At 44.3% G+C, this 144,179-nt stretch overlaps 1 protein-coding gene across 2 annotated transcripts; it reads left to right on the top strand.

Moving 5' to 3' along the window:
* The first annotated feature begins 49,099 nt into the window (after positions 1–49,099).
* Positions 49,100–118,620, top strand: SCD (stearoyl-CoA desaturase). Of its 2 annotated transcripts, none has more exons than XM_040437857.1 (6): positions 49,100–49,179; positions 86,212–86,476; positions 97,803–97,933; positions 100,379–100,584; positions 109,809–110,041; positions 113,455–118,620. In XM_040437857.1, exons 2-6 carry the CDS (start codon positions 86,230–86,232, stop codon positions 113,652–113,654), a joined length of 1,017 nt encoding a protein of 338 aa, XP_040293791.1. In that variant the 5' UTR covers positions 49,100–49,179; positions 86,212–86,229; the 3' UTR covers positions 113,655–118,620. The 2 variants fall into 2 exon arrangements, with proteins under 2 accessions (XP_040293791.1, XP_040293792.1); XM_040437858.1 differs by lacking the exon at positions 49,100–49,179 and adding an exon at positions 67,442–67,595.
* The last annotated feature ends 25,559 nt before the right edge of the window (positions 118,621–144,179 follow it).

The raw sequence follows: 144,179 nt of genomic DNA, 5'->3' as shown, positions 1-144,179 counted from the left end.
TCAAAAATGCCAAGCAAAATTTGGCAGCATAATGTGCTATTTTGTCCAGGCAAATGACCAACACCATATTGAAACCTCATCGTCAGTCAGGCCCTGTTGGCATCCATCATATGGTAGATCAACACAGATTCATTTTTGCTGCTCTGCTCCTATGACAGAGCAGAGAAGTGGGAATGGACAATGCAGATGGATGTGAATGAACCCAAAGGATGAAAGGCAGAATAGAATTGAACAGCAATCTTGTTAAAAATTTGTCATAGGGATCATTTACAACATGTCTTTGAAGTGTTTGAGGAAACTACAGGAAACCTACTGAACATACAAACTCCATGCAGTTATTGCCCTTATATGTATTAAAACTCAGAATCCCAGTGCTGCAAGGCAACAGTGCTAACCACTGAGCCATTGTGTTACTCATTACTAGAGCATCCGCTATCAGCTATACTGGTCTTGTGATGAGCATCACTCCTTGATGAAGTGCCACATCATGAAGAAGTGGAATTATGACAACAGTTTCCAAATCTTAGATATCCGTGTAGTTGTCATATTAACAAAGCTACATAGCAGCTACAAGCTCCAGGAGCCAGCATATTCCAGCCAAGGAATGACATAAAAGAAGATTCCATTAATTTATTTTAAACTTCAGTAATGAACAATAAACTGGCAAATAGTAGTGGCCATGTACAAAGAGTGGAATGTGATCGCCAAACATTTTTGGACATGGATATCTACCAATAGCGAAGCCCAGGCGAGGCATCAAGTAGGCAAACATTGTGAAGCCCTACATTAGGGATATACACTCCTCAACATTGAAATAGCAACACAAAAAAGGGCAAGGCCTATGGTTATGTAAATCAAGGAGGGAGCAAGTGTCACTAAGATCTGCAGATGCTCAAATTTTCAAGTACCTAGCTCCAATCTGTGGCATGTAGCAGGGGCAGAAAAGCCAGATTGAAAAAGTTTTTTAGCCACATAAAACCTCAGAAGTCGGATCAAGTCGTGTGGGATGAGCAATAGGTGTACAGAGCTGAACCTCTGCATGGACAGTTCGTCTGATTACAAGAATGGTGCATAGCGTTCCATTCTGTAAGTAAAATTGGATGCCACATTCCAAGTATAGGGAGTCAAACAGTGTCTACACAAACCGTCAGAAGGCATTTCTATGACATTAGGCTATGAGCCAGACATCCAGCTACAGATGGTCCATAGACCACACACCAACACTCTCATAGGCCATCATGGTGCACAGAAAGATAGCAGTGGAGGCTGCAAAGAGTACTGCTTTTATCTCAGAAGCAATCATAGTCAGAGATTGGTCTGGAGACCAAGTGGGCAATGCCATGAAGCAGCCTTCACAAGAGAACGTGACACTAGTCCTTCTCCCAGACTTATGGTGTGGGGTATTATAATGCATAGTAGCTGGACCCCTCTAGTCTTTATCTCAGGTACACTAAACGCTCAGCTTTACATTGATTTGCTCATGGAACGGCTGCATGTTGCTTGTGCTACTGTGAGCCTTGTGCTACTGTGTGTCTTTGGATTTGTTTCCCATCAACGGCATCTTGAACGTAACTGGTAGTTGCACAAGTTGCTGTCAGCAGAGGACCTTGATGAATTGTGTGCCCAAGTGCATTCAGCGTGACATAACATTCCTCAGACAATGATTAAAACCTCCCTGATTGCATGCCAGGGCATGTAGGTGCATGTATTTCTGCATGTAAAGTTCATACTAAATACTGAATAAATTTAGATTTTTGTAATATTTAGTTTCCATTTTTATTTTATTTTTGCATACAATTAATATGTATATTGATCCTAACTTTTTCTTCTTGGTGTCGCAATTTCAATGTGAGATGAGCAAATTGATTCTAATGAATCAATTCATCTCATCAGCAGTTCTTCACCTGTGGGGGGGGCTGTCGCCACAGGTAAAGAAGCGCCCACCTGCCGCTAGATTGACAGGGCTAGACATTTACTCTGGCCCTGCCAATTTCATGCCTGCACTGTTGCTCTAATTAGAGCAAAGGCTCTACTTTGGAGCAGCGACTTCTATCATTATGGATTCCTTTTACAAGATAACACTGAACTATTGATCTGGTTTTCTTCGCAGCAACCCCAATGGAACCTCAGGTGTAAACAGAGCCTCAAATTTTCTTCTTGTATCCAAATGCACACTTTCAAATTAAATAAAATGTTCTACCGTGTTAAAAAGCTCAGATTCTAGTGAACCCGAATTGAACAGGTGACCAGTTTAAGGCTAGCACCAGGGGAAAAATTTATTATGAAAGACCACCGATTGAAAAGTTTGAGGCTACCATTTGAGGAAAATCTTATTATGAAATATAACTGATTGAACAATTTTAGGCCACCACAAAAAAAATTAAATGTGGAAAAAGGGGAAAATGGATCTATGAAGCACAAGGAGGTAGGTATAGTTATAGATACCAGGGATAACCAAACCAATAAAAAATTCAACATGAATTTTCCAGAAAAAAAAATTGCATTCTAGCAAATGGAAACATGTGCAATTCAGCTTTCTTTTCAAAAGAATTAAAGCTGAAAGTTTCACAGCTACAGCATAGCCTTCCAATCATTGCTCAGCCTGTTTTTAAAGGCTTGATAACATAATTAGCATAATAGCTAAACCAGCCTCACATATGTAAATAGCGCTTCTAGGACAAAAGCCCTTTATCAGAGCTAAGCAGAAAGAATTAGCTTTTCTAGTTGAGAGGCCTTGGGGAGACCCTGGCTGGGTACTATTTCTATTATGGAGACCACTTCATATATGTGATGACTATGCCAATACTTCTGTTGGTTCCTGGGAAAATATATGCAAATTAACACCTTTAATATTGGCTAAAAGAATTATTTTATCTTCTTTGTGAGAAAAGCTTATTTGCATATGTAAAGGATCTCCTGGCACCCCGACCGGGTACCTTCATTGATGGATGCTCCTAGCGCTTCCCGAGGACTTCATGCACTCCACTCAACACCGATACCACCACAGGAACAAGGAACAGGAACAGCTCTTACAAGAGTTAGGAGTTATAGCCCGGGGAGTATACACGTATACCAATCCCCACACACATGAGACGAGGCTCTATGTTGAAGGTAAAACAGGAACTCTTTATTGAACACACAAGCATTGACTAATATACACATTTTCCAACAAGGGTACCACCCCCCGTGGACCTGGTTGGGAACTGAGGACATGACATAGCAGCCAATCCTTTACAGCTTTACAGTTTAAACACAAAAACGAATCCTATTCAACAAAAACAATGGCATTGTCTGTGACGCAATTAACAAACACAATGGCATTGTCTTTGATGCAATCAACAATGAACAACATGCAAACAGACATCTTCACCCCCTCCATAATGAATGAATAGGGGGCGAGGAGACACCTGTGATGGGATTATCTGATTACCTGAGTGTATCATATGGTGATCTACTCATTGAGGAGTCGGCTGCTTTTATAGCTATCTTAATCCCATCACTAACACAATCAGTGGGAGTCTCAGTGCAGAGTTAACCCTTTTTGTGTTGCTGAATCCACACCATGCACATTTAATGGGCAATAGGAAATATGTGGCATATAAATTCCACACATAAATCCGGGTTCATAGTTTCTTGTAACCCCAAAAGGTCTGAGAGGGTCTCCATAGTTCTGGGTCCATAGTCCGTAGGAAGGAGGCTGGCCCTCAGGCTTCTCCAGCAGCCCCAGTGACGGTTCAGTTTGTCACAGCATAGCATTGGGTTTTTGAGAGAAATATTCAAATGTGTTTTTCTGACAAAAAGGATAACAGTAATTTTTTTGATGCCAGCTGATGTTAGACATGCTAATTTGCATATAGTTTTCCAGAAACCAGGAGGAGCATTCCCTACCCTACAATAGACATCACGTATATTAACTGATCTCCATAATAGTACCCACAAGGCCTCTCAACTAGAAAAGCTGATTATATCTGCTTTGCTCTAAAAAAGTAAATTTTACCTGAAAGAACTAGTTGTAGATATGAGGCTAGCATAGCTATTTTCCTACATTTGCTACGTAACTAAATTAAAAGGCTGAGCAATGATTGGAAGGATATGCTGTAGTTCTGAAACCATCCGTTTCAAAAAAAATCCTTTTAGGGGAAAAATCTGAATTACATAGTTTTTATGTGTGGATATCTCTTTATTTGCCTGAAATGAATTGCAAAATATTTGGGTTTGTTAGAATTAAGAATGAGCAAATTCATTCTACCATTTTGGAATTCATCCTAAATCTCCTCCAAAATTCAGATTCTAACAAACCCAATTTTTTTGCGATTCATTTTGGACAAACAAGAGAGACCCCCTAAGGCAATATTCAACTGAAAATGAGAGAAGAGAATTAGAATATCCCACTCAGGATTACATTTCTTTCAATGAGACATGCAAGCTAGCTCTCTCTGAAGACAAGAGAACCAGTATGTCTCAAAAGAAAATCGCCTTACTCAGCTGATTGGCCTTAGCGTGGGAATAGTCTTCAGGGTGCTCTTTATCATTGAGGAGACCAAAAAATGCACATGATGAGTATTGTATGCCAGACGACACTACTCTTGGTTTCTAGTAAGAATACATACAAATCTTAATTTGTCTGGAAACAAATAAGATTAGCATTCTTTTCTTTTAAGGAAGAAAAACTAAATTGAATTTCTTCTTCAGAAACCCAAAGGCTTGCAAATTAGCTTGCCTGACAAAATGGAAAAGAGGCGATATCCGGTCTAATGCTGGCAGAATTAAGATATGAAAATTTGTATCTATTCTTCCCAGAAAGCTAGAACATTGTTGCTTGGCATACAATACTTATGATCATTTTTTGGTCTCCTAAATAATAAAGAGCACCATAAGCCAGTCAATGTTCCTCAGTGTTTCTTTAGTAAATATATGAAAAATAGCCTTAGGAAAGCTAATTAAAATATAATTACCAGAAATGCTAGAGTCTTTCCGGAAAAAAATATCCTAGGAGAACGGAGAATGTTATATACCAACTTTTAGGGCGATTGGAGTATATTTGATTTGGGTACAATCAATTCATATGGGTCAGAAAGGGTTAAAAAGAAGCGTTACTCACCTCCACAAATCCCCACCACCACTGCCATTCTGTCAGAATTCCAATGCCCGCTGCTCTCCACTTGCTTCCAACTACAATGGAAATGCCAGGAATGGCCCAATCAGGCAATCACTGGCTAAGGAGTGTTTCAGTTAGTCTTTCCTGACATTTTCAGAGTATGAAGCAGGGATAGGAAATAGAAAGCAGGAGGGTAGGATCAGAGAAAAAACAGCAGCAGTGAGAGAATTGGTGGAGGTAAGTAATTATAATTTTTTTTACTTGTAACTCTTTCTACCCATTTAAAAAAAAAATGTAAATATATATCTAATATATAAAACTGAGTGTATGTGTGTATGTATGTATGTCCGCTAAAGGAATCCGTACCGTCTCATTTACAATCACTAAATTTGGCACACAAGTACATCAGGTGCCCGGGAAGTTTTTAGACCAGGTCTCAGCTCTCTAGGGTGTACCATTCCTGAGATATTCCCAAAAAATGCATTAGTCAATAGAAGCTTGGTCACATGACCCATATCAGCCAATAGAAGCTCGCAGGTCCTCCAGCCTCCACATACACAGTTTACTCCAGGTTTCCATAACAACCCAGCCATTTTTCTTCACTGCTGTAGGAGAGCTTTAAAGGAAATCTGTGACCAGGATAATTGCTATTGAAGTAAAGTCATGGCCAAATAGCACTTTGTTCCAGCAATATATGTTTTTATCCTCTGAAAATCCAGTTTATTTGGCATGCAAATGAGCCAGTAAGGTGCCCAGAGGGGCGTCACTTTTGCAGGAAGGTGCCCAGACATGCCCCCTTCCACAATGTGTCCACCCTCAAAAGACTTAAAACCCCGCCCCCATGTACCGCTAAGCCATGCCCATGCTCAGGTTAGGCCCCACCCCCTCTAACTCCTGAGCCCATGGGGATTGAAAAAAGGAAGGTAAAAATCAACCTCTGTCAGCTGCAGGGCTGGGAGGGAGGGTGATTTTCTCCCTGCAGCTTACACTCAGACAGCACAGTGCTGCTGTCTTAAAGTGAGCTGTTCAAAAGGACACGCCCCTGATCTGGTTAGGCCATGTCCCCTCCCACTCCTCAGCTGACTGAGATTGAAAAAATGAAGTTAAAAATCAACTTCTAGGTCGCGCTAAGCCATGCCAATATCTGGTTAGGCCTCGCCCCCTCCCACTCCTGGGCCGACGGGGATTGAAAAAATGAAAGTAAAAATCAACTTCTGTCAGCTGCAGAGGTGGGAGGGAGGGTGACTTTCTCCTTGCAGATCACACTCAGACAGTACAGTGCTGCTGTCTTAGAGTAAGCTGTTAAAAGGACACACCCCCGATCCAGTAAAGGTCACTGTTAAGGGTGTGTGCCCCTGTGGAGGTCACTGTCAAGGGGGTGGTATGCTGTGAAAGTCACTGTTAAAGGGATGTAAAGGGAAAAGTTAAGGGGGTGGGCTTCTGTGGAGGTCCAATTTTAAGGGATGGGGCACTGTGGGGGGGGTCAGTGTTAAGGGGTGGGCGGCTGTGGATGTCACTGTTTTGGGGCGGGGTGCTGTAGATGTCAGTGTTATAGTGGATACTGTCGATATCTTTTAATGACACACACAAACATTAAATGAAATAGATTAAATATACCCGAGCGAAGCCGGGTCCTTCAGCTAGTATATACAGTGGGATTTTTCTTGGTCTGTCACTTCAAGCCTTACCTTGAACTGAGCCTGTGGTCTTCCATTTCCTCAATATGTTCCTAACTGTGGAAACAGACAGCTGAAATCTCTGAGACAGCTTTCTGTATCCTTCCCCTAAACCATGATGGTGAACAATCTTTGTCTTTAGGTCATTTGAGAGTTGTTTCGAGACCCCCATGTTGCTTCTCTTCAGAGAAAATTAAAAGAGGAGGGAAACTTACAATTGACCCCCTTAAATACTCTTTCTCATAATTGGATTCACCTGTGTATGTAGGTCAGGGGTCATTGAGCTTACCAAGCCAATTTGAGTTCCAATAATTAGTTCTAAAGGTTTTGGAATCAATAAAATGACAACAGTGCCCAAATTTATGCACCTGCCTAATTTTGTTTAAACAATTATAGCACACTTTCTGTACATCCAATAAACTTCATTTCACTTCTCACATATCACTGTGTGTGTCTCCTATATGATATATTTAACTGACATTTTTTTATCGTAACAACCAACGATTTATACAGGAAAATTATGACGATTAACAAGGTTGCCCAAACTTTCGCATCCCACTGTATATATAGTGGTCCCTCAAGATGCAATGGCCTCAGAATACAATATTTTTAACATCATCAGTTGAAACCACACTCAACATAGAATGCTTGAGATTCAGATTCAACCAATTGACATGGCCATTTCTCTGGTAAAACCCCTCTATTGGTTGTCTGGTAGCTCCTCTTTACTGTACAGCACGGTACTACATGTCTTGTACTGCCCTCTGTGCCAGGATGAGCTGCATCTTTGGACAGCAGATGAGAGTGGCTCCACTTTATTTTTCTGGTACACTGTAAAGGACCCTTAAGAAGTGCCTGTTCTCATCATAGAAAGTGATTTACAGCTTCCAGCATCTATTCCTGACTGTTATATATAAGGACTTGCTTTATCTATGTTAGTAAACAGCTTATAATTTTGGGGCTTTGGAACAAATTACTAGTTCTTAATAGAGTTATGGACTTCAGTTACAATGGTTTCAACTTACAATGGCCGTCCTAGAACAAATTAATATTGTAACTTGATGCAAAACTATATAAGTGCCCGGAAAAGCCATTTAATGAAATAAAATTGTTTTCTAGAAAAAAAAATTTAACAAAAGAATCCTAAGAAAAGAATAATAAATGACATGATCTTTTATTAGTGTCTTTTTAGATGATCTCTGTAACTTAACCGTCTGAACCAATTGAACAGTAATTGTCAGGGTGTGTTACATAAGATTGCAAAGCAAGCAAAATCTAGAAAGGGATAAACCAATGTTGGATAAAATTGCTAAATCAAGACGCACCCTTGCTGGGAGGTTTGTGAGCTTGTCACTTATCCTTATACAATGAACAGTTTGTGCTTGAACTAGAACAATAGTCACATATACTGACAGCTGCATGAACTTCCTCTTATAAGATCTCCTAAGACATATGACTAATGTAAACCCTCTAGGTCTTGCCAATATTATATTAAGTCCAGTACCCTCAACACAAATAAAAAGTACCCCCAAGGCATACACAGTGGTGCACATGTTAGAAGTACACATCATGAGTACCACCACTCCTTAGGCTGCATTTATATGGCCAATGAAATGCAGTCTGTGTGACAGCCACATTTCCTGGACTGAACCACAGTCAAATTCACTGCATCATAGAAATCTATGATGCTGAGAGTTTCATCACAACCACCATCTACTGTCCCATACTCACAGCATAATTTCAGTATGGAAAGACCGGGAAATATGGAAGTTACACAGACCAAGTTCCACAGCCTTGTAAGGAATATGTCAGTTTCTAAACTCAATCTTCCCTGCACTCACCACTCTATTTGGCAACCTAGCTCCATTTAGAAATCTTTTGGTCCCCAGTCTCTTTACCTGACCATGGTACAGACAGGGTCACATAGACTGCTGCAGCCATGACACGTCCCCAGACGGCAAATGAGCCAGCAGGTGAGCAGGTGTTTCTCAACAAGTACCACACATGTGGTAAAACCAAACATAATCCTTGAAAACCCCTTTAAGCTAAAGTCACACAGTGTGTGGTACTGTATATTGCTGTCATAAAGTTTCCAACATTTATGTCAACATGCCCATGAAAACAAAGCACAGATCCAAAGGGTATCCTTGTGGCATAGATTTCACCAGAATACACTGGAATTCCAATGCCCCAGTATTGTTTTGCGGTAGTTTATGCCAGACTTTTACAACTGTATAGGTATACACATGCATATGTACATTTGGAAAGTCTTCAGAACCTTTCGATTTCGCATTTTATGTTTCTTGTGCTAAAATAAAATAAAAAATCTGCAATCAATCCTCCTCAAAGGAAAATCCTCATCAAAAAATTTTCTGCCGGTTATTAATACAAAATGGTAACACATATCTTTTATTTTCCGATTGCAAATGTATTTATTCTATTTCCTGAACATGATTATGAGGGCTGCCATCTTGCCTGAGCTGTTCTTAACAGCATTTAGAAAAAATTAAGAAAATTGCTTTACGACAGCCACATGGTCTGGAATTGACCCTATTGACTTCTAAGGAAAAGTTTTCCAGGGCTGCTCTGTACAGAGGTCATTGTACAAGGAAAGAATAGACAAGCTTTGACAATCAACTATTGTGAATGGTGGATCCTGTCTTATCTGTCATTCTAAAATCCTGCCTGTAATGATATCGCCTCAGTGTATAGATAAGCATGTAATTGCAGTAAAGTGATCTGTATAGACCAAGTGGTGGTGCCTATTATTAGGATTAGTGGCCAGTGTGAATACTGCAGGATTTTGTGGTTTTTGTTTAAATATAGTGACATGGAAAATTAAAAACAACTACCAATAACACCACGCTGCAAAAAAAAAAGTTTTGTCTGCTATTGGGCAAAAACCATTTGTCCTATACTAAATCGAGTGTGCGAATGACAAATCCGAAGTCAGAATTGTTGTGAAACGTCACGAAATTTTGCTATGCATAGGTATGCCTAAATGAATTAAGCACTTGGAAATAAAGATGGCCTTGTGGTTGTTTTGCTTGTTCGCGTTTTGCCGAACATGCGAACATATGGCGATATTCGCACATGCCATATTTTTTTGCATAGCAACAAACTTTGACCCATGACATATCCATTAGGTGGGACAGGAAAGCCAATTGAGACGTTTCAGCACATGGACACACCCGCAACCCTATAACAGAACCCGATCTGGCAGCCATTTTACATTATGTGTTTTGCCAGTGTAGAGAGCGGTTGCATTTTGGAGCAGGGACAGGCTGTTAGGAACTTAGGGACACCAAACGCTAGCTAATAGGGCCACAAAAGTCCTTTTAAAGACTGGTATAGGTGTGCTATCGATAGGTGTGATATACTGAGGGGTGTGATATACTTATAATATACTTTCAAACATAGAAATTATATTATAGTGTATTTGTATGGTGCAGCAGTTGTGTGCAGTTCTGCTGCGATACTGCAGCTAGATAGAGGGACAAACTCTATTGGAGAAACTAAATGCAACAGGTGTGATATACCTGTTGCCCCCCAAAAAACAGCTTGAGGGCTGCGAAAGGCCTTCTTCCACAAAAACCTGTATGAGGGGTGCTATATACCTGTTTCCGCCAAATCCTGATTGAGGGGTGCTATATACCTGTTTCCGCCAAATACTGATTGAGGGCTGCTATATACCAGTTTCCGCCAAATACTGATTGAGGGGTGCTATATACCTGTTCCCGCCAAATACAGATTGAGGGGTGCCATATACCTTCTTCCACTAAATACTGATTGTGGGGTGCTATTGCTATATACCTTCTTCCACAAAATACTAATTGAGGGCTGTGATACACCTGCTTCCACAAAATACTGATTGAGGGGTGCCATATACCTGTTTCCGCCAAATACTGATTAAGGGGTGCCATATACCTGTTTCCGCCAAATACTGATTGAGGGGTGCTATATACCTGTTTCCGCCAAATACTGATTGAGGGGTGCCATATACCTTCTTCCACAAAATACTGATTGAAGAGTGCTATTTATAAATACCATTTTCCACCAAATACTGATTGAGGGCTGCGAAACACCTGCTTCCACAAAATACTGATTGAGAGGTGCTATATACCTGTTTCCGCCAAATACTAATTGAGGGGTGCCATATACCTTCTTCCACTAAATACTGATTGAGGTGCTATTGCTATATACCTTAGTAGTATAGTGGGACATGTCTCGTCAAACTCAGTGACAGGTGCCCCGCCCTTTTTTCCACACCATAACCCCTCCCAGAAACGCCCTAACCCCAACCAGATCCGCCCATTTCTCTCCCCTCGCCATCCCAAACCACGCCTAAATGCCTCCCACGTTGATATGATTTTCCTATCATTTTATATGTCTTAATATAAATTTTATATCAAATGATAAGCTTTTCATATCACTTTATAAGTCCTTATAAAATGATAAACTTTGTATTAACACTTTATATCCCATTTATAACATTTTGATACAGTTTTATACCACTTTTATATCATTTTGTGATCTGATATCACTTTGATATCATTTTGATATGCCTTTTATATATTGGCATGCCTGGGCATGTCCAAAAGACGTATACTACACGGCCAGGCGTCTTTTAATTATAATAGCAATAAAAATCAAGGATGACAAAATTTAAATCATTTTAAAAAGTTTTATTAATTTTTCTTTATTTACAACACGTCAACTTACATTTTTACCAACCACTTAGGGACCGACAAGTTTGTGTGTAAATACAACAGCGTATACATAATTGTTTCATGCGCTTTGCTACAAAGGAGCGCGCAACACAATAATTTTTTCTAAAATCATTCGTAAACATTTTTAATACACTTTCAAAAGGTATTCCTTTAGCTATACAATGTAAGATATAGATGCAGTAATGGCCGCAGACCGAACTAGCAACCTCCTGGATTTGTCTGTTTTGATACCTAATAGTCTTAGAATTTTTGTATAAAAATTTTATAAATTCAGCAGGAAATAGCTCACTCGATGGCGATAATCCATAACTATCAAAAAATATAGATACGTCGTCAGGCTGTAATATGATTAAAATCCAGTGTCGTCCCCGTTTATATGAATTGTCCGTATTTACATCGTAGGCCGCCGGGCGGGCGATGATTTTATTTTTAGGTAATAAATCACATGGAAATACACCTTTAAATATGCGACGGGCGTGAAAGTCGGTTTTAATAACACGGGTAATTTTATAATTATAAGTTTTTATTGAAAATCATATAAAACTTCCCTTCTATTATTTATTTCAATAATGTTTTCATGAACTGAATACACAATCATGTTAATAGTGTTTACAACCGGCTCAGAAAATCTAATTTCAGCTCTGAGATTTCCGCTTTTTACTAGCGAGAAATGACCGCCGGGTTCTTGATCCGGCGATAAATCAAAAGTGAACAATGTGTAGCCGTTCAAAAAATTAAGACCGGTCCACAGATAAAGCGTTGTCAGCCTTATGCTTTCCCGAAATATGCACGAGCGACATATATTCTCGAACCGCTGATTCGTCTTGGAAATTAGGTTGAAACGGTTTTGCGGGTATCTGTTGCCCTGTCCAAATAAGAGGCCGCATAATTCACATTATAGTGGTTGAAGCACAAAGGATTTCTTTGGTAATGACCTGAAAATGACTCGTTGTCCACAAACGTTAGTATTACTGTTCTCGGTATGTTCCCCAGAAAAAGATTCTCGTCGTTAGATATGCAAACAAATTTTCGTACTTCTCTGAATAAGGGCTCTACGCCGCCATAAGAGTCGACAGCATTCGGCGTCTAGTACTGTTTTCACAATATCTCGGCAATACCCGTCATTTTAGCAACGTTTTTAAGCAGCGTCTATCAAACAATGCGACCCAACTGTTTATGCAATTTTAACTAATCAAGATAGTGGATTTTTTGTAAAAAGAAAAAAGCGGACTAAAGTTTATTTAAAAAGAGTTTATGTAAAACTAATAAAAACATTACAAGACGTTGCGTACAAACACATTTTATATACATTCAAAGTAAAAAAAATTATGTAAAACAAATAAAAACATTATAATGCGTTACATACAAATACATTTTATATACATTCAAAAATGTAGCATCTTCAAAAGCTTCTAAAAAGAAAAGTGTTTTACAGGGGTACATTTGCAGCGCCAACGTAATAATCTGTAATTTAAAAAGGGTTCTTAAAAGGGTTCTTAAAAAGGACCATGTATTTAGTGTTGAAATTTATGGTTCGATACATAATGCTCAAGTTTCTGTGGTGTACGTATTTGGTAAATGTGTTTTGCATTTCAAGATTTTCACAAGCCGCCTCCATTAACTCATCAACGACTGCCAAATTTACCTTGTCCGGCGGGAATAGATCAGCGTCTGTAAAATTTTGTGGTATTCCCTCGATGAGGCCTCATGCAGACGACTGTTGTTTGGGTCCGCATCCGAGCCGCCGTTTTGGCGGCTCGGATGCGGACCCATTTATTTCAATGGGGCCGCAAAAGATGCGGACAGCACTCCGTGTGTTGTCCGCATCCGTGGCTCCATTTCGCGGCCCAGCTAAAAAAATATAACATATCCTATTCTTTTCCGCGCTTTGCGGACAAGAATAGGCATTTAAATTGCCGACGCCCGTTCCGTTCCGCAAATTGCGGAAGGCAACACGGGCGCCTTACGTTTTTTGCAGCTCCGCGGTTTGCGGACCACCCAAAAACGGCACGGTCGTGTGCATGAGGCCTAAACCTGATATTTGTAAACAAACGGGTTAGTTCATCGTACAATTTCTGCCAACAAGCGTAAAACCAAATAACGTTATCAGGTTTGTGCGACATTAACGTATCCACTTGTATTAACAAACGTTTAAAAAAAAAACTCTTTCCGGAATTTGAGGGGGCCTGCTAAAATACATGAAAAAGGGTGTTGAAATTGAGCCGCCATGTTTAATAGACGAAAAACTTTTAGCGGTTTTTCCGTATTGAAAAAATGCGGGAAGTGACCCTTGGTGCCTGAAAAGCCCATAGCTTTGGGCATCTTACTGAGCTTCATCGCTATGAAATTCAACGAATCTATGAATCAAATTTTTAAATCAGTCAGAGTAACGCACATTAACCGTCCGCCTTGGTTTATAATATCAATGAAAAATTTTTCGTTGATCAGCTCCTGTATAACAAAATAAGCGTCGTAACGACTGGCATTATGCGCTATGAACAGGTAGCTGGAAAACTTTCAGTCGATAAAAAAAGCGTACAAAATCGCGCGTACAGGATTTACCGCTAAATTGCCAGGAATTAGGGCCGTATAATGTAGTCGCGTAAATGTAATTGGGTATATGTATGCCTGTTTCTTGCATGCACTCAAAGTCGTAAAAGATGTACTTGTCAGTCGCTTGTTTGGGGTTGTAAGGGTGCATGTAACAGATGTGGTCGTCAAATTTGCCAACCAGTCCGCCGCAGACGCTGCATTTTAGACCGCTACACTTGTGCTCAGCGCCCCAGTCTATATATCTGTAACAAAAAACGCAAAAAGTTTTTTTATTACAAAACGTGTTATCACTAAATGATAGGTTTCTATGCGTTTCAAAGCACATCCCTGAACGACAAAGCACCATGCATATCGGGCACCGTACATTATCGTCCTGATCAACACAATCCGTCCGCTGACACGCTTTGCAAAACTGTATACAGCCGTGTTGGTGTTTATTGTTGTATACAGAGCAGCACCGGACGCATAAATATTTGGCTCCAATAAAAGCTTTTCGATTTTTAATGCCGTAATAATGATTTTCATGATGCACTATATAAACCGTCTTTTCTTTAGCGGTATTGCCTGTATGATAATAACGCCACTGGCCCCTATTGTGATACAAAACTTTAATTGTTATGTTTAAATATTTTTCAAACTCAACAATTTTGCTAAGATACCAAATGCCCTTCGGGTATTTGTAAATCGCAATGCAGTTGTTGGGCTTTTGCTAACAACACGGCGTCGCTCAAAGCGCCCCCCTCCAAAATAGCGTAAACCCTAGCGGCCAGACAAACGTTATTATCGGAATTGTTAAAGTCGTATAAATGTTGTTTTTTGCGTTCAATAATACGGCTATACGCTAAGCTGCCCAAACGACTTCGGGCACCACCGCGACGGTCCCTGACAATGATGATGACTAGTTTAAGTGAGTTACCAGCTATGCACTCCGCGTTGCTCTGTAAAGCGTTAGTGATATTGTTTAAAAATGTTTCGGCGCCCATTGATATGCCTATCTTGTCGGCCAATGATAAAACGGATCTGCTAAAACCGTTTACAGAGGAGGAAGTTGCTAAAGTTCTCCATAGCATTCCATCTGGGAAAAGCCCAGGACCGGATGGTCTCCCTATAATATATTATAAGAAATTTGCGGACATACTGATACCGTATTTCACTAAGCTTTGCAACTCCCTTCTCTGCGGTTCGGCTCTTCCTCCACAGGCCCAGGCGGCAACTATCACTATTATTCCTATTATTATGCTAAGTCACCGTATAGCTGGTTTGCTGCCTGGGCTGGTGGGGGAGGAGCAGGTAGGATTTGTGCCTGGCAGAGAAGGTAGGCATAAACATTAGTCGAGTGGTGAATGCGGTCTGTTATGCCAGGAAGAAAAACATGCCTTTAATCTTACTGGGGACTGATGCCGAAAAGGCATTTGACAGAGTAGGCTGGCCTTACATGCGTAGTACATTACTAACATTTGGCTTCCCAGATGTATTCGTTAAAGCTATTTTCTCCTTGTACTCAGCTCCCACAGCCCGTATTTTGGATAATGGTACCCTGTCTGACCCCTTTATTATCAGGAATGGTACTAGGCAGGGATGTCCCCTCTCCCCAACTCTGTTCATATTAGTTCTAGAAACGTTACTGTTGAAATTTAGACAAGACCCTGATATCAAAGGGGAGATACACATAATGGTCACCAACCCTAAATGAAGCAATGAAGCAAATACTGGATACCTTCAAAACCTTTGGGGAAATCTCCAATTTTAAAATCAATCTGGAGAAGTCTGAGGCCATTGGAGTTTCTTTAACCCCCACCCAATTGAGACGGATTAAGGATATGTCCCCTTTTAAGTGGCCCTCCACAGCGATAAAATATCTGGGAGTTATGATACCAGCCAATCCTGCCCACTTGTTTCATTTAAATTACTCTCCCCTAATAGCAAAAGTCCAAACGTTCCTGAATAAATCCTCGACACCTAGGATTTCCTGGATAGGTAGGAAAAATGTATTAACCTCATATATTCTTCCCCAACTGCTATATCTGCTACGTTCCCTTCCAATATCGATTCCTAGAACCTTTCTAGATAAATTGAGGTCAATTATGGGTACATTTTTATGGGCAAATAAGAAAGCTAGACTACCTTACTCCCTACTTACAAGAAAGAGGAAGCATGGAGGGATCTCACTACCAGACATGTATGCATATGTCCAGGCTATTCATTTAGAGAGATGGTTAGCTTTAGCTAGACCGAAGGAGGCACCCCTGCATGTGCGCATGGAAAGAGAAGTGTTAGGGAAACAAGGTGTACACTTGCTTTGGCACAAATCCCCTACATCGGGCTCCCTGGGGCTCATAAGTGTTATTACCAACGACACTATTAAGGAGTGCCAGAAGTCGACTGCGCTAAATCTCAGTAAAGGTTGTTTATCCCCAGTCACTCCTCTTCATGCATTGCCTTATGTTCTCTCTGACAGGGTGATGGAGGCTAACCCAGTATGGGACTCAGTATCTGAGATCAGAGTGGGAGACCTTTCGAGGTTGCCCTTCTCCTCGGATTTCTATGAATCCCTCCGAGGTGAACCACCGAAAGTGGGTTCGGATATACAAAAATGGGATTTTGATGTTACATGCAGGAAGTTTAAGTCGTCTAAACATCTATCGATGGTAGACCCCTCCTGGTTGGAGACCATGGTATTACTGCCAAAATTACCATCTAAAGGCCTATCACTGATATACCGACAGATTTTAGAAAAAAGAGGTGATACACCGCCCTTCTACCTGAGGGAATGGGAAAGAGAATTAGATATAAGTTTAGAAGACTCTAGTAGATCCTTCATCCTGTCACACTCACATGGATTCTCCAGATGTGTCAAGGTGCAAGAGAACTCACTTAAAACCCTCACTAGATGGTATCGCACGCCTGAATTCCTATACAAAATTCACTTAGGCAATTCGAGTGATTGCTGGAGGTGTCTGGAGGGACTGTGCAGCCTTTCCCACATATGGTGGTATTGTCCGAAAATTAGGCAGTTTTGGGATTCGGTGGAAGGCATCATGAATAAGATTTGTCCAGGGCACTTGTCACTTACCGCTCCCCTAGTATTGCTATGGAAACCAGAAGGTAAATTTATTCCCCATAAAAATAACCTACAGACACATATGATTATGGCGGCCAAGCTACTCATTCCAGCACTATGGAGAACTCCCGATCCGCCTAGCGTATCCATGTGGTACGAGAAGATGAATCACCTATGTAGAATGGAGGAATTAGCGAGTTGGGAGACTCATAACAGGCAAGGTTTTTTGAATATTTGGCAACCATGGTTGACACATATTGAAGCTCAACAAAAAAGGGTCAATTACCCTGGCCAGAGTGTTCTGAAATCCCCCACCCTGAAGGGAGACTAGGGAGATGGGTCATAAGATTACCTTGAGAGAGACCAAGTTAGGAGCCAATTGGTTAGGCCATATTACCAATTCCTACATGTGCCGGATCAAGTGGAAGTAATGTGAGATTAGGCTAAACATATTGCAGTTTTTAGACTTAAGATTCATGTAGAACTTGCTAATGGAGTGAACTAACTCGACTTTTTGTTTTAATACTCTGTGTTTTATGTATTTCCTTTATTTAAGTTGTGGTTTCCTTTTCACAATTTTTGGAACAATAAGTGTATGAAAATCGCATAATTCACAATGCATGATAAGTTAGGTCGGAACACCCCCTGCTTAAATATGATGTAGGTTGTTTGTGAATTGCGATGTATTGCTTTATTGGCCAGTTGCACTGGTCTTGCCTTTTTCCAAGAGTACTAAAGTATATGTAATTATACGCTTTTTGTTGATGATAAACATAATAAAAAGAGAATGTTTTAAAAATGTTTCGGCGCTAAATTCATCTCTAGAATATCTATTTGAAAAAACGGAGTCAAACGTCTCGCCACCGTCTAAGCGCAGTTGGTTGTAAAACTCTATCTAACAAAGATTGTATAGCTGCATGTATAGCATCAAGACCGTCAACAAATGAACGAATGGCTTCGAGGTTAGCGAATCTAAAATGTTCTGTGTACATGGTACTGTTAAAATTCACTAAGTCGCGCTGTTTATGGAATACACATTCTAGATAAATGGTTCTAACGCTGCCGTACGGTTACAAACTCAACAACGGTAAAACTGTATTAAAGGTTAACGGTATAACGCTCAATGTCGCTAACACCCGACTTGTTAATTTTGACAGTTAGAAAAAAGACCTTGTACTGGACTACTCACGCAACTCCGATCCTGAGACGCAGAAAACAATAGGTATCGAGCAAAACTGAATTTTCAGAAACAGAAAACGTTTGACCGTAGAGACACAACCATTACGTAAAACGCAAAAGTGCGTCTACACAAAGAGACGTCTGACTGACGACTTTACAACGCTACCTTTTGGCAATTAAACATGGCGGCTCAATTTCAACACCCTTTTTCATGTATTTTAGCAGGCCCCCTCAAATTCCGGAAAGAGTTTTTTTGTAAAACTTTTGTTAATACAAGCGGTTACGTTAATGTCGCACAAACCTGATAACGTCATTCGGTTTTACGCTTGTTGGCAGAAATTGTACGATGAACTAACCCGTTTGTTTACAAATATCAGGTTTATCGAGAGAATACCGCAAAATTCATCATTGATGATTTAATGGAGGCGGCTTGTGAAAATCTTGAAATGCAAAACGCATTCACCAAATACGTACACCACAGAAACTTGAGCATTATGTACAGTACAGACCAAAAGTTTGGACACACCTTCTCATTCAAAGAGTTTTCTTTATTTTCATGACTATGAAGGCATCAAAACTATGAATTAACACATGTGGAATTATATACATAACAAACAAGTGTGAAACAACTGAAAATATGTCATATTCTAGGTTCTTCAAAGTAGCCACCTTTTGCTTTGATTACTGCTTTGCACACTCTTGGCATTCTCTTGATGAGCTTCAAGAGGTAGTCCCCTGAAATGGTCTTCCAACAGTCTTGAAGGAGTTCCCAGAGATGCTTAGTACTTGTTGGCCCTTTTGCCTTCACTCTGTGGTCCAGCTCACCCCAAACCATCTCAATTGGGTTCAGGTCCGGTGACTGTGGAGGCCAGGTCATCTGGCGCAGCAACCCATCACTCTCCTTCATGGTCAAATAGCCCTTACTTTCAAAGTTTTCCTAATTTTTCGGCTGACTGACCGACCTTCATTTCTTAAAGTAATGATGGCCACTCATTTTTCTTTACTTAGCTGCTTTTTTCTTGCCATAATACAAGTTCTAACAGTCTATTCAGTAGGACTATCAGCTGTGTATCCACCTGACTTCTCCTCAACGCAACTGATGGTCCCAACCCCATTTATAAGGCAAGAAATCCCACTTATTAAACCTGACAGGGCACACCTGTGAAGTGAAAACCATTTCAGGGGACTACCTCTTGAAGCTCATCAAGAGAATGCCAAGAGTGTGCAAAGCAGTAATCAAAGCAAAAGGTGGCTACTTTGAAGAACCTAGAATATGACATATTTTCAGTTGTTTCACACTTGTTTGTTATGTATATAATTCCACATGTGTTAATTCATAGTTTTGATGCCTTCAGTGTGAATCTACAATTTTCATAGTCATGAAAATAAAGAGAACTCTTTGAATGAGAAGGTGTGTCCAAACTTTTGGTCTGTACTGTATCTCGTTCAAAAAAAATTCTGGCAGGGTAGGAAAAGCCGAACCATAAATTTAAAGGGAGCCTGTCACCAGTTTTATGGTGTCCTAAAAAAGAGCAACATAAATAAGTGACTGATTCTCTTAGCAAAATGCTGGGTCACTTTCTTTAATTGACCCAGTCAATCTGCCAACATCTTGTATTGAAAATCTCCAGCTCATAATGATGAGTCCTGAATATTGATGAGCTCCTGACTCTCCCCGCCCATCTGCTGCTGATTGACAGTTTTTTTTCCATATGAATCAGCAGCAAGTGGGCAGGGGAGTGGCTATAGCTCTGAATTTAAGAAACGCTGGACTCAATGACATCACGCTGGACTCAAATCAGCTCATTAGCATGCGGCATGTGGCATCTTTGTGTGTATATTATGAGGTAACCATCTGTCACACCAGTAAGTGAATACATCTAAGGTACTTTTTAGTAGTTAATGATTGTATATAGTTAGTTATATTATAATCAAATATCCACATGACAGGTTACCTTTAAACACTAAATACATGGTCCTTTTTAAGAACCCTCGTGATAAATTACAGATTATTAAATTGGCGCGGCAAAAGTACCCCGGTAAAACACCTTTCTTTTTAGAAGCTTTTGAAGATGTTACACTTTGAATGTATATAAAATGTGTATTTGTTTGTAACGCATTATAATGTTTTTATTTGTTTTACATAATTTTTTTTACTTTAAATGTATATAAAATGTGTTTGTACGCAACGTCTTGTAATGTTTTTATTAGTTTTACATAAACTCTTTTTAAATAAAATGTAGTCCGCTTTTTTCTTTTTACAATAAATCCACTATCTTGATTAGTTAATCAAGATAATAATGCCAGTTTCATGACTTGATGCAATGTGGAACCGTGGATTATATCAGGATTACATTTCTATGCAGGTGTTCTTGTATGCTGACTTAGCATAACTTATTTGATGTTTCAATGAATATTCACTGCTGCTATTAGTATAGATGACATGTTCACTTTACAGTATTGTTCTAAACGGAGCAAATAATTACCGTATTTTCCGCTTTATCAGACAAACTTTTTTCCCTCACAAGTTGGGTAAAAATGGCGAATATAAATGAGCGCTCTCATTTTGGAAGCACTCACTAGTATGCAGAATTTACTTGTTGCGGGGAGTGAAAAGCTACTAGCAATGTACTCACCTCTCACAGCTGAGGTCTGATATGGGGTCTGATCGAATTTGGGGGTCTGATCTGAAGTCTGATGAAGATTGAAGGTTTAAAGGGTCTGATGAAAAATATTTTTTTTATATTTTCCTCCTCTAAAACCCAGGTGTGTTTTATAAAGCAAAAAAAAATGGTATTTTCTTCAGGCTGTTAACATGATACACAATATGGAACCGCTATAAAATAATGGGAAATAATAAGCTCTTCTAGGTTCAGCTGACATATAGATTTTTGCTATAAAATCTGATCTTCTAGGCTGTTTTCTAACTTGTCATATCATATACCTATAATTTACTAGGTGATTTGTAATATTGTATTTATTACTAAATATTCAGCTCTGTGCATACAACAACCTTGCAATTACAGCTATGCTGGTCCCATTTTCCAAAGGATAATGGCAAATCCTAATGGACCCCATTGACTTTTAAATACAGTCAATACCTGTCAGGTTTCCTTTGGGAGTCCAGTATTTTTGACTGCAAGTGTCAGACTGCAGTTTTCCTTCCGTGTACTTTAGTGTTTTCTGTAAATCTGCGAAGTTTTTGTGTTGTGTTTTTATTTTTTATGGATGAGAAAAAACGGGTGAATACCACACAGCAGCTCCTGTGCTGTTTTTTTTTTTTATGAAACCATTGATTTAAATGGAGTAGACAAGTGCAGTGAGCCTCAGAGGAGTAGGAGCAGAGGTTGGTAAATGGTAATGGCCCTGATGATGATGTGTCATGGTTTATTCCCTCAGGATGTCACTCCCTGAAGTCGGTGCAGTGAAGGAGGGCATCCTATGTTCCTTCGGGGTACTTGGTGTAGTAGTGGACTCCCTGCCTAATGATAGTTCGGTGGTGCCTGGGTGTTAATGTTTATGTGGGTGCTAGGCAGGGCACATTATGGAAATGGCCAGCATGTGATTTTTAAGACAGTCAGAGACTAGGACAGATTTAACTTAACAGAAGTCTCTCTTTACTGTGTGCACAACAAGAGTTGTAGTACTATATGGCCAGCAGTTATCTGTACACAGTGCAAATTCCTTCCCAGATGTTCAACCATGAGATAGGCAGTATGTTGCAGCAATGGCCTCCTGGTTACTCCTTCTCTTGCTAAAGTTCATGTTATTGGGATCTCTGGCTACAAACTACAATCTGGCACTCGTGGCTGCAGTGTCCACTAGTCTGGAGTGCATAGGTTGTCTTAACTTGTTTCCCCTTTGCAGCAACAGCGTCTGTAGCACTTTAAGCTGAGTTAACTTGCTCTCTCTCTCCCTGTAGCCATGTAACTACTCCTAGTTTAGTTCTTGCTTGCTTTCATCTCCTGGAGGAGTAGAGTTGACAGAACCCCAGATCTTGGCACTGGGGTCTAGAGGAGAAAAGCACACGGAGATCCCTCACTATGTCCTCCCTCCCTACGGCTACACTGACTGGAATCGTCTTGAAACTAGTGGGTGGGGCCAGCCCACACCCTAAGCTCCAGAGAGAGCTTGACCAGGATGGTTAACTCTGACCATGACTGTCTGATGCTGGAACATACAGTGCATTACATTCACATGACATAACATTTCAATCATTACATAACATTGCATTACAAACCAAACATTGCAGATACCCCAGACCTGGGGTACTGCACACGTCCTGTGTGAAAAATGGATAAGAGAAAGAACATGCTACAATTTTTCTTGAATGGACAGATTGTCAGTATTTTATGCTGTTCATTGTTAACATAAACATTACCCATGTGAATTTAGCTTAAAGGGAACCTGTCACATTGAAAATGGTGTCAGAGCTGAAGGCAGCATGTTATAGAGGAGCTGAAGGAGCTGGGCAGACTGATATAGTTTTGTGGGAAAAGATTCAGTATAAGGCCTCATGCACATGACCGTTTTTGTGGTCCGCATCCGAGCCGCATTTTTTGCGACTCAGGTGCGGACCCATTAACTTCAATGGGGACGCAAAAGAGGTGGACAGCACTCCATGTGCTGTCCGCATCAGTTGCACCGTTCCGTGGCCCCGCAAAAAAAAATATATAGCATGTCCTATTCTTGTCAGTTTTGCGGACAAGAATAGGCATTTCTACAATGGGCCTCCTGTTCCGTTAATTGCGGAAGGCACACGGGCAGCTTCAGTTTTTTTGCGGATCAGCAGACCACAAAAACCAGCACGGTCATGTGCATGAGGCCTAAGGCTACTTTCACACTCGCATTTGGTGCAAATCCATCATTGATCTGTACAAACACTTCAGTTCAGATAATACAACCGCATGCATCCGTTCAGAACGGATCCGTTTGTATTATTTGTAACATAGCCAAAACTGATCCTTCTTGAAGACCATTGAAAGTCCATGGAGGACAGATCTGTTTTATATTGTGCCATAATGCGTCCCCATTGACTTACATTGTGTGTCAGGACGGATCCGTTTGCCTCCGGATCCTTTTCCATTCAGAATGCATTAGGGCAAAACTGATCCATTTTGGACCGCTTGTGAGAGCCCTGAATGGATCTCACAAATGGAAACCGAAACGCCAGTGTGAAAGTAGCCTAACTTGTATTTTATCCATTTATATTCCTGCTCATTCTGGGCTTTGAATTCAAGGAGGTGGTCCTATCAGTGATTGACAGCTAACTCTGTATACACAGCCATAGAGAGAAGGCTGTTAGTCACAGATAGGACCGCCTCCTTGACTTCAAAGACCAGAATAAGCAGGAATATAAATGGATAAAATACAAGTTATACTGAATCTTTTCCCGCAAAACTATACATCAATCTTCTCAGCTCCTCATGCACTATAACGTGATGCCTTCAGATTGCTTTGCATTTTCATGGTGACAGGTTCCCTTTAAGTCTTCTTACACATTGGACTTTGTTTTCTAACAAACTCGGCTGATCATGAGCGTTTTGAGTGATAGGAAGTATACAGTCATCAGTCATCCTGTTTTTACTGGCTGCTTGTAAAAGTCCTTGGCAGAGTCAAGCATTACAAAAGAGAAAAGGTTGTGCATCTGATTTCAGTGAAATGAGTTCATGAAGGACATCAGAAGGTCTGTGCTTGTATATGAGCCCATAAATTCTTCTGTATCATAAATGACATTGTATAGTGTTATAGGATAACCTATGTGAAGGACTGCATTCATCCTATTTCATTTCAATATTTTAAATCCTACATAAGCAGTTGAGTATATCCATAAATATATTCCATTACTTGTACAGATATTGTAGACATTCCACTCACAGCTCAATTGAAGGTTCAGGAGAAATCCTGATATTTCATTCATGGAATCTTTGGGTGGCTTATGCACACTCTGCAGACAAGTGGGGGCTGTCTAACCTAGAAAAACCTAAGTGCCCTTTTAGTACATCTAGATGTCACAGAGTGAGAGACTGCCGCCCCCCTCCCTTTCCCCTCCATATAAACCAGGGCAGAAAGCCACAGCATTGGAATGTCCACCGTGTAATATTACATTTCCACTGCATAGGAAACAGCCAATAAAAAGGATTTTTCATGTTGAGACAAACCTGTTAAAATCTGTGTAGAAGATACTGTTCAAGGCCTCTGTTACAGATTTTATTAAAAATTGCAGAGAAAAAAACTCTTGCATGCAAGACTTTTCTCTGCTAAAAAAAAGTGTTCTCTCAAATGGAAACCAAACGGATTACAATATAGTCAATAGGATCTTTTTGGAAAAGAAATGGATGAGTCCATCGCATTTTTGACAGATCCATAGAAATGAATGGGAAACCATCCAATCCGCAAAAAAGGGGAAAAAAAGGGACGGAGGCCGCAAAAAACCACTGCCATGTGCATGTAGCCTTAATAAATAGAAAAGCTCTTTAACAGCTTAGCTCTAACTGTGACTGGAGACCAGGGGAAATAAGTGACCCAACATAGTTTCTCCACTATCCGATGGAGATGACAATACCTCAGTGATTGGTGAACCATTAGGCCAACTTCATTTAACTCTCTCTCATGCTTTATAATATTATAGTCATGATAGCAAAAATTTTTAAATCAGATGAGCAAAAAAAACAACAACACACAGGTACAAGAAAAGTTCATTGACAAATGTGATAGCCTGCTGAAATTACTTTGATACATTGTGACATCACCAAAAAGGTTATTCACGATCACACAGAGCTGACAGACAACTATCGATATTTCAGGTTGTCATTATCAGAGTACGGGGACAGCACATCACTCTCAGATCTCCACATTTTCATGTCATGGATGGTGAGGTTGACTGTCAATTTTCCCCAGTCTTATATACTGGAGGATGAGTCAATGATGCTTAACCCCTTCAACCCTGGGCCTGTTTTCACCTTCCTGCTCAGGCCATTTTTTGAAAATCTGACGTGTCACTTTTAAACGCTTTTACTTATACAGGCCATTCTGAGATTGTTTTCTTGCCACATATCGTACTTCTAACAGTGGTAAAAATAAGTAAAAATAAATAAACATTTATATAAAATAAAAAAATGCCAAAAATTGGGAAAAATTTGCAAACTTCCAAATTTCAATTTCTCTACTTTTATAATAAATAGTAATACCTCAAAAAATAGTAGTAATTACTTTACATTCCCCACATGTCTACTTAATGTTTGGATCATTTTGAAAATGATATTTAATTTTTTTGGGACGTTAGAAGGCTTAGAAGCAAATCTTCAAATTGTTAACAAGATTTCCAAAACCAAAATTTTTCAGGACCAGTTCAGTTATGAAGTCACTTTCTGGGGCTTACATTTTAGAAACTACACCCCTCAAGATATTCAAAACTGATTTTACTAACTTTGTTAACCCTTTAGGTGCCCCATGAGAATTAAAGGAAAATGGGAATTAAATTTCAAAATGTAACTTTTTTTTTTAGCAGATTCTAAATTTGAATCTATTTTTTTCTTCAACACATTAAGGGTTAACAGCCAAACAAAACTCAAAATCTATTACCCTAATTCTGGGGTTTACAGAAACACCCCATGTGTGCAAAAAAACTGATGTATGGGCGCACAGCAGACTTCAGAGTGGAAGGAGCACCATATGGCTTTTGGAGAGTGGATTTAGCTGGAATGGTAATTGGGAGCTATGTCGCATGTGAAGACACCCTGAGGTGGCCCTACAGTGGAAACCCCCTAAAAAAGTCACCCCATTCTGAAAACGACACCCTTCAAGGAATATTTCAAGGTGTGTAGTGAGCACTTTGACCCATCGGGCGTTTCACAGAATTAGGAAACGCTTGGCCAACACTCAATATGTGCTCATAAAATGATGTATGGGTGCATGGCAGGGTCCAAAAGGGAAGTAGCGCCATAGGGCTTTTGGAGGACAGATTTTGCAGGATTGACTTTTGGGAGCTGTGTCGCATATAAAGACACCCTGAGGTACCCCATGAGTAGAAATCCCCAAAAAGTGGCCCCATTCTGGAAACTACACCCTTTAAGGAATATTTCAAGATGTGAAGTGAGAACTTTGTCCTCAAAAGGTAAAACATGGAATTGGCTGTGAAAATGAAAAATTTCAATTTTTTCAAGAAAAATTTACTTTAGGCCAAAAAAAATTCCATTTCAAAAGGGGGAACTGGAAAAAAATGTACCCCCTAATTTATTGCCCATTCTCTCCTGATTACAACAATACCCCATATGTGCTAGTATACTGCTATATGGGCGTACCACAGGGGTCAGAAGAAAAGGAGCACCAAATGGCTTCTGTAAGACTTTCACCGGACTAATTCACATGCGCCATCTTGCAATTGAACACACACCCTGAGGTAACCCTAGAGTGGAAATCCCCAAAAATGGACCCCATTCCAGAAAGTACACCCCTCAAGGAATATTTGAAGGTGTGCAGTGAGCACTTAGACCCATCGGGCGTTTCACAGAATTAGGAAACGCTTGGCTGTGAATAATAAAAAAATAAAAATAAAAAAGACAATTTTTTCCAGAAAAAGTTTCTTTACACCCACATTTTTCACTTTCACAAGGGGTAACAGGACAAAATGCACCCCACATTTTATTCCCCATTTCCCCCCGAATACGCCAACACCCAATATGTGCTCATAAAATGATGTATGGGCTCATGGCAAGGCTCTAGATACAAACAGCTAAATATGGATTTTGCTGACCTGAATTGGCAGACTTGGATTTTAGCTGCCATGTCACATTTAAAAAATTTCCTGAGGTCCCCAGAAATTAAAAACCCCAAGAAGTGACCCCATTTCAGAAAGAGCACCCCCTTTACAACATTTTAATTGGTAGAAAGGTTACTTTTTACCAAACAGGTGTCTCACAGAAGGCAGAATTACTTGAGACAAGCATTTCAAAGCACACATTTGTAAAAATTACTAGCAGACCCCAATTTTTCACTTTCACAAGGGGTTAAATGAGATAATGCACTGCAGTATATGTTCCCCATTTTGTGAACACCCCATTTGTGCTCGTAGCCTACTGTATTGGTGCACAGCAGGCCTCTACAGGCAAAGTGCAAAATATGTTTTTTGCAGGCCTGAATTGGCAGACATGGATTTTAGATGCCATGTCGCATTTAAAAAAAAGTGGGTATGCAAGTGAGGTGGACTAAATCAGAGATATGGAAATATTACAGGGCGCATAAAGGATGAAATAAAAAATCCATGGATAAGTGATAGGTTCGGATGCATTCTTTCATGCAGGGGCCTGGTTTATCAGGGTAGGTGTTGCACTGATAAATGGTGTCCTTTGTATTCCCTTTTGTAACAAACCTGACATCTTTTTTGGGTCTTTCCCCTTTTTGCTGTTTGTGGCACTTCACCAGGGAAATGTTGTCCTGGTACAACACGGGCACCATGACCTCCTGAAGTACTTGGGCCATCCCCTTCCTGACTTTGGAAAATTAGGGCCTTGATTACCGCCTCTTGGAACTGAAGGAAAGTTCCTGTGTGGCCTGCAGTTCGATGTACAATGTATACGGCAAGCTTTCTGTACCACACCTTAGTTTTATGCATGGCACTGTAGGGCTTCAGAACTTGATCGGACAGATTAACCCCTCCCATGTGCCTGTTGTAATCAAGGATGCAGTCTGGCTTGTTGACAGGGGTAGTGGTACCTCGCACTTGGGCAGGAGAACTGGTGTTTGTGTGAATGGTGGTTAATACAAGGACATCCCTCTTGTACTTAACTGCCAGCATGTTCTCATGGCGGAGAGCCTTACTGTCACCTTTTTGGAGTAGTTGCCCTACCAGGGATCTAGGGAGCCTTCTCTGATTTTCTCGCACTGTTCTGCAAGCCACAGTACCTTGGGCTTTTAGGAACATAAATAGGGGGATGCTGGTGTAAGGCTGGGTTCACACGAGCGTGTCCGGATTAGTTCAGGATGCGTCCCGGTGTGTTGCGGCAAACCCGCGCGAGTAGGAATGCAATTGCAGTCAGTTTTGACTGCGATTGCGTTCCGATGTTCAGTTTTTATCGCGCGGGTGCAATGTGTTCTGCACGCGCGTGATAAAAAACCGACTGTGGTACCCAGACCCGAACTTCTTCACAGAAGTTTAGGTTTGAGTTAGTTGTAGTGTAGATTGTATTATTTTCCCTTATAACATGGTTATAAGGGAAAATAATAGCATTCTGAATACAGAATGCTTAGTAAAATAGCGCTAGAGGGGTTATAAAAAATAAACAAATTAACTCACCTTCTCCTCTTGTTTGCGAAGTTCCCGGTATGATGAGTTGTGGGCTAAAGGACCTTTGGTGACGTCAGATCACATGCTCCAATCACATGGTCCATCACCGTGGTAGGTGCAGTAAGTCCCAAACAATCTTGCCATTAACTCCTAGGACGGGAGGGCATTCAGGGGGTTGTATCCGGGAATCTTTCCCCTCATAAACCCGGAACCTGTAGGTGTACCTTACCTGGAGGTACTGTCACACAGCTTGTACATTTTTATTCCGTACCGTGCCCGCTTGCTGGGCAGGCACTGGCGAAATATAACCCTTCCTTTAAAATGTACAAGGGACTCGTCTATGCTAATTTCTTTTTCTAGGGTTAACACCTCTAAATTTTGAGTTGAGGTGCTTCAGGAGGGGTCTTATTTTGAATCGCCGGTAAAAATTGTGCGTTATCATTATAATGTAGGAATTTCAAAATTAATTTAAATCTTGAGTGGGACATGGCAATATTGTAAATTGTAGTGTGGTACAAGACATCTGAACTTCAATATTGTCTCATTTCAGTTTTTTTTTACCAGGCCCATATGCAGCAACAGCCCCCAAAACTTCATAATGTCTGCTGCATTTACAAGGGTCCAACCTAGGGGTCTAGCATATAAGAATGTCGGGTTTTGAGCAATAAACTGCTGGGCGTACAAATTTGTTTGGGTCACCATCAAATTTATGAGATAGTCAGAGAAATAGATTTTGAAAAAATCTATTTTTGTGAAGCCCGTGCAGTCAATCTGGATTCCAGAGTTTCCCACAAACTCTGGAATTTTGGCCTCATAATCCTCAGGCGGTGTGGTCCATAGGAGGATCACTGGGGGGGCTACTTCATCTCTCCTGGGGCGTCTCCTTGAGGGTCCCGTATCACCAGACCTCTTCATCGGAGTACATTCTCTGGAATGAATTGGACATTTTTATTTGTGTATGAAAGTGTCAGGGGGGTGTATGTAGTGATTTAACACGTGAGGGGGCTTGTAATGAATTAAAATAAAATTTATGATAAAGAAAAATAAAAAAATAAAATAAAATAAAAAAGATAAAAATGAAAGAAGATTTTTTTTTTAAAAAGGCTCAAAAAGGGCCACTAAACCTGAGCAGACGCAGTCAGTAATTGACAGTACTGACAGGCGCTCAGCAGGTGCCAAGACCCACGCACGCGTGTGGGTTCAAAAATAAAAAATACTATAAAAAAAAAATTGTGGATGACACAGTGTTATGGGGGATCTGTGGATGACACAGTGTTATGGGGGGATCTGTGGATGACACAGTGTTATGGGGGATCTGTGGATGACACACTGTTATGGGGGCATCTGTGGATGACACACTGTTATGGGGGCATCTGTGGATGACACACTGTTATGGGGGCATCTGTGGATGACACAGTGTTATGGGGGCATCTGTGGATGACACACTGTTATGGGGGCATCTGTGGATGACACACTGTTATGGGGGCATCTGTGGATGACACACTGTTATGGGGGCATCTGTGGATGACACACTGTTATGGGGGCATCTGTGGATGACACACTGTTATGGGGGCATCTGTGGATGACACACTGTTATGGGGGCATCTGTGGATGACACACTGTTATGGGGGCATCTGTGGATGACACAATGTTATGGGGGCATCTGTGGATGACGCACTGTTATGGGGGATCTGTGGATTACATATGACTGAGGAGGGCTATCAGGGGATATTATACAGGGGGTAATATAACTGAGGGGTATCAGGGTAAATTATACAGGGGGTAACATAACCAAGGAGTATCAGGGTACATTATACAGGGGTAATATAACTGAGGAGGGCTTTTAAGGACATTATACAGGGGGGATATAAGTTATATTACCCCTGTATAATGTCCCCTGATAGCCCTCCTCAGTTATGTTACCCCTGTATAATAATGTCCCCTGATACCCCTCAGTTATATAACCCCTGTATAATAATGTCCCTTGATACCCCTTAGTTATATTACCCTGTATAATAATATACACTGATACCCCTTAGTCATATTTCCCGCCCTGTATAATTTAACCTGATACCCCTCAGTTATATTATATAACTGAGGGGTATCAGGGTACATTATACAGGGGAAATATAACTGAGGAGGGCTATCAGGGACATAATACAGGGGTGAGGGGTAAGATAAGTTACAGTCAGGTCCATAAATATTGGGACATCGATACAATTCTAACATTTTTGGCTTTATATACCACCACAATGGATTTGAAATGAAACAAACAAGATGTGCTTTAACTGCAGACTGTCAGCTTTAATTTGAGGGTATTTACATCCAAATCAGGTGAACGGTGTAGGAATTACAACAGTTTGCATATGTGCCTCCCACTTGTTAAGGAACCAAAAGTAATGGGACAATTGGCTTCTCAGCAGTTCCATGGCCAGATGTGTGTTATTCCCTCATTATCCCAATTACAATGAGCAGATAAAAGGTCCAGAGTTCATTTTAAGTGTGCTATTTGCATTTGGAATCTGTTGCTGTCAACTCTCAAGATGACATCCAAAGAGCTGTCACTATCAGTGAAGCAAGCCATCATTAGGCTGAAAAAACAAAACAATCCTATCAGAGAGATAGCAAAAACTTTAGGCGTGGCCAAAACAACTGTTTGGAACATTCTTAAAAAGAAGGAACGAACTGGTGAGCTCAGCAACACCAAAATACCCGGAAGACAATGGAAACCAACTGTGGAGGATGACTGAAGAATTCTTTCCCTGGTGAAGAAAACACCCTTCACAACAGTTGGCCAGATCAAGATCACTCTCCAAGAGGTAGGTGTATGTGTGTCAAAGTCAACAATCAAGAGAAGACTCAACCAGAATGAATACAGAGGGTTCACCACAAGATGTAAACCATTGGTGAGCCTCAAAAACAGGAAGGCCAGATTAGAGTTTGCCAAACGACATCTAAAAAAGCCTTCACAGTTCTGGAACAACATCCTATGGACAGAAGAGACCAAGATCAACTTGTACCAGAGTGATGGGAAGAGAAGAGTATGGAGAAGGAAAGGAACTGTTCATGATCCTAAGCATACTACCTCATCAGTGAAGCATGGTGGTGGTAGTGTCATGGCGTGGGCATGTATGGCTGCCAATGGAACTGGTTCTCTTGTATTTATTGATGATGTGACTGCTGACAAAAGCAGCAGGATGAATTCTGAAGTGTTTCGGGCAATATTATCTGCTCATATTCAGTCAAATGCTTCAGAACTCATTGGACGGCGCTTCACAGTGCAGATGGACAATGACCCAAAGCATACTGCAAAAGCAACCAAAGAGTTTTTTAAGGGAAAGAAGTGGAATGTTATGCAATGGCCAAGTCAATCACCTGACCTGAATCCGATTGAGCATGCATTTCACTTGCTGAAGACAAAACTGAAGGGTAAATACCCTAAGAACAAGCAGGAACTGAAGCCAGTTGCAGTAGAGGCCTGGCAGAGCATCACCAGAGATGAAACCCAGCGTCTAGTGATGTCTATGCGTTCCAGACTTCAGGCTGTAATTGACTGCAAAGGATTTGCAACCGAGTGTTAAAAAGTGAAAGTTTGATTTATGATTATTATTATTATGTCCCATTACTTTTGGTTCCTTAACAAGTGGGAGGCACATATGCAAACTGTTGTAATTCCTGCACCGTTCACCTGATTTGGATGTAAATACCCTCAAATTAAAGCTGACAGTCTGCAGTTAAAGCACATCTTGTTCGTTTCATTTCAAATCCATTGTGGTAGTGTATAGAGCCAAAAATGTTAGAATTGTGTCGATGTCCCAATATTTATGGACCTGACTGTATATTACTCCTGTGTAATGTGTGATAGTAGCCTAGCCCTTCTCAGTTATATTACCCCTCATGTACCCTGATACCCCTAGTTATATTACCCCCTGTATAATATACCCTGATACCCCTCAGATATATTATATAACTGAGGGGTATCAGGGTAATACAGGGGACAACAGAGGAAGCGTAGCACTGTGGGACAGGGGGTTACAATACTTCTTTTTTTATATGCCCTCAGCCCTCACCCTCACCTCACCAACTTGCAGGCCCGCTAGGTACACACAGATGCAGCGTGACGTGACGTTACGTTACGTCACGTCACATCACGTCAACTCAGCCTGCGCTGCACAGCACGCACCGTACGGCTCCCTCTCTGCCTCCGCTGGGTCCAGGACTCCACCCCCTATGTGAATACTAGCCATCGCCCGCCCACAGCCAGGTATTGTAAATTAAATCACAATGCGGCGGGCGGCGGCAGCCAGCATAACAGACAGGGGAATCAACGGGGGGCAGTGAGCATGGAGGTGACTATTAGGGTGTGCCCAGGCACACCCGGCATGTACAGCGCTGTTCTTGGTGAGCTGAGGGAAGGGTTCTTGGAAAACCCCTTTAAATACTGCCATAAATTAGCACTAAACTTCCTTGTAATAGTCAGCTATAGTATAACATTGTCCTTCACCTCTGCCCTAATATTTCATGTACGGAAAAAGCATCATATACACACACACACACTTATACTAATTTAAAGGGTTTCTGTCAGAAAAATAGGTATTAACCTGGCTGACATTAGCAATGTGCTAATGTCAGCTGAACATAACTATATTAGTCCTATGTCATTATGTGCCGTTATTTATAAAAAAAACTTTTATAATATGCAAATGAGCCTCTAGGAGCAGGGGGGGGGGGCGTTGCACCTGCTCTTAGAGGCTCCGTTCGCTTATTTCCTTCCACGTTCTTCTACACTTGATCGACAGGGCCAGGCTAGCGTTGGTCTCCTGTCTGCCAGGGAAATCTCGCGCCTGCGCCACCCAGTATTAGTTTCCAGTGAGGAAGCCGGCGAACATCCTTCCCTCACTGCACCTGCGCCGGATACTGAAGAGGACGGTGCAGGCGTGAGACTTTCCCGGCAGACAGGGGACCAACGCTGGCCTGGCCCTGTCGATCAAGTGTAGAAGAGCGTGGAAGGAGGTAAGCGAACGGAGCCCCTCCCCGGCTCCTAGAGGCTCATTTGCATATTATAAACGTTATTTAGAAAAACGAACGGCGGCAGGCAGTGACATGGGACTAAGGACTCATGCACACGGCCGTTTTGGTCCGCATCCGAGCCACAGTTTTGGCGGCTCGAATGCAGACCCATTCACTTCAACGGGGCCGCAAAAGATGCGGACAGCACTCCGTTGCTCCGTTCCGTGGCCCCCGCTTTTCGACAAGAATAGGCAGTTATATTAAAGGCTGTCCATGCCGTTCCGCAAATTGCGGAACATGCACGGACGCCGTCCGTGTTTTGCGGATCCGCAATTTGCGGACCGCAAAACACACCACGGTCGTGTGCATGTAGCCTAATAGTTATGTTCAGCTGACATTAGCACATGGCTAATGTCAGCCAGGTTAATACTTATTTTTCTGATGACAGAAACCCTTTAAGTTTATTATAGTTTTGGGTTGACCTTTAATCTACTCAGGAGACATCGGGAGTTTTCTCCGGAACATCACCACTGAACTTTGTATTGTCTGGTGACAACATTGTATCACACAGACATATGCTGGCAGGGCAGTAAGTGATCAAATAGAAAAAGGACCTCCACATGTTGCAATGAGACAATTTGCAAACTAATGTTTTGTAACACCCTGCTAATGGAATTTTAAAATCTTTCAGAATATGCTGACCGAGACACAAATGGAGCTCGAAGACAGAAAATACATATTCTCCCTGGCTTTAAATAATAGTCCACTGACAACTCTACCCTTTCAATTTTGGGAGAGGGTAACCTCAGCAGTTACTATTTTGGCTATGACATCAAGAGCAAGTTTGTGGCAAGGACTACAACATCAGATATCATGCAACCATGCATTGTGCCATGTTTAATATCAAATCTAACCAGCAGGCAGCATGTTATAGAGCAGGAAGAGCTGAGCAGACTGATATTCCGTTTTGTAGGGAAATATTCAGTATGACTTGTATTATATTTATTTATATCTCTTTTCATTCTGCACTCAGTCCAGTGGGTGGTTCTCAATGACTGACAGCCTTCCCTATATAAGCGTGCTCATAGAGTTATCTGTCAATCATTTAGTAGGATAGCCCACTGGACTCCTAAGCTCAGAATGAGCTGTGATACCAAGCACAACTGCTATACGATGTACGGCGCTGTGCTTGGTGAGCAGCGAGAAGGCCGTGGCACTACTGAGAGTGGCAGCGCCTACTCAAACAGCTGATCGTCAGGGAATCCCAAGTGTCAGACCCCACTAGATACTGATGACCTATCCAGAGGATAAGGCTACGTCTACACGACGACATTTGTCGCGCAACAAATGTCATTCGAGATGGATTTTTCTGCGACTGTTGCGTCGCAGTCGCAGCATGTTGCATGTTGCAGTGCGACACCATAGACTGCCATTATAAAAATTGTCACGCGACATTGGTGCAACAAAATGTTGCAGTGTAGTTGTGCCCTATCTGTCGCGCGACAAATGTCGTTGTGTAGACGTAGCCTAAAATATGTCGGACAACCCCTTTATTAAAAATAAAAAATAAATGACGAGCTATACTGAATATTTTACCACAAAACTATACATCAATCTGCTCAGTTCTTCCAGCTCTATAGCATGCAGACCATAGGTAGGAACAGGGCCGTTTATAGAGCCGGGCGAGGGGTGCCACTTCACGGGGCGCATCACATCAACAAGCATAAGGGGGGGCTAGTCACAGGTGTTTACAGCTGATCAGCAGCAGGGCCAGGACGCAACTAATGAGCGCTTCCATTGTGGAAGAGCTAATTAATGAACGAGGCTGAAGGAACAGCGAGTACAGCGCTCTCAGCACTAGCTGTACTCACCGCTAGCCCTCTTCTCTATGGCTGCAGTATTTTTTAGAGCAGCCTGTGTAAGGGAGGAAGAAGGGCCTGTGGGAGCGTATCAGCCAAGGAGGCGGGGCCAGGGTGAGAAGAGGACAAGGCACTGAGGGCTGGGTGGAGCTGCAAGAGAAAGGAGGAGGGGCTTATCTGGGGAGGAGTCAGATAGCTGACCTGTGAGGAACTTTCTTCCCAGCGAGTACAAACTATAATGTAAATGTACTGGAGTCTGTGCATGAGGGATGTTCAGTGTATGGGGTGGGTGGGTGCTCAGTGTATGAGGGGAGATGCTGTGGCGGCACTAGTGCTGCACTATGTCTTGGCAGTGCAAAGCTCCAGGACGTATTGCACATAGGAGCACACTATGACCTGGCGCTGTGTGATGTCAGGACACAGCGCTAAACCAAGAGTGATGGCGTGTGGAGGAGAAGCAGAGAGGGGCGTATACACCATATATATAGATATATATATATATATATATATATATCTTCTAGTATGATGGCTGCATTTAATGTACTAAGGAGTGAGGTGGAGGTTATAGGGGTCTGAATAGATTTGAGGCCTGTATAAATTTGTGGGCTGATCTGTATGAATTTGGGGCTGACTTGGGGTCTGTATGAATTTGGGGGCTGATCTGGAATCTGGATAAATTTTGAGACCTTGTCTGGAGGTCTGAATCATTTAATTTTGGGATCTCATGTGGGCTCTGTGTTAAGAAGAGTTTATCCAGCCATGTAAAATTCATTTTCTAAAACTGATTTGAATGTGATAATAAAAAGTAGTGATCCATATCTGATCCCTGCCGCACTACTTCCACTACTTCCCGTGTCTTCGCTGGTCTATGTACTTCTATGTCCCCCTCCACTGAGACATGAGAACACTGCAGCCAGTGATTGAGAAGTGAGCGGTGGGAATCAAAAAAAGTTTCACTACTTTTATTATTTAATCATGTTCTCAAAAGTTTTAAAGTAAACTAATGTAGGCACATGGGGCAGTACTGGGCATAGTATTGGTGGACACTACAGGGTGGCAGTGTTAAAGAGGCAGCTATATACAGATACAACATCGCTAGCGCTCCCACTGGAATCGCGTGAGCGCATAGCGATATCGAATCTAAATCGTAAACCTGAAGCGTCTAAATAGACCATTGAGAAAATTCAAGGTGCAATGTTGGTTTGTGAACACCAGATGGGGCATGGAACTGCAGTCAGCATTAGTATACAGCCCTTATGAGACGCGATTCACGCGCATATGTAATTGCCTATTTGTCGCATAACATAAACTATCCAACATAAAGAGGAAATTATAAATCAGTAATGAGAATCGTTACTGATTTATAATTTTACTCTTTATGTAAAATTAAAACACCATCTGGTGTTCACAAACGAACATTGCACCCTGAATTTTCTCAATGGTCAAATTAGACGCTTGGGGTTTACGATTTAAATTTGATGTCACTATGCGCTCACGCGATTCCAGTGGGAGCGCTAGCGATGTTAAGCGTTTTTTACACTATTCATGAAAATTCTAAGTTAGAACGAATTTATAGTACTATAGCGAATATACAAACCGGATTCCAAAAAAGTTGGGACACTATACAAATCGTGAATAAAAACTGAATGCAATGATGTGGAGGTGCCAACTTCTAATATTTTATTCAGAATAGAACATAAATCACGGAACAAAAGTTTAAACTGAGAAAATGTACCATTTTAAGGGGAAAATATGTTGAATCAGAATTTCATGGTGTCAACAAATCCCCAAAAAGTTGGGACAAGGCCATTTTCACCACTGTGTGGCATCTCCCCTTATTCTTACAACACTCAACAGACGTCTGGGGACCGAGGAGACCAGTTTCTCAAGTTTAGAAATAGGAATGCTCTCCCATTCTTGTCTAATACAGGCCTCTAACTGTTCAATCGTCTTGGGCCTTCTTTGTTGCACCTTCCTCTTTATGATGCGCCAAATGTTCTCTATAGGTGAAAGATCTGGACTGCAGACTGGCCATTTCAGTACCCGGATCCTTCTCCTACGCAGCCATGATGTTGTGATTGATGCAGAATGTGGTCTGGCATTATCTTGTTGAAAAATGCAGGGTCTTCCCTGAAAAAGATGACGTCTGGATGGGAGCATATGTTGTTCTAGAACCTGAATATATTTTTCTGCATTGATGGTGCCTTTCCAGACATGCAAGCTGCCCATGCCACGCGCACTCATGCAACCCCATACCATCAGAGATGCAGGCTTCTGAACTGAGCGTTGATAACAACTTGGGTTGTCCTTGTCCTCTTTGGTCCGGATGACATGGCGTCCCAGATTTCCAAAAAGAACTTCGAATCGTGACTCGTCTGACCACAGAACAGTCTTCCATTTTGCCACACTCCATTTTAAATGATCCCTGGCCCAATGAAAACGCCTGAGCTTGTGGATCTTGCTTAGAAATGGCTTCTTCTTTACACTGTAGAGTTTCAGCTGGCAACGGCGGATGGCACGGTGGATTGTGTTCACTGACAATGGTTTCTGGAAGTATTCCTGAGCCCATTCTGTGATTTCCTTTACAGTAGCATTCCTGTTTGTGGTGCAGTGTCATTTAAGGGCCCGGAGATCACGGGCATCCAGTATGGTTTTACGGCCTTGACCCTTACGCACAGAGAATGTTCCAGATTCTCTGAATCTTCGGATGATGTTATGCACAGTTGATGATGATAGATGCAAAGTCTTTGCAATTTTTTGCTGAGTAACACCTTTCTGATATTGCTCCACTATCTTTCTGCGCAACATTGTGGGAATTGGTGATCCTCAACCCATCTTGGCTTCTGAGAGACACTGCCACTCTGAGAAGCTCTATTTATACCCAATCATGTTGCCAATTGACCTAATTAGTGTTAATTGGTCTTCCTGCTCTTCGTTATGCTCAAATTTACTTTTTCCAGCCTCTTATTGCTACTTGTCCCAACTTTTTGGGGATTTGTTGACACCATGAAACTTGGAATCAACGTATTTTTCCTTTAAAATGATACATTTACTCGGATTAAACGTTTGATCTGTCATCTACGTTCTATTACAAATAAAATATTGACATTTGCCATCTCCACATCATTGCATTCAGTTTTTATTCACAATTTGTTTACTGTCCCAACTTTTTTGGAATCCGGTTTGTATTCGTATTGTATAATATTCGTCTTTTTAGCACCATCGGATCTGAGTAAAATACTGGAAACTCATATCCGATGGTATATTCTAACCACCCGGCATTCCCATGGTGACGGCCAGGACGCTTGCCGGGGCGTAGTGTGGTCGATGGCAAATAACTAAGACGAATATTCTAAAATACGGATATATTCAATATCGTACTATGTATTAGTTTTTTAGAATATTCGTCATTGTCTTTCTTAGTCCAAATCCAATGTTAAGATTGAATTCGTGTTTTTCATTTGAAAATCGGGAGGCATATGATTGCGTTCAGTACCCGATCACATGATTGTGTATGTAAGTACGCGAGAGTATAAGGGTTTTCGTTTGAAGTTGGCCATTGAAGAATCTCATTAGGGATACGAAAAAATGGTGCATAATTCCTTCAAACCCGAAGAAGAAGAAATCGTGATAACAGTAAGTAATATTGCATTTAAGCCCTATATTTTTTTAACATATTGCATGCTTGAAAAAACAATTTTGTACTTTTTGTAGCGTTTAAAAAAGTTTGTGTGCGATTATTAGCTATATCTATACGAATTTTTATTTTTTCCCAATATGAACAGCGCTGTTTGTGTGACATTTAAAAGTAGAAAAACTATTTGAATATTTGTACTCAACAATACATTACATTATCCCTTATATCATCTACCGCCACAGGGAGTACTAATCCTGCGTAGGTCACACTACAATAAGGGCTCGTTCACATGACCGTATGTCTTTTTCAGTGTTTTGCGGGCCGTTTTTCGCGGATCAGTTTTTTCCGTTTTTTTGTTTCAGTAGTGTTTGTTTCGTTTCCATTTTTCCGTTCCGTTTTTCCGTTTGGTATATACAGTATACAGTAATTACATAGAAAAAATTGGGCTGGGCATAAGATTTACAATAGATGGTTCTGCAAAAACGGAACAGATACGGAAGGCATACGGATGCGTTTCCGTATGTGTTCCGTTTTTTTTTGCGGACCCATTGACTTGAATGGAGCCACGGAACGTGATTTGTGGGCAATAATAGGACATGTTCTATCTTTCAACGGAACGGAAAAACGGAAATACGGAAACGCAATGCATACGGAACACATTCTGTTTTTTTTGCGGAAACATTGAAATGAATGGTTCCGTATACGGAACACAAAAACCGGCCCGTGTACGGAACGCAAAAAACGTTTGTGTGAACGAGCCCTAAACGCTATAAAAGCTGCTGTCTGTGTTGTGTTGTACTTTTACACTTGCGGCAGGACGGATCCGAAAGGCTGTTCACCCTGTCGGATCCGTCCTTCCGCTATGTCACAATCTGGACTGCCGCTCCGTCCCCAATGACTATAATGGGGGCGGGGGCCGGAGCTACGGCGCAGCATGGCAGTGCATGGCGAGAGATCGCCGGACTAAAAGTTCTGCATGTCTGACTTTTTAGTCCGGCGATCTCTCTCCGTGCACTGCCATGCTGCGCCGTAGCTTTGCCCCCATTATAGTCAATGAGGACTGAGCAGCAGTCAATACAGAAACTGACTGTAACTGCTATTTGGATTAAATATAGGCGTCACACACGGCCTAGATATCAGTGCTGATTTGCTTCTCACTGGTCACAGCAAGCAGAGTTTGTATAATACAGAAACTGACTAACTGCTATTTGGATTAAATATAGGCGTCACACACGGCCTAGAAATAAGGGCGTACTGCAAACTTTCTTAACCTGGGGTGGGGCATCAAACCTAGTGTGTAATGGGAAACCGGAAGAACAAAGGCTCTTTACAAAGACTGATTAACATTCGGTCTGGCCTCTATAATATATATTTTATCCTAGTGTTTTAATGGCTAGGTTTTCCACCTTTCTGATAATTTTTTTCATTAGTGCCCAGACTAATTCTATAGGGTTTAGGTCCGGCGATCTAAAAAAAATTAAAATAATATAATGATGTGTATTATTAATAAAATAAATATAATTTATGATTGATTTGAATTAAAATCTGTGTAATTTGGTGATTTATCTTTACATGTACTGTACCAATAGTTGTTTTTAAAAGGCAAGAGGCTCACTGCCCAACCCTAGCAAAAGAAAGTACAACTACTGTATATGCAGTCTTCCCTTTGTTTGTACAGTGGTTTCCATGGAGAACAATGAATGGAGAATGTGGGGGATGGGTGCGCTCATTGTACAGAACCTGGGTTAATCGAAACTCAATGCCATAGTCTTTGAATTCTGTCCCGTCAGTCTGTGTGACAGTTAAAAGTAGATATACTATTTGAATATTTGCACTCAACAATACATTACATTATCCCTTATAGCATCCACCGGCACAGGGTGTACTGATCCTGCGCAGGTCACACTACAATAAGGGCTCGTTCACACCACCGTATGTCTTTTTCAGTGTTTTGCGGGCCGTTTTTCGCGGATCCGTTTTTCCGTTTTTTGTTTCAATAGTGTTTCCGTTTTTCCGTTCCGTTTTTCCGTATGGCATATACAGTATACAGTAATTACATAGAAAAAATTGGTCTGGGGCATAAGATTTTCAATAGATGGTTCTGCAAGAACCGAACAGATACGGAAGACATACGGATGCGTTTCCGTATGTGTTCCGTTTTTTTTCCTGTTTTCACTGGTCACAGCAAGCAGAGTTTGAACAATACAGAAACTGACTAACTGCTATTTAGATTAAATATAGGCGTCACACACGGCCTAGATATCAGTGCTGATTTGCTTCTCACTGGTCACAGCAACAGCAAGCAGAGTTTGTATAATACAGAAACTGACTGTAACTGCAATTTGGATTAAATATAGGCGTCACACACGGCCTAGATATCAGTGCTGATTTGCTTCTCACTGGTCACAGCAAGCAGTTTGAACAATACAGAAACTGACTCTTTGGTATATATGTAAAATGGCAATAGTTAAATCCATGAAGATGGACATTTTTGCTGTTTAGTTGAGGACCGTGTTGTAACAATTGACCGTGTAGTCAATCATTGTGATTATATGCTTATATCTACAGCGCATGTTGGTTCGTGGATATGACCGCACCAGGAAGAGGATGGAAAACAATGCCATAGTGAGGGCACTCCGTTATGAGCTGTGCTGTGGTCAGAGCAAGAGGGCACTTCAAAAGAAGTGGTGCGACTGTAAAGACACCATCCCACAAGAATCGCAAATATGAGCAACACATTATGCCCAGGCACAATGATTGCATAGTATGCTTACATGACTTTTGTATCTATCTCTATAACACTCTGTAATGTATATATTCAGTTCTGCTGCTAAGGTAATCAGTACAGATGTAGCAGAGTTAACACAACCTCTTAACTGAAATGTCTTAACTCATTGCGCTATCTTGCAAAAAAAATAAGTAAAATAGCTTTACGCATTTTTTTGAATTTATTTTACATAACACGTCTCATAAAGCATGTGTGTAAACTCTACTACATCCTTATTGAAGGCCTTTCAAAATGATTACTTAATACCTGGTGTGACATGTACAAATCCGGTTACGGTAACATCATAAATCTCTACCTGATCCTACCTTGCAACGTAGTCGTGTTTTACCCATCTGTAACACTGGTTCAACCCAAAATGAGGCAGATCCACCGTTGGGATATTCATAATCCCATGCAGATCCCTCGATATAGCAATTTCTGAATCTTTAACTTTGTTATGATATCTGATTAGTTTAACTTAATTCTTAAAAATGTGTAATTACAGGTACTCCCGATTTTCAAATGAAAAAACGCAAATTCAATTTTAACATTGGATTTGGACTAATATCAAAGACGATGACGAATATTCTAAAAAACGAATACATAGTACGATATCGAATATATTCGTATTTTAGAATATTCGTTTTAGTTATTTGCCGTCGACACACTACGCCTCGACAAGCGTCCTGGCCGTCACCATGGGAATGCCGGGTGGTTAGAATATACCATCGGATATGAGTTTTCAGTATTTTACTCAGATCCGATGGTGCGAAAAAGACGAATATTATACAATACGAATATATTCGCTATAGTACTATAAATTCTTTTTTTCGCATATTCGTGAATATTCTAACTTAGAACACTAATATTCGAACTCAACACTACTGCAGATCCGCCCCACTTAGATTTACACTGGTGCTCTCTTTGGATTCGAGATTCAAAAACTACTGCTTCATTTCGTACTTTAGCTCAACACTGCCATCTACTGGCCTTGTTAAGTATTGCTATAGTGAAGGACTAGAAATCGCGTTTCGTTAGTAACGATATGCGATTTTTGGGAGCGCAAGCGATGTTACATCTGTAGGGGGTTTATTTTCTATAGCGGGTCGGGTGGAATGCAGAAACAATAAGCCGAAAAGGTATCAGCTGAATTTCCTGGTCCCTAATGCAAAATCGGTAACAGACCTCCTCTACCCTGAGCTTCTGGAAACAAACTGAAAAGAAAAGGATAAGGCCTCTTTCACACTACCGTTTTTTTTTTTCCGTTTTGCGGTCCGTTTTTTGCAGTCCGTATACGGAACCATTCATTTCAATGGTTCCGCAAAAAAAACGGAATGTGTTCCGTATGCATTCCGTTTCCGTATTTCCGTTTTTCCGTTCCGTTGAAAGATAGAACATAAAGTCAATGGGTGCGCAAAAAAAACGGAACACATACGGAAATGCATCCGTATGTCTTCCGTTTCCGTTCCGTTTCCGTTCCGTTTTTTCTGAACCATCTATTGAAAATGTTATGGCCAGCCCAATTTTTTCAATGTAATTACTGTATACTGTATATGCCATACGGAAAAACGGAACGGAACGACGGAACGGAAACGGAAACACAACGGAACCAAAAAAACGGAACAACGGATCCGTTAAAAACGGAACGCAAAACACTGAAATGGACATACTGTAGTGTGAAAGAGGCCTAAAACTGAGATCTGTGGAGACTTTAAATGTGAATAGGGGGGGGGGAACACTTTCATATTGTTCGCCCCTGTTGGCAAAATTCCCTAGAAACTGCCCTGGGTAGGAATGCACCTTCAATAAGACAGATTCCCTCTAACAGTTTTTGGTTAATTTCATCAGGCATATGAAGATGTTTTCCATGCTAGTCAAGGTCTTACAGTTTATCTCAATCGGCTATACAGAAAAGCATGCCCCAGAAGCAGCAGACACAGCAAAACCCAAGGTCAGGCAAACGATAGACATGCTGCTGGTTTTTAAATGCGATGTGCTTGTGTTTAAAAATCAATAAAATGGTGTAGATTTATCAAAACTAGTACAAAGGAAAACTGGCTTAGTTTCCCATAGCAACAATCAGATTTCATCTTTCATTTTGAAAAGGAACTCTGCAAAATAAAAAGTGGAATCTGATTGGTTTCTATGGGAAACTAAGCCAGTTTTCCTTTACACCAGTTTTGATAAATCTCTGTTTCCAGTACAATGATGATATGATATAAAGGTCAATTATCCACTACTGTGTGCGGTTTGTGATCGAAGTGGATGTAGCAGGGATTGTTTCCTTTCCGATTTTAATAATGAAGATCTAAGGCCCCTTTCACACGGGCGAGTATTCCGCGTGGATGCGATGCGTGAGGTAAACGCATTGCACCCGCACTGAATACCGACCCATTCATTTCTATGGGGCTGTTCACATGAGCGGTGATTTTCACGCATCACTTGTGTGTTGCGTGAAAATCTCAGCATGCTCTATATTCTGCGTTTTTCACGCAACGCAGGCCCCATAGAAGTGAATGGGGCTGCGTGAAAATCGCAAGCATCCGCAAGCAAGTGCGGATGCGGTGCGATTTTCACGCATGGTTGCTAGGTGACAGTCTATACACTGTATTATTTTCCCTTATTACATCCCTTATTACCACGGTGATAGACCATGTGATTGGAGCATGTGATCTGACGTCACCAAAGGTCCTTTAGCCCACAGCTCATCATTAAAGAAGTAAAGAAGAGACCGGGAACTACGCGAACAAGAGGAGAAGGTGAGTTAATTTTTATTTATTTTTTTAACCCTCAATTGATCACCTACTAAACATTCTGTATTCAGAATGCTATTATTTTCCCTTATAACCATGTTATAAGGGAAAATAATAACATCTACAGGACACCGATCCCAAGCCCGAACTTCTGTGAAGAAGTTCGGGTTTGGGTACCAAACATGCGTGATCTTTCTCACGCAAGTGCAAAACGCATTACAATGTTTTGCACTCACGCTGAAAAATCGCGGGTGTTCCCGCAACGCACCCGCACATTTTCCCGCAACGCCCGTGTGAAAGAGGCCTAAGGAGAAAGGGTGCTGGGTGGAGAAAGATCAGGGAAGCCGCAAGAGGGATGGACAACACCTGGAGATTACATTCTAGTTGACTACATAATACCAGTGCGGTGGCGCTGCTTCCATCTTTGAAGAGGAGTTTCTGGAATCACGAGACTGATTCACTCAACACTGACGTGGTGAGGTTTAATAGGTGTACTTTTCTCAGGCATTTTCAGATAGACTTTTCTATGGGGACAAAAATCTGGAGAAAAAAAAAGGCAATAAAAACATTGGCCCTGATTTATCATGTTTTTACTCCAGAATTTTACAAAATAGGGATTTTGCTACTTTTTGCATTTCTTTACACTCACTCCAATTTTAAAATGTGGATGGGAAAGTGGGAGTGGTTAGCCAGGTTAATGAGTTTGACTCACAGATTTATCACTGAGAGTTTCAAAAAGTTGCAGGTAGCAGGGTGGAGTAGTAAAACTGGAGTAGCTTTTTTAGACAAAAGTATTTGGTTCAAAGGGGTTGGCCACTTTCTAGTTACTGTTGATCAATGTGTTTGTGAGACGATTATATGACACTTAGTAATATAGCTTATGTTGAAATTCTGCACCATTTTCTAGATTTCATAAGGTATGCTCCCTTGTTTACTAGGTTAAAATATTAGGGGCATGGGCCCCTGATGTTTTATCCCAGGCCCCAAATGTCCTGCCTGCCAGCTAGATACAACTGTAAGTCCTCAGGACAGCAATATAATTGAATCTAATGCCCTGCAGGAGCTGAAGGACCTGTGATGACATCACAGTCCATTTGATCAGTTCTAAATGCAGTATCTGAAAAGGACCTGTGATGATGTCCCCATCATGTGACCAGTGCAGGAGAGGACAGTACTCAGCAGTGAAGTCCTGGAAAGAATCTGAGGTCTGCTACATGATGAGAGGTAAGTGAAGGGAGAGATTCTCAATGTGAGGCAGAGCAATGCTGGGAGTTGTGGTTATTTAACTGGGACTGTATCCTAGGGCTGAAGGGAGGGATGTTATTTACATAGGACTGAATGTTGAGGGAGTGATTGAGGCACTCTTGGGAAGCATTATTACTATGGGGGCACTATTATTTCTTCAAGATAGTATTTGGGGGTAATGGGGATCACAGCAAGCAGCAAGATAACACTGTGGGGACTCCAGGTTGGGGGGTGATAGAAAAGTGAGGAAGCTAAGATGTCACACTCTGCAAAGATGAGGCGGCTGAGAGAAGTTGTCCGGACCAAATAAAGAACATGACAGAAGATCTACATCGGAGCCCAGAGTGATCTTACCACCTTTTTGCACCCCCACTATCTCTTATGGTTGACCCTGTGTCATTATATGCATTTATTTCCATATCCTCCATAATGTGTATTTCCTGATTTTGCAACTGTTAACATGTAATGTGCCTGGTTCACCAGCAGATGTCGGCAATCTTGGCAGAGCTAGTTTCTCTGGAGTGGAACCTTTTACCCATTCCAGCCCTCTCTAGAGAGGGAGGTGTTAGTTAGTGAGGGTTAGTCTAGTTTCCCCCCGTAAGGGGAAGGTCGTGTGTCGGCCAGGTGAGCACTGTCTGCTCTGCTGGGCCCAAAGGCCCATGCTACAAGCTTCAGACCCAGGAGGAAAGGTTCTCTGGATAAAAATAAAGAGAGAGCAAAATAAAGATAAAGATTCAGATAAAGATGGCATCAGACTACAGAAAGCTAAGTACAGCAGAGAGTTTCTATTTAATCCAGCCAACATAACAGAGCTGAAGAGTACAGATGTAGCAGAGCCGATTATGTTTGCCTGCCAGAAGTTAAGCGTAAATCTGCTGATGACCAAGACAAAGTTGGAAGATTGTTCCCTGATGGTTTATGCCAAGTAAAGCAGTGTCAACGTTAATAAAAGTCTGGACTCCATTTCTTCTACTAATCCCTCAACTGTTAACCCTATTTGCACTTCTGCGGACGACCACACTTGGGGTTCAGGATATCCAGGTAGGAGCACCGTGACAAGTGCAAAACTGCACCCAAAGGGACACTATAGGCAACCCTTACACCACTCTGGCATTCCTACACCTGGGTTCCACCATCACCTTCTACATAGGGGAACTTAGTTCCTCATTGCTGAAATGCAACTGGCATCACAACAAAAACTTATATAAACACCTGTAGAAGAGACCCCTGGCGCAGGACCTGCCAGCTGCAGAGACATCACCTGGGAGGCACTGGATGCGACAGGTATGTGCTGCTCTATAGCAAGTACAGCAAAATGTCTTCAGTGCTAGTGTTTGCGGGGGGGGGGGGGGGGGGGGCATTTGGTCGACTTAGAGAATTAGGACATATGCATTGGGGCTTGGGCCCCAGATCTTTTGAGACCCTAGCAATGCCCCTGCTTCCCACCACAGGTCTGGTGAGTGGGGGTGGACAAAAATGTAATAAAAAGCTGGAGAACTGCAATAATGTGGTCCACAGGGGTTTCATAAGTGTTCCAGGACTTTCAAGATTCATAATAGCAATGCAAAGCTGCGTTATTCTTGCCATAAAAAAAACACTAAAACAAACATAATGCGCATGTGAACAGAGACTACTGTTCTCTGGTAAATATATTATATATATTATGTAGTTACCTGGGGGTAGTACTATTGAATCTTTAATTGCTGTATTTTATATGTTTAAAGGGAACCTGTCACCGGGATTTTGTGTATAGAGCTGAGGACATGGGCTGCTAGATCGCCGCTAGCACATCCACAATACCCAGTCCCCATAGCTCTGCTTTTTTTGTGCACAGGGAAGGAACATTATGCCGACACTGCACATGCGCTAGCTCACGCATCGCGGGATTATGGCGCTCTAGCTTTGTGACGTCGGGGAGCAAGAAGGAGAGTCGGAGTATGCAGGGCAGTGCTGGGCTGGGCTCCTTCACAGTGGCCGTGGCTGGGCTCCGGAAATCTTAGTAACATCTCCTTGGGCTTCTTACTTGCCTCATTTACATATATAAAATCGTTTTGTTTTGTTCTTTTACACAAAAAAAAAAAGCACAGAGAGCTATGGGTAATGGATAATGCAGATGCGCTAGTGGCGATCTAGCAGCCCATGTCCTCAGCTCTATACCCAAAACCCAGGTGACAGGTTCCCTTTAAGCAATGATATGTAATGTTATGTATTTTACATGCACTTGGTCATTTTATCCAGCAGGGTTGGTAACAGTTGTCAGTGGTGGCAGGTAGAGGGTGGATATCCTTTCTTGGTATAAGTGGACAGGTCTAAATTCCTGCCAGGAGGGGGCAGTCTACAGTAGTGAATCAGAGCGCTAGAAGGAGAGAGGATGTGAGAGATTCTGTTCTGATAGTGGGGGGGGGGGGGGAGTTAGGAAGCAGCTCGTAGAACATCCACCCCCATGAACCATATCTTTTTCCCCTGAAAGAAAGTTCAGGAACTAGTTACCCTTCTCCTGCAAGAATAAGAACTAAAGACAGCCTCAAATGAAGACTTGAGATTACAGACAGCAGAGCGAGCAGCGAGATACTGCTTTACAGACACTGCTGCAAGGTGAGGGATTACAGCCAAGACACCATCACATATCCAACAACCACTAGGTCAGTATCACCTAAGTGCAGAATTGCCATTATCTAACTTGCAACCATACCCCATCATCTGGTGCCACAAGTTATATTTCTGTAAATAGAGACTGCTGTACGTTTATTTCTGTCCTGATTCACTTCACTGCACCCCAGGGAGCAACGGCCTGAGGGAACACACAGTGACAACACTTCATCAGGGCCATTGTCACTCCACAGGGGGTTGCTGCACATGCAAACCAACATATGTATGCAATGTTAATTACAGCCATAAGTCATATATGATTATAATGACCTATTTCAACACGTTACAGGTGCTTGAAGAAAAAAAGATTCTGTTCTATAGAGGAAAACTGTAGAAACCTATAATTGGACACAAAATTTCACATATGAAAAATACTAAAAAACATTACATGATAGAAGAAATGAAATACGTATCTATGTATCATGTTTCATCACAATAATCAACTGTGTTAGATATTTGTAGATAAGCTTTTTACAGCTTTCTTATGAAACTTATGACAAGGTTTGATGTTGTGCAAGGAGGGTGGACTTCCAGATTAGATCACATGCAGATGAGCCCTGGTGTATAAAGCTGGTGTGTTGTCACTGCATGTCATAATCTGGATCAGGGGTGCACGGCTATTTTTCTACACACTGTGGTCCAGCACATAGGTCCTGTGAGCAGCTACAACTTGTATTGTAAGTACTAACGTTTCTTGCATTTTTCTACTTTGTATGATGTTGCTATATTACATTATAGGCTGTCACATACAGTAACTTACATATAATACCTATAAACCATAAATTGTGGGAGAGATTAATCAAAACTGGTGTAAAGAAAAACTGGCTTAGCTGCCCATAGCAACCAATCCGATTCCACCATTTTTTTCAGAGCTCCCTTGAAACATGAAAGGATCAATCTGATTGGTTCTTATGGGCAACTAAGGGTCCATTCACACATCCGTAAGTGTTCTGCGGATCCGCAAATTGCGGATCCGCAAAACACGGACACTGGCAATGTGCATTCCGCAGCTTGCGGACCGCACATCGCTGGCACTATAATAGAAAATGCCTAATCTTGTTCGCCATTGCGGACAATAGGACATGTTCTATTTTTTTTGCGGAAGCACGGATCCGCAAATGCGGATAGCACATTCTGGCCCCATTGAAAATGAATGCCTCTGCACCCAGTCCGCAAAATTGACGGATGCGGACCCATTTTGCGGATGTGTGAATGGACCCTAAGCCAGTTTTCCTTTGTGTCAGTTTTGATAAATCTCCCTCAATGTGTCTATGCCAAGAACAACATCCTAGTGATGTTACGTTGGAGGATCTATTAGGTTGATGTTAAGGGAAATATGAATTGATATTTTGGATAATACCAATAATAAATTTTTATAAATAGGCGTGAGTCGTCTAGAGATGACTCCACCTATTTATACTATAAAAGGAACTACCTCTGTTGCCTTACTCTATTACTGAACTACCTGTGACACACTACTGTTATGGCAGCGATTACAATATAAGACTACACACTGTACTTTGAATAAAAATATTTTTTTTTTTATATACACTCACCTAAAGAATTATTAGGAACACCTGTTCTATTTCTCATTAATGCAATTCTCTAGTCAACCAATCACATGGCAGTTGCTTCAATGCATTTAGGGGGGTGGTCCTGGTCAAGACAATCTCCTGAACTCCAAACTGAATGTCAGAATGGGAAAGAAAGGTGATTTAAGCAATTTTGAGCGTGGCATGGTTGTTGGTGCCAGACGGGCCGGTCTGAGTATTTCACAATCTGCTCAGTTACTGGGATTTTCACGCACAACCATTTCTAGGGTTTACAAAGAATGGTGTGAAAAGGGAAAAACATCCAGTATGCGGCAGTCCTGTGGGCAAAAATGCCTTGTGGATGCTAGAGGTCAGAGGAGAATGGGCCGACTGATTCAAGCTGATAGAAGAGCAACGTTGACTGAAATAACCACTCGTTACAACCGAGGTATGCAGCAAAGCATTTGTGACCACAGACTGTCCAGGAGCTGGCAGATGCTTTAGTCCAGGTCTGGGAGGAGATCCCTCAGGAGACCGTCCGCCACCTCATCAGGAGCATGCACAGGCGTTGTAGGGAGGTCATACAGGCACGTGGAGGCCACACACACTACTGAGCCTCATTTTGACTTGTTTTAAGGACATTACATCAAAGTTGGATCAGCCTGTAGTGTGTTTTTCCACTTTAATTTTGAGTGTGACTCCAAATCCAGACCTCCATGGGTTAAAAAATTTGATTTCCATTTTTTTATTTTTGTGTGATTTTGTTGTCAGCACATTCAACTATGTAAAGAACAAAGTATTTCAGAAGAATATTTAATTAATTCATATCTAGGATGTGTTATTTTTGTGTTCCCTTTATTTTTTTGAGCAGTGTATATACACTCACCTAAAGAATTATTAGGAGCACCATACTAATACGGTGTTGGACCCCCTTTTGCCTTCAGAACTGCCTTAATTCTACGTGGCATTGATTCAACAAGGTGCTGATGGCATTCTTTAGAAATGTTGGCCCATATTGATAGGATAGCATCTTGCAGTTGATGGAGATTTGAGGGATGCACATCCAGGGCACGAAGCTCCCATTCCACCACATCCCAAAGATGCTCTATTGGGTTGAGATCTGGTGACTGTGGAGGCCATTTTAGTACAGTGAACTCATTGTCATGTTCAAGAAACTAATTTGAAATGATTCGAGCTTTGTGACATGGTGCATTATCCTGCTGGAAGTAGCCATCAGAGGATGGATACATGTTCTCATTCTGTTTACGCCAAATTCGGACTCTACCATTTGAATGTCTCAACAGAAATCGAGACTCATCAGACCAGGCAACATTTTTCCAGTCTTCAACAGTCCAATTTTGGTGAGCTTGTGCAAATTGTAGCCTCTTTTTCCTATTTGTAGTGGAGATGAGTGGTACCCGGTGGGGTCTTTTGCTGTTGTAGCCCATCCGCCTCAAGATTGTGCATGTTGTGGCTTCACAAATGCTTTGCTGCATACCTCGGTTGTAACGAGTGGTTATTTCAGTCAACGTTGCTCTTCTATCAGCTTGAATCAGTCGGCCCATTCTCCTCTGACCTCTAGCATCCACAAGGCATTTTTGCCCACAGAACGCCGCATACTGGATGTTTTTCCCTTTTCACACCATTCTTTGTAAACCCTAGAAATGGTTGTGCGTGAAAATCCCAGTAACTGAGCAGATTGTGAAATACTCAGACCGGCCCGTCTGGCACCAACAACCATGCCACGCTCAAAATTGCTTAAATCACCTTTCTTTCCCATTCTGACATTCAGTTTGGAGTTCAGGAGATTGTCTTGACCAGGACCACGCCCCTAAATGCATTGAAGCAACTGCCATGTGATTGGTTGACTAGAGAATTGCATTAATGAGAAATAGAACAGGTGTTCCTAATAATTCTTTAGGTGAGTGTATATATATATATATATATATATATACACACAATCACACACATAAACCTGGGGCATAAATGGGCAGCCCACATACATATATCATGCTGACACAAGTGTGAATATATATATATATATACACACACATCCATATCAATGAAGGGGCAGATACACATATACACCCACCCAGGGGCGTAGCTAACGGCTCATGGGCCCTGGTGCAAGAGTTCAGCTTGGGCCCCCCCTTCCCTCAGTACATTGTGTGTCTTCTTATGTGGCACAAGGGTCTTTGGGCCCCCTCAGGCTCCTGGGCCCGGTAGCGACTGCTACCTCTGCACCCCCTATAGCTACGCCCATGCACCCACCTGACTTCCCTCTACAGTTGACCATTTCTTACCAAATTTATAGGGTAAAACTTATTTATATGTCCCTCATCTACCTGGGGGCTCTACCTTTAATTTATCAATAATATTAAAAGATGTCTAGTTATCTAGTTACTTACATATAGATGGTTGTACATCCTTAAAGGGTTGGTATACCTTTGGTGGAGGGGCATTAGCAACCCCCCCCTCCCCCTCTTCTTGGCCAGGCCTGTGAAGGGAAGCATAAATACATGCTTCCCACTCCTATCATCAGCTGCTCTGCCACTCTGTTTTGACGCCGCTGTAGCCAATTGCTGGCTGCAAACGTGACCTGCTACCCTTGCATCACATCAACATTTGGCATGACACAAGTGGGGGGGGGGGGAGCTCACTGCTGTGACCGACAATTGGCTGCAGCAGCGTTAAAAAGGAAGTTTATTTCCTGGGAGCGCAGCGGAGCACCCAAGGCGGGGGAGTGGGGAGCCATGAGTGGGAAGTAAAAAAGTAAGCTTGCAAAAAAAATAAAAAAAATAACACACCAAGGTGCACAACCTCTTTAAATGCTATGAGCACCTTTGAATGAGTTTATATTTATAATTGTGTTGTATTTATTTTGGGCTAAAAAAACTGTTTCCAGTTGGAACAGATTGTTCTATGTGAACAGGGATCTGCTGCCCAGAATCAATGAGCCTGTATGGGGACAAGTGATCGCATCCCCAAACAGTGGAGGAGAAGCTAGGTTCACCTCTGCAGCAGAGGTTCTGGCACAAGTCTCCGACACAGATTCCAAAACATAAAAGGACAAAATACTGTTGCATTGTCCACCAAATGCCTGTATTCATGCCAGAAACACAATTGACCCAATTGTATTGAATGGCATCTGCTAGGCACTGGCGGCGTCTATATGCTGTATACTATGCTGGAATAGACTACTGGTGCAAAGCCAACGGACTCCATTATAATTAATGGAATCCGTCGGGCACCGGCAGTGTCCAACATATTCCGGATTCTATGCCAGAACAGAATGCTGAAATCTGCCCACAGATATGAACCTAACTAACGATGTATAGAAAGATCACTTCATGCAATATACATAGCTGAATAAAAATAATAGACAGAGAAAAGAGACTATAGAAAAAAAGAACAGCATATGTATACTCACCAGCCTGGTAACGACCCATGTAAATTGCCCCTGCTTATCTCTTACTACTATATACCCTTTCATTCTATACTTCCTTTGGTAATCTGTATGATGTGCTCAACCTTGGCCTTTTGGGGTTAACCTTGTCAAGGGTATGCTTCAAGGTTATTTTTATGATTTCAGATGTTCTCTTATGTGTGCTTTGTATTACATTTCTGCAATTTGTGGTGTGCAAGCATTAAACTTTTATTGTAAGTGTATTGTACTGATTGTTTAGGACTATTTTCCCTGGCATCCATATTATCTCTCTCTGATGGTGCCCACCTTATTTATCTTGCCCACTGTTAGGCTGTGTGGACAGAGCACTAACACTACCTGAATTTTAAGTAAAGATCCTACCATTACAGATCAAATAAACAATTCAGAATGCTTTGTGATTTTATATAAGGGTGAATAGATGAGACTGGCTAGCCGGTGTCTTTAGGCCTCCTGCACACGACCGTTGTGTGCACCCGTGGCCGTTGTGCCGTTTTCCGCTTTTTTTCGCGGACCCATTGACTTTCAATGGGTCCGTGGAAAAATCGGAAAATGCACCGTTTTGCAGCCGCATCCGTGATCCGTGTTTCCTGGCCGTGAAAAAAATATGACCTGTCCTATTTTTTTCACGGCCAACGGTTCACGGACCCATTCAAGTCAATGGGTCCGTGAAAGAACACGGATGCACACAAGATTGGCATCCGTGTCCGTGATCCGTGGCCGTAGGTTAGTTTTTATACAGACGGATCCGAAGATCCGTCTGTATAAAAGCTTTTTCAAAGCTGAGTTTTCACTTCGTGAAAACTCAGAACCGACAGTATACTCTAACACAGAAGCGTTCCCATGGTGATGGGGACGCTTCTAGTTAGAATACACTACAAACTGTGTACAAGACTGCCCCCTGCTGCCTGGCAGCACCCGATCTCTTACAGGGGGCCGTGATCAGCACAATTAACCCCTTCAGGTGCGGCACCTGAAGGGGTTAATTGTGCTGATCACGGCCCCCTGTAAGAGATCAGGGCTGCCAGGCAGCAGGGGGCAGACCCTCCCCCCCCTCCCCAGTTTAAATATCATTGGTGGCCAGTGCGGCCCCCCCCCCCCTCCCTCTATTGTAATTATTCGTTGGTGGCACAGTGTGCGCCCCCCGTCTTCCCTCCCTTTATTGTAATAATTCGTTGGTGGCACAGTGTGCGCCCCCCATCGGCCCCCCCTCCCTCTATAGCATTAACAACATTGGTGGCCAGTGTGCGGCCTCCCATCCCCCCCCCCCCATCATTGGTGGCAGCGGAGTTCCGATCGGAGTCCCAGTTTAATCGCTGGGGCTCCGATCGGTAACCATGGCAACCAGGACGCTGGTTGCCATGGTTACTTAGCAATAGTACAATAGTAGAAGATTCATACTTACCGGCTGCTGCGATGTTCGTGTCCGGCCGGGAGCTCCACCTACTTGTAAGTGTCATTGCTAAATGAACTGTCACTTACCAGTAGGAGGAGCTCCCGGCCGGAAGCAGACATCGCAGCTCCCAGGTAAGTATGAATCTTTTGCTATTGTACTATTGCTAGTAACCCGCTGCCACCAATGATGGGGGGGGGGGGGGTAGATGGGAGGCCGCACACTGGCCACCAATGTTGTTAATGCTATAGAGGGAGGGGGGCCAATGGGGGGCGCACACTGTGCCACCAACGATTACAATAGAGGGAGGAAGGGGGGGGGGGGCGCACACTGTGCCACCAACGAATTATTACAATAGAGGGAGGAAGGGCGCACACTGTGCCACCAACGATTTATTACAATAGAGGGAGGAAGGGGGGGGGGGGCCGCACTGGCCACCAATGATATTCAAACTGGGGAGGGGGGGGGGTCTGCCCCCTGCTGCCTGGCAGCCCTGATCTCTTACAGGGGGATATGATAGCACAATTAACCCCTTCAGGTGCGGCACCTGAAGGGTTAATTGTGCTGATCACAGCCCCCTGTAAGAGATCGGATGCTGCTAGGCAGCAGGGGGCAGTCATGTACACAGTTTGTAGTATATTCTAACTAGAAGCGTCCCCATCACCATGGGAACGCCTCTGTGTTAGAATATACTGTCGGAAATGAGGTTTCACGATCTAACTCATATCCGACAGTATATTCTAACATAGAGGCGTTCCCATGGTGATGGGGACGCTTCAAGTTAAAATATACCATCGGATTGGAGGAAAACTCCGATCCGATGGTATAAAAGGGACTCCAGACTTTACATTGAAAGTCAATGGGGACGGATCCGTTTGAAATGGCACCATATTGTGTCAACGTCAAACGGATCCGTCCCCATTGACTTGCATTGTAATTCAGGACGGATCCGTTTGGCTCCGCACGGCCAGGCGGACACCAAAACGACTTTTTTTTCATGTCCGTGGATCCTCCAAAAATCAAGGAAGACCCACGGACGAAAAAAACGGTCACGGATCACGGAAAAACGGGACCCGTTTTTGCGGACCGCAAAAAAATACGTTCGTGTGCAGGAGGCCTTAAGGGAATGTGTCATCAGAAAATGACCCGCTGTTTAAATCACTTTTTCATGTTTAACATTTAACATTTTTGATAATGTTATTTTTTTTATTTTCTATGTCTTTTTATATTTAAGCTAAAACCAAAAATCCTGCAGTTTTTGCACTGGCCACTATGTCTAATAATTGGCACCACTTGGTTTGTTCAGATCACTTAACTGAAGAGGGGAGGGTGTCTGGTTCACAGGAAAGGGTCAGAAATTAATGGAAACACCACGGAAATGGTTCGGGAACAGCATGGGGAGGATGTCTGGATGCATCTTGGCCTCCCAGGTCGCTGCTGGGAACCATGTTGTCCGAGTAGTACGCCACTTTTACAGACTGACAATAATAGGCACAAAACCGAAGATAAAAACGATTTTATGCATAGCATTCAGGGTGCGTTCAGTGAAACTCGCACTATTTTGCAAGCAAGTTCAGTCAGTTTTGTCTGCGATTGCGTTTAGTTGTTCAGTTTTTTCCGCGCGGGTGCAATGCGTTTTGATGCGTTTTTCACGCGCGTGATAAAAAACTGAAGGTTTACAAACAACATCTCTTAGCAACCATCAGTGAAAAACGCATCGCACCCGCACTTGCTTGCGGATGCAATGCGTTTTTCACGCAGCTCCATTCACTTCTATGGGGCCAGGGCTGCGTGAAAAACGCAGAATATAGAACAGAACTGATGCGTGACAAACAACGCTTATGTACACATCCCCATTGAAATGAATGGGTCAGGATTCAGTGCGGGTGCTATGCGTTCATGTCACGCATTGCACCCGCGCGGAAAAGTCGCTCGTGTGAAAGGGGCCTAAAGCTGCTGCCGAGAATCACATCGGCGCCCCCAGCAAGAGTGTGCTCTACGCGGTGGCCTACTTTGCTTATGGGTGGCGCCGGCCCTGATCCCATATAAGTCAATGAGGTTATTACATAATGTCATGTCATGGCCCAATTCACATGCATCGGATCTAACACAGTTTTCGGTGCAAACTCTGCTTTGAAATTTGTGTCAAGTCCAATGATTGACAATCCATAAATGCAGGGGATTATCCCCACTGAACGACAATGGAGCTAGTCCCTGTCCAGACCTGCAGTACATCTGGAGGAAATACAATGTAAAAAAAAAAATGAAAAAATGGGAGTGTAAGCCTCGGGCTAAATCCTTTATTGGGCATGTGATCTTTTAGTGACATTCATCTCTGTAGTACTTTTTCAGCCAGGCAAAACATCTTGCAGTTTCATCATACAAGATGTATCTGTACTATATGAATAAATCTGTACAAAGAAAGAAAACAAGATAACTGATTTATTACAAATTGCACCAAACTATCAAAATGATACACAATAAAAAAAAATGTATTTGCTACAAACACTGGACTATAGACCTACCTAAAGGGAATGTGTAATCAGAAAATGACCTATTTTTTTACGTTTTTTTTATATTTTTTATGATATTTTTTACTTTTTCATGTATATATCTATATTTAAACAAAAACAATAACTTCCTGCAGTTTTCGCACTGGCCACTAGGACTAATAATAGGAGCCACTTCTTGGTCTGTACAGATCACTTCTGCAGTTATATACTATTCTAATCCTGCCTGTAATGATATCACCTCCGTGTATAGATAAGACCGGATGCACCATTCACAAAAGGTGATTGTAAAATCTTATCTATTCTTTCCTTGTACAATGACCTCTGCACAGTAGAGAACTCTCCCATAGAAGTCAGTGCGGTCGCCTCCTGACCATTGTGTCTATGGTTCATGGGGCTGCCGTAAAGAAATGTTCTCAAAACTTTCTAAATGCTGTTAAGAACAGGTCAGGCAAGATGGCCGCCCCCATAATCATGTTCAGGAAATCTAATATATAAAGCTAAGTGTATGTATGTATGTATGTATGTCCGCTAAAGGAATCCGCACAGTCGCATTTACAATCACAAAATTTGGCACACAGGTACATCAGGTGCTCAGGAAGGTTTTAGACCAGGTTTCAGCTCTCTAGGACTTACCATTCCTGAGATACTCCCCAAAAATGCATTAGCCAATAGAAGCTTGGTCACATGACCCTTATCAACCAATGGAAGCTCGCAGGTCCTCCAGCCTCCACATACAGTTTTACTCCAGGTTTCCATAACAACCCAGCCATTTATCTACTGCTGTAGGAGAGCTTTAACCCCTTAAAGCAAAACGCTGTGCATGTAAGGCGGGGGATGCATTGCCAGAATGCATTCCGCCGTACATGCACGGCGGGCTGATTGGCACCGGAGCGGTGCGCGCCTGATCACTGCAGGGCCTGGCAGTCCCTGGTAGCCGGGCTCCTGCTGTATCCGCCGACATCGCTGTTTACAGCGATGCCGGCGGATTAACCCCTTCTATGCCGTGGTCCGCCATAGAAGTTGTTTCCGGCGGGTGAGGGAGTGCATCGAGTCCCCGCGCTGCTGTGGCGGGGACCCGATGGGTGAGAAGGCAGCCCGATGCCGTGCAGAGGCTGCCCAATGCCTTGCACGGCATCGGGACCTGCCTTCTAGGGTGCCGAAGAGATCCAGCCTCAGGCTGGGTCTCCTAGGCAACCTGTTAGTGTATGAATCAGTGTCATACACTAACAGGCAATGCATTACAATACAGATGTATTGTAAAGCATTCCAGAGGGGATCAGACCCCCAAAAGTTTAAGTCTCTGACTATGGAGACACTAAAACATGATTTTTTTTGTTTCAAAAATGCTTTTATTGTGGTAAAAAAAAAAAATATACATATTAGGTACCTAATAATGAAATATTTTGATTCAAATTTACCAGTGTCATGAAGTACAATATGTGACGAGAAAACAATCTCATAATGGCCTGGATAAGTAAAAGCGTTATCACCACATAAAATGAAACATGTCAGATTTGCAAAAATCAGTCTGGTCCTTAAAGGGGTTCTACAATTTGTTTTAACTGATGATCTATCCTCTGGATAGATCATCAGCATCTGACCAGCGGAGGTCCGACACCTGGGACCCCTGCCGATCAGCTGTTTGAGAAGGGAGCGGCGCTCCAGCAGCGCCACAGCCTTCTCACTGTTTACTGCTGGCCCAGTGACGTAACGACTAGTATAAATGACCTGGGCGGGGCTAAGCTCTGTTCACTTGAATGGAGCTTAGCTCCGCCCAGGCCAGTTGATACTAGTCGTGACGTCACTGGGCCAGCGGTAAACAGTGAGAAGGCCGCGGCGCTGCTGGAGCGCCGCTGCCTTCTCAAACAGCTGATCGGCAGGGGTCCCAGGTGTCGGTCGGATCCCCGCCGGTCAGATGCTGATAATCTATCCAGAGGATAGATCAACAGTTAAAACAAGCTGCAGAACCCCTTTAAGGTGAAAAATGGCCCGGTCCTTAAGGGGTTAAAGGAAATCTGTCACCAGGATAATCGCTATTGCAGTAAAGCCATGGCCTAATAGCACTTAGTACCTTATTTCAAGATGTGCCTTTGTCCAGCAATAAATGTTTTTATCCTCTGAAAATCCAGTTTATTTGGTATGCAAATGAGCCAGTAATGTACCCAGAGGGGCGTCACTGTTGCAGGAAGGAGCCCAGACACGCCCCCTGCCACAATGTGTCCACCCTCAAAAGACTTAAAACCCGCCCCCATGTCCAGCTAAGCCACTCCCTTATCTGGTTAGGCCACGCCCCTCCCACTGCTGAGCCGATGGGGATTGAAAAAAATGAAGGTAAGGCCTCTTTCACAGGGGCGTCATGGATTTGGGCCAGATAGGATGTGGGTGCGTCGCGGGGAAAATGCGCATTTTTTTTGCGCGAGTGCAAAACATTTTAATGCGTTTTGCACGCGCGTGAGAAAAATCGGCATGTTTGGTACCCGAACCCGGACTTCTTCACAGAAGTTCGGGTTTGGGTTAGGTGTTGTGTAGATTTTATTATTTTCCCTTATAACATTGTTATAAGAGAAAATAATAGCATTCTTAATACAGAATGCTTAGTAAAATAGGGCTGGAGGGGTTAAAAATTTTTTTTTTATAATTCAACTCATCCCATCCACTTGTTCGCGCTGCCCGACTTCTGTTCTGTCTTCTTCTTTGCTGTCCAGGAGGAAAAGGACCTGTGGTGATGTCACTGCGCTCACCACATGGTCCGTCACACGATCCATGGTGATGGATCGTGTGACGGACCATGTGGTGAGCGCAGTGACATCACCACAGGTCCTTTTCCTCATGGACAGCAAAGAAGAAGACAGAAGAGAAGCCGGCCTGCGTGAACAAGTGGATTAAGGTGAGAAATTTATTTTATTTTTTTAACCCCTCCATCACTATTTTACTAAGCATTCTGTAATCAGAATGCTATTATTTTCCCTTATAACCATGTTATAAGGGAAAATAATAATGATCGGGTCCCCATCCCGATCATCTCCTAGCAACCATGAGTGAAAATCGCACCGCATCCGCACTTGCTTGCGGATGCTTGCGATTTTCACGCAGCCCCATTCACTTCTATGGGGCCTGCGTTGCGTAAAAACGCACAAAATAGAGCATGCTGTGATTTTCACGCAACGCACAAGTGATGCATGAAAATCACCGCTCATGTGCACAGCCCCATAGAAATGAATGGGTCCGGATTCAGTGCAGGTGCAATGCGTTCACCTCACGCATTGCACCCGTGTGGAAATCACGCCCGTGTGAAAGAGGCCTAAAAATCTACTTCTGTCAGCTGCAGGGGTGGGAGGGAGGGTGACTTTCTCCCTGCAGCTCACACTCAGATAGAACAGTGCTTCTGTCTTAGAGTAAGCTGTTCAAAAGGACACGCCCCCGATTCGGTTAGGCAATGCCCCCTCCCACTCCTCAGCCAACTGAGATTGAAAAAATTAAGTTAAAAATCAACTTCTAGGTCCCGCTAAGCCACACCCCGATCTGGTTAGGCCACGCCCCCTCCACTCAGCCGACGAGGATTGAAAAAATGAAGATAAAAATCAACTTCTGTCAGCTGCAGGGGTGGGAGAGAAGGTGACTTTCTCCCTGCAGCTCACACTCAGACAGTACAGTGCTGCTGTCTTAGAGTGAGCTGTTCAAAAGGACACACCCCTGATCCAGTAAAGGCCACTGTTAAGGGGGCGGGCCCCTGTGGAGGTCGCTGTCAAGGGGGTGGTATGCTGTGAAAGTCACTGTTAGGGCTCATTCAGACGGCTGTATGCTATCCGCAAAAATGCGGATTTTTTTTGCGGATTAGATGCTGACCCATTCACATCTATGGGGCTCTTTTCTATTCCATGGTTCCGCAAAACAAATGAAACATGTCCTATACTTGTCCGTGAAAATCAGGACATGGCCCAATTGAAGTCTATGGGTCCGCAAAAATACTGAATGCTGTCCTTTTTTTCGGGGATCCTTTTTTTTTTGCGGATCCGCAAAAAAACGGATAGCATTCAGTATTTTTGCGGACAACATACGGCCGTCTGAATGAGCCCTTAAAAGGGAAGGCAGCTGTAAAGGTCAAAGTTAAGGGGTGGGCTGCTGTGGAGGTCCAATTTTAAGGGATGGGGCACTGTGGGGGATCAGTGTTAAGGGGTGGGGGGCTGTGGAGGTCACTGTTAAGGGGACGGGGTGCAGTAGATGTCACTGTTATAGTGGATAGTGTTGATATCTTTTAAAGGGTTTCTGTCACCCCACAAAACTCTTTTTTTTTTTTTTTGGATAGTTAGATTCCTCATAGCGCGATATAGGAGAATATAATAGTCTTACTTACTTTCATGCGGCCGATTCTTTATAAAACGAAGTTTTATAATATGTAAATGAGGGCTCTACCAGCAAGTAGGGCGTCTACTTGCTGGTAGCCGCAGCAGAAATCCGCCCCCCTCGCCGTGTTGATTGACAGGGCCAGCCGTGATCTCCTCCTCCGGCCGGCCCTGTCAGTAATTCAAAAATCGCGCGCCTCTGGTCATTCGGCGCAGGCGCTCTGAGATGAGGAGGCTCGTCTCCTCAGCACTCCCTCAGTGCGCCTGCGCCGATGACGTCTTCTCTATCGGTGATGTCATCGGCGCAGGCGCACTGAGGAGACGAGCCTCCTCATCTCAGAGCGCCTGCGCCGAATGACGCGAGGCGCGCGATTTTTGAATTACTGACAGGGCCGGCCGGAGGAGGAGATCACGGCTGGCCCTGTCAATCAACACGGCGAGGGGGCGGATTTCTGCTGCGGCTACCAGCAAGTAGACGCCCTACTTGCTGGTAGAGCCCTCATTTACATATTATAAAACTTCGTTTTATAAAGAATCGGCCGCATGAAAGTAAGTAAGACTATTATATTCTCCTATATCGCGCTATGAGGAATCTAACTATCCAAAAAAAAAAAAAAGAGTTTTGTGGGGTGATAGAAACCCTTTAACGACACACACAAACATTAAATGAAATAGATTAAATATACCCGAGCGAAGCCGGGTCCTTCAGCTAGTAGAATAAAAAAAAGATCTGTAATCTGAAAATTTTATCAGATTAGAAAAAAGGATATGTGCTGCTATCTGGTGTTAACTGGAAGATAAAAGCTTTCGTGACACATTTCCTTTAAAGAGCACTTGTCAGCTGGATCAACCTTAGGCTCCATTCACACGTCCGCAAAATGTGTCCGCATCCTTTCCGCAATTTTGCGGAAAGGGTGCGGACCCATTCATTCTCTATGGGGACGGACTGTGCTGTCCGCATCCACATTTGCGGATCCGCACTTCCGCATCCGTGCTTCCGTTTCCGCAAAAAAATAGAACATGTCCTATTCTTGTCCGCAATTGCGGACAAGAACAGGCATATTCTATTATGTCAGCAATGTACGGTCCGCAAAATGCGGAACGCACATTGCCGCTTTCCGTGTTTTGCGGATCCGTGACTCCGTGTATCCGCAAAACACATTGCGGACGTGTGAATGGAGCCTAACAGGCATACTACCTGGTAGAGTTGATCCTGCTGATTAAAATGACACCTGTCTTGTGAAAATTGGAGACATTCCCGAGAAAAAAAGGCATTTTCTTTTCTTTATGCAAACGAGGACTTCGGTGCACTGAGGGGGCGGGTCATCTTTCAAGTGCTGGCCACACCCCTCGGTGCACTGCAGCCCTTCATAAAAGTATTTTTTTCTCAGGAATGGTGTCGTCTATTTTCACAAGACAGGAATCATTTTACTAAGCAGGATCATCCCAATGAAGCCAAAAAATGTTAGCAAAAAAATCTATTAATTCGACTTTGCTGCATCTGCACTCTTTTAATAATAAGTTAAAGGGGTATTCCAGTTTCATGAAATTTATGACCTTTCCTCAAAATAGGTCAGTGGAGGTCCACCTCTCCTTTCAGGTGTTGTGCTAGCGCTGCATTCTCTTCAGTGGTGGTGCGGTGTAATTACAACTGTGAATATGAGCGGGAGCTGTAATTACACTGCTCCACCACTACCATGCAGGGGAACACTGAAGAGAACGCAGAGCTAGTACTAGCAACTGATTGGCGGGTTACTGAGAGCCAGACCCAACCGATCTCATAAAAATGGTTTTAATTAGAATCAAAATATTTGTGCCACTTTTGTCATCTACACATCATATGCAGAATATCCGAATTCTTTCTAACCTTTACCTCACATCCAGCCTCCAAATAACACGCTATATGAGGGCTGAGCAGGCCCCACGCCGCTGCAGAGGTAACTACAGGTCATCAGCCATTTCACACATCAGCACAGCAGGTTGAATCATTTCCTATTAAATCCCCCCTCACCGGGCTCCAGCTTACAGTCCTGCTTTCAGCGCATGCTCCCTTCCCAAAGACAGGGCCAGAACTTGTACAGCAATTAAGAAAACAGAGCGAGCCAGCGACTGAAATGAAATCCTGAGCCACTAAATCCACCGTGAAACCAACGCGTTTCAGAACACAGCCATAGCCAGCACTGCACCAACCAGGCTGATGAAGGAACAATCCAGCAAGCCAATCGCCGTCAGCACACGTAACCTGAGAATAACTGACACCATCCATACGGGTTAACCCTTCAATGGTCCTATGACTGCAGCACCTGTGTAGGTTTCCTCAGCTGTGACACTGCTGTTTCTTTGGAGGCAAAAAACGTGATCCAGTGATGGTGCGGCAAGATGTCTTCACTAGTGAAGCGTGGAACACATGGGTAATGGTGTGTTCAGGGTTTGACATACAGACATATAAAACTATATACTTAGGGTACTCTCACACTAGCGTTTTTCTTTTCCAGCACTGAGTTCCGTCCTAGAGGCTCAATACCGGAAAAGAACTGATCAGTTTTATCCCCATGCATTCTGAATGGAGAGAAATCTGTTCAGGATGTCTTCAGGTCAGTCACTGAACTACGTTTTGGACGGAGGAAATAACGCAGCATGCTGCCGTAATATCTCCGTCCAAAATTCCGGATCAGTTACATTAATTTACATTGAAATGTATTAGTGCCGGATCCGGCATTAAAAATACCGCAATGGCGGATCCGTCCTTCCGGTCTGCGCATGCGCAGTGCAAGAAGAAGCCGATGCCAGCAGTCCGCAACGGCGCATCAGGCTGAGCCTGTGCGCACGCGCGGGATCTCAAAGCGAGAGGAGGGAGGGAGAGGGAGAGGCGGCACTGAGGAGTAGAAGGCGGCGCTGGGCACGAACGGCGATGCGTGCGGCAGGGCACCATGCATCCACAGACCTCCCCTGCTTGGGCACCTTAATTCAGTGATTGACAGGTTAGTAAAACCTGTTTTTCCGCAGAATAAAGCCACAAATAGCTTTTATAAGACCACCTTAGAAATCAGAATGCTGCCCTGGACATGAGCATATGTTTAGCTCACAGGGCTTATAGGTGGTGACAGATCATATACTAATATGATAATTTGGGTCAGGGTAATGAGCCCAGTCCTCCACACCATAGAGCAAAGTGTGCAGATACTGCATATGTTTGGAAAATGTAATAAAAAGTTTGTGAAAGAAAAAAAAAGAAAACCTCCCTGAAATGAGAAGTGCACCTCCCTGAAATGGGTTTTGCAGGTTGGGATGTCTGAGTATACCATGCAGTATATATTTTTATATAAAAGTATAATGTAATTGACTGCACTTTTTACTGGCCAGACATATGTCAAACGGACCCCCTTCTGACACACGCTAGCCATGTACCACAGACATTGGGTGAACCTAAAGGGGTCATTTATCAAACTAGTGTAAAGTAGAACTGGCTGCTGCCCATAGCAACCAATCAGATTCCACCTTTCATTTTTGATAGCTCTTTTGGCAAATAAAAGGTGGATTCTGATTGGTTGCTATGGGCAGCAGCCAGTTCTACTTTATACCATTTTGAAAAATGACCCCAATAGTGCTCAGTGATGGATCCATTTCCTGAACATTTAAATGGAGTTAAATAAAGATGACCTATCTTTAGGATCAATATCTGATCAGTAGAGGTTTGACTTTTGGGCCTAGGGTGCTACACACGGTGCAGTAAAACCGCAGGGTAAGGGCTCTTTCACACCTGCGTTCTTTTCTTCCGGCATAGAGTTCCGTCGTCGGGGCTCTATGCCGGAAGAATCCTGATCAGTTTTATCCTAATGCATTCTGAATGGAGTGAAATCCGTTCAGGATGCATCAGGATGTCTTCAGTTCCGGAACGGAACGTTTTTTGGCCGGAGAAAATACTGCAGCATGCTGCGCTTTTTGCTCCGGCCAAAAATCCTGAAGACTTGCCGCAAGGCCGGATCCGGAATTAATGCCCATTGAAAGGCATTAATCCGGATCCGGCCTTAAGCTAAACGTCGTTTCGGCGCATTACCGGATCCGACGTTTAGCTTTTTCTGAATGGTTACCATGGCTGCCGGGACGCTAAAGTCCTGGTTGCCATGGTAAAGTGTAGTGGGGAGCGGGGGAGCAGTATACTTACCGTCCGTGCGGCTTCCCGGGCGCTCCAGAGTGACGTCAGGGCGCCCCACGCTCATGGATGACGTGATCGCATGGACACGTCATCCATGCGCATGGGGCGCTCTGACGTCATTCTGGAGCGCCCCGGGAGCCGCACGGACTGTAAGTATACTACTCCCCCGCTCCCCACTACACTTTACCATGGCAAACAGGACTTTAGCGTCTTGGCTGCCATAGTAACACTGAAAGCATTTTGAAGACGGATCCGTCTTCAAATGCTTTCAGTACACTTGCGTTTTTCCGGATCCGGCGTGTAATTCCGGCAAGTGGAGTACACGCCGGATCCGGACAACGCAAGTGTGAAAGAGGCCTAATACAGTACCAGAAAAGTGTATGAGATTTGACAAATCCCATGTACACTTTGCTTTCTCACTCAGTGCGGAATTGACCTGCCGTGTAGATTTTGAAATCTGCAGCGTCAATTGTTGTGATTTTTTTTTGTGTGGCTAAAACAAGACAAAAAACGTGCCGAAACCGCAATAAATTCTGCAGATTTATGTGCATTATTGTGCGGTTTTGGCCTCATGCACACTAACGTATTTTGTTCGTTCCGTTTATTTTTTTTTTGCGGATAGGATGCGGACCCGCCTCCGTATGTCCGTTCCGTAGCCCCTTAAAAAAAATTAGCACATGTCCTATTCTTGTCCGTTTTAGGCATTGTTACAATGGATCCGCAAAAAAAACGGATGGCATCAGTTTTTTTTGGGCGGGTCTGCAATTTTCTGCACCCTAAGGCCGCCAGGCGCTTCATGCCGCCGCTGCACTACAGTAATACACTGGTATGATCTATACGAGTGTATTACTGTACAGCAGCGGCGGCATGAAGCGCACGGCGTCATAGCAACCAATGACGCCGTGCGCTCCTGCTCTGAACAGGAATCCAGCCCGGCATACCATGGACCGCTCTCGGCCGCGGAACACGGTCGTGTGCATTCGGCTTAAGGCTACCTTTTCTTCATGGAAATTGATGTGTTGAGTGGATTTTAAAGCCACCGGCACACGGGTGCGGATGAACGCACATGAGAACCGCACAAATTTCCGTGTAGGTTTATGTGCGTCTCTGCAGCATGTCTACAACCAAAATCCGCAATGTCTAGTGGCGGTTTATGTTGCGGATTAGATCTCATCCTTCCATTGAAAAGGGTAAAAGCTGACTTTTTAACAATTCACTGCAGGAAAAAAAAAAAACGACCGCGGATTTCACCCTTTGCCATGCAAAATCCGCACCATTTGGCATGTTTTTTTTTTTCCGGCAGTATTTCAGTCAGGTGTGAACATGCCCCAACGACAAAGCAGATCTATGGAGAGGACAGGGATGGTTTGTGCTGCTGCAGATGAAGCAGCTATCTCCCTCTGCAAGCCGTGCTGCGGGCAGTGCAGGGTTAAGAGCAGGAGGTGTGTGTGAATTCCAGCTTGTAGAGCAGTCAGCAGATTGCAGGCGGCCAATGGAAGGGGGCAGATCATGTGGCACCAAATTTCAGTAGTCCAATAGAATGGCAGCGCTCTTACTGGAATAATGTACAGCCATCATTCTCATCTCAATCCCTTCCCCGTCAGCAGCCGAGGCAGCAGCTCCACTGGGGTCACATGCACCTTCACTACCTGATAGCCGCAGAAGAGCCCGATCAGCACCCATCCCTGCACCAGGATCCGGCACCCAGCAGGTACCTATGCCCTGACTGCCTGCAGAGGGCTGACGACATCGATGTCTTTGTGCCATTCCCTCATGCGACATAGATCAGCGCGGAGTGGGCGTAGAAAGCTAGGGCCCGTCCATCGCTTCCCCGGTGCCCGGGCATTATTACTGATGGATCTATTATTATTATTCTTCATCATCCAGGATGGCAGGGTGAGGGCACAGCCGTTCTGGTGGATGGCGCACACATATCAGCCTAGATTTACAGGACTGCGTCATCCATGTCACCTACATCTGTCACACCCCCCTCCAGGCAGGACATGGAATCCTGATGAGGGTGCCCTAGCTGGCCTATAAAACCATGCCATGATAAAATGGCATTCTGCCTAGACAGGGGGCTGGCCTGGCCTCCTAGGTGGCAGGTTAAATAATGTATAGGAGAAAAAAAACATGTCATTTCAGGAAAGTTGGGTTATGTCGTGTTTGAATTTGCTCCTATGGCGTTTAGACGTTCCTTTTCTGGGGGCAGGGATTCATTCGGAGACCCCGGTGGCGCAGCGAGAGCTGCGGAGAGCAGGCCTTTGTTCAGGGACCGTCTCATGTTACTGCGTTGCAGTCATTTTTTTTTTCCGCCCGATTTGTGCTAATTGTTGGGATGCGACATCATGTGTCAGGATTACTGCATGCAGCATCTCGCTCCATTTGGAAGGCAGACATCTGCCAATGCTCTAACCCATATTCTATGTATGTCTGTATATATATATATCATGTCGGCAGTGATTAGAGACTCTAGGTATCTACAGGCAGCACAAGGAGGACATCTTATAGTATGCGTTACATTTGCACAAATATTTTGAGGAACGTCACACATCAGCAGCTCCACTAAATATTATTTTTCCTCTAGGGATTGATCAATATTTGAGTAAATGGTAAGTCTCAGACAAATGCTCCCGGATGCTGTCCTGTCTGTTCTTCCAGCGCCTGCAGTGCAGTACTGGTAAATTCTAATCCCAGGAGCCCCACAAGCTATAGGACAGGGATTGGGAAACTACAACTCCCAGCACGCTTCATTAAATGATGTGGAAGGTCCAAGGACCACCGAGCATTTCTTCATGACGGGTGTTGTGGTTTCGCAAAGGCTAGAGTGCCCAAAAGGATGCTGACCCCAGCTATAGACTCTCTTTTACTGGATCAGTAGGTTCACCAAATTTGTACTTTGGATGCAAGTTAGATGTCCTCCAGAAGGAAAGATATTACCCAAACCATGCATGAGAAAAGCTTGCATCAGAAACCTATTAGGGGGAAGGGGGAGAGGTAGCAGTTACTCCAGGCCCAGGAGCCTGAGGGGGCCCAAAGAAGACACCTGTATTATAGAAAATGTGTGCTGGTCAAGTTACACCTCTGGCTGGAAGGAAGGGGTTAGGTCAAGGATTTGGCGTGGTATCAGGCAGCACAAAGGCTATGTGCTTTCCTACCCCTGGCCACAAAGCACCGAGAGAAGGGTAGTCCAAGCTGCACTCTTGTACCAGGGCCCATGAGCCTTTAGCTACACCCATGGCCACCTATATTTCTTTTCCTCTGGATTACCCAAACCTGAGGCACTCATCTACTCCTACGGAGTGCCACCTATATTTATTTTCCTCTGGATTACCCAAACCTGAGGCACTCATCTACTCCTACGGAGTGCCACCTATATTTCTTTTCCTCTCAATTACCCAAACCTGAGGCACTCATCTACTTCTACGGAGTGCCACCTATATTTCTTTTCCTCTCAATTACCCAAACCTGAGGCACTCATCTACTTCTACGGAGTGCCAGCTATATTTATTTTCCTCTGGATTACCCAAACCAGAGACACTCATCTGTAGAGAGCTGTTTCAGGGTTCTAGTTCATCATCAGGACAGAGCAGGGTACTAGTTGCTGGGTGAGATACTTTTTGAAAGTAGTATTTTAAGGAAATTTGGTAATTTTGGCATACAATTGTTGTGGTTGCAATATGCCTCTCGGCCAGGTTGGTCAGGAGGAGCTGTAAGTAGTATATGGTGCTTGCTTCTGACATGTGCCTCGAATGGAACCTGGAGACATCGGCAGGTGCTGTTACACATGGCACTGAATCACAGCGTTACAAGCTTCTTATAAATGCTCTTTATTATACAATGAGTCACTGGAATACTTGTACGTCAGTGGTTGTGTGGATGAGTTGTGCAAAATGTTACTCAAATCATTTCTGGTCTAGTTTTAATGTAGAACGGTTCAACGGACCATACAAGTGAATTTGTTTTTCCCACAGAAACCCGTAACTAATTGGAATACACTTTTTCTTGCAGATACTTAAAGTGGTTATCCCATGAAAATTATAAATTGGATTGTGGGGGTCTGTCTGCTGGAACCCCCTGAGATACCTAGAATGAGGTCTTCTCATCCCAAGTCCACTCTCTGAATGGAGCGGTAGAGCACATGTCGGTCTACTGCTCTATTCCCATAGAAGTAAATGGTCCAGTGGATTGACATGTACTGTCACTCCATTCAGAAAGGGGACTTAGGAACCCCTTGGGATCGCTGGGGGCACCGCGGTCCGACCCTCCACAATCTGATATAGATCACATATCCTGAGGATGGGTGATAAATAATTTACCGTACATGGGATAACCCCCTTAAAGGGGGGTATTCCTTTTGTGAATGGGCCCTTAGGGGTGAGGCCTTAGTGTAACACAAAACTGGTCTAAATGGCTCCTGAAGGATTTTGCACAGATGAGCTAGTGGATAGGCAAAATATCATATTTTAGGTCTCTGTTTCTATGTCCTTCTGGTAGAAATAGCCTGCTTGCAATACAGTACCACTTCCCGAACACTTCAATCTTCCTTGAAGTGCCTTAATACTTCAGGTGTCATCCTGAGGTAATCACCTTTCCTGTATACTTTTCACTATGACACTCATCAATTATTTTATATAATAATAATCATTTTTCTCTACCCACGGAAAATGTCAAACCAGGACTACAGAGAACCCATTTTGAGGCTGAGGAATTGCTTCACATGATATCATCAATTAAACAGATTCAGGCTGCTTTCACACATAGGTTTCTAGTGGATTTTTGGCATTTTTAGTGAAGTTTTTTCCACTTGCTTTTTCTGATGCAAAAAAGCTTCAGATGTTAGCTGAAGGTCTATGGGAAAAATAAATTGCAGGACATACAAAACCTTTTTTGCCACTGGAATTTTTGTTTGTTTTGAAAAAAACCCCGCAGCTTTTGGCTTTTTTTAGGCATTTTGTCAGCACATTTTCTATAGGTGAAAAATGCCATGAAGAAATACTGTCTAAAATTAAGGCAGTGTAAACGTAGACAGTCTTAAAAGGGTTGTCCCATGATAAAAAATGAAAGTCAGACATCATATACAGTGGGGGAAATAATTATTTGACCCCTCACTGATTTTGTAAGTTTGTCCAATGACAAAGAAATGAAAAGTCTCAGAACAGTATCATTTCAATGGTAGGTTTATTGTAACAGTGGCAGATAGCACATCAAAAGGAAAATCGAAAAAATAACTTTAAATAAAAGATAGCAACTGATTTGCATTTCATTGAGTGAAATAAGTATTTGAACCCTCTAACAAAAAAAGACTTAATACTTGGTGGAAAAACCCTTGTTTGCAAGCACAGAGGTCAAACGTTTCTTGTAATTGATGACAAAGTTTGCGCACATTTTAGGAGGAATGTTGGTCCACTCCTCTTTGCAGATCATCTCTAAATCCCTAAGGTTTCGAGGCTGTCTCTGTGCAACTCTGAGCTTGAGCTCCCTCCATAGGTTTTCGATTGGATTAAGGTCCGGAGACTGACTAGGCCACTCCATGACCTTAATGTGCTTCTTCTTGAGCCACTCCTTTGTTGCCTTTGCTGTATGTTTTGGGTCATTGTCGTGCTGGAACACCCATCCACGACCCATTTTCAGTTTCCAGGCAGAGGGAAGGAGGTTGACGCTCAGGATTTCACGATACATGGCTCCGTCCATTTTCCCGTTTATGCGAATAAGTTGTCCTGTGCCCTTAGCAGAAAAACACCCCCAAAGCAAAATGTTTCCACCCCCATGCTTGACGGTGGGGACGGTGTTTTGGGGGTCATAGGCAGCATTTTTCTTCCTCCAAACACAGCGAGTTGAGTTAATGCCAAAGAGCTCTATTTTGGTCTCATCAGACCACAGCACCTTCTCCCAGTCACTCTCTGAATCATTCAGGTGTTCATTGGCAAACTTCAGACGGCCCTGCACATGTGCCTTCCTGAGCAGGGGGACCTTGCGAGCCCTGCAGGATTTTAATCCATTGCGGTGTAATGTGTTTCCAATGGTTTTCTTGGTGACTGTGGTCCCTGCTAATTTGAGGTCATTAACTAACTCCTCCCGTGTAGTTCTAGGATGCTTTTTCACCTTTCTCAGAACCATTGACACCCCACGAGGTGAGATCTTGCGTGGAGCCCCAGAGCGAGGTCGATTGATGGTCATTTTGTGCTCCTTCCATTTTCGAACAATCGCACCAACAGTTGTCACCTTCTCTCCCAGCTTCTTGCTAATGGTTTTGTAGCCCATTCCAGCCTTGTGCAGGTCTACAATTTTGTCTCTGACATCCTTGGACAGCTCTTTGGTCTTTCCCATGTTGGAGAGTTTAGAGTCTGCTTGATTGATTGATTCTGTGGACAGGTGTCTTTTATACAGGTGACTAGTTAAGACAGGTGTCCTTAATGAGGGTGACTAATTGAGTAGAAGTGTCTAACCACTCTGTGGGAGCCAGAACTCTTAATGGTTGGTAGGGGTTCAAATACTTATTTCACTCAATGAAATGCAAATCAGTTGCTATCTTTTATTTAAAGTTATTTTTTCGATTTTCCTTTTGATGTGCTATCTGCCACTGTTACAATAAACCTACCATTGAAATGATACTGTTCTGAGACTTTTCATTTCTTTGTCATTGGACAAACTTACAAAATCAGTGAGGGGTCAAATAATTATTTCCCCCACTGTAGTACGACAACCTCTTTCTAACAAAGCTAGAACCAGCCCTGTACCTCACATGGGTCCAGAGATATCCACATTCATTGCTCTGCTGGATTTATATCAAGCTGACAGCTCAAGGGGAGTTTCTTCTGCTGCAGATCAGGGGGCGTGTCCATGCTGACCCTATCACAGCTCAGGAGGCAGCTGAAGGATGAAACTGAGCATGTGCAGCCATCTCAGTGAGCAGGTCAAAGAAATAAGAAAAAAATAAACAGCAGGTGGCGCTATACAGATACATTTTATTGAATAACTCAGTGGCTATGCTAAATTTTTAATTACATGCAATTAGAAAAGTATTCAGATCCAGGTGCTGGTTTGAATTGTAGACTATTTTTCGTGGGATTACCCCTTTAATTGATCACAGTGGCTGATGCTGAATAATAAATCTGTTTATGCCATCTATAAGTTGGCTTAGTGTTACTCCAAAAATGTGCCAAACGTTTGGCGCACAGCAGTGCATTTAGGCCACCCCCCTTTCCGTGAAGCCACATTCCTTTCCCTCCAAGCCATGCTCCCTTGTCGGACGAGGTGTAAAAAAGTTAGAACAAATGATAAATGCAGTGCAAAGCACGTATACCAAGTTTTTGGAGCAAATTGCACGTACGTGGCGCATCTTCAATAGGAAATCTGCCCCACTGTCTGCCACAATACCACAAAAAAACTCTGCAAAATATGCAGATGCCCAACAAAGTCTTGATTGTTTTTTCTGGCATTTTCAGGGGTTGAAAACCCCAGTTTATGTATCTAGAGACCCTAAGGCTACTTTCACACTTGCGGCAGTGTGATCCGGCAGGCAGTTCCGTCGTCGGAACTGCCCGCCGGATCCGCCGATTTGGATGTGACTGAAAGCATTTGTGAGACGGATCCGGATGCGGATCCGTCTCACAAATGCATTGCAAGAACGGATCCGTCTCTCTGCTTGTCATGCGGACAGACGAATCCGTCTTGTATCTTTTTTCACATTTTTACCAGTCTGCGCAGGCCAGAAGGACGGATCCGGCATTCCGGTATTTTGAATGCCGGATCCGGCACTAATACATTCCTATGGGGGAAAATGCCGGATCCGGCATTCAGGCAAGTCTTCAGTTTTTTTCACCAGTGATAAAACCGTAGCATGCTACGGTTTTATCTTTTACCTGATCAGTCAAAACGACTGAACTGAAGACATCCTGATGCAAACTGAACGGATTCTCTCCATTCAGAATGCATGGGGATAAAACTGATCAGTTCTTTTCCGGTATAGAGCCCCTGTGACGGAATTCTATGCCGGAAAAGAAAACCGCTAGTGTGAAAGTACCCTAAGACAACACCTGCCTTTCTACTCTTCAGAGTGTATTGTACTGTGATCAGAGGAATTGGTGGCGTTTGTTTATCCAGAACTAATGTTTCAGTACTTTCATCATCCTAGCGGCATTTCTCAACAACCGCCAAAAATAGGACATGCAATACATTGACATAACTGAAGTCATGGGAGTGTATTGCACTTTAGCCTACTGACCCAGATATTTTTAACCACAGCATTTTCTATGCAATGAACACTTTTAAACTCCAATATCCCAACCGGGAGGAAGGCAAGAACCACATAACTTGTGTTCTCAGCATAATCATAGTTTAAGGTTGTTATCAGTACATGCACAGCACACAACATAGGTGACTTCTATCAGGCTTGATCAGGCCACAATATTCAGATCATCCTACTGTAACTTATTGGGCTTTCTTTAAAGAATAACTTTAATTTTTCCCCATAAATGAATGAAGTAAAGATCAGAAATGCTCTTGTATATCTTTTTAGAGAAAATCACCTTTCTCCACTTATTCAGCTGCCTTCCTTCGCCCTTCCCCAGCCTACTGTACTGATCATTTACTCTCAATTCACTGGCTGAATCTGTCTCCAGTGAAGAAGGCTTAGGTTAGATTCACATCTGCTTCCATCACAGATTCCTGCAAAATAAAGGTGCGGGACCCGCACCTATATCGAGAACGAAGCCCCGCAAGGTGGTGGCTGGAGGACTCCGGTCTGGCCACTACCAAGCCGGCTCCCTATAGAAGTGAATGGGAGCTCCCATTCATTTCTATGGGGCCGACGGAAATAGCCGAGTCAGCGCTCGGCTATTTTCACCAGCCCCATGGAAAATGAATGGAGGGCGCATGCGCAGTGCGCCCTCCTTGACTTGCGGGGCTCCATTCTCGAAAGAGGTGCGGGTCCCAGCGGTGGGACCCGCACCTATAAGACAATGGGGGCATATCCTAGCGATATGCCCCCATTGTCCATGGTGAGACAACTCTTTTAAGTATATGCTACAGATAGGAGAGCAGGATCTCCTTGTTTCTTTATGTGCTGTGTGTTGGAGACTTCATAGTAGCTAGTCTCTCCTTGTCTTCCTGCAGGCAGGGCTGGCTTTAGGCTGTCAAACTGCCCTTTATTATCCAGTAGTAGAATAAACAGAAATCTCGCTGATAGAGCTGTAGCAGGCCGTGACGGCAGTGTGAACAGAGGCCTTACCTAGTCATCTTCTAGTTTGTTCTTTTCTGTGTTTTGCACAGATACTGGCTTGTTCATTCTTGGCACGAGTGACTGGTTCATGGGGTGTTGTTTCATTATCTGCAGCCGCTTATTTGTCCAGTAATTGTCATTTTACACGTTTCCTGTTATTGCTGCAGCGACGTTTATCTGTATCTGTGTTATGTCACTTAACCTTATTTTATCACTGGGAATTTCAATTCTACAACTTCTATGTCAAAGTAAGGCTTGGCTTAGTCTTGGCGAGTCCACTCCCTGAGCAAGAAAAGATTAGACAGCTGAAATACTGATGCCTGGGACTTATCTTCCCTGACATCTGTGATCTGTTGCCAGTGGAGAGTTGGGACACATTAGATGGTCGTCCAGTCCCGCCAAAATCGGCAGTTTTGGATGACATTTATCCAATGGCTACCTTTTATCTTTGAACCGACAATTTAAAGTTAATGCAAAACAGAGAAGTGGTTTTCATGTGCAATGTTTGCTTGAGTAGGTCCAACAACTTTCTTGGTGTGCCCTTTCCTTAAAGGGAACCTGTCATGTTGAATAGGGATGTCCCGATACCATTTTTTTAAGACTGAGAACGAGTACCGATACTTTTATTTAAGTACTCACCGATACCAATTACTGATACTAATTTTAACAATAAAATACACACACATGTATTTTCTGACCACTGACCAACCAAAAGGCCCAAAAACAGAACTATAACATTCCAAGGAGACATTATACTGTATGGGGGCAGCCACAAGGAGACATTATACTGTATGGGGGCAGCCACAAGGAGAGGTTATACTGTATGGGGGCAGCCACAAGGAGAGGTTATACTGTATGGGGGCAGCCACAAGGAGACATTATACTGTATGGGGGCAGCCACAAGGAGATGTTATACTGTATGGGGGCAGCCACAAGGAGACGTTACACTGTATGGGGGCAGCTACAAGGAGACGTTATACTGTATGGGGCAGCCACAAGGAGACGTTACACTGTATGGGGCAGCCACAAGGAGAGGTTATACTGTATGGGGGCAGCCACAAGGAGACGTTACACTGTATGGGGCAGCCACAAGGAGAGGTTATACTGTATGGGGGCAGCCACAAGGAGAGGTTATACTGTATGGGGGGCAGCCACAAGGAGACGTTATACTGTATGGGGGCAGCCACAAGGAGATGTTATACTGTATGGGGGCAGCCACAAGGAGACGTTACACTGTATGGGGGCAGCTACAAGGAGACGTTATACTGTATGGGGGCAGCCACAAGGAGAAGTTATACTGTATGGGGGGCAGCCACAAGGAGAGGTTATACTGTATGGGGGCAGCCACAAGGAGAAGTTATACTGTATGGGGGGCAGCCACAAGGAGAGGTTATACTGTATGGGGGCAGCCACAAGGAGAGGTTATACTGTATGGGGGGCAGCCACAAGGAGACGTTATACTGTATGGGGGCAGCTACAAGGAGATGTTATACTGTATGGGGGCAGCTACAAGGAGACGTTATACTGTATGGGGGCAGCCACAAGGAGAAGTTATACTGTATGGGGGGCAGCCACAAGGAGAGGTTATACTGTATGGGGGCAGCTACAAGGAGACGTTATACTGTATGGGGGCAGCCACAAGGAGAGGTTATACTGTATGGGGGCAGCTACAAGGAGACATTATACTGTATGGGGGCAGCCACAAGGAGACGTTATACTGTATGGGGGCAGCCACAAGGAGACGTTATACTGTATGGGGGCAGCCACAAAGAGACGTTATACTGTATGGGGCAGCCACAAGGAGACGTTATACTGTATGGGGCAGCCACAAGGAGACGTTATACTGTATGGGGGCAGCCACAAGGAGACGCTATACTGTATGGGGGCGGCCACAAGGAGACGCTATACTGTATGGGGGCAGCTACAAGGAGACGTTATACTGTATGGGGGCAGCCACAAGGAGACGTTATACTGTATGGGGGCAGCCACAAGGAGAGGTTATACTGTATGGGGGCAGCCACAAGGAGAGGTTATACTGTATGGGGGCAGCCACAAGGAGACGTTATACTGTATGGGGGCGGCCACAAGGAGACGTTACACTGTATGGGGGCAGCCACAAGGAGACGTTATACTGTATGGGGGGCAGCCACAAGGAGACGTTATACTGTATGGGGGGCAGCCACAAGGAGACGTTATACTGTATGGGGCAGCCACAAGGAGACGTTATACTGTATGGGGCAGCCACAAGGAGACGTTATACTGTATGGGGCAGCCACAAGGAGAGGTTATACTGTATGGGGGCAGTCACAAGGAGACGTTATACTGTATGGGGGCAGCCACTATTATACTGTATGGGGCGGCCACAAGGAGACGTTACACTGTATGGGGGGCACAAGGAGACGTTATACTGTATGGGGGGCCACAAGGAGACGTTATACTGTATGGGGGCGGCCACAAGGAGATGTTATACTGTATGGGGGCAGCCACAAGGAGACGTTATACTGTATGGGGGCAGCCACAAGGACATGTTATACTGTATGGGGGCAGCCACAAGGACATGTTATACTGTATGGGGGCAGCCACTATTATACTGTATGGGGCGGCCACAAGGAGACGTTATACTGTCTGGGGGCGGCCACAAGGAGACGTTATACTGTATGGGGCGGCCACAAGGAGAGGTTATACTGTATGGGGGCCGCCACAAGGAGACGTTATACTGTATGGGGCGGCCACAAGGAGAGGTTATACTGTATGGGGGCCGCCACAAGGAGACGTTATACTGTATGGGGCGGCCACAAGGAGACGTTATACTGTATGGGGGCAGCCAAAAGGAGACGTTATACTGTATGGGGGCAGCCACAAGGACACGTTATACTGTATGGGGGCAGCTACAAGGAGACGTTATACTGTATGGGGGCAGCCACAAGGAGACGTTATACTGTATGGGGGCAGCTACAAGGAGACGTTATACTGTATGGGGGGAAACCACAAGGAGACGTTACACTGTATGGGACGGCCACAAGGAGACGTTACACTGTATGGGATGGCCACAAGGAGACGCTACTGTAAGGAGTCAGGACAATTTTTGAAGCCCCCCTCCTCAGTATAATAGTCTTGTGGCCATCATACAGTAATGTATATTTCTTCTTGCCCTAATGCCTGCTTTTAGAGATCAATGTGCAGCTTGCAGGCAGGAAGGGAGGGACCAGGGCCATAGAAGACAGACACTATCACCAGGGACTTGCTCCTGGCAAACACAGCTCTGCTGCAGTGAATGCAGTGGAGCAGACTGATGTAATTACAAACAATGTATAGTTATTGCAGGGACTCAGATAATCGTCTGAGAGTTTATTAGTTAAAAGAATCTAATGAGTCAGAGACTGTGTCACCGAGTCCGTGCCAGACTTCCTGCTCTGCTACATGCACCCTGTACACACCCAGCTCCACTACATGCTATGCGGACGGACTTACAGGGAGCGCAGAGCAGGAAGCCTGGCAGGGACTCGGTGACGATTCTTTTAACTAATAAACTGTCAGACGATTCTGCTCCCTGTGCTGTGAGTCTCTGATTGGTTGGAGGGCGGGGAGGGGCGGGGCGGAGCTAGCTTCCACTGTCGGCTCCTATTACACAGTGCCTGCTGCTGCCTGTGAAGCTGTTAGCTGTGCGAGGTGCAGGGGCTGCGGACGGACACAGACACATAGAAGCGGCGCACAGGTATCGGCAGTGGTATCGGGGACATTTGCACGAGTACATGTACTCGTGCAAATGCCCGGTATCGGTATCGGGACATCCCTAATGTTGAAGATGGTGTTTGAGCTGCAGGCAGCATGTTATAGATCAGGAGCAAAGCAGATTGATATATATTATGTGAAAAGATTCACTAAAACCTGTAATTTATTCATTTAAAGGGGTTATCTGACTCTTTGTAACTGATTACCTATCCTCAGCATCTGATCAGTGAGGGTCTGACACCCAGGACCCCTTCTGATCAGCTGTTTGAGAAAGCTCCAGCGCCTTTTCAAAGCTCAACCTAGGCCAGTGACGTCACAACCATCGGTCACGTGGCCTAGGTGCAGCTCAGCACCATTTAGCTGATGGGAGTCCTGGGTGTCGGACCCCCACCGATCAGATGCTGATGACATTACAAGTTTTACAGACTCTTTCCCATAAAACTATACAATCTTCAATCTTCTCAGCTCCTCCTGCTCTATAACATGCTGCCTGCAGCTTACATTACAGTTTGATGGTGACAGCCAGTGCTTGAAGTGGGCCGGAACGCGGCGGTACTCAGTACCGCCACTTCCAAAAATTGCCCTGGAGAGTACCAGCACCTCTCTGTGCGCCCAGTACGTGGGTTTCCGGTACCGGAGCGCAGCGGAGAGCTGGCAGTATCTCCTCCCTAATGTCGTTGGCTGGGCAGCTAGTGGAGGGGGGCGGGTCGTTGCAGAGTACGGCTCAGGCTGGCGCAGGCAGGGAGTTGACCTCACGTTAGGTGACGTCAACTCCTTCCCGCGCGCCTGTGTGGAGCGATCAGTGCGGCGACCAGTGACTGGTCCTCCTTGGAGTCAGGAGTCGGACGGTGCAGCAAAGAACATCGACTTTGCTTTGGAATCCAACTTCTGAAGAGTACTGGTGAGTGACAGGCACCCCCCCCTCCCCCCACACACATTAGTTCCTCTCTGTACCAGTACCCCCCCCCCCCTGGCAGGGGGGTACTGGTACAGAGAGGAATTAATGTGTGTGATGAGGGGGGGGTCTGATGTGCAGGGGGGTACTGGTACAGAGAGGAACGAATGTGCGATGGTGGGGGGGGGGGGTACTGGTACATAGAGGAACTAATATATATGTGTCTGATGGGTGGGTCTGATGTGTAGGGGGCCCCTGCACATCAGACCCCCCCATCACACACATATATATTAGTTCCTCTATGTACCAGGACCCCCCCCCCCCCCACCCCCCCACATTCGTTCCTCTCTGTACCAGTACCCCCCTGCACATCAGACCCCCCCCCCCCTCATCACACACATTAGTTCCTCTCTTTACCAGTACCCCCCCCCCCCCCACCACCACCACACATTAGTGCCTCTCTGTACCAGTACCCCTCTGCACATCAGACCCCCCATCACACACATATATATTAGTTCCTCTATGTACCAGTACCCCCCCCCCCCACCACCACCGCACATTCGTTCCTCTCTGAACCAGTACCCCCCTGCACATCAGACCCCCCCCCCTCATCACACACACACACACATTAATTCCTCTCTGTACCAGTACCCCCCTGGCAGGGGGGTACTGGTACAGAGAGGAATTAATGTGTGTGTGTGTGATGAGTGGGGGGGGGGGGGGTCTGATGTGCGGGGGGGTACTGGTACAGAGAGGAACGAATGTGCGGTGGTGGGGGGGGTACTGTACTGGTACATAGAGGAACTAATATAGATGTGTGTGATGGGGGGGTCTGATGTGCAGGGGCCCCCTGCACATCAGACCCCCCCATCACACACATATATATATTAGTTCCTCTATGTACCAGTACAGTACCCCCCCCACCACCGCACATTCGTTCCTCTCTGTACCAGTACCCCCCTGCACATCAGACCCCCCCCCCCCCCCCCCCACTCATCACACACACACACATTAATTCCTCTCTGTACCAATACCCCCCTGCCAGGGGGGTACTGGTACAGAGAGGAATTAATGTGTGTGTGTGTGTGATGAGGGGGGGGTCTGATGTGCAGGGGGGTACTGGTTCAGAGAGGAACGAATGTGCGGTGGTGGGGGGGGGGGGTCCTGGTACATAGAGGAACTAATATATATGTGTGTGATGGGGGGGTCTGATGTGCAGGGGGCCCCCTGCACATCAGACCCCCCCATCACACACATATATATATTAGTTCCTCTATGTACCAGGACCCCCCCCCCCCCACCACCGCACATTCGTTCCTCTCTGAACCAGTACCCCCCTGCACATCAGACCCCCCCCCTCATCACACACACACACACATTAATTCAGTATTGGGGGGGGGAGCACCGGCGCCTAATAGAGTACCGGCACCTCTTTTGGCCCACTTAAAGCACTGGTGACAGCGTCCCTTTAAGGAGAGTCCAGTCCCATGGTAAAGGTGTACAGCGAATTGCATCTGCAATGCACCAAAAATTTAACCCAACAGTTATCTGGCAAAAGTTAAAAGGAACCTGTCAAGTTCAACATTTAGTCCAGCCTGAGGGGAACTTGTAAGGCAGGATCTACACTTAGGCCTCTTTCACACGGGGTGAACGCATTGCACCCGCACTGAATCCGGACCCATTCATTTCTATGGGGCTGTGCACATGAGCGGTGATTTTCATGCATCACTTGTGCGTTGCGTGAAAATCGCAGCATGCTCTATATTGTCCGTTTTTCACGCAACGCAGGCCCTATAGAAGTGAATGGGGTTGCGTGAAAATCGCAAGCATCCGCAAGCAAGTGCGGATGCGGTGCGATTTTCACGCATGGTTTCTAGGTGACGATCGGGATGGGGACCCGATCATTATTATTTTCCCTTATAACATGGTTATAAGGGAAAATACTAGCATTCTTAATACAGAATGCTAAGTAAATTAGGGATGGAGGGGCTAAAAAAATAATAATTAAACTCACCTCATCCACTTGTTCGCGCAGCCCGGCTTGTCTTCTTTCTTCTTCTACGATGACCTGGGAGGAAAAGGACCTTTGGTGATGTCACTGCGCTCATCACATGGTCCAGATGACATCCATGACAAGATGGAAATTACTTTCCAGAGCATCATCTATCAATGGTCCGTGAAAATCACTGACAGAACATGGATGCTTTTCATGGACCCATAAACTTTATAGACAGTCAGTGGAAAATTACTGACGTGTAAAAAAACACATTAAAATCAATGGGTAGGTCCGTGATTTACTGACGTGTGAAAGAGGCCTCACTAAGCAGAAATGACTTGATGGCTGTCAGCCTTTCCTGTATGAGCATGACTATAGAGATACTGTAGCTGTCAGTCGTCAGTTAGGACTACCCACATGGCACTTTCACACATGCCAGTTTGTTGAAGTTTTTGAAGCCAAAACCTTGGATTGGATTGAATAGAGGGAATTAGAAACTTTTCTATATAAATTCCCTCACTTTATGATCTGCTCCTGATGTTGATTAAAACACTGTCAAAAAGTTGCAGCAAAACAGCTCGCACCAATGAATAAAATCACTGTATTCTCTATAACTGTCATTGTTGAGGGAAAAATAGCCCATATTTAATATACAATAAATATTGCCCAATGAAGGTAGAACCCAATAACAGCTATCCTCCAAAAAATAGAACAATTTAAATTTAACAAGCTTGTATAACAGTGTACAGCCATTAAAGGGGTTGTCTCATCATGGACAATGGCGGCATATCGCTAGGATCGCTTGTCCTATAGGCCTTACATTTTAATGCTGTACTGAGACTGATCTCCATACAGCATTAAAACGAAGTTTTGAGCAAATCAATTTCAGATCTCGGATTCGAAGCTCGATTCGCTCAAAACTAGTAGGTAACATAAAACATTTTAAAGAAAACCTACTTCGGTTAGTTGTTACGGGGCTTCACCTTAATGTATTGAAATAAAATGGCCCAAAGACCTATTCGGGCCAGAAGAAATTTGAAAGTGGCACCATCTTGCAAAGCATCATGGTCCTAAATTCCAAGACCATTACAAAACCACTTAGTGGCCCCCTGATATCATCTTTATAAATAGATGCTGATTGCATCCATGTATAAGTAATGTCTGGTTGGAATTGCTCTTAGATGCCCGAACATGCCACGAGGAGTTATATCACTTCAATAAACACACAACTTGTGCCATAAATTCCTGACTCAATGTATGTGAACTGACATGGTCTTTTTTTTTTTTTTTTTTTTAAAAAGTGAAGTAATAGAAGAAAAAAGAATATATGTGAATAACTAAAGATATCATAGGGCCACATAGCAAATCGTAGTATGTGCCCCCGGTGAGATTTTTGACAAGTTTGCCATTTTTATTACCGTAATTCGTGGAGGGATCTTTAAAAAAAAAAAAATCATATTTTTGCCTAATTCTACCTGACTTCTACGTGGGAAAAAGTGGAACAGGTGCTTTATACAGTCCTGATCAAAAGTTTAAGACCACTTGAAAAATGGCAAAAAATCATATTTAGCATGGCTGGATCTTACCAAGGTTCCAAGTAGAGCTTTAACATACAACAAGAAGAAATGGGAGTGAGACAAAACATTTTTTGAGCATTCAATTTAATGAAAACAACGAATAAGCTGAAACAGGCTGTTTTTCAGCTGATCAAAAGTTTAGGACCACACCTCCCAAAAAAAACTAAACCCCCCCCCAAAACAGAAATCCAACTTCCAAACATGAACTCAGTAATGAGTAGCTCCGCCGTTATTGTTTCACTTCCAAAATTTGTTTCGTTTCGGCATGCTTGATGCAAGCGTTTCCATGAGGTGAGTGGGAACATTTCTCCAAGTGGTGAAGACGGCCGCACGAAGGCCATCTACTGTCTGGAACTGTTGTCCATTTTTGTAAACTTCCCCTGTCATCCTTCCCCAAAGGTTCTCAATTGGATTTAGATCAGGGGAACACGCAGGATGGGCCAAAAGAGTGATGTTATTCTCCTGGAAGAAGTCCCTTGTCCTGCGGGCATTGTGTACTGTAGCGTTGTCCTGTTGAAAAACCCAGTCGTTACCACACAGACGAGGGCCCTCAGTCATGAGGAATGCTCTCTGCAACATCTGGACATAGCCAGCGGCCGTTTGACGCCCCTGCACTTCCTGAAGCTCCATTGTTCCACTGAAGGAAAAAGCACCCCAGACCATTATGGCGCCCCCTCCACTGTGGCGCGTAGAAAACATCTCAGGTGGGATCTGCTTGTCATGCTAGTAACGTTGGATCAGGACCATCAAGGTTAAATTCTTTATCATCAGAGAATAAAACTTTCTTCCACCTTTGAATGTCCCATGTTTGGTGCTCTCTTGCAAAGTCCAAACAAGCAGTTCTGTGGCGTTCAAGGAGACGAGGTCTTTGAAGACGTTTTTTGTTTTTGAAGCCCTTCAGTCTCAGATGCCGTCTGATGGTTATGGGGCTGCAGTCAGCACCAGTAAGGGCCTTAATTTGGGTCGAGGATCGTCCAGTGTCTTGACAGACAGCCAATTGGATCCTCCGGCTCAGTGCTGATGACATTTTTTTGGGTCTTCCACTTGACTTTTTTGTTCCATAACCCTCAGGATCATTTAAGAAATTCCAAATGACTGTCTTACTGCGTCCCACCTCAGCAGCGATGGCGCACTGCGAGAGACCCTGCTTATGCAGTTCAACAACCCGACCACATTCAAAAAGGGAAAGTTTTTTTGCCTTTGCCATCACAACGTGTGACTACCTGACAGAAAATGACATTGAATCCACATCTTTGCACACATTTGGCCTTTTAAAGGCATGTGGTCCTAAAATTTTGATCAGCTGAAAAACTGCCTGTTTCAGTTTAAAAATGTTTTGTCTCACTCTCATTACTTCTTGTTGCATGTTGAAGCTCTACTAGGAACCTTGTTAAGATCCAACAATGTAAAATATGATTTTTTGCCATTTTTCAAGTGGTCTTAAACTTTTGTTCAGGACTGTATATATGACACCAAATTTCTCAGTGTATTTACATCAGAAAACTGGCATAAGTACATTGATAAATCTTCCCCCATAGACCTCAGTTAAAGGGGTTGTCCGGGTTCAGAGCTGAACCCGGATATACCCTTATTTTCACCCAGGCAGCCCCCCTGAGGCTAGCATCGGAGCATCTCATGCTCCGATGCGCTCCCTTGCCATGCGCGATTTAGCTAAATCGCGCAGGGCAAGGTCTCTTTTGTTTTCAATAACACACTGCCGGGCGGAAACTTCCACCCGGAAGTGTGATCGGTGACGTCACCGGCTCTGATGGGCGGGCTTTAGCACTGCCCTAGCCGTTTAACTGGCTAGGGCCGCACTAAATCCCGCCCATCAGTGCCGGTGACGTCACCGGGCTTCATGGCAGCCCCATGGAGAGCCCCGGTACGTCACCGGATATCCAAAAAATGCCTTGGAGCATGAACTGCTCCGATGCTCAAGTCAGGGGGGCTGCCGGGGTGAAAATGGAGGTATGTCCGGGTTCAGCTCTGAACCCGGACAACCCCTTTAACCCTCACGCTGTATATTCTAAATCTGCCTGTCTGCAGCAACCGCTAGGGTGAGCATCAGTGCATAGGAATTTATACAGTTACCATTGAACTAAACAAAATCTGTCTCTAAACACTAAGCATCTCTGCAGAAAAATGCTGTAGATTTAAGTCAAGAAGAAGTTTAGCAGCAGCCCCCCTCACCATGGGCCTCATAGTAGTGGTATGGTCTGCTTCCATGGTAAGTACTCTGCTGGTAACTGCAGAGCCATGAGCATGCAGCCAGTATGGGGGCAAGTATGGAGTTGCACAGCCTCTGTAAGTCCTGTATGCATGGACTTATATTATCCTAGCAGTACCTCCATACATATGGTCCATACAACAGAAAAAAAAAACTTTGTACGACATCTGGAGGTCATAGTGAGCTTTTGCACAGACTCTAGGAGAACCCTCTTGCAGCTTTGAAGCCATAATACATCTGTATGCATGAGGTCTAACTTTGAGCAAAAAAAAGGTAAAACTAACACATTGATTACCAAATATTGCAAAGATTTGACTATTGATCCTCAACGTGGCCATACACTTTGGATTAACATTATTCAAACCTGGTCAACTAATGTATATGAGGGTGTTTCCACTCCAGCAAATGTCAAGCTAAAGACGGATGGGGGCTTTGGGGCTTCCTTTGGCTCTCAGTGGAGATAAGCCACTGTCACAGGAGTCTGACAGCAGCTTTCTCCACTCTCCCCTTTCAGCACGCATGCACACTTGGCCAAACCGAGTTGTCGACCGCTATCTGAAATATGCGGCCATCTTTAGGAAGCATCATAGGTATTATATACTGTAGGTCCTAACCTTGCTTTTCAATCTTATTGTCATAATAGTTGTACAATTTATTTTTCCTCTTCTTTTTCTCAGTGTTGATCCACTGTTAACATGATGTATCGGGGAAGTCAGACTGTGGGCACATACGTGGAAAATCCCAAAATAAATGGAGAGGACATTGGACAAGATCGTGAAATGTCAGACGATGTATTTGACACTACTTATACTGAGAAGAAAGGTCCCAAACCTCCCAGAAAAATCGTTTGGAGAAATGTCATTCTGATGGCTATGCTACATTTTGGAGCATTATATGGGCTCTCCTTTTTACCAGCTACGAAACCCGCTACTATCATTTGGGGTAAGACAGCCTTCTCTTCTACCTTTAACAGATAGATAATATCTAAGTTAGGGTTATTTTCCCTCACAAATGGCTATTCAATGAAACAACACAGACTTTGTGTTACAGCAGAGTTATTGTCAAGAGACCTTGTTCACTGCGAAACACAGAAGCTAAGAACTATTAGAATAATATCATGATGCTTCGTTTCATAGAGGTTGCATGGCATTAGAAGAGGTCTGCTTTGCTTTCCAGAATCAGTACTCCAGCTCAAGGAACTGGCTGCTCGTAACAGCTTGAATTCCTAGCGCGAGATATACAGCCAGGGTTGAAGGAAGATCCAACCTGTCCATTAAAAGGGTTGTCCGGGTTCAGAGCTGAACCCAGACATATACCCCTCTTCCCCCACTTAGCCCCTCTGACATGAGCATTGGAGCATTTCATTTTCTTTTTCTAAAGATCCGGTGACATACCAGGCTCTCCATGGGTAAAGCTAGGTGGAGGCTTCTGCCTAGCAGTGGGCCTGGTTGCGCCACCAGCACTAATGGGCGGGCTTTAGTGCTGCCCTAGCCTGTAAAAAATATAAACAAAAAAGCCCTTGCCCTGCACGATACAGCGCTGGGCAAGTGAGAGCATCGGAGCATGAAATGCTCTGATGCCCATGGCAGAGCAGTTGAGTGGGGGAAGAATGGGTTATGTCCGGGTTCAGCTCTGAAACTGGACAAGCCCTTTGATCCTGCTGTGGTCCATGATCAAAAAGGGCTCCCCCTGCGATCGGGTCACCAAGTTGGGGAGGCAATTCACAGTCAGCCCTAAGAGCCTATGAAGGACCCCAGAGCTGTCTGTTCAGCAAGTCTGCTGTGATACAGACAGAGTATTATCTATTAGCATACAGAAATACGCAAATACATTTTAAGTGTTAATTAAAGTTATGAAATGGTGATCCCATAATGAGATTTAAAAAAAAATAATATAAATAATGTATTAATAAAGCTCCCCACCCAAAACAAAAACCACCATCATTTTTTGTAAAAATACATTTTATTGTGCACACATTAAATAATAAAAAAAACACATATTACGGTAACAACACGTCCATAATAGCCTGAAGAATTTAATTATCAGTTTGAAACATGAAAAAAACATAAAAAGAAATATATTGAAAAAACTACACCAAAAATACATTTTTCCATATTCCCACAGCAAAAGAAAATGATATACAGTAAATTACACCGTAATTTATATGTCCTCCCAAACAATGCCAAAAATATAATTTCTCCTGCTTAGGCTACATGCACACGACTGTATGTGTTTTGTGGTCCGCAAATTGCGAATTGGATGACATCCGTATGCCATCCGCTTTTTTTTTGCGGATCCATTGTAAAAATGCCTAAAACGGACAAGAATAGGACATGTTCTATTATTTTTTCAGGGCTACAGAACGGACATACTGATGCGGACAGCACACAGAATTTAATTTGTATTTGTATAAGCTCTTTATCAAAAAGGAAAATTCTCTTTCATCATATTTTTATTTTTTGCCTTTTTGGTCATGGCCTCTACCAGAAGCAGTTTTAAGGGCATAGTAGAGTATATCTCTCCATAGCACCAGAGTTTGGCTTTAAAGGGGTTTTCCCGTTAAATTGGTTTTCTAGGTGTTTAATATTAATGAACCCCCTCCAATTGGCTGTTTGAGGAGGCCACGGTGCTCACCTCCTTGCAGCTTACCAAGCAGAACACCATCCATTGGACAGTGGCAGTGCTTGGTATTGCATCGCAGCCCCATTTAGTTGAATGGGACTGAGCTGTGCCTAGGCCATGTGACAATGAAAATGATAAAACAGGCCTAGGAAGAGGCCGCAGTGCTCAGGGGTGCCACTTCCTCTTTAAACAACTAATCGGTGGGGGTGTCAGGAGTTGGACCCCCAATGATCAGAGAATAAGATAGGCCATCAATATGAACATCTCGGTTAAAATAAGTTTGAAAAATAGTGTTTGACTCACATAATGTAAGCTACATACTTACCAACTTTTAGGTTGGAAAAATCGGGGCATTCAAAACCCCACACATGGAAACACCCCTGACACCGCCCGAAAAACACCTGGTTATGGGTGAGGTTATTGTTAGCCCTGCCCATTTTTAGCCCAGGACAGCCCAAATTTGCCAAGACTTCAAATTTGGAAAAGTTTGAAACTATGAAGCTATTGTATGTAATTGACCTAATGGGCCATTTTTTTTAACATGATACACTTACATTTTGTTAGTTTTCACCTTCATTCACTCCAGTAGTGCTGCTCTCCCACAGTTGGCCAGTGGTACCTCCTTATCTAAACTCCTCTCTACTGTATGTGCACTATCTTACAATGGAAGAGTATAGGGAATCTAGTAACTGTGCTTACGCATGGACTGAGGCACCTGTATGCTCCGACAGTGAAGGAGACTAATGGTACTTGACGGATCCCATTGACTCCAGTAGGGTCTGTCAGGTTTTTCTCAGGTAGCCTAGCATTTTACCGGACAAAACATGGTAGAATCTTCGCCTCTAACAGAACTTCTGACATAGATGAGAAAAGCCCTTTAATTACCCTTCAGTACTAGGGTTGCTTTAAAGGGCATCTCTCAGCAGATTTGTACCTATGAAACTGGCTGACGTGTTACACAAGCACTTGGCAGCTGAAGGCATCTATGTTGGTCCCATGTTCATATGTGCCTGCATTACTGAGAAAAATAAAGTTTTGATATATGCAAATTTTCCACTCGGACAACGAGGGCGTTGCCGTTACACCCAGAAGCTCTGCTCTCTCTACAACTGCCACATCCTTTGCACCTTAAATGACAGGACCAGGTGTGATGACATTTACACTGCCTGGTCCAGTCAGTTACAGAGAGAGCTGAGCCTCTAGGTGTAATGGCAATGCCCCGTTGTACATTTGCATATATTAAAACATAAATTTTCTCAGCAATGCAGGCACACATGAACATGGGACCGACTTCAGCTGCCAAGCGCACATGTAACAGGTCAGCCAGTTTCATAGGTACAAATCTGCAGACAGATGCCCTTTAAGGACTAGTTATGTGAGACATCTACTTTAATTAGAAGTGCTCTCCATGTGACTTGTCTGCTTTATTGAGCCTCAAGAAATTGTGGGTAAATGTAATTAGTGTTGACAGCAAGCATATTATAGCTTGAGTTACAAGTCATATGATTTTTCTGTTATGCAGTTACTGCATTTGTGCAATATTTGTACATTCAGTCATTTCCTGTATATCGGGTTTAGAGTGGTGAACAAGTAGAATGACAGGATATTAATATTAGAGATAGTAAACAATAAGTTTATTTTTAACATAGATCCTACAGTGAAGTTAAAGGAGTTATCCCATGACTAATGTAAAAAATGAGAACCAGACATCATATAGTACGACAACCTCTTTCTAACAAAGCTAGAACCAGCCCAGTACGTCTCATGGGTCCAGAGATCTCCCCATTCATTGCTCTCCTAGATTTATATCAAGCTGACAGCTCAAGGGGAGTGTCTTTTTAGCTGCAGCTCAGGGGGCGTGTCCATGCTCTCCCTATCACAGCTCAGGAGGCAGTTGAAGGATGAGACTGAGCATGTGCGGCCTTCTCAGTGAGCAGGACAAGGAAATAATAAGAAAAAAAACAGCAGGTGGCGCTATACAGATACATTTTATTGAATAACAGCGGCTATGATACATTTTTTATCCCATGCAATTACAAAAGTATTCAGATCCAGGTGCTGGTTTGTAGAATATTTTTCATGGGAAAACCCCTTTAAACATAAAAATTTGATTTAAACAATAGGTCATTTTCTAATGACACATTCCCTTTAAAGCAAATACTGTTAGCATGTCTTTATGAAAAGGTTATTGACGTGGCATGGTCATTGTTTCCACCAGTGAGAACCAGAAGTGAAATATAAAGGTGTGGAACAAAGGCATGTATACTATAGATATAACCAACAGGTTCCAGGTTAACCCCCAGCGGTGTGGACCAGGCTTCCTGTGTACTCCATGTTATCAACCCAAGTAGGTCTCATCTCTCTTCAATCCTGCAACGGATGGAAATGAAGGGAGCACAGTCCCAGACAGTCCCAAAATGGAGGGTATATGTTGAGCTGTGTTCTTCTATGTATGCCCCTTTTGTTCTATCCATGTCACAGAAATCACCCATACTGTGCAAATATAGAATTATTCCAGAGCCCTTATAAAAGTATATTACTGCTACAAGCAGGTAAAAGATTCTGTAAAGTGGGGCGTGGCCTAGCGGGGCATGTGAGCGGACGTGTGTTGCAGAGCTCCTCCGCTACCTCGGCTATTTTATCCTGAGAATCTGCTGGTTCTCCGTTTATCCTGCGCATACCCGACTGAACGGGCATAGAAGATCCCCTAGCTTGCTGGGGAGGCTGTTTGGAGCTGCCATGACCAGGAGAAAGGAGTAGAAGGGATTGGAGAAGGAGGGCCAAGATGGCGCCGGAGCCACTCCTGGGCGTTCAGGTCGCGTCACTGAGGTGCAAAGAGAAGCTGCGGCCAAACTAGAGAAATATGCCAGGTTATCGGCTGTTACCTCTGGGAAAGGCACTCCCAAGAAACCGGTGGCTACCGGAGACATGTCGGATGTGGACTCTGATGCTGAAGGGCCTGACCCGGATAAAATGCTTGCGGCCCGGTCAAACCGATTTGGCGCTCTGGCTACTGTAAGTGACCATCTGCCTTCAGAAACACCTGATTCTGATTTGGAAGAGCCGACGTTAAAAGACGTTATGCAAGCTATTACTAAATGTGGCAGGTCGCTGAACACCCTTACCATGCAAGTAGGGGCCATTAAGGAAGATGTCTCCATAGTGCGGCACGACATGAAAAAGTTAGCTGACCGTACGACTGCTTTGGAGGGCCGGATGGGGGAAATGGAGGACGCCATGTCTCCTTTGACTAAAAATGTGAGAGACTATTCATTGAGGCTGGACATTATTGCAGCAAAGCAGGACGATCTGGAAAACCTGTCCCGTCGGAATAATGTCCGGGTGGTGGGGGCGCCAGAAAAAGCAAAAGGCGGTAATCCGACGGAGTTCTTTGAATCCTGGCTACGGGAGAACTTTGGTGCGGATGTACTGACCCCTTTATTTTCTGTGGAAAGGGCCCATAGGGTCCCTACACGTCCTTTACCACCAGGCGCCCCGCCTAGAACAGTTTTGATTAAGATCTTACACTATAGGGACCGGGACATTATTTTAAGAAAAGCGCAGGAAACACCCGACTTGTCTGTGGATGGACATAAGGTGGCGCTCTTCCCGGAGGTTCAGAAACGAAGGGCCAGGTTCCTAGATGTGAAGAGGCGTCTGCGGGTACTTAATGTGTCCTACTCAATGATGTATCCGGCTAAACTAAGGGTGGCAGCGCTGGGGACCACGCATTTCTTTGAAGATCCGAAGGAGGCAGCAAAGTGGATGGATCGTCATGAGAGGCAACTCGCAGCGGAACACGACTGATCCCCAATCGCAGAGTACCACCATGTTTCGTTTAAGGTCATATGGTCTTGTTTGCTACGACCTGGTTGTGTTCGGGTATGAGTGGTCCTGAGTGGTATTTTGCTTGATGCGGGTATGTGGATAGTAACCTTACTGTATTAGAAGTCGATTGCATAAACCAACAGGTACTGTTATTTTCCTAATGTATTCCTGTATAATCGACCAAGGAGCGGTGTGGAGGGAAGTTCTGGTTCCTTTTGAGCTTCCTATTTTGTGGTCACGCACCCACGTTTGTTTTTGGGTACACTCTAGACTTCCTCTCCAGGTGATAGGAGGAAGCCCTTGGATACTCAGCTAGCCTCAGTAGCAGGTTATGTTTCTCTTCCCACAGGCCTTAGGTTAGGTGCTTTAGTGGGACCTGCTGGTGGGGTGGCTGCTTTGTTGGGTGACATATTGGGATGTTTAGAGAGAAAGTTTGGGGGAGGGGGGTGGGGGGGGGATGTTCTGATTTATTATAACGCACACACTATCTATGAAAGTGAAGGTATTTGTTTACTGTCTGAGTATGATATGACTAACCATTATGTTTACCCCCCTGGTGCTATTATACATGACATTAGACTAGCCCATTTCTGGATATTTGATCATGGCGGGGGTGGTTAACCTTCTCAGCTGGAATGTACGGGGGATTAAAGATGCCATTAAAAGACGTGCTGTCATGGATTGCATGCAGCAACATCAACCATTGATCTGTTGTATTTAGGAAACTCACCTGACCTCGGATCAAACCAAGTTGCTTACCCCTAAGTGGGCAGGGCACTGTTATCACTCCACCTTTTCGTCCTATGCGAGGGGGGTGAGTTTCCTGGTTCACAAATCGATTGCGTTTACCTGCATTGCTAAAAAGGTGGATAGTGAGGGGAGATATATTTGTTTGCACTGTATGATCTTCACAACCCCATGTATCTTGGTGGGAGTGTACATTCCGCCGCCATACTCACCGGTTATACTTAGGGGTGTATTGCAGTTTATGGCAGACTTGCCTGATATCCCAGTTCTGTTACTCGGGGACTTTAATGATATTCTTGATCATAGTTTAGATAGAATGGGAATGGGACAATTGCCTCAATGGGGAAGGGGAGGTTAACTTCCTTTGGGGTTCTTATGCGAGAGGCTATGATGCTAGATTTCTGGAGATTGAGGAATCCGTTAGTGAAGCAGTTCTCTTGTTGCTCTAGCACTTACAACTCCCTGTCTAGAATAGATCTTATTCTTGGGAATGCCCTTATGGGAAAATTTGTGCGGGATATACATTACTTGCCTCGCAGGATCTCAGATCACTCGCCAGTAGTTGCGGTGATTGATTTTCGTACATCACGGGTTAATAACAATGGTGGTTGGAAATTTAATCCTTATTGGCTACCCCTCTTGCCAGACGCTGGCGGAATTGGAGAAAAACTCAGAGAATTTTTTCAGTTTAATTTACCGTCCGCAACCAAATCAGTAGTGTGGGAGACTTTGAAAGCGTTCCTGAGGGGCTTACTCATGGCGGAGGTTAATAAGAAAAAAAGTGAGTCTAGGGCACACACGAGAAAGCTAATTTTAGAGGTTGAGGCAGCGGAGGCAGATTATATTTCACACCCACAAGATATTGCTAGGGACAAATGGAAGGAATCTCAACAGAAATTGAATAACAGGTTAATGGAGCAGGCGAAAAACAAGCAGTTTTTTCAGAAACAAGCCTTCTATGAGGAGGGAGCCTTCTATGAGGGCTGGTAGACTTTTGGCATTGATATCTAAAGCACAGTTGCAGCCCACGTATATTGCAGCTTTGAGGGACACACACGGCACTACTCAAACTGAACCACCGCAGTTGCTCCAGGTTATGTGCTCATTTTATTCCACTTTATATCAGTCCAAATTGAGAGTTATGGATGCGGAGATTGATCAGTTCTTGATGCCCTTAAAATTACATACCCTGTCAGGCGAGCATAAGGCACTGTTAGAAGGCCCCATCACCGTTCAAGAACTAGAGGTAGCATTGGGTACAATGTCTATTAACAAGGCCCCAGGAAGGGATGGCTTACCAGCTGAGGTATACAAACAATATTTTAGCATTCTTCTTCCCCAATTGTTAGAGGTCTGTAAGGAGGCCAAGCAGCAGGGACGGCTCCCTGACTCTATGAATGAAGCAGTCATTGCGCTTTTGCCTAAACCCGGTAAAGACATCCTTGAAGCGGAATCCTATAGGCCCATTTCTCTACTCCCAGTCGATATAAAAATTTTAGCTAAGGTATTAGCAAATCGCCTGAACTCAGTGATATCCACTCTGATTTGTCAAGATCAGGCAGGCTTTATGCCTAATATGTCGACTGCGGTGAACATTAGACGTTTATTTCTGAATATTCAGGCAACCCAGGTCCACGCCTCGACCGCGGCCAAAGCCTTTGATAGCGTAGAATGTCGTTATTTATGGCTGGTATTCAAGAGAATGGGTTTTGGAATTTAATTTATATCATGGATTCAACTGTTATATGCATGCCCTAGAGCTGCGGTGAGGGTCAACGGCGATATGTGTAACCCATTTCTGTTGTTTAGGGGCACGAGACAGGGGTGTCCACTGTCGCCGCTTCTTTTTGGGGTGGCAGTGGAGCCCTTGGCTGAGGCTCTTAGAATGGCTACCACAGTCAGGGGTCTTCAATATGGAACACTTACAGAAAAAGTGGCTTTATATGCCGATGACTTGCTTTTGTTTTTGGATGACTGGGAGCGGTCTCTTCCTGTTGCAATGACAATTATTAATCGCTTTGGGACTTTGTCCGGATTGGTGATTAATTGGTCAAAGTCTGTTTTGTTACCCTTAGGCAGAAGTAATAGTTCGCCACTTTCCACTGTGGGAGGACTACAAGTGGTCACATCCTTTAAGTACTTGGGGGTATGGGTAACTGCAGATACCGGTGATTATGAACGTCTGAATCTGGTGCCAATGCTTGCTGAATTCCGGAAAAAGGTACAAGCCTGGAGCAAACTACCCTTGTCTGTAATTGGTCGAGTCAATCTTTTGAAAATTATATTAATGCCAAAACTCTTATACCTTCTCCATAATGCACCAATCTGGATCCCGCTTCGGTTTTTTAACACTGTTAACGCAGTCTTTAGGGACCTGATATGGAAGGGGGGTATCCCTAGGATTAAATTGTCAACCCTACAACAGCCAAAAACACAGGGGAAGTTGGCTGTGCCTGACCCATGGTCCTACTATATTGCAGCCCAGTTACAACATTTCAGGGGATGGGGGGACAAGACCCAATTGAACAATGCTGGACGTATCATTCAATACTTAAAGAGGACCTTTCACCAGAATAAAGTATCTAAACTGACTATACAGACGTATAGAGCGGCGCCCAGGGATCCCCCTGCACTTACTGTTATCCCCGGGCGCCGCTCCGTTCTCCGGTTATAGCCTCCGGTATGTTCATAGTTAGGCTCCACCCAGGGGAACCTGCCGGCGTCTCTTTCTCCTATGCTGTAGCTCTGCGATTGGCCAGCACTACAGCATAGGAGAAGGAGACCGCGGCAGGTTCCCCTGGGTGGAGCCTAACTATGAACATACCGGAGGCTATAACCGGAGAACGGAGCGGCGCCCGGGGATAACAGTAAGTGCAGGGGGATCCCTGGGCGCCGCTCTACACGTCTGTATAGTCAGTTTAGATACTTTATTCTGGTGAAAGGTCCTCTTTAATTCAATGTACCTGCTTAATGTCTGCTTTAGAGGATGGATCCTTCCGTACTCATGGTACTCAATACCCATTGATAGGTATGTTGCATAGAATATGGTGGAAAACTAAGGAGAGGGTAAATATCAATGGGTATCTTTTCCATACTCCTATTTGGCCTAACCTCTTGTACGCTGAATTGGATAAAGTTAGTGGCGTGCAGCAGTGGGAGCAATATGGGCTGGGTAGAATGGCTCAGCTGTTTTCTGAAAAGACATTGAAAAGCTTTGACCTTCTGAGGCAGGAATTTAATATTCCGCATAAGTATTTTTATATATACTTACAGCTGAGTCATGCTATTCAGACTCAGGAAAAACAGGGGAAGATTCAGCCGGCGTCCAAATGTATTATAATAGATTATACAATGAAAGCAGGTACCACTAGTGGGGTGATATCCCTTTATTACGACACACTCAGGATGGAAATAAATAAATCCAACCCGCTGCAATTATATGAGAAATGGAAAACAGATGTAGAGGATCTGACAAAGGAACAATGGGAGGAAATTCTTACTGACTTTCCGACATTATCACTGAGCGAGTCATATAGAATGTCCCAATTGTATCTACTGCACAGGGTCTATAGAACGCCCGTGCTGCTGCTCAGAATGGGCTACCGGAAGGATGATGTGTGCCCACGTTGTGACGTCTCACGGGCAAACTTGATCCATCTTATGTGGAATTGTCCGCGGCTAAGGAGGTATTGGGTGGAGGTAGTGGAACTTATAAATCAGGTTTTTCAATCCAGCCTAGAGGTTACTCCCCTGACCTGTCTACTTGGCTCAGTGAAGGTACCAAGAGTCATGTTGAAAAAAAAGGTGGCTATTATGCGAGTATTATATCAGGCAAGGAAATGCATAGCATTCCATTGGATTGATAAATCAGCACCAACAGTTCAGGAAGTAGTGAGTAGGGTACACACGTTGGTGAAATTGGAAGAGTATGTTTACTTAAAGAGAAACGCGATAAAGAAATTTGAAGCTATTTGGTTTTCATGGGTCTCCCATTATAATCTATCTTAGAGTGTGTTCGTGAGTATGGAGTATTGTGATATGAGTGGGTCATGATTGTTTGTAAGTATTCTGGAGTGTGTATTTGTAGGTGATCGACTGGATGTGTGCGCCGTAACGTTATGTGAACATATGACGAGCTACAGAAGTCCTTCAGCGAAATGATGTCATGCGCCAGGAAAAGAACTTTGCTACCTTCAATTGGATTTACTGGAAACGGACATGGACTGTGTGGGCGTGCTTTGTGGGGGGTGGGTGGATAGGGGAGGGATTGGGTGGGATTGGTGGGGATTTTGATGTACCTGTATGATTAATTATTTTTTTTACAAATTTAATAAAAATTATCTGATTAAAAAAAAAAAGATTCTGTAAAGTAGTCTATTAAAGACCCTATAGACTGGAGTTTATTAAAGCCATAGAAAATGTAGCGAATGGTTACAAGGTTAGAAGGTCACTGTCCATAAAGAACTGGCGGAATGCATTTTCCTGGTATCTCCATTGTTCGGTGCATTATCCTGCTAATTTAATCATTCAGCCTGTCCTGATGTAATGAGAAAGCAGTGAACTGTCAGCAGTCTGAATAATGGATGGCCCAAATATCTTTATTCTTCTGTGTTCTCGTGTTCGTACAACGTCGAGGTGGGTTTGTTGTCTCCTTTGTGATGTGAAGAAAGTGATGCTTCTGTAGGTTTCCTGATAATCTTTAAAGTGAACCTGTCACTTTGAACATGGAGTCTGAGCTACAGGCAGCACGTTATAGAGCAGGAGGAGCTGAGCAGACTGATATATATAGTCTTATGGGAAAAGATTAAGTAAAACTTGTAATTTATACTTTTATACTTGTGCCCATTCTGAGCTCTGAAGTCAAGGGGGCGGAGCCATTAGTGATTGACAGCCGTCCCTCTATGACTGTGTATACACAGGTAGCTGTCAATCACTGATAGGACCACCTCCTGGACTTTAGCAGGAATTAAACTCTTTTTAGACAGATTTTTGGCACAAACACATTAGTAAATCTGGGCCAATGTATCCATCTCTGTGTTCTTGGCAGTAATTCATCTCATTGTTCCCACAGCCATCGTGTGTTTCATGCTGAGTGCCCTGGGAGTGACCGCTGGTGCCCATCGCCTCTGGAGTCATCGATCCTTTAAAGCCAAGCTGCCTCTAAGGATATTTTTGGCTGTTGTAAATACTATGGCTTTTCAGGTAATGTTTTCTTGATTTTTGATTTATTTTTTAATCTTGAAGGAAGCCATACACTTATAGGACCACATATCCTTCTGAAGAACCCTACATTCCCAAACAAGTAAATTATTCTTTTTACTAGAGATTATTGTACATCAGCTTTATGGTAGACTCCTTCTAAGTTAAAGGGGTTATCCCATGACTAATGTAAAAAATGAAAAATCGGACATCATATAGTACATGACAATCTATTTCTAAAAATGCTAGAACCAGCCCTGTACCTCACATGGATCCACAGATCTCCCTATTCATTGCTCTGCTAGATTTTTATCAAGCTGACAGCTCAAGGGGAGTGTCTTTTCTGCTGCAGCTAAGGGGTCGTGTCCATGCTCTACCTATCACAGCTCAGGAGGCAGCTGAAGGATGAAACTGAGCATGTGCGGCCTTCTCAGTGAGCAGGACAAAGAAATAGGAATAAAAACAAACAGGTGGCGCTATACAGATATATCTTATTGTATAACTCAGTGGCTTTGCAAAATGTTTAATTACATGCAATTACAAAAGTATTCAGATCCAGGAGCTGGTTTGAAAACTGTAGAATATTTTCGTGGGTCAACCCCTTTAATACTCTCACCGGTGGTAACGATCAGATGTTTGCTGGATAACCCTGCAAATTTCAACAGCGTATAATAATATATGGAAATGGTCAACTGTATCCTGCTGGGTGTAGGACAGATTGTATTTGAAACCATTCGATTTTATGGCTACACCTTAGACACCTAGCAACCATTTATTTTCCTCCCGTCATAGAAATAAATTGTGAATTAGACCTAGCCAAATGGTGTGGTTATTAGAGTGGTGTTCCAGTCTTACTAAGAACATTTTTCAATGGAAAGTTAAATGAGTTATTCCTATCTAAAGAATTTATGGCATATCAAGAAGAGAAATGTCTGGTTGCAGATCGGCTAATTCTCTGGCTTCTCTTCTGCCATTAAAGATGGCCTCACTTCTTCTTAGACTATCTGATATACACTGTCTGGCCCTGCTCTTTGATTGCCCAGCAATTATCACCTGATCAGGCTACCTAATTGGGCTACTAAATGCATAGTGTACATCAGGTCGTCTCAGAAGTGGTGCGGCCATCTTGAATGGCAGAAGAGGAGTCTGGGAATTGGCAGATCAGCAGCTAAAAAGACAAATAGGAGTTCACCATGTAAATTGTTACTTTCATTCCCCAGTTAATGTGATTTTCTTTTCTTGAACCGCGGGGAAATCGATTTAATAAAGGAACCTTAAACCCCCCCCCCCCCCCCCCCCAAAACACCCACACACCGTTTATGACCCCCAGCTATTAGCAAGAGCAGAATATGGCTAATAAAGAGCATCATTCGCTCTGGAGGACCTGGACTGTCCTAACATTAGAGAGACTACCCATTGGTTTTGACATGTAATGCTTCATTGGGCCCTGCAGCGGTCCAAAGCCATCGATTACTGGGGGCACTCAGCTTATTAGTGGAGAATCCTTTTAACAAAAAGAGAGAGAATTCAATGCGGCCCTCCCCATTTACACCACACGACCTATTGCAACTGTTCAGCTTATTAAAGAAGTAAACAACTTAGTTATAAATAATAACTTTCTAGAAGATAATGAAAACCATAATTTAACTTTCATAATACATATCATTTAGTTGTTGTTCTTTCTATTTTAGCCCTAGGTGTCTTATCAAGGGACATGGCTTAGTAGATTAAAAGGTTGTGTGTAATTGGCAGCTGGCATCTCCAATAACATATATATGCCATTCGTTCGCATTACAAAAAAAATACCTTAATTTTGAGAGTAACTTTTGTTAGGTTGACGGTTTTTAGGTTTAAGTTACTCAAACGACTGGAATCAATCTTGTTGTTTCAGAAATTCACTTTTCCATTGGTTGTAAAATTCTACAGTGTAGGAGAACAGGTGGGATAAGAGCAATTGCATTAACGGTTGCTTGGTCACACCCCCCCCCCCCCCCCCCCCCTTCCACACCAGTCATTGAAAAATTAAAATAAAAGTAATTAGCTCCAAACGACTAGTGTATCATTGTTTACATATGCGCCCTTCCTGGAATGACTCTGACACTCATAAAGATGTCTCATCTAGGCCCCATCCTACATTTTATTTGGTTTTGACAATAGGCATTGAAGGTGGTAAGCCAATAAGGAACGATAATGGTGGGAGGCGGGGAAGGGGTCAAATACAGGTGGTCAGAGGTGATTGGCCTGCTTAAGAACCGAAACATCTTTAAATAAATGGACTGGAAATACCACCAACTGAGACCTACTATACAAGGGTCTTGTAAATATCCAAAACTTTGTTTGCTAAAATTGCACCTAAATGTTTTGAAAAAGCAAAAATCTCAAAACTAATCTAAAAAGCATATGGCTGAATGTGCCGTAGTTAACTTGTATTTCTTTCGATTGTTCTAGAACGACATATATGAATGGGCCAGAGACCACCGTGCCCATCATAAGTATTCAGAAACTGATGCAGACCCTCATAATGCAAAGAGAGGTTTCTTCTTTGCTCACATTGGTTGGCTGCTGATGAAGAAACACCCAGATGTAATAGAAAAGGGCAGCAAGCTTGATTTAAGTGATCTTTATGCAGATGAGGTGGTGATGTTCCAGAGGAGGTAAGATTTCTGATCCCAGCAGAGACATGGTTGCCTTGTGTCAATAATGCATGGTCTATAACATGGTATTGAACCACACGGCCAATATCTGACCTCTGATAGACAATAGGTTCCTCAGAAAATAGAGGCATGCTGTCAAATTCCTTATGAATAAAATAAAAAATAAATCTTGTTCAGTGCATTGGTTCTATTGGAGAATAGCTAGATGCAGACTTGACGGAGCACACAACTCATGGAGGACATATGGCTCTGCATTAGAGTGTCATACAACTTATTTGGTGTACTTGTCTAAAAAGATATCCATAGTGCCCCATTAACCCAATGGAGTACAAAAACACACAAAACTTTGTGGAATATAAACAACATCTCACTGTAGGGGTATGTATATATCTGTCTTTCATCAGAGGTATATGTCAAGGAATGCTTCTGATGTCTAAGCCTTCCATGAGCCCTATATATGATATAAACAGAACCATGCAGAATAATCCTGCTGCATGAACTGAAGGTCAAGGGCTAATCTTACAATTTCTGACTCAATGGTTAGTCCCTTAGGCTCAGTTGCATCCAGGTAGTGCAGATGGAAGATAATGGTGTTAATGTACATATTGATCACACCTTCTTCCATATGAATATTACTGATACTTTATAGTAACTGTATAGCGATACAATGTAACACTTTTTTAGGGAGGCTTCATTTGTTTTATAGGCTCATATGAGCCATGGCAAAGCAGTCCGTCTTGCTAGTGTCAACAGGAATTTATAAAGTCCTGTTCAGTGGAAGACCTGTCAAGAATTGTTCCATTGGTCTGTATCCACCTGAATAATACATTTTTCCATCTGATTAGGGCCTAAAGGGTCTTGCAGTGTATCACTGCCTAAATGTACGGTTAAAAGGAAATCTTTATTAGGAAATTTATTAAAATCACTAAGCTCCTATGCCCTTACTAGGACTAGGCAGAAAAGGACAAGCGCCAATGTGGAGCTGTGTGAGAAGATATCCACAGTCCCACTGGCACTACAAATGGTCAGAGCAGTAGGTATGCTGATAGATTGTCGCAATACCTGTGTACCTTGCGGTACTGCTGTATCTCTGCCCTAAACCACTTCCCAAAGGAGAATTAGTAGTAATTTATAAACTCACTGGACCTTTGTACGTCCACAAGTGAGTACTACTAATACTATCAGTGTCAGACGCTCCTTGTATAACCTGGGTAGAATCACCAGGTCATACAGCAAGATAGCCGTTTAGACACTACAACTCTATGTCAGGTTGAGGCTTTGAACAGATATTAGCCCCCTTGGCCTGACTAGAGATGTGCCAGGAGCATCAGGGAGAGAAGTAAGACAGTGTCACAACCAGGCATCTGTTTAAGACTGAGCGCTATTATGCCTGGCTAATGGACTATCACTCCCTGCACTACTTAGCAGCCGCAACAATCAGTGTCAGATTCAAATGCCCTACATGCACTCTACGCGTTTCTGTGCCCCTATCAGCGGGACACTTCATCAGGAGCACCAGGCAAAACGAGAGGAGTCATTTTCTGACAATCGCTGAATTATCATGGAGTCGGCGGTGAACGCTGCACGTGTATATCGCAGCGTTAGCGGCGCTATGATGGCACATCTCTAGTCAGGCCAAGGGGGCTTATATCTGTTCAAAGCCTCAACCTGACATAGAGTTGTAGTGTCTAAACGGCTATCTTGCTGTGGGACCTGGTGATTCTACCCAGGTTATACAAGGAGCGTCTGACACTGATAGTATTAGTAGTACTCACTTGTGGACGTACAAAGGTCCAGTGAGTTTATAAATTACTACTAATTCTCCTTTGGGAAGTGGTTTAGGGCAGAGATACAGCAGTACCGCAAGGTACACAGGTATTGCGACAATCTATCAGCATACCTACTGCTCTGACCATTTGTAGTGCCAGTGGGACTGTGGATAATTTCTCACACAGCTCCACATTGGCGCTTGTCCTTTTCTGCCTAGTCCTAGTAAGGGCATAGGAGCTTAGTGATTTTAATAAATTTCCTAATAAAGATTTCCTTTTAACCGTACATTTAGGCAGTGATACACTTTGAAGAAAGTACGGTCTCATGACCAAACATATCTCAGTAAACCCTAAAGGGTCTTGCAGCATTAATAGAATTGTCTTCCAATATGCTAAAAAAGGGGAAAGTGTGGGTCCTGCCAGGAGGTGGATCGCGACAGCTAGACATGAGCTGAAGTGATCTATAATAGCATAGAAGGCGTATCATAGCACACCGAGAAAAGAGATTGACTGGGATGTGGGGGGAGGGTCAAAAGCATGATATGCTACTGGATGGAAATGAGAACTAAAAATAAGAATTAAGACTGGTATGTAATAAAGCATGAGGTGGTTATGACATGCAATGATGACGATACAATTGAAAGGAAATGCGTAATGAGCAACAATAATAAATAATAAAAATGCAAAAAATAAAATATATATATATATATATATATATATATATATATAACGATATAACTGAAGCTTAAGAAACAGTAATGTGTCAATGGGTGAATGATCCGTTTGATATGAAAAGGTGGGTATAAGTATATATGAAATGTTTATTTTATATGAAAGATATATATGAACTAATGCATGTGCAAAGGGGGGGAGGGGGCAGCTTGGTGTGGATGAAATGGGAGGGGGGGAGGATGTATATGATGTAGCTAGTATTGCTAATAATAAAAAATTGGGGCGATAGCTAAAAGGTTGATCTCAAATGCTTTGTTAAGGCCGTGTGGGTTCAGGCAGTACAACTTGTATATCCAGAACATTTCCCGTCTTGACTTGCTCTATGGGGGTTACAATAAACCTGGAAAAGAAGCCTTGGTGGTGAATTGTAGCATGTCTGGAGATGCTGTGTTGTATGAATTTCTTTTTTACGTTTTTATGCTTGTTCAGCCTATTTCGGAGCGTCTGGATGCTGCGCCTATGTACTGAAGGGCACATGGGCATAGGATTAGATAAATGATATTGGTGGATCCACAATCCAGATGTTCTTTAATCAGGAAGGTGTCACCATTGGAGCTGCAAAAAGAAGTAGCGGTATTAAGGGACCTGCAGCAGAGGCACTTAGGTTGGTTGCATCTGTAGCTTCCTGGTGGTCTGATGCTTCCCATTGTGTTGACTTGTTCCAGTTGTGGTCACAATTTGCTGGGTGCAAGTAAGTTCTTAAGGGGAGGTCTATTGGGTAGACTGCCGTTTTAGAAGGGGTCCAAAGGGCTTTCAAAATGTACCAATGTTTGGAGAGGTTCTCTCTGATGGTGTTGTGGTTGCTGTTATAGGTGGTTATGAAATTAGTATTGTATTGTTTCGTGGTATTGCCCTTGGTGGAATTACTGGTCTCTGTTTTAGGTTCTAGACAATCCTCCTGTGTGAGAGAATTAATAATTCTAGGGGGGTAGCCTTTTTGCAGGAACCTGGTACGGATCATTTCGCTTTGGGAAATGAAGTCACTGTCATCGAAACAGTTGCGTCTTATCCACTTGAATTGGCTGAAGGGGATGTTAGTTTTCCACTGCTTGTGTTGTTCGCTAGAAAAATCAAAGTAGCTGTTACAGTCAACTTTTTTAAAGAAGGTTTGGGTGGTGTTTCTTCCACTATCAGCCTTTAATTCAAGATCCAGATATTCTGCTGAGGATTTGTTATGGGCACCCGAAAAAGGGATTCCCCAGTCGGTGGAATGGAGGTGCTCCATGAAGCCATCGATTGAGGTTGGGTCACCGTCCCATATGAAGACCAAATGGTCGATGTAGCGACGGTAGAATATAATGTTGCTTGTCCAGTATCGAGAATTGTAAATAAAGGTATATTCAAGTGCCCCCATGAATAAGGCCTCCTGCACACGACCGTTGTGTGCACCCGTGGCCGTTGTGCCGTTTTCCGTTTTTTTTCGCGGACCCCATGACTTTCAATGGGTCCGTGGAAAAAACGGAAAATGCACCGTTTTGCAGCCGCATCCGAGATCCGTGTTTCCTGGCCGTGAAAAAAATATGACCTGTCCTATTTTTTTCACGGCCAACGGTTCACGGACCCATTCAAGTCAATGGGTCCGTGAAAGAACACGGATGCACACAAGATTGGCATCCGTGTCCGTGATCCGTGGCCGTAGGTTAGTTTTTATACAGACGGATCCGAAGATCCGTCTGCATAAAAGCTTTTTCATAGCTGAGTTTTCACTTCGTGAAAACTCAGAACCGACAGTATATTCTAACACAGAATATGGTGATGGGGACGCTAACACATGGTGATGGGGACGCTTCTAGTTAGAATACACTACAAACTGTGTACAAGACTGCCCCCTGCTGCCTGGCAGCACCCTATCTCTTACAGGGGGCCGTGATCAGCACAATTAACCCCTTCAGGTGCGGCACCTGAATGGGTTAATTGTACTCTCATATCCCCTGTAAGAGATCAGGGCTGCCAGGCAGCAGGGGGCAGACCCTCCCCCCCTCCCCAGTTTGAATATCATTGGTGGCCAGTGCGGCCCCCCCCCCCCCCCCTCTATTGTAATTATTCGTTGGTGGCACAGTGTGCGCCCCCCCCCCTCCCTCTATTGTAATAATTCGTTGGTGGCACAGTGTGCGCCACCCCGCCCCCCCCCCCTTCCTCCCTCTATTGTAATAAATCGTTGGTGGCACAGTGTGCGCCCCCCATCGGCCCCCCCTCCCTCTATAGCATTAACAACATTGGTGGCCAGTGTGCGGCCTCCCATCTCCCCCCCCATCATTGGTGGCAGCGGAGTTCCGATCGGAGTCCCAGTTTAATCGCTGGGGCTCCGATCGGTAACCATGGCAACCAGGACTGTTGCCATGGTTACTTAGCAATAGTACAATAGTAGAAGATTCATACTTACCTGCTGCTGGCTGCTGCTGCGATGTTCGTGTCCGGCCGGGAGCTCCACCTACTGGTAAGTGACAGGGTCTGTGCGGCGCATTGCTAAATGAACTGTCACTTACCAGTAGGAGGAGCTCCCGGCCGGACACGCACATCGCAGCTCCCAGGTAAGTATTAATCTTTTACTATTGTACTATTGCTAGAACTCCGCTGCCACCAATGATGGGGGGGGGGGGGGAAGATGGGAGGCCGCACACTGGCCACCAATGTTGTTAATGCTATAGAGGGAGGGGGGGCCGATGGGGGGCGCACACTGTGCCACCAACGATTTATTACAATAGAGGGAGGAAGGGGGGGGGGCGGGGTGGCGCACACTGTGCCACCAACGAATTATTACAATAGAGGGAGGAAGGGAGGGGGCCGCACTGGCCACCAATGATATTCAAACTGGGGAGGGGGGGGTCTGCCCCCTGCTGCCTGGCAGCCCTGATCTCTTACAGGGGTATATGATAGTACAATTAACCCCTTCAGGTGCGGCACCTGAGGGGTTAATTGTGCTGATCACGGCCCCCTGTAAGAGATCGGATGCTGCTAGGCAGCAGGGGGCAGTCATGTAAACAGTTTGTAGTATATTCTAACTAGAAGCGTCCCCATCACCATGGGAACGCCTCTGTGTTAGAATATACTGTCGGAAATGAGGTTTCACGATCTAACTCATATCCGACAGTATATTCTAACATAGAGGCGTTCCCATGGTGATGGGGACGCTTCAAGTTAAAATATACCATCGGATTGGAGAAAACTCCGATCCGATGGTATAAAAGGGACTCCAGACTTTACATTGAAAGTCAATGGGGACGGATCCGTTTGAAATGGCACCATATTGTGTCAACATCAAACGGATCCGTCCCCATTGACTTGCATTGTAATTCAGGACGGATCCGTTTGGCTCCGCACGGCCAGGCGGACACCAAAACGACTTTTTTTTCATGTCCGTGGATCCTCCAAAAATCAAGGAAGACCCACGGACGAAAAAACGGTCACGGATCACGGAAAAACGGGACCCCGTTTTGCGGACCGTGAAAATATACTGTCGTGTGCAATAAGCCTAAGTTTGTGAAACTGGGTGTGAAATGCGTACCCATTGCAGTATTTTTTGGTCTGCAGGTATAGGGTGTCCTCAAACTGGAATATATTGTGGGTAAGGATGAAATGAATGCTTCTCAGGATGAAGGTTTTTTGGTCTGGAGGCATCAGGCTATCTTTATCAAAAAAACATTTTGTGCAATTGATGCCCAGATCGTGTGGGAGTTTTTGAATATAGAGACGTCACATCCAAAGTTAGGCTACTTTCACACTTGCGTTGTTCTTTTCCGGCATAGAGTTCCGTCACAGGGGCTCTATACCGGAAAAGAACTGATCAGGTATGTCCCCATGCATTCTGAATGGAGAGTAATCCGTTCAGTTTGCATCAGTATGTCTTCAGTTCAGTCGTTTTGACTGATCAGGCAAAAGAGAAAACCGTAGCATGCTACGGTTTTATCTCCGGCTAAAAAAACTGAAGACTTGCCTGAATGCCGGATCAGGCATTTTTTCCCATAGGAATGTATTAGTGCCGGATCCGGCATTCAGAATACCGGAATGCCGGATCCGTCCTTCCGGTATGCGCATGCGCAGACTGAAAAAAAGGTGAAAAAATAAATGCCGGATCCGTTTTTGCCGGATGACACCGGAAAGACGGATCCGGCATTTCAATGCATTTTTTCGACTGATCAGGCATTTTTAAGACTGATCAGGATCCTGATCAGTCTTACTAATGCCATCAGTTAGCATACATTTTGCCTGATCCGGCAGGCAGTTCCGGCGACGGAACTGCTTGCCGGATCTCTCTGCCGCAAGTGTGAAAGTAGCCTTAACCAGTGGTATGTGTCTTTCCATTTGACATTTTGTAATAACTGTATCAAAGTGGTGGAGTCTTTGAGGCATGATGGTAACTGTACTACATATTTTTGTTAAATGGCGACGTAATGGGATAAGTTGCAGGTGAGTGAGGAGATGCCTGAGATAATAGGCCGACCTGGTGGGTTGATTATTTGGGTAAATAAAAGATGGCAATAGCTGGATCCGTACTCTGAATGTATTCGAATTCTTTCTTACTGAGAATGTGAGATGCAGAGTTAATAAGGGATTTGAAAGCTAGTTGGTGCTCCGTCAGGGGGTTACCCTCCAACGGTTGATAGTATTCAGTATCTGATAGTATACATAGTGCTTCCTTGATGTAATCGTCCCTATCCTGTAGCACAATCCTGCCTCCTTTATCCACACTACGAATTATTAGGTCCATATTCCCTTGTAGATGTTTTTCTCTTTGGCACTGAGATTGTGGTTATCAGTTGGTTTCTGGTGAATGCTCCTAAAATCTTCCAAGACTAGATCATAGAAGGTTTCAATGAAATTTCCCCTATGATATAGGGGGTAGAAATAGAAACGTGGTCTCAGTTCGGTGGTGATGTACTGTACCTCGGGGGGAGGTGGGGTGCCGTTGGGGAATGTATTGGCCCCTCTCTCAGTGTTTGCTACTAGGTTGAAATGCCTCTTCAGGGTCAGATTCCTGATGTAGATCCAGAAAAAGGTTGAATCCTTTAACTTTGGATGAGGGGCAGAAAGAGAGACCCTTGCATAGAACAGCCATTTCATCTCGAATCAGTTGGGGTGTTAAGAGGTTGAATATTTTTGTTTCTTTTCTTTTTATTTCAGTAACTTGTGCTTTGTGTGGCTTTAGATTTTTCGTTTTGGTTTGGCCCCCTCTGCATCCCCTATGACATTTTTTCTTTTAGTGGGTCTGGTTCCCAGCGGATAGAAAAATTTGTCATAGTGACAGTTTTGGGGCTTTTTAGTACTGGGTATGCTGATATGGAGGTTAGGATGGGGGGTAGGGATAAAAAAGAAGACGGACCATTGTTGGTGTGTAATGGGACATTTGATAGATCAAATGCCCCTGGATCCGGAAGTTGTGTGGAGCATGGATTGGCTAGGAGCGGGGGAATATCCGGGGAGCAGGCGGGTGAATGGGTGGGTGAAGCAGCATGGAGGGTGATGAGCGAGTCAAGTTCCAGATCAACTGGTGTGGAAGGAGAAGAGGGAGTGGTTCCAGTTCGTTGTCTGGGATTCGATAGATGAGTAGCGGATGGCGAGAATGATGTTGGCGGCAGGTTGAGAGGAGCACAGTTGGACAGGACCTCTTAGCCAAAGAGGTCCAAGGTCTTGGTCGACGGCAAGTGAGGATGGGTGGAACCCCGAGCCGGTGTGGTGAGTGTGGAGACGGCCGGGGATGGTACCACATTGATAGGTGGAGTTTTGGCTGTAGGAGTATTACATACTCGGGTGTTGCAGGCGGGTGGTGTATGTTGGGAGTTAGCGGGATAGGGTTCCGTGGTGCGGCCTTGTGCTTGTTAGGAGGACTTTTGGATTGCGACCGGATGGATGGTGGGTCTTGCTTTTGCCCCATCTGCTACTGTGTGTCAACGTAACCCTGTGTTGGGGTCTGGAGGGGACAGATGATGAGGAAGTGTTCATGGTCATCTGGATGTTGGTAGAGATAGATGAGGTGCGTGGGGGTTCAGTGGTTCTGGATGGGTCGTTGAGTGGAGGGTTAGTGGCTGTGTGTTCCTTAAGCCAAAATTAGATATTATCGGTACTGAAATCTGTCCCCTCTCTTGATAATTTGCCTGCTTTTTAGTTTAGAGTTTCTTTTTCGTGTGCAATGGCCCGTGTTGTTACTAGCTGCTCGTATTTGACAAAAGAATGGTGTGCCCTGTGTGCTAGAATGTGATTATGGTATTCCGGAATTTGGTCCCTAGATCCAAAGCTACTGCCTTTGGGTGGGTTAGGTGGCAGGGCCTCACTACACACTACACTTTGGCACTTGCATATACTACTGGTGGATTTTCCTGTCGGGTTGCCCAGACATGATGGTATATCGTAGGCAGGATCACATTATTACCATCTATTGTAGAGCTGTGTTGGGTGTAGTGAGACCGTCCCCTCACACCTCCAGGCAGCGCTGCAAGTGGTGGCAACCAGTTCTAGGACAGGTTTCTGGTGGTCATATTAATTAATTCCCGGAGAACCCCTTTAAATAACAATAATGCTTATGAAAATTGATAAAATTCTGGCTTCTCACTCCCCTTTTCTTAATTGTAAATCCCCACCTATCACTTGGTTTAACGTGATGGACATGTCTTCTTTCAACCGTACTATGTAACTGTTACCGACATTTCACATCAAACCTGATGTACCACATAGGTCAACGCTGTTGTACACTTAGGACTTTAATTTTGTTTTTGTTCGTCCCATCAGGCATTACAAGAAATTGATCTTGGTGATGTGCTTCATATTTCCCACTGTGATTCCTTGGTATTTCTGGAACGAATCACTGTATACGGCGTTCTATGTACCCGGTCTCCTGCGTTACACATTAGTACTAAATGCAACATGGCTGGTGAACAGTGCAGCACATATGTATGGAAACCGACCATATGACAAGAATATCAACCCAAGAGAAAACAAATTTGTCGCAATAGGAGCGTTTGGTAAGTTCTCAATGTCTGTTTTAGATGGTGTATTTTTAGTGCATAAAGATAGCATATCTTTTATCAGAAGTGCTTATATGTTCTGAAATAAAGCTTATTGTACCTGATGAAATACAATCTACGGTAACTACCCTGTATAAAGGAGGGACAAATACCTACTCTGATTTATGAAGTTGTAAAGCGACTGAAGCAACTTTCTAAAAGCCCATTTACATGTGCCGATGAATGTTTGTACGTGCGTTCGCAATCCTTGCCCTATGTACACATGTCAGTCCATAAGTTGGCATCTTTTATGTGGGCATAAAAACATTGTTTGTTGGCAACATATCTACCCATGTAAACAGGGATGCGCTGCCAACAATATGTGAACTGTGAGAGGACATAAGATTATACTAACCATCAATCAACACCATACAGTACAATGAACGCTACTATTAATTGTACTAAGCAAGTGAACGTGCAATATGATCAGTTGGTGCTTGTTTAGGGGCAGATTAGTTGCCCATGTAAAAGGACCTTGACTCAAGAGGACTGACCATCTCCTGGGCACAGCTACCTCTCACGGGAACTTGACACTAGACAGTATTTTTTAATTGCTCTCTGAACATGTGGACATAAGCCAGAGTGTCTGCAATACAATTGGATTCGTATCTTCTCTAAACTGATGCCATCATTCTACAAACATTTGGCTGTTTTTATCTAAAGTCTAGGTAATATTGCTGAAATCTGTAAAAATAAATAAAAAATAATGCATTTCTACCGCCTGTCTTCTATAATTGGAAAAATGCCTTCATTCTAAAGGTTGAGGCTGACGCCGTAACCAATGTAAATGTATGGAAATGAAGAGCCACCCCTCCATAAAAAGTATATATACTGTAACACTTGGCTTATATTTAGCATTAAAGGTAGCAGCTTCCCGGACTCCAGAGGCGTTTTTGGTGCTTACTGCCATTTAAGCATAGAAAGTATAAATTGTCTAAAAGAAGTGGCCTAGGGTAAAAGCTCTGAGTCATTCAAGTCTCCTATGGGTGCCAGCCTTCTTGGGACAGACCATCTCCCTATTCTGGCCCCTATATAGGATTAACTTTAAAAAGGATGTCCAGCCTAGAATTCAACTTAATTCCTGGCCATGACATGCCACTTTTGCACATGTGATTGCTGAGGCTAGTGATTGGTCGCAGTGGTCATGGGACCAAGCCACTTCCTGTCCGGCACTTCCTGTGGCGTTGTGGACAGGTGATTGCATTTTTTTTTTTATTTGCCATATGGCCAGGGGTCAAGTCAGGTGGACACCCCCTTTAAAACGACAATACTGCAGCTATACCAGCCTTCTAAAGTAACTGTATTATAAATGGTGTTCATTATGAAAAGTAGCAGTTAGTGGTTACGTCACTACTGAATCCTGATGAACATCCAGAGGACACATTTGAGGCAGTTTTCCTTTTAGATAATATTTCAGTGCCCACGTTGTACTGGGCATGTTAAAATCAAACATGCTAAGGCTCATTCACATGTCCGCAAATGGGTCCGCATCCGTTCCGCAATTTTGCGGAACGGGTCTGGACCCATTCATTCTCTATGGGGGATAGAAAAGATGCGGACAGCACACAGTGTGCTCTCCGCATCCGCATTTCCGTGCCGCGGCCCCGAACTTCCAGACTGCGGCTCCGCAAAAAATAGAACATGCCCTATTCTTGGGACAAGAATAGGCAGTTCTATGAGGGTGACCGGCCGGGTGTATTGCGGATCCGCACTACACTACGGACGTGTGAGTGGATCCTAAGAGTACTTTCACACTTGCGGCAGAGAATTCCGGCAGGCAGTTCTGTCGCCGGAACTGCCTGCTGGATCCATCAAAATGTATGCAAACTGATGGCATTTCTCAGACGGATCAGGATCCTGATCCATATGACAAATGCATTGAAATGCCGGATCCGTCTCTCCAGTGTCATCCGGAAAAACGGATCCGGCATTTATTTATTTAAAAAAAAATTGCGGTCTGAGCATGCGCAGACCGCAATGCCTGATCCGTTTTGCCTAAACACTCGGGGCCGAATCTGGCATTAATGCATTTCAATGGGGAAAAATGACGGCATTCCGGCAAGTGTTCTGTAATTTTGGACGGAGATAAAACCGCAGCGGTATTATCTCCGTCCTGAAAAGGCAAAAAGACTGACCTGATGAAATCCTGATGCGTCCTGAACGGATTGCTCTCCATTCAGAATGCATTAGGATAAAACTGATCAGTTCTTTTCCGGTATTGAGCCCCTAGGACGGAACTCCATGCCGGAAAAGAATAACGCAAGTGTGAAAGTAGCCTTAAAGGGAACCTGTCATCTGGATTTTGGGTATAGAGCTGAGGACATAGGCTGCTAGATTGCCACTAGCACATCTGCAATATCCAGTCCCCATAGCTTTTATTGTGTCAAAAAAACGATTTTATAGATATGTAAATGAACCTTAGATGAGTCCTGTCTCCTCCATGCTTGAGAGATGAGTCCAGCGTTCTCTGACTCTGAGCCCAGCCACGGCCACTGTGAAGGAGCCCAGCACCGCCCCGCGTCCTCCGAATCTTCTCCTTGCTCCCCGATGTCACAACGCTAGAGCGACGTAATCTCGCGATACGCGAGCTAGCGCATGCGCAGTTTGTTCCCTGAGGCTGATGCCAGCACAGAGAAGGAACACTATGCCGACTAGCTCGCGCATTGCGAGATTACGGCACTATAGCTTTGTGACGTCGGGGAGCAAGGAGGAGATTTGGGGGAATGCGGGGCGGTGCTGGGCTCCTTCACAGTGGGCGTGGCTGGGCTCCGGAAACGTTAGTAGCCTCATTTTCATATATATAAAATCGTTTTTTTTACACAATAAAAAGCACACAGAGCTATGGGGACTGGGTATTGCGGATGTGCTAGAGGCGATCAGGCAGCCCATGTCCTCAGCTCTATACCCAAAATCCAGGTGACAGGTTCCCTTTAAGCTGGCCATATACACTCAAGCCAAGGGTGCATGTATATGGGGGTTATGAGGAATAGCTGTTGGTTGAACAAATGTTCTTTTGTGATCTTGTCATATAACCATAGACACAATGCCTTCTGTGTCATAACTGGGGCCTGGATGTAGCATGAGTTGTGTTACTGGTTTACAGGGGTATTCTGACTAAGGACAGTTATGGCATAGTAGCCATCAATGAGATTTCAATGAGAATTATGTCATTCCTCATTTCACCTGTGGTGGTGCGGCAGGAGCATTGAACACTTCAGACTACATCTGATAGCTGGGGGTCCCATCAGTGGGACTCTCTGTTAATTGGCTTTTTGACTTGGGTCTAAAGCCGTCAACCCCTTTAACTATAGAACGTGACTAGTTACCATTTCTTGCTGTGTTACTTGCTAATTTGTGTTATCCTTTTCCAGGTGAAGGCTTTCATAATTACCATCACACTTTCCCCTATGACTATACCAGCAGTGAATTTGGAATCCGGTACAACCTTACCACATGCTTTATAAATTTGATGTGCTTTTTGGGCCTCGCCAGTGACTGCAAGAAAGCATCAAAAGAACTTGTAATTGCTCGCCAACAACGCACCGGAGATGGAAGCCACAGGAGTGGCTGATAACAATAACCATAATATATATTAGAATAACCTTTTCTAATATATTTAACAAATCAACAAGTATAGAGCAAGGTTAAATATTATTACTTTAACATCACCCAACACGGTGTTCTTTTACTTGATACTCTTTTAATTAAAGTAATTATATCTTTACCTTGAGTTTTCATCTCTTCCATTTGCTTTTTTTTCAGTGTAATAACCCTATTGTACGCTTTTGTATGTTAGATGGGGTTTATTTTTTTGTATTTATGTGCTGTGACGTTGTTTTATTTTCTTCTCCAATTTACCTTTTTTGCCACCTACGGCTGGTGCATGTTATTGTCCGATCTGTACCTACTGTACATTTATTTTCCTTAAGCACTGACCACAACTCCAGCTCGCTCCTCAGTTTTTATTGACTGCTCTCAGGCTTTCTGCAAAAAGAATGAAATCCAATAAGAGGAACACTTACAAGTGCCATTTTAACAATTTGTACATAAGGGATAAAAGCTAAATGCGTTTTGTATCTATTTCATTTACTCTTGTACAGAGTGATTTTCAGACAGTTTCCTTGCTGTCTTGCTATTTAAGCTACTGACTGCCCCCCCTTCCCCACACCGGATCCTTGTCGGATGCAGTGGTGGGGTGCGGAAATTAGGACACAGTAAATGCTTCATTTGAGTTGTGGCAGTATGCATAATAATGTTTGCTTAGACTCTTAGTCTTCATAAACACCTTAATACTTGTAACTAAAATGGAATTGGTAGGGGAATTATATATATATATATACACACATTTCCATTGGCTTCCTCAGTAGAACTATTACCTTTATCTTGTGGCTATTACAGGACTGTACGTTTATCTTATAGTTACTATAGGGCTGCTACATGCTAACCCATGGAAATGTTCTCTCTCTCTCTCTAACAGTCTAGCATTGTAGACCCCAACTTGTTGCCTTTCTGCCATAACAATATCTATTAGGTAGGCATGATCAATTAACATTGATAAAAAGCCTTGAGTAACCAACCTTGATGTAATGTGTATTGTGTTAGCTTGGCATCACTAGTATGAGGCTCAGGAATAAAAGAGCATGTTAGATTTAAATTCCATTTCATTACGTGCTGGGTTGAAATGTTGACATGGTTGATTGGTTATATAGCTTGACGTCTTGGTCCCGATAGGTGCTGCAATCTAGATTAGCTTGTTTTGGTAGTGTGTACTGGGGCATGGCTTTAGTCACCCTCTTTTTGTAGATTATGAGATTTCTTTAGCTATTTGTATGGCATATTTATGACTTAATCTGAAATAATTGCTAGTAGCACTTGTAGCACTTCTGACTTCCTACTAGACGTTTAAACGTGAATCTTAATTGTACCTTATATGAACAAAAAGCACTTAAAAACGACTTGCGCCAAAATCAGATTTTTTTTTTCCTCTTATGTTTGTGCCATGCCATAAACATAAAGGAATACATTCTCTATGTGCCAACATAAGAATGTTGCGCAGACGTGATTATCGGCTATTAGTCCATTGTTGAACCAGGTTCCTTGTGCGGACATAAGAGTGCAGTTGCATCGCTCACAGCGATATTCTGACTTTTAAGCATTCTTATCAAGTCAGTAAAAAAGGTTATCCATTCCTAAAAAAAAAATGGATGTAGACTGAACATGAATGTTCAGAACCAGAACATATAAATCCCATTATTCATAGTTTTTAAACTTTAATATATTTATCTGCTGTCCTCTAACAAGAAGAGATGTAGAAGGACAAATTGATAGAACTTTAGTTTGCTTTTTGAACAGTTCCTTCTGGTAAAAGCTATCCTTTTATGTTACTGTAAGCTGATCAAAAGCTGTCCTGCTGTTGGGACCCTAATTATCAGATACAATCTATGTGAGGACTGGGCACCAAGTTTATAACCCCCCTGCAGCACCCCCACAGGGAAAAATAAGAATTACAGTGTCTGTTGAAATCAAGGTGCTGCCCATGTAATGGAGGGATGTACCGAGTCCTCCATAGTAAGAGACTGTATTGTTTTTTTTGTTAGATTTTTTTCCTTTCTGGCTAATAGATGTAGGTCTGAAATGGTACTGCTTCTATTAATTCATACTTTCCTAATAAGATATTTAAAATGGGTTCTCTAAATAAGTCAGCCAGTATAATAATAAAAGTGAGGCTAGTTTCCACTCCATAAAGTCGTGTTTTCTTTATATTGCTATCAAACTGTGTTCTCTATTGTTATGTTGGACAACCAATAATGTTATATTAATTATTGAATGTTTAGTAGCCAATTACTGTATGTACATTTAAGTTGAATTTAGTAAATTATAATACGCTCGGATTATTCTAAAGGACTACGAGCTTAAAACAATAGTGCCGTGTGATAATGTCATTGTCATAATTGTGCATACTTATATCCAACTCATAGTAGGTTTTTGTCTGTATGCACGGCTAGATGTTGTTTGTGGTTGGCTTGATAGCTTAAAGCCTAATATAAGCATGCACTTCCTCGGTGCAGAATATTAGCTGTTGGCCATTTAAAGAGCACCAATCCTTATAGGGATGATTAAACATAAACTGGTGCTGTACATGAAGAGACTTGGTTAAAGGGAATCTGTCACAAGATAGATCAGTATCAATCCATCTTACATTCCAGATACGTGCTGAACGCTACTTTGTATAGCCCTTGGTCCCATCATCACAGCTGCAGCTAATCCGGAGAAATAAGTGTTTTTATTTTAGGTTAATTAGCCTCTGGGTGCAACAAGAGCAGTGCTATTGCACCCAGAGGCTCGCCTCCCTTTCTCCTATGCCGCGATCCCACTGCTGAGACTGAGTGAAAACATCCTTGTACATTGTGTGCGCAGAACACGCTCCCAAGAGACTTCAGGGCAAGGTGTGAATATTTTTTCACTGCCTAGTCTGTAAGTCTTAGCGGTGAGGAGACAGTAACACCCTCCTTGCACCCAGAAGCTGATTAACATGAAATAAAAATGCACATTTCTCCAGATTTGCAGCAGCTATGAAGATGAGACCAAGGGCGATACAAGTTGGAATGTAAGTTAGATTGATACTAATCTATCTCAAGACAGATTTCAATGGCTTTTGTATTTTATGAAAATATTTTCTCCAAACATGAAGAATTTTACCAAATATCTTGGCCTTACACTAAGTTTGTTCAAATGGAAATTGGAGGTATTGGTTATATACCAACTGCATTTTCCTATTGGCTCCTCTGGATATATTTTATGTATTTGAACAGAAGCACTTAGATATAAAGCACTTAAAACAATGTTATCAATGTAAATGTCTTAAAATAAATGCCCACCCGGAAATATAAACTCCAACTACCTCCCCCTTTAGTGGAATAATGTATAGTAATAAAAAACTTTCTACAAGTGCAACTCATCTTGTGATGGCAGTCCTTTCCTCAAAATGTCAGGATGCCATCTTCAAAAGTATCAACATGACACCAGATGTACAGTGTTAAATATTATAAAATAATATAGAACAGGGTAAATGAATGGGTGTTAATTGGTCATCTTGAATTCGTTTTTAGTATTACACAGTGGAGCTGGAAGAGTGAATGTTCTCCATCTAAATTCGTTTTTCGAAAATTCTGATTAACATCACAGTTTGAGGCAAGGTTTAACCTGGTGTCAATTGTATATGTATCACAGAGACAGACCATACGGCTGCTATGGTATTCCCAGGAGAGGTGGTAATTCCAGGTTGGTCTTAGTTTTATAGGTAGTGAGACTCTTTACAGAGGTTTGATCTCCACAGAGAGATGATTATTAGCAAACAAGAAAGATGAAATGTAGTTAAATCATGAAAATGGGATAGAGGCACCTAGATCCCATTGTAGTAGGCATCTAGGAATGTGGTAGTGTCAAGCAGCATCAGAAAGGGGGCTAAGGTTCATGCTAAGCTGCCACCTCCCTTGTCTGTAGCCACCACATGGTCAATTCAACTTCTAACTGAGAGGTTAAGACACATCAAACACTCTGGTTGCTAGGGACACATTGGAGAACAATTGCCTTTTTAATAGGTTTCCAAGCTCTTTCAACCAGCCTTAGATTCCTTTGGTCTTCAGCTCAGTAAAATTGCAACTGAGAAGACAGTCTTTCTTCTCTTTATTTCTCCCATATTATTGATAAAATTAGTTGGAAAGACCTTTCAAGGTTAGCTGTGGAAATTATACAAAGCTCAGCAGACAAGTGTTCATGTAGGTTTTTTTTCTCTAGCTGTCCTCAATTGTTGTACAATGTTACATCCACATGATAAAAAAGGACCTTGTGTGAGATGAACCAAAATGTCCTGTTGGGCATGTGTAATGGATATTTCCATAAAATGCCAGTCTCTGTGTTGTTTCCTTGACTTGAATTTAGAGCAAAATATAGGCCTAACTAGCATACAGTCCTCCTCTATGGTGTGGCACTACACTTGAAGTAAAATGGTACAGGGTACACATCAAGACATTCTGTGAATAAAACTATGGCTCGCTACTTTGAATGAATTCTATATTCTACATCATTTTATTTTGTGTTTTGAGGTGCCTTCTCTGCAATGCCACATTTAGTTTTCTTTGGTGATACATAGAGCTAGGGTAGATACGATGCAACACTGGTGGCGTGTATGTGTTTGTTTGTTGGCTTTACTGTTGTGTTTCTTGGCTCCTCTGCTGGTAGGATTTTCCTATGCCTCTTTTTTGGTTGTGGTATTCAGAATATAGTTTAGCTCTTAAGTCAAGCCCAATAATATTTAAAACAAAAGTTGGTGATATAAGAATTGGGTTCTTGTGACTTGACACTGTGGCAACACTAACCCTAAGATATTCACTTGTACTTAGTATATCATGCTTTCTGGTCCAAATAGGCTGTGCTGGATTTCTACTTTGGGCTTTGGAGTTATGGTTTGTTTGGTTTTTAAGCCCAGCAGTATACTCAAAAACACTTGTCCGAGTTCTGGAAAAAAAAAATAGCACTGTTAGGCCTCATGCACACAACCGTTGTTGTGTTCCGTGTCCGTTGTTCCGTTTTCCGTGATTTTCTGCGGACCCATTGACTTTCAACGGACAACGGTTCGCGGACCCATTCAAGTCAATGGGTCCGTTAAAAAACACAGAGGCACACAAGATTGTCATCCGTGTGTCCGCGTCCGTTTTTTTCCTATCATTTGCAAGGCAAACTTGTCTTAGATTTTTTTTTCACTTTTCATGTCTGGTGATCCTCCAAAAATCAAGGAAGACACACGGAAACGGATCACGGAACAGCTTTTTGCGGACCGCAAAAAAATACTGTTGTGTGCATGAGGCCTTAATCTGATGGACAGCAATATATAACTAAGCTAAGCAAGTTTTAGGCTTCTGGCAAAGCCAGAATGCAGAGAGATTCAGCAGCCTGTTCCCTGCCGAAACAGTCTGCCAGATCCCAAAACGCTAGTGTGCAACTGACCTTAGTGTCTTAGTGATATATGGGTTCATTTATCAAACTGGTGTCAGTTAGAACTGGCTTAGTTGCCATAGCAACTAATCAGATGCCACCTTTCGATTTGGAAAATTATGGGAGAATTTTTGCTATGGGCAACTAAGTTAGTTCTACTTTACACCAGTTTGATAAATGACCCCAATAGTCTTCAAAACTGGAAAATAACATATATATATAAATATCCTACATTTGTACCAACAATGGGAAGCCAATTAATTAAATAAGGACTTTGAGGGACTTTATAGAGAGTAATGGACATATTTCTTTAAACATAGAGAGTCTTTCAAAGCAAATGCTTTTCATACATGCGTAGAAAAAAACATTTGTGTCATTTCAGTATAGTATGTTGTCTTGTGATTTTGTTGGAAAAACAACTGTGTGTCTTTGTCTAGATTTCTTGGTTTGGGAATATCCAGTTAAATCCAGGCTTTTGGGGACTAATGTTAAGAAATCACAAACTTAAAAGAGATATAAACTAAGGGATCAACATTGAACACCCTAATGAGAGTGACATTGAATTGTGAAGCTGTTTGTATACTGTTCCAACAAAAGTGTTTAAATGTGCAACAAAAGATAATGTTTTCTATTAATAAAAACCTGGTAAAACAATCTTTGTGCCCGTCTCCCATCATTCCATGATTGAATATTCAGTATATTATGCTGCACTGTATGAATTATATATTGTAGGTGTATACAATATGGTCTCCAGAAGATGTCCAAGTTAAAGGGGTTGTCCCATCTCAACATTTATCGTATATTTCTAGAACATGCTATAAATGTCAGCCAGGTGTGAGTTTCACCTCTAGGACCCACTTCTGTTTTCAGGACGGGGCCCCTGAAGCGAAGGGAGAGCGGCCGCATTGTGCTCGGCCTCCCCCCATTCACCACTATGGGGCTTCCAAAAATAATGGAGCAATGGCTTGGCCATTTCTGACATTTCCATAGCAGTGAACTGAGATGGCCACGCTTGAATTGCTTGCTCTCCATTCAGTGCCATGGGACTTCCAAAAATAGAGGAGTACGCTCACTCATCTATTTCCCCTCATTCCCATAGCAGTGAATGGAGAGGGCACCGCTCTTGCGCAGCGTGGACTCCTTCAGTTCAGGGCCCCTGTTTTAAAGTAGAGGGTACAATGTAAACAAACTGAAAAAGACTAGCGTGGTATTAGCAGGAGGTGCTCAAACCCACATGCAGTCGTGCATATATATAGGGGAGCAAATCCTGCACTTGTGGCCCGTTGCTAATGGCGATCCCCAGCAAAAATGCATACAGTGGAGGATGCCCGCAGCGAACCACAAGTACCACAATAGACATCCTACACAAGATGGTAATTATGTGGATGTCATAATCAATATAACAAAATAGCAAAGACAGGTGCACGCTGCGGTCTTACTAAACCCTCAAACTGGTTTTAAAATTGAGAGATTAGTCAACATGTCCTACGGTGTAGAACATGTCTAAGCCCGGGCACCACGCCAAGGTTTCTCAAGTAGCCCGGGACCTAACACTCTCCTAACTGGGCCGTATGGGCAATACCAGAAGCCAGTGGGCAAATTACAGGAGCATGAGGCCGACTCACAAACAACTCACCAGTTACCTCCAGCATGTGTCCATGCTTGCAATGGGAGGAGGGAGGAGTCTGCGATTCCCACTCAAGACTGGCTGATATGGCCCAGGCCTCACATCCTCCACTGTATGCATTTTTGCTGGGGATCGCCATTAGCAACGGGCCACAAGTGCAGGATTTGCTCCCCTATATATATGCACGACTGCATGTGGGTTTGAGCACCTCCTGCTAATACCACGCTAGTCTTTTTTAGTTTGTATATATAGAGATTTTTGGAGGTGTATAAACTCCAATTTAAATGTGCCTGTTTTCCATCTACAGGCCACATTTAGGTGCACCTGTGAGGCCTGGGCCTTATCAGCCAGTCTTGAGTGGGACTTGCAGACTCCTCCCTCCTCCCATTGCAAGCATGGACACATGCTGGAGGTAACTGGTGAGTTGTTTGTGAGTCGGCCTCATGCGCCTGTAATTTGCCCACTGGCTTCTGGTATTGCCCATACGGCCCAGTTAGCAGAGTGTTAGGTCCCGGGCTACTTGAGAAACCTTGGCGTGGTGCCCGGGCTTAGACATGTTCTACACCGTAGGACATGTTGACTAATCTCTCAATTTTAAAACCAGTTTGAGGGTTTAGTAAGACTGCAGCGTGCACCTGTCTTTGCTATTTTGTTATATTACAATGTAAACAAATCACCTGATTCTGAGATAGTGTAAGGGTTTTTCCACCATTAACACATGATAAAGGATCCCCGAATTCTTCATGCCTCCTTACCCTTATGACCATGGCGAGGAAGAGTTTGAATCAAGCTCCTTCAGACAGCTGGTCAGCAGGGGAGGTGGCAGTCAGGCCTTCACTGATCTAATATTGATAGCTTATCTTAAGTGCCATGTACACAGAAGTGGTAATGCTGCTTAAAAGGGTTATCTAGGATTAGAAAACATGGCTGTTTTCTTCCAAAAATAGCACCACCCCTGTCAATAGGTTGTGCCTGGTATTGCAGCTCAGCTCCATTGGAGTCAGTGTGTCTGAGCTGCAATACTGCACACACTGAGGACAGGTGCTGTTTTTTTTTAAAGAAAGCAGTCATGTTTTTCTAATCCTGGATATCCCTTTAAGGCCTCTTACATCGGCCGAATGACCCGGTAGAAATTGAAAATGAACCGCTACTGCAGTCTGTCTCTTGCCATAGAAAAGCATTGCTTCTTGGCAGCTGATTTACACAGCATGATTTGCTGCCCAGAAGCGATGCTTTTGGGTCCCTCATCAGCAACGCTTTCTCCTGATGAACCAGCATTTGCTTGGTCATCTGGTGATCATTGACACCTTTACACGGGGCAGTTATCAGGAACAAGGTTTCCTAGGAATGCTCCTGCTCGATAATTGCCCCAATCATATGAGGAGGCCCGGCTCTCTGTGAGCGCTCAGGCCTCATTCTAGACTAAGTGGCTTCACAGTCATATGGCCTAGACGTAGTTCAGCCCAAGTCAAATGAATGGGGCTGAGCTGTAATACCAAACACAGCCGCTAACCAATAGACAGCGCTGCGCTTAGTAAGCTGTGAGGAGGCTGCGGCACTCACTGTACGCTCTAGTGAGCACTGGGGCTTCCTCAAACAGCTGATCAACTGAGGTCCTGGGAGTCAGACCACCACTGATCTTATATTGATGGCCTGTTCAGGGCCGTACTGTTATGTCGCTGAGTGTCGGTACACTCATTGACAAGAAGCATAATGCACCCGGATAGAAATGTCAGATCGCTACAAAAATAGACATTTAGGGGGTCATTTATTGAACAGAAATATGCCTAAATTAGGACATTTGCGCCGCAATCTGCAACTTTTCCCCGCTCATGCCAGGTCTAAAAAAGTGGGCGTGGAAGGGGATGGCCCTGCAGGGCTCTCTCATTTACCATTTTATACGCCTGTTTTTAACGCCGGTCTTAATAAATGTGCCCCTTAGTCATTTCCCAGGCGGATATGTAAATTAATACAGATGTGATCTTATTAGATACTGGGTCTTGCCACAAAAGGGAGTTAAAGTGCTTCCCCAAATGTCCTAAAAAAGGCTTTCAGAGGCTGCAGAAACCGCTTAGTGACTGGTAGACAGGCCTATATAACACATTCGAAAACATTTTGGCCAGTTGACATACTTTGACAGGGGGCGAATTATTGGACTGAAAAAAGCAGAATGGTCATTTTAACAAATTGCTCACTATCTAGGCCGTTCTTATATAGCTGTTAGGAGGTATTGAAAGCAGCGGTTACATGAGGGCACTCATGCATGGTGAATATGCTCTGGGTGGACCAGACAGACCACCAGTAGAGGAGATCATTTGATCTGCCAACAAGCATAGACAGCTCCCACCGTTCCATTGTTCACCATACAGGTGAAACTCGGAAAATTAGAATATCGTGCAAAAGTTCATTTATTTCAGTAATGCAACTTAAAAGGAATTGCATTAATGCAGCTTAAAATTAGAATTTTGTAAAAAGGTTCAATATTCTGGGCTCAAAGTGTCACACTCTAGTCAGCTAATTAATCCATCCCCCCTGAGCAAAGGGTACCTGAGATTGTGACTTTGGGGTTTCATAAGCTGTAAGCCATAATCATCCAAATTATAACAAATAAAGGCTTGAAATATCTCGCTTTGCATGTAATGAGTCTATATCATATATTAGTTTCACCTTTTAAGTTGCATTACTGAAATAAATGAACTTTGCACAATAGTTTCACCTGTAGATGGCACCTTCACACCCAGACCATTTCCAGAGGCTTAGCAGAAGGAAATGTTGTGCCATTACATGTCCTTCCATTGACAGGCAGCTACTGGCACCTTCGTTTGCAGTGGTATTGTGAATGAGAAACCTGGACTGCTACGGAATGGAACTATCTTTATAATCCAAGTTCTGTTTGGGATCCCGTGATGGTCTGGTTCGAGAATGGAGGCCTCATGGTGAGCGCTTCAATCCTGCCTTAGCTGTGGAGCAACACACTGCCCCAACTGCTGGTGTGATGATCTGGGGAGACATCATATATGACAGTCGACACCCCTAGTAGTGTTATGAGGGACACTAACAGCTCAGTGATATGTGCAGAACATCCTGCGGCCAGATTATTTGCCTTTCATGGCAGGGCTTCCAGCTGGCATTTTTCAGCAGGGTAATGGTCGCTCACACAAAGCAAGGGTTTCCTAGGAGAGTCTCTGCCACATTGCAACACTTCCTTGTCCTGCCTGGTCGCCAACATTATTGCCAACCATTTATGGGACCAACTTGAACACCAGCTTCGGCAACCTATGAGTGTGCATAATCTACAAGCCCAGCTGCAACATGTGTGGACAAATGTATCACAGGATACCATACAGAACCTCTATGAGTCCATGGACTTACATATATCACCATTACATTCATACATATAACGTTTCATTCAATTCCAACAACTTCTTGGCAACTGTAGTTGATGGCATAGGCTCAGGAGTTACCAGCTGTAATATATAGCTGGCACCCTGCTCTCGCTCCCAGCATCAGAGATAACTTGAAATGCTGTCAGTTTAACCCTTCCTCTGAGTGGTTAGACAGAGGGCGCTCCCTCTGCCCTTCTATTGGCACCCTGCGTATGCAGCTGCGGAGTCTGAGTAGTTGTCACGGCAGCTGGTGGCCTCCTGAAAGCCCCAGGCCTGCCATGTACCAATCTTTATTACATCCTGCCTGTAAAAACCCTATACGGTGTAATACAGTACAAGTGATCGCAGGTTCAATTCCCTGAAAGAAAAAATGGTTTAAAAAGTTTTTACAACAATTTTTTTTTATAGAAATAGCTAGAATTGCAATTTTTTGGTCACCTGAGCACTGTAGGGGCTGAAGCATCTCTGTAAGGCTACTTTCACACTTGCGCTTGATCGGATCCGTTCTGAACGGATCCGATCATATTAATGCAGACGGAGGCTCTGTTCAGTACGGATCCGTCTGCATTAATAACTTAGAAAAATTTCTAAGTGCGAAAGTAGCCTGAGCGGATCCGTTCAGACTTTCAATGTAAAGTCAATGGGGGACGGATCCGCTTGAAGATTGAGCCATATGGTGTCATCTTCAAGCGGATCCGTTCCCATTGACTTACATTGTAAGTCTGGACGGATCCGCACGCCTCCGCACGGCCAGGCGGACACCCGAACGCTGCAAGCAGCGTTCAGCTGTCCGCCTGGCCGTGCGGAGGCGAGCGGAGCGGAGGCTGAACGCCGCCAGACTGATGCAGTCTGAGCGGATCCGCATCCATTCAGACTGCATCAGGGCTGGACGGAAGCGTTCTGCTCCGCTCGTGAGCCCCTTCAAACGGAGCTCACGAGCGGACAGCAGAACGCTAGTGTGAAAGTAGCCTAAGAGCACTGCTGTGTTAAAATTTTGCATGGCATATCTACAACAGGCTTTAGCAGAGTGGTCACAGTCAGGAGCAGCAATTTGCTATGTGAACTCCCGCATGAACCCACTTACTCCACTGGGAGATCCCCAGAGATAAATTTCAGGGGTCATAGCAAATGGTCTGATTTTTTTCTTTTTAATAATTTATTAAAAAATTCTAGATTTCTGCTTTAACCTCTTGTCCTTATGGAGTATGGAGCGTACATTGGGGGATGATTGATTATTATTATATTTTTTTTAGCACAAGGCCACAACATTGTACACATTGTATGTCACTCTAACATTACTAACGCTGTCTTGGCATTAAAGGCCTGTGAAACTGGCTGACCTGTTGCATGTGCACGTGGCAGCCAACGGCATCTGTGTTTGTCCCATCCTCAAATGTGGCGGGATTGCTAATAAAAATTAAGTTTTTATATATGCAAATGAGCCTCTAGGACAGGGGTACTCAAGTACTTTTTGTAAAGGTCCACATACCTGAGTCTTCTGTAGGATGAAGATCCGAGCTGCAAAACACAAAAATATGTAAGGAGGAACAACACCATTGGCGTGTAGCGCTGCATTTATTTTATTTTTTTACAATAATCCACACCTCCAAACCCACCTAATCTCCTTTCTGCTGACCAAACAGTAAGAATGTCCTTTCAGTGCCCTCTAACAATAATGATGCCCCTTTAATGGCCCTTAGACAGTATGATATCTGTGACGAATACCACACCTCGTGCCCGATTGACGTCGCCTACGTCGATCTCACAAGACACGTTATGGTCACGGCCTTTTAACATGTAGCCAGCCCCTCCCCTCCCGGCCTTTGGGAGGGGTCCACCCCCTGCTGGACTGGCTGCAAATGACCCACTAAACTCTTTAGGGTTTATAGCTCCAGTCCAGAAGGTCACAGGGAGATGGTTCTGGGACCAACGGATCCGCCTGGGTTTTGGCTACAACTAGAGTCCAAACATGGTGCCGCTATTGGGTTTCTGTGGGGAGATATGGATATCTCCCTTCCCTGGCATGCCTCCATCAAAGACAAATATGTATCCGGTTTGCACCTGCGATGGCAGGGCGATTTATAATTCCTTATGAAATGTAACCCCTGCTGGGGGTTTTCCTGCAGATTTGGTTGCCTCCAAACTGGCTGGTTGAGGTGTGACATTATCCACCTGAGGCCTCCTTGAAGCCTGGACCCCTGGGGCTTTCTCCCTTGCTAGCTGACAATCAGATGGCTGGGGGGTGGGAACATATTTTGCATGTACACTGACTGTGTACAAGCCAAAAGGTGAATCAACTGACAATCAGGGCTGGCCGTATATAATAATCCATATTCCTCACAATATCCCTTTAGTGCTCCACAGAGTATGATACCCATAAGTACACCCTCACAGCAGGGTGATCCCTTGGTGCCCCTGACAGATTGCGATACCTCGTTAGTTCCTCCCCACAGAGTATGAATACCCTAAGTGCCCCCTCACAGTACTAATGCCCTATCTGTGCTCCTTCACAGTTGTAATGCCCTCTTTGTGCCCTCTTCACAGTAATAATCCCCATTGTGCCCCTTCACAGTAATAATCCCCATTGTGCCCCCTTCACAGTAATAATGCCTCTTAATAGTAGTAATGCCCATTGTACCCCTTCATAGTAATAATTCCTATTGTGCCCCCTTAATAGTAGTAATGCCCATTGTGCTCCCTTCACAGTAATAATGTCCATTGTGCCCCATTCACAGTGATAATGCCCTCTGTGCACCCTCCGTAGTAGAAATCCCCATTGTGCCCCCTTAATAGTAGTAATGCCCTCTGTGCTAGTAATGCCCATTGTGCCCCCTTCACAGTAATAATGCCCTCTGTGCCGCCTTTATGGTAGTAATTCCCTCTGTGCAATGTGCCCCTTTCAGAGTAGTAATGCTCTCTGTGCCCCTTTCACATTAGCAATTCCCTCTGTGCCCCCTCCATAGTAGAAATGCCCATTGTGCCCCCTTCACATTAGCAATGCCCATTGTGCCTCCTCCACAGTAGAAATGCCCATTGTGCCCCCTACAGAGTAGAAATGCCCATTGTGCCCCCTACAGAGTAGAAATGCCCATTGTGCCCCCTACAGAGTAGAAATGCCCATTGTGCCCCCTACAGAGTAGAAATGCCCATTGTGCCCCCTACAGAGTAGAAATGCTCATTGTGCCCCCTACAGAGTAGAAATACCCATTGTGCCCCCTCCAGAGTAGAAATGTCCATTGTGCCCCCTTCACATTTGCAATACCCATTGTGCCCCCTCCAGAGTAGTTATGCCAATTGTGCCCCCTCTGTGTTGAAAAACAAACAAAAAAACAAACACAGTAACTACTCACCTTGTCCAGTTCCTGAAGCTCACAGTCCTCTCTCCCCTGCAGACACAGATCGCTCTGTAGCACTATGTGGGCGGAGCTTATGCAGATTTCCAGGCTGCAGGCTCCGCCCACACCGACAGCACGCTCTGTGTCTGCAGTCTGAATGGTGGAAAGGGGAAAAGTCTTCCTACTTCAGAGCGCCGCCAGCCTGAAGGAGGGGAGGAGTGCGGGAAGCTGAGCGGTGAGTGACAGGACCGCAGCTCCCAGCGCTCCAGCAATGAGCGCTTCATCTGTATTGATGTAAGCGCTCATTGCTTCTAGGCTCTGGCACCCTGTGAGAGCCGGCACCTGGGTGCATGCAGGGGTCCAGAGAGCTGGCAACCACGGTCCGGATTTGGACATCTGTCCACCAGTTGAGTACCCCTGCTCTCGGAGCAAGCAGGGTGCTACACCTACAATTTCTGCTCTCTCTGCAACTGCCTTGCCCTCTCCACTTTGATTGTTAGGGCCAATATGCATGGATCTGTCAATGAAAATTCAGAGGGCGCAGCAGTTGCAGGGTAAGCGGAGCTTCTAAATGTAACGGCAACACCCCCATTGCTCCTACAGGCTCATTTTCATATATTAAAACATCATTTTTCTCAGCAATGAGGGCACATATGTACATGGGACCAACACAGAAGTCTTCAGCTGCTAAGTGCACATGTAACAGGTCAGACAGTTTTATAGCTACAAATCAGCTGACAGATGTGCAGCGTACTCAAGTTAGGTGTAGAAATGTTCCTGGGTGTTGTAGTGCAATAGACACTAACCTGAGACGGCTGACTCTCTGCAAGGGCAGGTGATGATGAGAAAATGTTCGTGACGCCAGTGCCAATTAAACGGTGGCACGCCGTTTGCTGATAGCAGGAATAACTGAGGAACCACGTGATGTTAAAGCAGAACTCAAACTTTAGTAGTCATCATATAGGGACATTAACGGAAACGCAGTTCCTTTGCAGACAGTTGATTTTCAATACAGTTGATGCAGGCAATATATATAGCAAGGTGACATTCAGAGTGTTAGACACAGGATTTGTAGTACAGGCGGCTTGCACTCTATTCCTGACTGATCCTGGAACATAGAAACTCTTCTCCAAGGCCCAATACCCTAGCTCTGGCTTATATCCTTGGTTTTATCTTTATCAAGTACCTCCTCTGTTGTCTTGAGTACCTCTTGCTTTTCTGAGCTTTGCCTCTGTCTCTCTCTCTCAGCTTCCTCAGGCTCTTTAATTGAGGTGTTCCTGCTTCTGCATAGGTGAACTCAGGAGGGGAACCTTCTCTTTGAATCTGGAACCCGGTTACAGGGACTGCAATACCCTCTCCTGGTCTGCAGGCTTCAGGCCTGGACTTGACTCAGACATTGTCTAGTCTCCAACTACAACTTAGCCTTTCCTTTCCCTGACTGGGCCTTATATAAACTAGGGTTCCCTAGCTCCCTCTAGTGACTAAGGGCTGGAATGACACCCCTAGCAGGCCTGTACATGCAAGTTTCACAGTAACAGGGAAATACATAGCATTACATTACATTACATTTTATAAAGATGACTTATACCAACTTCCCCATGAATAAGGGGGACGACAGCACACAAGTGACCCTTCTGTAGTGACGGGCATTACAGTCCCCGTACACTACATACCCCACTGATTTAAGCTGAGTACGACCTCGTACTCCATCAGGGCTCGCCCAACTGGAATCTCTACCTGAAACAGAAAAAGAGACATGCAGGCATACATATATGTAATTCATCTGCATTTACATTCATATCAGGTCCAATTGGCAAAGGTGAAGGTTGGTGACAAGGGGCGTCGTTCTCTTCTTCTCAGGATAGTGAATGGAACTGGGGCGCTGACCTGGCACAGCGTAGCATTATAACCAGGATAGTCCATGACAATGAATAAGTCCATAATAGAACAGTAAAATGGATAAAACAGTATAAAAGTTCTTGGAGGCTCAAAGAACAAACATCAGTCCGTACCCAGGTTATTTTCCTATTAAATCACAGAGGCTCTCGTGCGGTGGAGTCCATCTCTGGGCACATTCACTTTAAAAAGAGTAAGAATCTCAGAGGCTCAGGTTCTTTTGAGTCTGTGTCCGGGCACGGTTCCTTAGTATCAAGTTGCACAATATAAAACAAGTGCTGTAATACCCCTGATCAACCTGAAAAGGGGGTTAAGGTAAAAGGTGCAACAAAGGAACAGGCACAACTTGGCGTGGGATAGCAAAAGCAGGCAGGAGATCCTGGAAACAAACTTGGCTTTGTTGACCTTGTGATTTCAGTGGTTAACACCTACCACTGAGCCGTGGATGAACTGGCAGCAGCAACAAACGACCAGGAAACATAGGACTCCTGTCCTGGAAGGGTTAATAATATCATTCTTTGGTGAAATAAATCAAAGGCCTAGCAGGCTGATTCACAGGGGTATATCGTCATTACCCGGCTCTGCTGGCAAATACGGCCTGTAGTAGTCCTCTACAGGAGGATGGGCCCACATAACGGTGTTAGGGGGCAGCTGCAAGGTAAAGGGGCCCCTAATAGGTATTGGCCCCATGGGCCTAGGGGTAAACCCTTGGGTGGACCGTACTGGTCCCGGCATGATAATTGTGGGATGTAAGACAGTTGGTACCGCCGCCGCAAGCGGTCCGGTGGGCTCGGTGTAGCAACTCACAGGAATAACGGGTCTTCCTTGGGGCCTTGACGGAGCAACATTAGCAGACGGTGGTTTACGGGTGGTGACAGGCACCCTTACCTCGTCCTTCTTTGGCGGCGTCTGGATCCTGGCGGTCGCGATCTTGCGCAGCTCCCGCAACTTCTCCTCCAGCCGGACAATCTGTTCACCGATGCTCTCCGTGTCAGAGTCGCTGTCATCTGCTGGCGCCGCCGGCGCAGGTACAGTCAACGATGGCGCGGACTCGGCCTCTGCAGGTTCTGGTGATGCATCGGGTCTCCGACCCCTCCGGATGTTCTCAAAGGTATTGCGAAGTCCTTTTAAGTTTTCCATATCTTGTATGGTCTTCTCCCGACGAGGCAGCTCGGGGGAAGGATAGGGGCTCACCCATTTTTCCAACACGGTTGGCTGCCAGAAGACGTTAGGCCCAAAGAAGGAGCTCCGCTCCTGGAAGGCGTGATGGGCCGGCTCTGGAGAGCGTTCCGGTTCCCGCTCGCAGCCAGAGTAGTCTTCTTCTTCTGCCTCCCAGTCCTCAGGTTCTCGTGGGACGGGTCACAGCAGTTGCATAAGGGCCTCTCAGGCTCTCGGCAGGGGTGAACTCCACTTCCTCTCCCTCGCGGAGGCTGTGCTGATAGGAAGGGAGGTAGTCTCTCTTGACAGATCTTCTGTTAACATATAGGTCTCTGCCAGTCAGGTAATCTTGTATGAACCCGTAGCCACGGGCTTTGTCAAAGGACACCACCAACCCCTTTCTCCTTTCCAGGCGGGGTTGGGTGTTGGTGTGTCGTTCATGGATAGTCTTGGTCAGTTCCTCATAATAGATTTTGGTCTTTGTATTCCGCTTTATAGCGGCCTCCCGGATCTCTGCCATTAGTGAGGACCACTTGAAAGAGGGCTGAAAGAAGTCTCTCCAAGAGCCATAGCAGGGCTCTGGTTCTTTCTCCCGTGGCGGGCAGGCGGGTTTCTCCGGTCCCGGAGAGTAGGCCGGTGGAGCCTCTTCTGGCTCTACACCAATATCATATATTTTTGGTATTTCAGGCGCGGACGTTGCAGCAAAGCGGTGCTCACTCTCCAACATGCTCGATCCTTCTCCGGAGAGCGATAGGGTGGCGCCCACAAGTTCAGCCAGCTCCTCCCATTGCACTGGGAGGTCACCCCCCAGGTATTCCAGTATGTGGAAGGCGGAGTCCATGCTGGCCGACATGCAAATGTCCAGATAAGCAGTGGCGCCTGACCTTGAACTCCTTCCCGCTATTTCCTCAGGAAGGCGCCAATTTTTCCCGCCTTTTCGGGACGAAGATGACGCAGCAGTTATTTCAGTAAGCTCAGCGGCCATCTTTGGGTATAAACGCTGTCTATTCACTGACAGCAAGCAGGATGATGAAAAGTCCATAAAACCACACTCCAATGTGGCGATTTTCTTCCTCTTGATAGCGCAACACTGTACAGCGCTTTTTGGAGGTTTTTGGCACACTTTTAGTATGTTTTTCAGTCCACAAAATTCACTTTAATAAAACAGGCAATATGTCACTTTGGTCACAGGTCAACCGTATAAGGCACAAAGTTCACGCTTCTTGCACTAGAAAGCGTGCGTATCCTGTTCGTGACGCCAAAAGAGAGGTGCAGCGTACTCAAGTTAGGTGTAGAAATGTTCCTGGGTGTTGTAGTGCAATAGACACTAACCTGAGACGGCTGACTCTCTGCAAGGGCAGGTGATGATGAGAAAATGTTCGTGACGCCAGTGCCAATTAAACGGTGGCACGCCGTTTGCTGATAGCAGGAATAACTGAGGAACCACGTGATGTTAAAGCAGAACTCAAACTTTAGTAGTCATCATATAGGGACATTAACGGAAACGCAGTTCCTTTGCAGACAGTTGATTTTCAATACAGTTAATGCAGGCAATATATATAGCAAGGTGACATTCAGAGTGTTAGACACAGGATTTGTAGTACAGGCGGCTTGCACTCTATTCCTGACTGATCCTGGAACATAGAAACTCTTCTCCAAGGCCCAATACCCTAGCTCTGGCTTATATCCTTGGTTTTATCTTTATCAAGTACCTCCTCTGTTGTCTTGAGTACCTCTTGCTTTTCTGAGCTTTGCCTCTGTCTCTCTCTCTCAGCTTCCTCAGGCTCTTTAATTGAGGTGTTCCTGCTTCTGCATAGGTGAACTCAGGAGGGGAACCTTCTCTTTGAATCTGGAACCCGGTTACAGGGACTGCAATACCCTCTCCTGGTCTGCAGGCTTCAGGCCTGGACTTGACTCAGACATTGTCTAGTCTCCAACTACAACTCTAGACTGCCTTTCCTTTCCCTGACTGGGCCTTATATAAACTAGGGTTCCCTAGCTCCCTCTAGTGACTAAGGGCTGGAATGACACCCCTAGCAGGCCTGTACATGCAAGTTTCACAGTAACAGGGAAATACATAGCATTACATTATATGACAATTTATAAAGATGACTTATACCAACTTCCCCATGAATAAGGGGGACGACAGCACACAAGTGACCCTTCTGTAGTGACGGGCATTACAGTCCCCGTACACTACAGATGCCCTTTAAAGAGTGTGAAAGAGGTTGGATACAGTCCTTGGAGACCTCAGGGCAATCTGAGCACTTTATATTTGGGTCGAATTTATTCACAGCCAAATCAAATGTGCTGACTGATTCCTTAATCAGACCCAAAACGAATTTCAAGAAATAGAGATAGTTGTCAGTCACTGATAAGACGGCCCATTCGCTAGTAATGAGTTTGTTCGAGATTTCTATATTGACGGTCTATCCTCAGGATATATTTATTTGTGATCGGTCGGGGTCTTTCTGTGTTTAGTCTGAAAAGGGTGTGTGGGTCAACATGAATGGTGTGGTTTTGCAGAAAAGAGGGACATGACCACAATTCTGGTGTAAAAGTCTATCTCAAAGTAATAATCTTGGTAAAATGCGGCACAGGTGTCCTGTTTGGGTGCTCGAGTTGTGGGGACCCAACCCCGTAGTAGTCAATAAAGAAAATAAACTTCAGCACTCCTTGAGATTTGTATGAAGTGTTTTTTATCGCTAATATCGGCACTTCGAGAAATCACGAATGTTTAGAATATAGTGATATATATTTGTAATTTCGAATATTCAAGATATTTTTTTAAACAGTACACATGATCCCTCCCTGCTTCTAGCTTGTGGGCTACTCTTTGACTTAAGGAGTAGTGTTGATTGCGAATTTTCGTACTGCGAATTTTTCAATTGCCGATTTGCGCAATCAAGAAAATAGTGGTGACGTCACTGCGCTCATCACATGGTCCATCACATGATCCATCACCATGGTGCTGGATCATGTGATGGACCATGTGATGAGCACAGTGACGTCACCCCAGGTCCTTTTCCTCACAGATGAAGACAGAAGAGATGCCGGCTGCGTGAACAAGTGGATTAAGGTGAGTTAAATAATTTTTTATAAATTTTTTTAAACTCCTCCAGCCCTATTGTACTATGCATTCTGTTTTAAAGGGCTTCTGTCACCCCACTAAAGTCTTTTTTTTTTTTTTGGGCTAGTTAAATTACTTATCCTGCGATATATGAAAATATAATGGTGTTACTTACTTTGATTCAGCAGTTTCTTCTAAAAACAAACTTTTATAATATGTAAATTAGGTCTCTACCAGCAAGTAGGGTGGCTACTTGCTGGTAGCAGCTGCAGAAAACCGCCCCCTCGTCGTGTTGATTGACAGGGCCAACCGGGATCTCCTCCTCCGGCCAGCCCTGTCGGCATTTTAAAAATCGCGCGCCTGTGTTCATTCTGCGCAGGCGCTCTGAGATGAGGAGGCTCGCCTCCTCAGAACTCCCTCAGTGCGCCTGCGCCGATGACATCACCGAAATAGAAGACGTCATCGGCGCAGGCGCACTGAGGGAGTTCTGAGGAGGCGAGCCTCCTCATCTCAGAGCGCCTGCGCAGAATGAACACAGGCGCGCGATTTTTAAAATGCCGACAGGGCTGGCCGGAGGAGGAGATCCCGGCTGGCCCTGTCAATCAACACGACGAGGGGGCGGTTTTCTGCAGCTGCTACCAGCAAGTAGCCGCCCTACTTGCTGGTAGAGACCTAATTTACATATTATAAAAGTTCGTTTTTAGAAGAAACTGCTGAATCAAAGTAAGTAACACCATTATATTTTCATATATCGCAGGATAAGTAATTTAACTAGCCCAAAAAAAAAATATGACTTTAGTGGGGTGACAGAAGCCCTTTAAGAATGCTATTATTTTCCCTTATAACCATGTTATAAGGGAAAATAATAATGATCGGGTCCCCATCCCGATAGTCTCCTAGCAACCGTGCGTGAAAATCGCACCGCATCCGCACTTGCTTGGGGGCCTGCGTTGCGTGAAAAAATGCAGAAAATAGAGCATTCTATTCTTACGCAACGCACAAGTGATGCGTGAAAATCACCGCTCGTGTGCACAGCTGCATAGAAATGAATGGGACCGAATTGAGTGTGGGTGCAATGCGTTCACCTCGAACTTGAAAAACGCCAAGAAACTGTCTTAAAACCGCAGTAAAAGAACACAGTTGGGGGAGGTTTATCAAAACTGGTGCAAATGAAAACTGGTTTAGTTGCCCATAGCAACTGATCAGATTCAACCTCACACTTTCCAGAGTTCTTTTGGAAAATGAAAGGAATAATCTGATTGGTTGCTATGGGCAACTAAGCCAGTTTTCTTTTGCCCCAGATTTGATAAATCTCCCGCAGTTTTTGTAGGGAGTTGGCCAATACGTAATAGCTGGCATTTTTTACTCCAAAAAAAATGCTGACAAAAAAGTCAGTGGAGGACATTTATTAAAACTGGTGTAAAGGAAAACTATGCTATGGGCCTTTCCTCCAGTTTTGATAAATCTCCCTCAGTTTTGAAAAAAGCATAGTGTGAAACCATTGCTTTGTTTGGCTCTTTTTGCAACAACTTATTATGTATGGAATTTTTGAATAAAGCTCAGATTTATGGATCCTGAGATACTGGACTATTTTCTACTTTATGGCCTCTTTCACACGATCGTTTTATTTTTCCGTTTACGGGCCTTTTTTTGCGTTCCGTATACGGAACCATTCATTTCAATGGTTCCGCAAAAAAAAAAAAACGGAATGTACTCTGTATGCATTCCGTTTCCGTATTTCTGTTTTTCCGTTCTGTTGAAAGATAGAACATGTCCTATTTTTGCCCGCAAATCACGTTCTGTGGCTCCATTCAAGTCAAGGGGTCCTCAAAAAAACCGGAGCACATACGGAAATGCATCCCTATGTCTTCCTTATCCATTCCGTGTTTGCAGAACCATCTATTGAAAATGTTATGCCCATCCCAGATCCGTGAAAAACGGGCCGCAAAACACTAAAAAAGCCATACGGTCGTGTGAAAGAGGCCTAAGGCCTCCTGCACACGAACGTGTGCTTCCCGTGGTCGTGCTGCGGCCCGCAGTTAGCGGGCTGCAATGCACGAACACTGTCCATGGGGCAGCCGCAGCGGATTGCGGACCCATTCACTTTAATGGGTCCGCGATCCGGCCGTTCCGCAAAAAGATAGGACATCCACCATTCCGCATCTCCGGATTTCCGGACCCATTGAAGTGAATGGGTCTGCATCCGTGATGCCGAATGCCGTCCGCAATACGGCAACGGGGCGCACATGTACGTGTGCAGGAGGCCTAATAGTGTGAAACTACCCTAAGGACCTGTTCATACAAGGCGCTGTTTTTCATGCGTGTTTTGTTTCGTTCTCTAAAAAGCCTACCATTTACTTCAATGGGAGACAGAACTTGCTTTTTTTTCCCACGCTGAAAAAAAACAGCATGGAAAAAAGAAGCAGCATGTTCGATCTTGGAGAGGAATCCGTACTGATTCTTCCATTGAAATGAATGGAAAGCAGAGAAGTGCCAAAAACCACACCAAAACTGCGCAGAAAATCAGCGCTGATACTGTATTTTCAGCACGTTTCCAAATTCTGTGTGAACATCCCCTTATTGTGTAAATACACCAGTCAACCATAATATTAAAACCACATACCTTCTATTGTGTACAGTAGGTCACACTAATAGCACCAAAACCGCTCTGACCAGAAGCGGACTGGGAACTTAAAGTGGCCCCATGTTGTAGGCGGGTCCAAATTGACAGAATCTAGGGCCAACATAAGTAAGTGTGGCCAGCAATACTGTAGTGCAGCACAAAATACTGCCCCAGCAGAACCAAATACACAGTACAGCACAATATACTGCCCCAGCTGAACCAAATGCACAGTACAGCACAACATACCGCCCCAGCAGAACCAAATACCACAGTACAGCACAACATACTGCCCCAGCAAAACCAAATACCACAGTACAGCACTATATACTGCCCCAGCTGAACCAAATACAGAGCACACAATACTGGTCCAGCTGAAACAAATACACAGTATAGCACAACATACTGCTACAGCAGAACCAAATACCACAGTATAGCACTATATACTGCCCCAGCAGAACCAAATACACAGTACAGCACAAAATACTGCCCCAGCACAGCACAAAATGCTGCCCCAGCAGAACCAAATACACAGTACAGCACAAAATACTGCCCCAGCACAACCAAATACACAGTACTGCACAAAATACTGCCGTCCCCACTGCAGCATTCAATTCTATCATCATCCTGAGGATGGCAATACAGTTGAATGCAGGAAGGCACTTTCTTCTGCCAGCCAGGTGGATAAGTACCAGAGGCTCCTAGCATTAATGCTGACAGAATCAGATCGTTATGTACCTGACTGGCAGCTGTGAGGAGGGCTCGGTCCTGTAGGGTCTATATATCACAGAAAAAAACTTCCCCTAAAATGTAAACTTTATTAAAAAGATCCCAAAATTATAACAAAGGCAAACCCTGGAAAAAACCCTACAAAGTCTCTATTCCTCCCTATAAGAGCCGAACTGCTACCCTGACAAGGGCGATCCCACTGTCTTCTTTGTTGTCCCTAGAAAACCCTGTGCACACTGGGGTATCCAGGTAAGGAAGTGGGATCACAACAAAGTACTTGTATTTATGTATACTAATATACCTACAGTAGGTGAACCCGATTTTGTGTCAATCTCGCTGTATTTCTCGGCGAGATTGAGCACATACGAGCCCCATCGCGGGAGCCAGCGCCGAGCTGGCTTGCCGCAATGGAGAGCAAGCGCGTCATAGAAGCGACGGGAGATCCGACTTGGATTCCCGCCAATTCTACACGTGTGCGGCGTTTGTTATGAATCCTGAGGGGGAAGTCCCCGCCGGATTTTAAATAAAAATCCGACCTGGGTCCCGCCCTCAGGAGCATACCGGGCCCTTAGGTCTGTTATGGGTTGTAAGGAGAGCCCCCCCTACGCCGAAAAAAACGGCGTAGGGGGTCCCCCTACAATCCATACCAGACCCGTATCCAAAGCACGCTACCCGGCCAGCCAGGAAGGGAGTGGGGACGAGCGAGCGCCCCCCCCCCCCTCCTGAGCCGTACCAGGCTGCATGCCCTCAACATGGGGGGTTGGGTGCTCTGGGGCAGGGGGCGCACTGCGGCCCCCCCACCTCAGAGCACCCTGTCCCCATGTTGATGAGGACAGGGCCCCTTCCCGACAACCCTGGCCGTTGGTTGTCGGGGTATGCGGGCAGGAGGCTTATCGGAATCTGGGAGCCCCCTTTAATAAGGGGGCCCCCAGATACCGGCCCCCCACCCTAAGTGAATGAGTATGGGGTACATCGTACCCCTACCCATTCACCTGCAAGAAAAGTGGTAAAAACACAAATAAACCACACAGTGTATTAAAATATTTTATTTTTCTGCTCCGGAGGCCGCCCCCTGTCTTCTTTATTAGCTCTTTTACCAGGGGGGGGCTCTTCTTCTTCCGATATCCCGACGGGTCTTCTCCGCTATCCGGGGGGGTCTTCTCAACTCTCCGGGGTTCTCCTTCTGTCTTCTCCTTCTGTCTTGTTGTCTCCTTCTGTCTTCTGTCTCCGGGGGGGGCTCTTCTTCTTCCGATATCCCGACGGGTCTTCTCCGCTATCCGGGGGGGGCTTCTCAACTCTCCGGGGTTCTCCTTCTGTCTTCTCCTTCTGTCTTGTTGTCTCCTTCTGTCTTCTGTCTCCGGGGGGGGGCTCTTCTTCTTCCGATATCCCGACGGGTCTTCTCCGCTATCCGGGGGGGTCTTCTCAACTCTCCGGGGTTCTCCTTCTGTCTTCTCCTTCTGTCTTCTCCTTCTGTCTTGTTGTCTCGGCGCACCCCGATTCTTCGTCTTCTCTTCTTGTTTTCGCCTCTCTCTGTTGTTGACTCGGCGCACCCCGGTTCTTCGTCTCGCGAGACGAAGAATCGGGGTGCGCCGAGTCTCGCGAGACGAAGAATCGGGGTGCGCCGAGTCTCGCGAGACGAAGAACCGGGGTGCGCCGAGTCAACAACAGAGAGAGGCGAAAACAAGAAGAGAAGACGAAGAATCGGGGTGCGCCGAGACAACAAGACAGAAGGAGAAGACAGAAGGAGAAGACAGAAGGAGAACCCCGGAGAGTTGAGAAGACCCCCCCGGATAGCGGAGAAGACCCGTCGGGATATCGGAAGAAGAAGAGCCCCCCCCCGGAGACAGAAGACAGAAGGAGACAACAAGACAGAAGGAGAAGACAGAAGGAGAACCCCGGAGAGTTGAGAAGACCCCCCCGGATAGCGGAGAAGACCCGTCGGGATATCGGAAGAAGAAGAGCCCCCCCTGGTAAAAGAGCTAATAAAGAAGACAGGGGGCGGCCTCCGGAGCAGAAAAATAAAATATTTTAATACACTGTGTGGTTTATTTGTGTTTTTACCACTTTTCTTGCAGGTGAATGGGTAGGGGTACGATGTACCCCATACTCATTCACTTAGGGTGGGGGGCCGGTATCTGGGGGCCCCCTTATTAAAGGGGGCTCCCAGATTCCGATAAGCCTCCTGCCCGCATACCCCGACAACCAACGGCCAGGGTTGTCGGGAAGGGGCCCTGTCCTCATCAACATGGGGACAGGGTGCTCTGAGGTGGGGGGGCCGCAGTGCGCCCCCTGCCCCAGAGCACCCAACCCCCCATGTTGAGGGCATGCAGCCTGGTACGGCTCAGGAGGGGGGTGGGCGCTCGCTCGTCCCCACTCCCTTCCTGGCTGGCCGGGTAGCGTGCTTTGGATACGGGTCTGGTATGGATTGTAGGGGGACCCCCTACGCCGTTTTTTTCGGCGTAGGGGGGGCTCTCCTTACAACCCATAACAGACCTAAGGGCCCGGTATGCTCCTGAGGGCGGGACCCAGGTCGGATTTTTATTTAAAATCCGGCGGGGACTTCCCCCTCAGGATTCATAACAAACGCCGCACACGTGTAGAATTGGCGGGAATCCAAGTCGGATCTCCCGTCGCTTCTATGACGCGCTTGCTGGGATGTGCTGTCGCTATCCCAGTGAGTGCGAGATCTCGGCACCACGTCGCCGAGTATCAGCGCGACGCTGTCGTGCTGAAAACACAATCTCACAAACACCTACTGTATGTACACATGAAACGGGAAGGTAGGATTTTAATTGTTCAGATGTCTCAGGATATTAGCTATTGGCCCAACGAGTTTCTCCCCAGGGGGTCTTATCCTGGGGTTCATCAGGGGCTCTTACTATAGAGAAACAACCGGGACATAGTTGGCAAATTGAGACAATCTTTTAGGCCTCCTGCACACGACCGTTGTGTGCACCCGTGGCCGTTGTGCCGTTTTCCGTTTTTTTTCGTGAAAACTCAGAACCGACAGTATATTCTAACACAGAGGCGTTCCCATGGTGATGGGGACGCTTCAGGTTAGAATATACTAAAAGAACTGTGTACATGACTGCCCCCTGCTGCCTGGCAGGTGCTGCCAGGCAGCAGGGGGCAGCCCCCCCCCTGTAGTTAACACATTGGTGGCCAGTGGGCCCCCCCCCTGTAGTTAACACATTGGTGGCCAGTGCGGCCGCCCCCCCCTCCCTCCCCTGTAGTTAACTCGTTGGTGGCCAGTGGGCCCCCCTCCCTCCCCTGTAGTTAACTCGTTGGTGGCCAGTGGGCCCTCTCCCCTCCCTCCCCCTCCTAATTAAAATCTCCCCCCCTATCATTGGTGGCAGCGGAGAGTACCGATCGGAGTCCCAGTTTAATCGCTGGGGCTCCGATCGGTAACCATGGCAACCAGGACGCTACTGCTGTCCCGGTTGCCATGGTTACTTAGCAATTTGTAGAACCATTATACTTACCTGCGAGCTGCGATCTCTGCGTCCGGCCGGGAGCTCCTCCTACTGGTAAGTGACAGGTCATGTCACTTACCAGTAGGAGGAGCTCCCGGCCGGATGCAGACATCGCAGCTCGCAGGTAAGTATAATGGTTCTACAAATTGCTAAGTAACCATGGCAACCGGGACTGCAGTAGCGTCCTGGTTGCCATGGTTACCGATCGGAGCCCCAGCGATTAAACTGGGACTCCGATCGGTACACTCCGCTGCCACCAATGATAGGGGGGAGATTTTAATTAGGATGGGGAGGGAGAGGAGAAGGCCCACTGGCCACCAATGAGTTAACTACAGGGGAGGGAGGGGGGGCCCACTGGCCACCAATGAGTTAACTACAGGGGAGGGGGGGGCCGGCCGCACTGGCCACCAATGAGTTAACTACAGGGGAGGGAGGGGGGCCACTGGCCACCAACGAGTTAACTACAGGGGGGGAGGGAGGGGGGGCCCACTGGCCACCAACGAGTTAACTACAGGGGAGGGAGGGGGGCCGGCCGCACTGGCCACCAATGAGTTAACTACAGGGGAGGGAGGGGGGCGGCCGGCCACACTGGCCACCAATGTGTTAACTACAAGGGGGGGGGGGGCTGCCTCCTGCTGCCTGGCAGCACCTGCCAGGCAGCAGGGGGCAGTCATGTACACAGTTCTTTTAGTATATTCTAACCTGAAGCGTCCCCATCACCATGGGAACGCCTCTGTGTTAGAATATACTGTCGGATTTGAGTTTCACGATGTAACTCAAATCCGACGGTATATTCTAACATAGAGGCGTTCCCATGGTGATGGGGACGCTTCAAGTTAAAATATACCATCGGATTGGAGAAAACTCAGATCCGATGGTATATTAACTCCTGACTTTACATTGAAAGTCAATGGGGGACGGATCCGTTTGAAATTGCACCATATTGTGTCAACGTCAAACGGATCCGTCCCCATTGACTTGCATTGTAATTCAGGACGGATCCGTTTGGCTCCGCACGGCCAGGCGGACACCAAAACGACTTTTTTTTCATGTCCGTGGATCCTCCAAAAATCAAGGAAGACCCACGGACGAAAAAACGGTCACGGATCACGGAAAAACTGAACCCCGTTTTGCGGACCGCAAAAAAATACGGTCGTGTGCATGAGGCCTTAGATGTCAGGCGCTCTGAGATAAGGAGGCTCGCCTCCTCAGCACTCCCTCAGTCCGCCTGCGCCGATGACGTCTTCTCTTTCGGTGACGTCATCGGCGCAGGCGCACTGAGGGAGTGCTGAGGAGGCTCGCCTACTTATCTCAGATTCAACACAGGCGCGCGAAAACGGAACAACAGACACGGAACACAACAACGGTCGTGTGCATGAGGCCTTATGAGGAGGAGACGGAGTCTTTCTCTGTGGGCGTCTCCTTCTCCCCTGGTTGTAGCGCTGTCCAATGGCAGCGCAGAGCGTCACAGCCAGGGAGGTTTTTTCTCCCTTAATAAAATCGCATGAAAGGTCCTCTTTAAATATCCCTCCACAGATCACATGACACTGCTGAGGTCACACCCAATCTCCACCCTCAGACTAGGGAAGCACAGGTGAGGGCTGAGAGTGTGCAGAGGAAAGAACCTCCTACCACATGTCCAAGTCAGGAAACATGACAACAAAGGTTCCCTGGCAACAGCTTCCCAGGACCCAGCGCTTAGAATGATGGCGTGACGTCTCCCAGCAGCACCAAGATCCGGAATGGATCTCACAGAGTGACGTGCGCTAATAAAGTGTGAACCTTTACTAGCTCCGCCCTCCGGAGGTGACACCGCGCCCATTGTGGCCAACGAGGGGTGAGGGATGCCCCGCCGGAGGGCCAGAGATACCCTGGGAGAATGAGAGACACGTCTTTGCGTGGTGACATGCTTCAGGCGAGACTGTGTCTGTCTCCCTGGCTGCCTGGACAGATATTATACGGTCTATAGCCAGTCCGGCCATGGCTCTGACCTATCGAGGCATGACCTTTTAAAGTGGCACTGTACTTTAAACCCAGTGTTGGACTGGGGTGCCTAGGGCCCACCAATAAAATTCTGAGGACCAACTATATGCTAAAATAACCTGCTTACATAGTGGCAGACAGCAGCAAGATGCTACAAGATTATGGTTTGACTATGGAGGTTCCTGCAGTGACTTTGAGAAGGCAGGTCCCAGGGCAAAGAGGATGCTGGCTGGCCTGTCTCTATACCTAGAAGTCTTCTCAGCCACCTGATGCGTCTATAATGGTAAACTGGGTAGTTTGCTAAATAATCTCCCCAGGTTTATATGAACAAAGGCTGGTTGAAGTGCGGTATGCTACCTACCTATATGTAGTGCAGGCATCATGTGCCACTTGTGCAGGGGGTGGGGGACTAGGGGCTTACCTTGCTCAGGGGCCCATTAGGGGTTTCAGCTGTTCCCCTGTGGACCAGTCTGAGCCTATTTCAACCTCCATTTTATGTGTCATAGAGACACATCAAAAGTTCAGATCGGTGGGGATCTGAGACCCCCACTGATCTCTAGAACGAGGGGTGAGAGAAGTGTTCACATATCGCGCTCGCTCTCCTTGGTGCACTTCCTGTTTGGCAGTGAGGAGAGGGAGCGCGATATGCTCTCCTCCCTACAACATATCAAGGTAGAGTGCCACTTTAAAGGGGTTCTCCGGGCTTAACCTTTTTTTCATTTAAAAATCTAAACTGGTCACGTGGTCCCTCCAGATGGCTTTTCTTTGCTTCCGGCCAAAGTCCGTCTACTTATCTTCCTGTCTTCGCTTCCTTTCGCCAGCAGGAGACGGATCGTCACCGCCCCCTGCTGGAGAAAGCGTCGGCCGGCAGTCTTCACAGCGCATTAGGCTGAATGCTACTGCGCATGTTCAGGACCGCCGGCCGCTCTCTGCAGTGTACAGGCTTCTATGTGAAGCCTGCACAGCGCAATGTAAGCGCTGTGCAGGAGTGACAGCATAGCGATCAGCCACAGAGGCTGATTGCTATGCTGCGGATCTCATTTGGGACACTCACTGGCAAATTGGGATGGGGAGGGGGGTACTGTGGAATTGTGGATGGCACTCTGGGGCAATGAGGATGGCACATGGGGGCACTGGATTTCACTGGGGCACAGTGGATGGCACAAGGGGGGCAATTGATGGTAAAAAATGGGGCACTGCATGCTCAGTGGGGGTACTGGATCTTACTAGGGAGACTGGAAGGCACAAGGGGGCACTGGCTGACAAATAGGGGGCACTGGATGGCACTGTTATGGGGCACTGTGGATGTCACGGTTATGGACGCACTGTGGATGTCACTGTTATGGGGGCACTGTGGATGTCACTGTTATGGGGGCACTGTGGATTTCATTGTTGGGCGCTGAGTATATGTGATGGGGCTCGTGCACAGAACCGTATCTGTTTTGCGGTCTGCAAGTCGCGGATCCACTAAATAATGTTACTCTCACTGTTGCGATTCACATTTTTTTGCAGTCCCATTGAGTTCTATGGGTTTTAGATCTGCATTATGAGGACCAGAATAGGACATGTTCTATCTTTCGCAGAACTGACATACGGATATGGAAAGCACATGGACGTCATCAGTGTGTTTTTTACATCCGTATGTCTGTTCCAGTAAAGACAGAACATGTCCTATTCTGGTCTTCAAAATGAGGACCTCAAATCCATAGATCTCAATGGGACTGCAAAAAATATGTATCGCAAAATGGATACGGTTGTGTGCACACTCTGGAGATAGTGAGGGAAGATCCTGTGGACGGTCAGTGATGGGATTAGATACACAGCT

The sequence above is a fragment of the Bufo bufo genome, chromosome 6 (genome assembly GCF_905171765.1).
Source record: "Bufo bufo chromosome 6, aBufBuf1.1, whole genome shotgun sequence".
Lineage (NCBI taxonomy): Eukaryota > Metazoa > Chordata > Amphibia > Anura > Bufonidae > Bufo > Bufo bufo.
The sequence above is the reverse complement of the archived record's forward strand: the minus strand, read 5'-3'. Positions and strand labels throughout refer to the sequence as shown.

What these genes read in the sequence shown, in the direction of transcription:
- SCD (XM_040437857.1), top strand. Translation starts at nt 86,230, where the DNA reads ATGATGTATCGGGGAAGTCAGACTGTGGGCACATACGTGGAAAATCCC. An exon ending in TAAATACTATGGCTTTTCAG is followed by an intron (nt 97,934 to 100,378) that starts GTAATGTTTTCT and finishes CGATTGTTCTAG; the next exon opens with AACGACATATATGAATGGGC. An exon ending in TGTCGCAATAGGAGCGTTTG is followed by an intron (nt 110,042 to 113,454) that starts GTAAGTTCTCAA and finishes ATCCTTTTCCAG; the next exon opens with GTGAAGGCTTTCATAATTAC.